Genomic DNA, 144,179 nt, shown 5'->3' with positions numbered 1-144,179 from the left:
TTAACACAAATTCTCTCAGGGGGCGAGGCCGGGGAAATAAAGATATGCTTTTACTTGCTGTTAACTGATTCCTCTTCAGTACAAATCCATTAAGTGTAATAAGATACCTGCTCAATGAACTTATGAATGCTACATCCCAGAAAATAAATATGCTCTTTTATATTTGCATTTTCCAGGTGGCATTAAGTTACAAGTATAGCATGTTGTAATGTAAAACCATAGGATATAGAAGAGGATCCAGATCCTTAGAGGTATCTAGGCATCTAACTCTCATAGGAATCAAAGGGAGTTAGGTGCCTAAAAACCTTTGGGATCTGGGTCTTACTTCTTTGCCCAATCACAGGCTAGATTAGATGTCCATTTCCACACTTATTGCTGCTTTTACATAGATACAGAGGACACAAGCGTGTAGCACATGGAAGTGTGAAACAGATGGGGTTGTCTCCTGTGGAAAGACTGAAAACAAGTTAGATTTCCCTGAAGAAATCCACTCTCTGCACACAGTTCTCTTGAAAAAGTCCATTTTCCGGCTGGGAGCTCATGCCAAAAAAGTCTGCTGCCAAGTGATTACATGCCTGTTTTGGCTTTAGCTGGTTGCGCTCTTTCTCATCTTCCTGAATTGCTGGAGGTGAGAGACAGAGTGCACAATCTGAGTGGAAATGGGACACGGAAGTTGGCAAAAATTCCACCATTCTAATTCCACTTTCTCTCTCTTTAGGGAAGGACACTATCTGAATTCCAAAAGAAAATTTCAGTGAGATTATACAGTGCAGTGCAATATAAAATCTAGGTAGAACATTTCCTATAAGGTGAAATTCACCCATAAGCAAAGGACCAGCACAAAGCCTATGAATCAGTTAACTACGTAGGATTTAAATGACAAAAGCTGCAAGCTACTACACATACCTTGGGTCTCAAGGCCTGGTACAGTTAATAATAAGGCCACTTTCCTGGCACTGCTCATTTGCCTGAACTCACTGCAGTCATATACCATGAACCTCTGTTAAAATGCTTCCACAACTCCTCCACATTGCACTCAACCCTTAATTCTGCTCTTGGTTCAACCTATCTGTCTTGTCTGGCTTTTTGTTTGTTGTTCATATGTCTGGAATTGGCGTGAAAATTTTCACGGATATTCTCACATCTGTCTACTATAGGTACCATGGGTGGGTGTTCTCAGTCAAGCAAGGAGAGATTGTATTTAACACTTATATTCTTTTATTAGTAATACTTGCTTTTCATCATTATCTCTCTAAGTGATTGGCAAAGGAGGCCAGTATCGTTATCTCAGTTTTACAGATGGAGAAACCAAGGCACAGGGAAATGGAATTAATGTGTCTAAAGTCACCCAGCACACTAGTGGTAGGGCTGAGAATAAAAGCTAGGTGACTGCCCAGTGCTCTATCCACTGTGCCCAGTGCTTCTCTTAGTACATTACAGAGCACTATCACAGAAACCAGAGCCTCCAGCTACCTGCTCTGTCCCTGCCATCAAGAACCCCATCCACTGATATGGCAGACCAACTTTTCAACCTCACATTCGTACACAGTAATAATAAAATGTAGGCCCTTTGCACAGGAGTAAACACACCCACAGAGGGTGTCCCAAAACACTTTCCATTGGAAATCACCCACAAGCCAAAGAGAAGGAAGGAAAGTGTTCTGGTGAGATCTGAAGAGGGGATATGACTCAGGGACTGGGTGACTGCTGGAGGAAGGATCTTAGCTGGAGTTCCCAGCTTCCAGTCCTGTCTTGACTCCTTATTCCATGCTTCCCCTTACCCAGGGAAAACGCTCCCAAAATTGTTCACCAAGTAGCCACCCTCTTGATAAATCAAATCCCTCCTAAAAAAGCGTGTATCCACTGTCACCTACAAGAACTGACTTAGTACAACAATTAACACCCACCCCCCATATTTTAACAAGAAATGTATACACACCTCAACTGCCTGAGTAACTGCATTATTTTATTACTGTGATCCTTTTCCTACATCTCCCCTCCCTCCATTTTGTTTCTTTGTATCATATTGCAATTTCCATTTTAATTTCTTTGGGGCAGAGACTTTACTTGCTTCTGAATAGGGCTCAGCACCTTTTGGGCTTAGAAATAATAAATAAATAAGAAGTGGGTAGAAAAAGTGAGAGTTAGTCTGGATTTTGATCATCTCCACCACAGTCAGGAGTTATCTGGATTTATGCTTTCAGTGCAAACCTACCTCTATTTCTGACCTTCGTGAGAGTTGAGCCATTGGCCTTGTGGTGGAAAAATCTCTTTAACCTATTCCCAAATCTCCATGCCACCCAGCTTTCCTTAGCAATGGCTGGCTTTCAGTGAACTGGCAGAAGCCCCAGCTGTTCAATGTAAAAGTCTCATTGTTGACTTTAGTAGGAGCAGAGATGGTTACGTGTAAACAAAACTGAAGCTGCAGGAAAGAAAATAGAGATGAAGGGGGGGAAAAAAGCCCTGAAAAGACAAATTTTCTGCTAAAATCATAATAAAATATTTTGGCTTTAATAATTTTATGGTGGAGTAGAACTTAAAAAGAATTTCTGCGTAAAATTCCAAGTTTTATTTCTCTTTGGGAACAAATTTTGAGCCTTAAGAGAAACTTCTGCTGCCCAAACTGCACAAATTACACTAATAAATTGTAATCAAACTGCTTCACAGTTCTTGATCAATATGAAATTGATTTCTTGTAAACTGGGGTTTTGGTATCATTTGATATGTCACACCAATATGCCATTTTGTTTGATAGTGGTCTGTTTATTAAAGTGCAGAAGAAAAAAAGATAGAAATAAATATAAACATCCAGGAGTACTAAGAGCTGTCTGTGAAAGTCTGTGTGTGTGTGTGGGTGTGTGTGTCTTGCCCTTTTGGTTCAGCTTAGACTTTATCCAAGGAAACCTCTCCATTCTTAGTTTAAAGAAAATATTCATTTTTTCTCTTTAATCAAAAATATCTCACAATGAACTGTACTTTTTGTAGTGTGCAATCCAATTTGGGGCAATTCTACATGAGTGCCTTTTCCTGTTGTTTTGGTGAGGCCCCCAACAGAAAAAGAGAAATGGAATTCATGAATATATGCTAAGAAAAGACAGATTGAAATGCCTCCAAGTTTTGCCAACTGCTTATCTGACTTGATAGCGTTTGAGTGAAACAGTGATAAATGATGCCCAAGCTCTGAATCATTCTCGCTATTTAGTGGGCCTTATTCCACAAGGTTTTTAAGCATGTGCCTAACGTCAAGTATGAGTAGTCCCAACCTCTTTAATGGGACTATTTAGTCCTTGAACTAGGTATGGGCTTAAGGAACTTGCTGAATTGGGGCCACACTCTAATTAGTCAGCTCCAAATCTTTGCAAGTAACACAGACGTCACTTTGTTTTATTCAGTGCTGATTACTTGAATATGTTAGCTGTTCATAATGATCATTAGCATAAATATCCAAACGATCAAGACACATGCTGCAGTCCAGGGACAGATGGACAGCTGTGTTTTCAAGCACATGTGAGTAGGGGAGAGCAAAACTGATTTTGGCTACGAGATGAACTGACTTGCCCCCACCTACCAGCACTGTACTTCAATAGACTTCATACAAGGTTTGAAAAAGTTTGCTTACGTTCTGCACAGTTGCTTAAAAACTTGCCAATTTCTTTAGATAACTCAAGAGTTATTTGAAGTTAGATAACCTGAGTATTTGTGACATTCAAGGTATTTCCTGTAGTAAACATAGAGAAGTACAAGTAAATACTGAAAATACTGTGATAACTGTATCTGCTTCTCTTGGGTAAAACTCAAGAGTTTTGAAGGGCCACCACCTATAGTGCCTCTTCATTTCTATGATCCATCTGGGCTTAGAAGCACTAATATCAAAATAGACAGCTAGGCTGAAATAGAAAGACTCTTTCATGGAATTTCTGACCTGATGGGAAGGGGCACCATCAAAATCACAAGAAAACTCATGAAGATTTTTTAAGAGATTGGCATTCCAATCTTGCAAACTTAAAAAGTCTGGCTAGTTTAGGAATGCATACTAAGGTAGGGGCATTTGTCCAAACTGAAATACAATCAAGAAGTCTCTTTTAGATTCATCCTTTTATCACTAGTACACTTTCCTTTAAAAAAACTCCCAAGGAATAGCTTTTACTGACATGTAACAGGTAGCAACAAGATAATCTTGTGGCATAGTTCAAAGGAACTGCTCCAGGACAGTCCATTCATGAAGATCGTCCAAATAAACGTGCTTGCCATTTAGGTGCTCCTGCTTCATCATCATCAGAAGCAAGAGTCCTTCACTGCACACTCAGGATATGAATCCAAAGCCTTTTTTACTCTAGAAAGGGTTTGCCATTATGGCTATATTGATATAGCTATACCAGCAAACCTTCCTAGTGAAGACACCGTTTATACCAGTTCTTGAATGAAATAAGCTATCCTGGAAAAAGCACTTTTTTTTTTTGGCCATTATAATTATGTCTGTACTGGGACTTTTGCTGGCAGAGCTATGTCAGTTAGGAGTGTGAAATTTTCACACTTCTAACCAAGATACCAATGCTGACAAAACTTTTAAGATTAGACCAGGCCAGAGCGGCATCATTAACATCATTGCATCGCAAATTGAGGAAAATACATTCAAAATTCCTAAACTTTTTGCAGAAGGCCACAAAATGCTCCATGACATTAGAGTATTGAGAGCACATGCCTGTGCGCACACATGCGCACACACACACTCACTCAAGAGACCATGGGGTGAGTAACAAGGTTGTTTATCCATCCAGTAATGTGGGATACTTAGGAGGACCATAGATTCAAATATAAACAAAGTCTGTTTCTTTAGATCAGTGGTTCTCAACCAGGGGTACACGTACCCCTGCGGTATGCAGAGGTCAACAAGGAGGTCAACTCATCTAGATATTTTTACAACAGGCTACCTAAAAAAGCACTAGCAAAGTCAGTATAAACTAAAATTACATACAGACAATGACTTGTTTATATGTTCTATATACTATACACTGAAATGTAAGTACGATATTTATATTCCAATTGATTTATTTTATAGCTATACGGTAAAAATGAGAAAGTAAGCAATTTGTCAGTAACAGTGTGCTGTGACACTTTTGTATTTTTATGTCTGATTTTGTAAGCAAGTAGTTTTTAACTTTGAGGGACACAAGACAAATCAGATTCCTGGAAGGGGTACAGTTGTCTGGAAAGGCTGAGAGCCATTGCTTTAGATTACTATTACACATATTGGCTCAGGTGAGCAAAAAATAAAAGATCCACACATAGGGTTGGTACGTACTGTGTGCTTATCCCTGCTACAGTGTTCAAGTACATTTCATCCTTGAGAAAATATTATCCCTGTCATCTTACCAAGGTCAGTGCAAGCTTCGTCTCAGTCAAGTACGTATAGGTCACATAAGTTTAGACCATCCGCCTTTTCAGAATATTTTTTGTATTCATTTCATACATCAGTGAAAAACTTGCTCCATTTTTGTTCTGTTTCCTTCCCTCTGTTTCCTGGTTCTGCACCTGCAGCCTTTCAGAAATGAATGGTCCCTCTGCCATTTATCAGCTGATTGTCCTGTCACACACCAGCTTTACCTTAACTGATGTGCAGCGATCCAGCTCTGTTCAGATGAGTTCTGTTTTTCACGTGCACTTCTTCCGAGAAAGTTACGTGACCTAAACACAGCATAATTATAATCTGTAATAATCATACCCTTGGAGTGAAGGAGTTTACTTTCTGAACTTAGATTGTTTATGTTCTCCGTTGCTATCCACACTTTTATTTAAAATGTTATTTGTTGAAGCTACAGTGGCCAAAATGTAGAGTTCAGTACTTTCTGGCTTCATGTCCAGGGCAGTCATGGTCAAGAGATTAAAATCAGCCAGCGCTTTAAGTTTACACAAAACGAAATGAACTTTTTAACCAGAAAATGTGTCGTCCCTCACAAATGTGTGCACAGTAGTAATCCTTATGATGAACATATTAGAGCAGTGTTGTCAAGAGCTGTACAGCTCAGCTCTCTCTCACACACATTTATGATTAAAGCCCTTTTTAATTCACAGTTTAGATTTGACATTCCCTGTTTGCAGTGTGCTCTCAACATTTGCAATGCAAACAGAAGTTACAATAAGTACTAATCTTAATACGCTGCTCATCTTTGCACCAGGCTCAGGGAATGTACTGCTGTGAAACCAAACAGCCACTCCTTTCCCTGGAAAAGAAGGAAGAATGTGGATTGTGCAGGAACTTTGAAGCCCTGAGATAGCAAATACAAATGAAACATTGGCTGATGTTGGCAGGTACGCCCGATGGTGTGGCATATTCTGCATAATCACAGGCTGACACATAAACCTGTACTGTAGGGTGATGGACTAGTTGATCTAATCTACTATGGGTGGAATTCTTAAAAGTATGGTTTAGGAGCACAAGTCCGGTTGAAAATCAATGGGACTTGTGCTCCTAAGTCACATGGGCACTATTGAAAATTCTGCCCTCCCCCGCGCCTTGACTATATGGACATTATTCTCCTCTCTGTTACACTAGCTTCTCTATGGTGTAACTCCAGTGAGATACACTGGCATAAATCTGGTGCAACAGAGTGAAATATCGGGCCCTGGGAGTCAATATTGACATTGTCTTTATGCATACAAATGTGGCTAATCCAAAAAGAATATAAGGAGCTGGAACAAAATGGCAGGGAATAATTGGCATCTGCCCAGGCTATGCCCCCCTGCTGGCAAATATTTATTCTTACTTACAAATAGAAAAGTCTGACCTCTCAGACCCATATTTCTGCTGTGGTCTTTCCAACAGCCTGATCCCATGATGTAATGAAGACCTGCATTGATCTAGGAGTTCCTTTTTGATGGAGATTGCCAATGTTTCCCTTAAGGGAAGGCAGGGTACCAGTGCCACTGTTCAAGAAACCTTAAAGAAGCTGTTCTATTCAAGAGACCAATTCTTGGCAATGGTGGATAATGTCTACCTTGAAACCCCTGACTAAAATAGAACAATTGAAGAAAGGAAAGAATGAGGTCAAGGAAATAAGATAGAGGGGCAGAGAGTACTAATGATGAAAGAAGAGATTACAAATGAAAGACCTCTGGAAAACCATGGGAAAAGCTGCATAGAGGAGTAAAACACCCATAGATGTGTAGAGAATTTTTTGTGTGGTCTTTTAGAGGGAAACTAATCACTTTATCAATTCCCTGCCACATCAGACACTCCAGCAGTGACACCAGTCTCTCTTCTTCTCAGCTTATGACACACAATAGTTTAGTCTTCTCAGTTCTGTGGTCTAATTTTGGTCTAATTTCAATAGTTGGATTTAATGTGCAGGTGCTGGGTGGTGTTGGTGGCCTGTATATACAGAAGGTCACACCGGATCATCTGGTGATCCCTTCTGGCCTTAAACTCTATGACTCGTCGAAAAGAATTTGAGGCTTAAAAATGACCAGTAAAGGCCAGTGTCAGACACACTGCACTTTCAGGCAAAGCCTGTACAACTTTTCTTTATTTCTTTTTCTGTTTAACTGTATGTCTCTTTATTGTTTCATTTACCTAAGTTTTTGTTTGTTTTAGCCCCAAATAATTGGGTTTAACCTTGGTATTTGGCTAACAAAAACCTAAATCCAAGATTCATGCCACAAGAGAATTCATTTGAAGAATGCCTCTTCCTCCTCCATTGCCTCCCTCAACTTGGCTTTCAACATGAACAGAGACAACTCTGTCTGACCCCAAGAACATATTGGCTAGGAGAGTTTTTGTAATTCATAAATTCATTAAACTCTTCAAGATAGCCTGTCAGCCACTGAAACAGATGGATGTTCTCCCTCTAAAGACATGGAGATCAGTGTGTGTAACCTGGAAAGAGACAAAACCATGTGTCTTCAGAGAAGATAATAAAATAGTCTGTCATCATGTGGGTGACTTGGAAAACAAGCCGTCATAAATATAAAGGGAAGGGTAAACCCCTTTAAAATTCCTCCTGGCCAGAGGAAAAATCCTCTCACCTGTAAAGCGTTAAGAAGCTAAAGGTAACCTCGCTGGCACCTGACCAAAATGACCGATGAGGAGACAAGATACTTTCAAAAGCTGGGAGGAGGGAGAAAAACAGAGGGTCTGTGTCTGTCTGTGTGATGCTTTTGCCGGGGACAGAACAGGAATGGAGTCTTAGAATTTAGTAAGTAATCTAGCTAGGTATGTGTGAGATTATGATTTCTTTAAATGGCTGAGAAAATAGCTGGGCTGAATAGAATGAATATTCCTGTCTGTGTGTCTTTTTTGTAACTTAAGGTTTTGCCTAGAGGGATTCTCTATGTTTGAATCTAATTACCCTGTAAGGTATCTACCATCCTGATTTTACAGAGGTGATTCCTTTTTACTTGTATTCAAAGTGTTCTTGTAAGAAAACTGAATGCTTTTTCATTGTTCTAAGATCCAAGGGTTTGGGTCTGTGGCCACCTATGCAAATTGGTGAGGATTTTTACCAAACCTTCCCCAGGAAGTGGGGTGCAAGGGTTGGGAGGATTTGGGGGGGAAAGATGTGTCCAAACTACGTTTTTTCAGGAACCCAGATAAAGTTTGGTGGTGGCAGTGGAAGTCCAGGGGCAAAAGGGTAAAATAGTTTGTACCTTGGGGAAGTTTTAACCTAAGCTGATAAAAGTAAGCTTAGGAGGTTTTCATGCAGGTCCCCACATCTGTACCCTAGAGTTCAGAGTGGGGAAGGAACCTTGACACAAGCAAAGGTGAAAAATGAAGCAGGACAGCTGTGGTGCTAGAGAAAGCGGGGAAGGATGACTCTGAATCCCTTTCTTCTAGATAGTTCATACACATCTGGGCCAGGGCTACTAGACAATCTATATAGAAGGTTCACAATGAGCTCTGAACCCAAGCAACATTTACCTGCTTTCAGGCTTTGTTATAAATTCAAAAGTCAGAGACGTCTGAGTGACCCCAAACTACTTTGTGGCTTTGCAAAAGGAATTGTGGGCAATTCTTGGTTTCACATGGTTCAACATGAAACCACGTAGGTTTGACTGTGTTTCTCATTAGATCTGGTGTTAGTTCAAACCCAAAGAACAAGCTGAAGCCAAATAAAATTGAACTGAAATAGAGTATTTTTTTCCACAAACCCCTGCAAAGCAGGAATAACACACTGTTATCTGTATTGCAGTGAGGCGTGTTACCGGACACTAAAATATCCCTGCAGATCTTTGGGTGCAAATGGTACATCATGCAATGATGTTGCATTCTAAAGATGTGTGAGTGTATGTCATAGAACCAACTGTTAGGGACTTCTGCCCTTCCAGACTGAAGGCAAGTAGTCTAGTCAAGAAGACCTCCTGTTTTAAGCCTGCAAGCTCTTTGGGACAGGGTCTGAAGTATTGCCAACCTCCAGCGCTCATAAATCCCGAGTCAGCCCCTTTCCCCCCCACCAAAAATCATGAGATTGGCTTAAAAATCATGAGAGTTATAAAATAATCTATATTTTATTTGCCCTCTGTCACTGGAGCATTTATGGCTCACATTTTCAAATGTTTCTCTGCAGCTGTAGGGCTAGAAACATACTTTATTTAAAAAACAAAAGCTGAAGTTCTCTGGTAACCTGATTTCAGCAGCTGGGGCTTTACCAAAACCCCACACCAAATATTGGAAAAGTTATAATAAATTCACAAGAGTTGGCCACGTTGGATCTTGTCCTATTGTCTACATTTGTTCAGCACCCAGCCCAGTAGGGCCCCTGTAGGCACTACTGCAATATAAGTATTAAATAATCAATGTAATGTTCTGCTACTCTACCCGATATAGCCACTGAGTGTATAGCTACTCATTCAGACATTCTTGTTTAAATACAGCAAAGATGGATAGTGGCTCCCCTGAATAACAGCTGTAAAACTGGCAAATATCCAGAGTCGCCAACTTCACCGGTTAAGAACAGAGCAATAAATGGCACACATTTAAGGTTTTAATTTCTGCTAAACATAAGCGCGTGGGAGACAATCCTATTTACTCCATGATATATTCCTTTTATGTTAGAAAGTGCTAGTTAGTGCTGGGATATTTGTAAGGCAAGTGTTCAGTGGTGGGCAATTCTTATGTGCAATATCTGTACTGTATAAAAATATCAATAAAATAGGCATTACAGCAATTGCCAAACGCTGTCTTCAGTGCTGCCTTTGGGTACAGCAACTTTAGTTAGTTTCTGTAAATGTCATTTAGCACTGGTCTTCATTTCTGCCACAGCTCCATTTGGCTGTCATGGTCACTTTAGGTGATGTTAGCCTGTTCTCATCAGAGCAGCTGTTCTGTTAAAGGTGTACTGCAGCCTGCTTTGGAAGGGAGAACAGGGCAGATTGTTTATTACAACTCAAGGATTATCTCCAGTACTGAAGCAGATATACAGCCTCTCTCATACAAAAAGATTGATGCCTCCCACAGAGTAACTGGAGTGGAAGCAAAGGAGCTGCTCAATGTTAAAGATAATGCAGAAAAACTCGCAAAGAAGTTCTGCCCAGTAAATAGAAAGAAATACAACACCTCTCATTCGAAGCATCCTCCCTTCCCCATCTGCGATCAGCAAAATTTTCCTTTAAACTTTGTGGTGTCAAATAGTAGTTAAAAACCAATAGAGATAAAAGCACTGCTCCTGTGCAGGAGTTAATAGCAGGAGCATCTAGCTGCGTAGAAGAGCAGAAGGTGGAGACAAACTGACTGACTTTTCTGCTTTCAGAGCATCATTTATAAAATGTTCATACTTAATCAGAACCTCTGAATGTTCCAAGTCTTTATTAACAAGGGGCCAGAACCGAGTGGCTAGTCAGCCTTCTACAGAGCATGAGCACTTCGAAATACCTGTAATTTGGTAACACTTGGGGAAAGGGAAGGGAAGAAAAGAATGAAGGATTTATTTTTTTATTTTAAGGCAATGAAACTAGAATTGATGTGCACGGCACAAACGACTTCATTTCTATACCAGACATGCCTGGACTGGACTGAATTAGAAAAAGCCCAGCTATTTAGGGCTTCAGTGTTTGAGCCTGCAAAGTGCTGAGCATGAGGTGCTGAGCACCTGATAGAATCAGGCCCTTCATGTGAAAAAGCGAGGAGGGGCGGTCTCTTTGGCTAGCATTCTTTTTTCACATCAATTTGACTTTCACACCTTCCTCCCATTTTATTATAAAGAGTGTGGGGTGGAAAAAAGCAAGATATTCCAAAACCAACTGCCTGATTATAAGGCTCTTGTCTGTTTTACTTCAGAACTACTGAATTAGCAGAGAGGCAAGGCCAAAAGGACAATCTACTTTTTATCAGCTTTAGAGAGAGTGCGTGTGTGTGTGTTTTATGGGGAGCAATTGCATGCATGTCTCTTGTTTGTTTCCTTGGTGGGCATCAGGCCAGGAAGACAGTCTGCCTCCAACCTAAATGAGCTTATAGTTTTATGAAACATTTTTCACTGCTGTTTATGGGATGCGGGAAGGGTGAACAGGCTGCCTCCATAACTCCAAAGAAATTCACAAAACCAGAGATACAGGAAGCTGAGAGCGGCTCATTATGCAGCAGAGCAACACTGATTTAATTAATGATTGCCTTCTCTCCATTTTAAAGAGACTGGCACAACTCGCAATGGAATATTAGGAAGAGCTGAATGTTCCTTAGAAATGAGAGAAGCTAGCAGTATAACTTAGGATTTCAGTTTTCAGTCTGTTGAGTTCTGGGCCTGAGGCTATGCTCACTACTGAGGGTTACACCAGTTCCCCAAAGTAGGTTTTAATTCATGATGCAGTCCACTGGTCCTGACAGCAGAGTCAATGGACTGCATCACTGAATTACACAAAATCCCATTTCCAATGTCCTGTTCCCCGACAGGCAAATTGATAATTACAGAAAATAGCACAAAAAAGCAAAAGTACATAGGAATCCAGCAGCCTACAGTTTGCTATTTTGTCCATCAGAGTTGGGTCCCCTGTACAACAATTTCATTTTAACAAGGAACCCACTTCAGCTAGATTTCATACCTACCTCATTCACAGTCATTTAAGCCTCTCTAGAATAAATTCCTTTATCCTCCCTTACAATAAATATAAAAAAGTCATTTAAAAGAATGTTAAGGGCCTGATTGAAATAGAAAAAGCCAGGAAATTAAAAGTTAAGGCTACCCCTCTTTCCTCACTTCACCCATGGTGCCAACATATTGTATAGGTCATTTCAGATATGGATGACGACTGGCTAATGTTAAGTGATAAAAAAAATACAAGATGCAATTGGTAGTGGCAATAGATTGATTTAATCTAAGATTCTGAGCATTAACTCTGAATTTCATTCCCTTTGACCGTTTATACTGGACATTTAAAGCCTCAAGCCAGTCTCTTTATAAATGCGGTGAATGTAGCTGTGATTATCTTTTGTGTACAATGCCTTTAAATGTAAGAAATCTGCCTGACTGTTTCAACATTGCCAGTCTTAAGAATTCCAAAACCAGGGGTCAGGACCCCCCCAAAAAACCAAGAGATCGTGATTTCTTTAAAAACCAAATAAATTTGGTTTCAGAGTGGCCGCCGTGTTAGTCTGTATTCGCAAAAAGAAAAGGAGTACTTGTGGCACCTTAGAGACTAACAAATTTATTTGAGCATAAGCTTTTGTGAGCTACAGCTCACTTCATCAGATGCATCTGATGAAGTGAGCTGTAGCTCACGAAAGTTTATGCTCAAATAAATTTGTTAGTCTCTAAGGTGTCACAAGTACTCCTTTTCTTTTTTAACTAAATTTGGGTTTCTTTTTCTTTGCGTGCTGGGGGTTTGAGACTTTAAGTTTGTACTTCCTTCATGTCTTCAGGCTTTTCTCTGCATCCATGAGGGCTAGAAACGTACTTTGAAAAAAGAAAAGAGAAAGCTGAGATTTTCACACTGTCACATTCCTCCAGCAGCTGGAACTTTAAGAAAAACACCAGGTATTGTCAAACTCATGATACAATAGCGAGAGTTGGCAACACTGAGGACTGGGCAGTGACTCCAAATGGAGGGTCACACACAGACACAGTCCCATTCTGGTCTCTCTGGCTCTTGTGGAGATGTTTATATTTGTTCTTTCCTCTGAAATAAAATAATCTAGTCTGAAAGTATATGTCTAGGTTTTTTGTATTTTGAAAGCATAGCCAACATTCGTGTCGACAAAACCCCTTTTTAACCACATAAAAGGCTCTCAGTGGCCTGAATTGCGCATGCAAATATTTTCTGTGGCTATGAATTTTGTGTTTCTTTGCAGGCACGAGTGATTGTACATGCTGTTATGCTGCTGACATACAAAGAGCAAACATGATACCTTGAGTCTACAAGATTAAAATAATGGACACACATTTAGAGGCAGTTGTTGAACATTTGGGGATGAAATTAAGATAAGGGAAAATTGTATAAAAGATTATATTTTAAAATCTTTACCTTATTTCTATTACTCCAATATGTATTTTGTAGGGAAGAACTATACACCAGCAGCTGACATCAGTTCAGGTGCTGGTGGCCAATTTTACATCCATTTCTGGTATCATTTTATAACTTATCATTTCCTTATTTTCACCATTAAATCTCATTTCCTCAGAAACTGGATAGGAAAGGCTACCTGCAGTAGCCAAGTGTAAGAGAAAGGATACCAGTAGTGGTAGGAAAGAATATTCTCACTAGAAGATTTCAGCTTGCTGAGATCTGTGAGAGCTGGCTTCAAAACTCAGATGCAAAGTTTCGCAGTGTCTCCTACTGTCTGTAGTATTTCAATCTGAAGGGGAAAAAACAACTTTTTCCCCAACTGGTTTTTTCCCTTGGATGGAGTTGATGTTGGCTAATGAGGTCCATCGTGTGCAGTTAATCAGAGAAAATCTTTACTAGCCAACATCTCCTTTCATAACTACCATTTGATAAGCCACTTTATGCATTACAGATGTGCATGATTCTTTGAGGCCCCATACTGCACTGGTGTGAAAAAAGCGATAGGGATGAAGTGAATCTTAAAAAGCAAAGACCCAGCCCAAACCTCAGCCCTGTCCCCTCCACTGAACCCAAACCGTTTTAGGATTCAGAGGTGTATGGAGAAATACCCTGGCCCTGCTTTTTAAGATATATGCATTGCAGAGTGAGGGCTCTCAGTACGTCTGCAGCTCTCTGCTGGATATGAGCCAGCTGCTGTATTCTGAACTCATACCATCGGGGGCTTTCTTGGCTCACACACACATACACTGCGTTCTGGGTCTATTTTAAAAAATGTTGGTTATAATTTCCCTTTCCCTCTAACTCTTACAATTGGACTTACGATATTAAGGCATCTGGCTCTTCAGGGAGAGGTTTAGAAGAATTAATCCTGATGAAATTTTTGTAACAAGTTCTCTAAACGTTCCTAAAATATTTGTTTCTGTAATATACACAATGGTGTGGTGTGGTCTGATGGGTTTTTGGCATGACTTTGGGATGGTTGCATTACCTTTGAGTGGTGAATCCAGGAGTGAACTTTTCATCCAGACCATCCCCAACTGCTGCTGATTAAATATCAATGTCCATTATGCTATCCTGTATTCTGTATATGCCATTTAGCCCCGATAAAAATGTCTAAGGTGTTAATGTCCCACCACTTGTGCAACCAGATGGCTTGAGTCCAATTATACAGACTTCACAGCGAGTTCTAAAAAAAATCTAAAAATGACCTACAATAGCTTTTTTCTGTACATAAAATGTCACAATTGTATGGCCTGATAACTCTGGACTATCCACAGCTTTAGAGACACAGAGAGAGAGAGAGCGTGCATGGCCCAGTGGTCAGGGAACTCACTTGAAAGTCTAGAGATCTTGGTTTTAATACCCTTCTCTGCCATACGCTTTTTGTACAATCTTGCACGTGTCTGTCTGTACCTGTGTTCCCCATCTGTGACACGGTGCTAATACAATTTTCTCTCCTCGCAGGGGTGTTGTGAGGTTCACCCCACAATGCTGTTCAGTGCAGAAGGATGGGCAATAAAGAGACAGCAGGTTCATTGCCTGCAGGTGTTTGAGGATGAGATGTCTTTGTGCCATAAGAGGTGTTTCATGAAGAGACAGATTTCAAAATGAAAGTAGTCTTAGAATGGGTGCTGAAGTCCATGACATCGCTGACAAAATGCAGGAAGCATGACTTCGCTGGTTCAGACACAATCGGAGATGAATGGAGATCTGGTGAAGCTAGGATGGCAGGAGAGGATGGTAGGAAAGAGATCTCAAGGAAAGCTAGGGAAATGATGGATGGATTGCATCAAAGAAGATGGTAAGCATGAGGACCTTAGTGTCACCTCATACAGATAGAGATGGCAAATGCTTACCCAACCACCAATCCGAGTTGATGGGATAAGAGGAATATGAAGGAGTATTGTAATAATAAATACATGAAAGATTGTGGCGTGCTCAAATACTAGACTAATGGGGGCCATGTAAATACTCAAAGTAGAAACAAGTACAATATTCCCCCTTGGTAAGGTGAGAATCACAACTTCTAAACGTTTTGAGGCTCCTATTTCTAGGTATGAAGGACTGGGAGATATCAGGCCTTAATTCTGTCACTGGTTGGGGACTAAATATTGTCTGTACTGATTCTCAACTCACTGAGTGGGGGAAATCCACAGTCTGGGGAAAGAAGGAAACATTTCTCTGTCAGATTACTCGATAAATGACAGCTGTTTGAAGCTACTAAGAGGTTTAGAGTGTTAGAAGCAGACCCAGGGAAAATGGATTAGTAGGCAGAGTATAATGAGGTGGCCAACAGTGCATGATAAACTGCTGGACCATATGCTGAAAAAAATGTATATAGCATATGGCTCTGCCCTTTATCACATATACATCCCCACCACATATGGAAATATATATATATATATATATATGTGTTTTCTAGTTGCTATGAAAAACTCATGCAGGATGATAAACCATATTTCTCATGTAAGCCAATGAGATGTGGAATTTCTAAAATATCTCATTCTCATTCCTTATAATGGGGAGTTAAGTTAATTGGAGACATGCAGCAGCATCGAACACTCTATAATGTTGCTTTTCCATGGCTGGGAAAATCAGGGTCCTCTATAATACAGATGTTAATAAAAGAGATGTTAAAAACAACTTTATCTTTTATTCTTTCCAAAAATCCTTAAAGGGTTTGAAATTCATGGAGTTGGCCCCCAGGGCTGATCTATGGGGGTGTAGGGAACCTATAATCTTCAGATTATTTCCTTTTTCAACTGCAGTTTTTAAAGTTCTCACCAGATGTGTGTAATTACTTGGAACTGTAGTAAAACCAGTCTCCAGAAAAAGAACCAATTATTATGATTGTAAATTGTGTTACAAGATATGGAAACAAAGTTATGCTTGTAAATTCTGCTCTGTGGTTAATCTGAATTCTGACCTGTTAACCAAAATGTAACATTTTAGATTACATTAATATCTTGGATCTATTTGTTTAAGACAGGAATCCACTGAATCAAAAAAATCATAGGGGTTGGAAGGGACCTCAAGAAGTCATCAAGTTCAGCCTCCCACACTGGGGTGGGACCAAGTAAACCTAGACCATCCCTGACAGGTGTTTGTCCAACCTGTTCTTAAAAACCTCCAATAATGGGGACTCTATTCTTATAGTTTGAAAGTTTTTCCCAATATCTAACCTAAATCCCCCTGGCTGCAGATTAAGCCCCTCGCTTCTTGTCCTACCTCCAGTGGACATGGAGAACAATTGATAGCCATTCTTTTCATAACAGCCCTTAGCATATTTGAAGACTGCTATCAGGTTCCCCCTCAGTCGTTTGTCAAGAGTAAACATGCCCAGTTTTTTAATTTTTCCTTATAGGTCAGGTTTTATTATTTACCTTTTATGTTGCTGTCCTTTGGACTATCTCCAGTTTGACCATACCTCATTACTAAAGCATAGTGCCCAGAATTGGATATAGTATTCCAGCTGAGGCCTCACCAGTGCAAAGTAGACAGGACAATTACCTATTTTATCGTACACACTACACTCCTGTTAATACATGCCAAAGTGTTATTAGCTTTTTTTTCACAAATGCATCACACTGTTGACTCATATTCAATTTGTGTTTTATTATATTTCCCAGATCCTTTTCACCTAGACAGTTATTCCCTATTTTGTAGTTGAGCATTTTATTTTTCCTTCGTAAGTGACGTACTTTGCACTTATCTTTACTGAATGTAATCTTGTTGAATTCAAACCAAATCTTTGATTTGTCAAGGTTGTTTTGAATTCTAATCCTGTCTTCCAAAGTGCTTGCAACCCAAACATCTTGAGATCATTTGCAAATTTTATAAGCATACTCTCCACTCTGTTATCCAAGTCATTAATGAAAATATTAACTAGTACCAGACCCAGGGCTGACCCTTGTGGGATCCCATTAGATAAGCCCTACCAGTTTGACAGCAAACCATTGATAACTACTCTTTGAGTATTGTCTTTCAACCCATTGTGCACTCACCTTATAGTAGTTTCATCTAAACCACATTTCTTAAATTTGCTTATGAGAATGTTTTGTGGGACTGTGTCAAAAGCCTCACTAAAATCAATATATATTATGTCTACTGCTTTCCCCCATCTACTAGCCCCATTAGCCCCATTAAAGGAGGAAATTAGGCTGGTTTGGCATGATTTGTTCTTGATAAATCCATGCTGACTATTCGTTATAACCCTGTTGTCCGCTAGGTACTTACAAATTTATTGTTTAATAATTTGTTCCAGTATCTTTCTAGATATCAAAGTTAGCCTGACAGATCTGTAATTTTGCGGTTCCCCTTTTAAAAGATAGATACCATGTTTCACCTTCTCCAGTCTTGTGGGAACTCACCACTCCAACACGAGTTCTCCAAGATAACTGTTAACTGTTCCAAGATTGCTTCAGCTAGTTCCTTAAGTACTCTGGGATGAATTCCATCAGGCCCTGCCAAATTGCATACCTCCAACTTATCTAAATATTTTAACCTGTTCTTTCCCTATTTTGGCTTATGTTCTTTCACCCTCTGTGTCAATATTAATTGTGCTGAGTATCTGCTCACCATTAACCTTGTTGGTGAAGACTGGAGCAAAGTAGGCATTAAACATCGTTATACTAGACTTGGCCAATTCAGTTGAATGGTACTAATAAAACTAAAGTCATGTCTCACCCGTTTCTCACAAGCCCTATTCAACTTTTGAGCTTTGTATTTCATCACAAAAAACTAACAAAATGAATTTCAATATGGCAGGCTTGGTAAGATCATTACATGTCTATGGTCCCACTTAAAGGTTTTAATAAAAACAGTGGATCTTAACTGGAAAAAGTTGGGAAGTCCTGCGTTTGAACTTATTTTACTATCTAAAGTTCTTACTTGATAATTCCTGAAGCATACATATTCAGTTCTGCTCCAGAGCACTTTCATATGGTTGGAGAGGTTTCAAACACACTTGGAGTGGAAGGGGATAAGACTTACAATCACAGCTATTAAAGAAACCCAGACATGATGACACAAAGACCTTCATTTGCACTAAAACCAGAAACTTGGTATGTTAGTACTTCAGAAACAATATAGTTAGCACAGTAATTCACACACAAGATAAAAACTAGTGTATATATTTATACCACTGCACTGGGAAAGACAAACATAAAAGTCTGTGAAGGCTGAAAATGCCAGCAGAAGCCCTACAATGTGATTGCTGGAGCTGTATGAAATAATGAAATATGCATCCAAAAATTTTAAAATCTCAAAATGCCAGATTTTTGCATTTTGCTTCAATTTCACTAAACAGTTCCAAATTGTTATAGTGTTCCATTCAAAACAGATCTGAACTTTTTACTCAAACTTTGCCCTGCCAGATTAGACAAACACTTGTCAGGGATGGTGTAGATAATACTTAGTCCTGCCATGAGTGCAGGGGACTGGACTAGGTGACCTCTCGAGGTCCCTTCCCATCCTATGATTTTATAGTGAAAACCTCACAAGTCTGAATTTCAGAATATCATTCCAGTGAATAATTTTGGCATCAAACCATACTAAATGCTGACATTTCATCTTCCACATGAAACAAAAATATGGATAACTTGCATTCAAATAATGTAAACAGCAACTTTTATATATTTGAAGTCATATATTGTCTTATGTACATTTGCCTTTTTTGTATATAAAAGTCCACACTGGTATGTAACACACATAAAAAAATAACACAAAAGGCATGATCGCTGCTTGTCATATGTATCATACAGGATAATCTTAAAACTACTATAGTATGCACTGACTATTAAATATAAACCCAAGGAAATATAAACCAATATCAAATCTCCTCCTCCAACACTAATTATAAAGACATGAACAATGTGGAGGCTATGACTGAACAAACAGATTCACCCTATAGTCAAAAACTGTCTAGTGGAAGTTCATAAAATCCAGGAAATCCTGCAAAAAACACAGAAAGATCCAATCATGGAGAAAGTGGCAAAAACTGGGGAAGATACGTGACCAGCCTATCATCGGGAGACACCAATGGAAATAAAGGAGAATTCCTAATCATGGTGCAAAATTCACACAAAACAAAGGGATCATACTCCAAGGTGATTTTGTTCTACAACAAAAGAGAAGCAAATATAAACATGTGAAGGAAATATGCAGGGCACAACTATGGAGAGAGAAAAAAATTTAAACAAAGTGTGGGAAAGACGGCAATCAGATGCTTGGTGGGTGCAGAACAAAAACCTCAATAGACAGATGTACAGCAGAAAGTGAGATGAAAAGAAAAACAAATCAAATCAATGTGCATCATGATTTATCAGCACCAGTCGTCTCAAGAGAAATCAAATGACACACACACATATCATAAAAACCCAACCTACTCTGGGTCTGGACATTAGCACAAACTGAGAGAATTGCATGACTTTGTTACAAGTTAACTTTCCTGGATAATGAGCCCCCAGAAACCTAAAAGAATGAAGAGTATGAGTTAGGTATTATGATGGCCAGTTACAGCACCTTTAAAAGAAGGGGGATGTACGATATTGTCAGCAATACAAGTTAATGAGCTCAGCAGCCGGCACTCTGAGAGACCTTGTCACTTTAAGACTAACACAGTAACTGGTAGCAGGGAGTGAACTCAAGGGACTGGGAGCTGAGTAGTTGTATGCTGACAGTTAAATAAAGCTATTGTATTTGAGAATCCTCTGAGCATGATTCATTTTTATAACATTGTCTGGGGACAGGGCAACGGCTATATCTTTGCAAATGGAAAAAGACAGAAACTTATTTTTCTTTTAAATGGAAGCTCAATGTTTGCAGAGAATTATCGAATGCAGCAAAAGTTGCAGAGAAGGTGTTCAAACCAGAGGATCTGTAAGCTTTTTTCTCATCTAGGCTCAACTCTTGTTCATGGAGGGAAGACAATTTTGGGGGCAGATTTTTCTCTTACGCTAGACCTTGATCATCTCCCTCCTGTAAATTGTTCCAGCAGCCTCTCTCCTCGCTAAGCCCCTGGTCAGACTAAGCAGGGAGAATATGCAATTCTTCTATGAGGCCCCAGTCCTGCAAACTTATGTACCCAAGTGGCTTTATGCATGCAGGCAATAGTAATTGAGTAATGTGTCCAGTGGGACTGCTCCAGGACATTTAAACATGTGCTGCCACCAACCACAATAAGCCAGGTGGAGGCAAATGACACCAAATTAATGAAACATGGAGGGCAATATCATGGAGAGAAAAAACCCTGAGAAGACCAGTGGGAGAGATATGCTTCAATAGTTGACTGGTGGGTGCACCTTAAATAGGGAATTGAAAGACCACAGACTTAAACATATGTCTAAAGTTAAGCACATGCCTAGTTGTTTTGCTTAATAAGTATGGGCTGCTGAATTGGAGACCATGTATGTAAAGTCATATGTGTAAGTGTTTGTGTAACCTGTGTAAGCCAAGCATCTGAAGAAGTGGTTTTTTACCCACCAAAGCGTATGCCCAAATAAATCTGTTAGTCTTTAAGATGCCACCGGACTCCTTGTTTTTTTGTGTCACCGACTGTGTGTTACATATCCCCCTCTGCCAACCCACAGAGGATGCGAGTTGTTACAGTACGCAGCTACAGAGCCTTGGCTCCTTAGCTCCAACTGTAGCAACACACGCTTTTAGCTCTGTAGGTCCCAAACGTAATCCCTGGTGTGTTGGCCAAGACGACAGCTGTCACATTTGCGGCATCAGGGCATTATTTGCCAACAGGGATCAGGAAGGGGGCAAGGCTTCAGAAGGCTCTCCTGGGATCTTAGCGCAATGGTAAGAGCTATGGAAGGAGCTGTACACAAGGCGCTGCTTACAGTGCACAGCAAATTGTTTTATTGTGCCGACGAATCCAGAAATCCATGCTCAAAAATATGCAGCGCTGTCAACTATCTGCAAACAGACAGACATGTCTCTTTTAGAGAGCACTCCTGTCACACCCACAGAAAAGAGTACTTTCGGACACTCGGAACCTTTTCATTCTATTTTTTCATCCATTCTTAGCAAAGTGGCTCTTTCCGCTGATGGTTCAGCCCTGTGGCAATTTGGGGATCCCCATTCTGCCATTGGATGAGCTAAAACCATCTTTGTAGTCACTGAAAACGAAAACCCTTTCTTTGTTATTACCCATTCCTCCATAACTCAAAAACAGGGATTTTTCCCTCCAAGTTAAAAGAGGGGGGGGAAATTCACTTGTGAGCTAAGATAATGGAAGTTTCACCTCCAAAAGAGAATTTTAGATGACGTGATCAGCAAGAGAAAGGGCGGGAGAGGGAAGTGTGTGGAGGGGGAGGGATTTTATAGTGCAGCTTTGTAGTTAACCTTACCATAGTACCCTAGGTCTAGATCCCCAGAGATGTTTAGGTGCCTAACTCCCCTTGAAATCAACAGAAAACGTCTTGAAAGTGGTGGACTATGGAGTGAGGTTCATGCCAATATTTGCTAAGGCCACATTCCACCAATGAGGCAGCTGCTGCACAAGTGTGCACTGCGGCCCCAGTACAGGGTAATGTATTAAGTCCTAGAAAAAGATCTTCATGGCCTCCAATATGGACCCACGATTCAGTTATTTTGAAATCAGTGGGAGTTTGGCACTTAAATACCTTTGAGGATCTGTGTCCTTACATTCACTGTAGGCCAGTAAACGCTATAATAAAAGAGGGATCAACTGGCTGATGAAAGGTCTAATGCAGGGGTTCGCACAACAACATTTTTGGTGGCCTCAGAGTGCTTCCACCAACTTTTGCTGGGGGCCGCTCTCACAATTTTTCCTAAAATACATAATTAACGTTATGAAAAACAAAAATATGCACATATCCATGTCCAAATCATTGTAATTTATTTATGTAGGATTTTTGTTGCAGACTCAATATTAAAAATAATGTACAGTTGTCTCTATTCTTTACTGGACCTAAACAGAAAAGAAACACAAATAAGGTGCTTTGCACGTTCTTGTCTTTTTTTTGTTGTTTCTTTTGCTTTTTTAAGACTTGCTAGAGAGTACGTGTGCGGTGAAAAGTGATATTAACAAACATCCACATATCACTTTTCACAGCAGACTTCCTCAGCTCTGGCAAGCCTGGGGCCAAATTCAGCCCTGGATGGGGAGGTGGGTACAGAGGCAACGCGGGCCAGTAGCGAAGGGGTACTGGGGGAGGCAGCGAGGGCCAGGGTGATGGGGAGATGAGTTTGTGGCCAGAGCCTACCAGCGTGCAGCCAGAGAACAGAGCCTGAAGCCTCATGGCTGGAGCCTGCCACCTACCACCCAAGGGCTGAAGCCCAACCCCACTGACCCTGGGAAGGTGAGAAACTCACTGGCTGCCTGGTCCTCTAGCTTTTGTGTTTCCAGAGTGGGGCAGGACCCAACCACTACTGGAGGCCTCCCTTCCCTCCCATCAGCTGGAGGCACAAGAAAAGCCCCTGGTGGCCGCATTTGGGAAACGCTGCTCTAACAGTACTGCAGAGCCTAGTGTGTGCTAACCAGGTGTCCATCTGTAACTAAAATAAAAATGAAGCAACTGTTCTTTTTTGTTTCAGAGACAAAACATTTATAATAAAGGGATTTGACTGAATCCTGGAATTTGAAAATGCTCTTTGGAAAGCTGCATATTCAGCTCTTAACTGTAAAATATGTAAATCTACAGATACCACACTGCAATACAAGTAGTAAATAGAATAGAGTTCCCAGCAAGGATTGTTTGCCACTGAGTGCATCACTTGTGTGTTTACCATGTCCTCAGAATCCCTAGAAACTCATGTCTATTGTTATCATGCACTATCAGCTGGCCAGGAGGGGTTTAACAAACCCATCTCAGATAGTGACATGCCCACTAATGAAGGTTTCTTACATTGGTAATGACTCCGTGGATGATAAATCTAACTTGCAGCATGAACCTGATTTCCTGGAAGGAGGGATGGTATTCACAGCTTGGAGAAGCAAGCAGTGCACATTCTGAAGCAAATGATGCCTGTTCCAAGTAGAGGCTTTGGGTGAAGATGGAGAACTTTTGTCCCATTGTGTCATGATTATCTCCTTGGTCTTAAGTATTAGATCTCACCATTAGCAAAATCTGCTCTTACCCTGAAGTTGTTGTGAGATTTGCTGGCTGAAATATTAGACTTTTCACTTAAAAAAAAATAAATTATATTTTAATAGTTTACTAGTTTTCTAATGCCCTATGTTACGAGCCTCAAAAGGTCATCAAAACAATTTAGTTCCCTTTCTCTGTCTCTATATGGTAGCATCAGCTAGTTAAACAGCTGCAAACATTTTCATTTCATGATCTTTGCAGAAGCTACATGTAAAAATTCACTTTGGAATCCTGACACATAGTATGTCGTCTGGGCTTGAAGAGGAAAGCTATTTATTATTTTCACATGTTTTGTAATGGTTAATGACTGTTTTACTAATGAAGGCAAATGTTCTGGCCGAGGTGATTACATGGGGTTGTTTTAAAATGTATCCCGCTTGCTTGTAGTCTATTTCTAGAGTTACCACTTGATAATAGAGGTGATGGTGACACTTTTGGCATCTTGCCTTAACTGAAACAATTATATAGCTAGTTGGAATGTTTTTTTCCCCTTTGTGGAAAATTTCAACTTTTTGTCCAAACTCCGAAAACCTATGTTAGACGTCCAATCACTACTAAACTTTTTCATGAAAACTAAAGCAAAAAAGTCATTTAGCGCTTCTGCCATTTCCACATTTTTTGTTATTGTTCACCCCTTGGTCTTCCTCTTGCTTCTAATGTATTTGTAGAATGTTTTCTTGTTACCCTTTATGTCTCTAGCTAGTTTGATCTCATTTTGTGCCTTGGCCTTTCTAATTTTGTCCCTACATACTTGTGTTATTTGTTTATATTCATTGTTTGTAATTTGACCTAGTTTCCATTTTTTATTGGACTCTTTTTTGACTTTCAGATCATTGAAGATCTCCTGGTTAACTCAGCATGGTTTCTTGACATACTTCCTATCTTGCCTACGCAGTGGGATAGTTTGTTCTTGTACCCTTAATAACGTTTCCTTGAAAAACTGCCAACTCTCTTGAACTGTTTTTTGCCTGAGAGTTGCTTCCATGGGATCTTACCTACCAAATCCCCGAGTTTGATAAAAGTCTGCCTTCTTGAAATCCATTATCTTTATAATGCTGCTCCTTGAATTCCTCTGTACTAGTCTTTCATCAGTAATGACCTCCACACCATTTAAGCCTTGTACCACCTCATTTGCTTTCATTTGAAATATCTCCTGTATGGAGAATATTGTAAGTGGCATGTGAGTGAACGATGGTGCATTAAATGTCATCAGTTTGCTGTTTGTTAGTTTTTTCTAGCTAGTCTTATTTGCCAGGGTCTGCTTTGTGCATCTATTATCCTAAAGAAAAGTGACTGTGCCTAACTTGTGGGTAATATTGTCTAAAGTGGAAAGACTGTAGTTTTCTCGAATAACTTTGATGTTTTTCAGATCACAAGTTACCTTTCATCTCACTGAAGTGGTAGGCTTCTCAATGTATGTCATCATTTCTGTGTCTGGCTTTAGATGTACTTTACTACATCCTGGCAATTAGCCTTTTGGAATGTGTCTAGTTGTTTGTTTGTTTTTCTTAATTTACACTTCTGTGAGGTGTGGGTTTGATGGTTTTGTTATTATTTTTATGAGATGGAATAGATTAGTGGTTTTTAGCACCAGGATTGACATTGTGATAGGTCTACCATATTGCTTTGGCCTCTGCTATATATATATATATATATATATATATTGTTAAATAACTCTCTAGATTTTAATGCTTGTCCTAAAACATCTTTAGACTAAGAATCCAATAAGATCATATCCCATACATGTTGGAACTATATTCAGTCACTGAACTGTATATGTGGAAATCCCTCTTGCCTACATCTCTTAAGCATGAATACACGCTGGAAGTGCTCAAGCTCTGAGTCTATTAATCTTTGGAATCACTTTGTCTCTCTCTTTTATTCCCTCTTTCTTCTATGCCCTATCTTTTAAGTTTCTTCTTTCATTTTAATCAATGTAGTCCTTTAAGCAAGTAAGAAGTACCCTCATGTGTGTTTCCTATACAACATTGTATATGCCACCTTATCTGCATTCACTCCTTCATTTGCACATTATTATTTGTACTGTTCAGAGTATTTCAATATGTTTAATAAGTTCAAATGTAATAAAAAGTGTTTTTAAAGTCTTAGTCTCCCTTTGATCAAAAAGATGTTCTTAATGCCGAAAAGGGGTACTAATTTGGTTAGTCTCACTGGCTTTTCATTGCTGTTTGTTTCAAATGTTTTCAATACTTTGCTACTGGAACATAGGTCAGTTGTTGAATTTTGAATTTCTTGGGTATTTATGTGCCTCTCATGATGAGTCTTGCTTCTTTCTTAAATTTCTGCCACTTGTATTGGTGCTAGAAGGAGGCCGCGTCCTGTACAGCATCAATCTCTGATTAACATCTCACCCTGACTGTTTAGTCCTCTCTAATTATATGATCATCAGATATAATCAAAACGATCCTCTTTTTTCATCATGGCATGTATTTTTCCTATGCCAGGCAACTCATGTCATGTGTGTATGTGTGCACACAAACATGTGCTTCTGCAGATTTCTTCCCTTGCTTCTTTATCTGCTAAACTTCTTAGCTCCAAGTTCTGCCTCCTTTTGTATTAAACTGGTTTTATTTTCTGTGGTTTACCTCTACAATGATGTGCTTGACACAGATGTCCAGTATATATTCCCCATTTAGTGTAACTCACTATGGTCTGATCCAGCTCCTGTTTGACTGAAGGGAAAAACTCCTTTTGACTTCAATAGTAAGTTGATCGGGCCAGATACTATTTTGCTGCTTGGATATCTGGCATATCCTGCTATTCTCCCTGCCCTATTTAGGGTCCAAATCACAGTTTTTCCTAATTTTTCAGTGTCTTACCCCTAATAAAAATCAGTCTTTTAACATATGTTCATATGCAAATGCAGTATTTTATTTTGTATTGCAGCTGAGGTAATTTGTCTATTGACTTTACTACATTTAAAAAAAAAAATCAAAACAACTTTTGAAAAAAATATATTTTGGCATAGATTAAAATACTCCTGAACAAAATAACTTGTCCAGGGTTTTTCAGTCAGCTGAGGTGATCTATCTGTTGGATTCCTGTGTACTGCTGATCTTGTTTCCTTTCTGTCCAGTTCATGGTTGTAAATGTGCAGCCTTTTGGGTCTTTGACAATTTGTCTGCTTCTTGTCCTGCAAGAACCAAAATGATCTACTTCTTCCACATGGACCACTTCTCAGAAACATTTCCCATTTCAAAGTCCTCTAGAGTTATATTTCCTACATTAGCACCAGTTGCTATTTTAGTCTACTTTCATCCCCATGTTTGCCCTCAGATGATTTTACAAAATGAGTCATCCTCTGCGAAAGGCTTCTAAAACAGCTTCTTAATTTAACTGTCAGACTACAAGTTCGTACATGCCAGTCCCTTGAGCTGGCTTTCTGACTTCACTGCTGCCAGTTCCTATGTTAATCTTGAGTTGACATTTTTGCTCAGAGTGCTGGTTACAGGTCACACTCCAACAAAACTACTGCCAAAGTAAATGGATGTGCTGTTGCCCTCTTCTCCCAGCCTTGCAGAATATTTTTCCCAGTCAAAAATTTGAAACAGAAACACCTTATGTCCTCCAATTCCACTGCAACATAGCGTGATCTTCAAAGTCCCTATGGGATATTTAAAAATCAGTGTTATAAAGTACAGGACATTTTTCTTCTCTCTTTTTTGATTAAATACAGGGGAATTAATTGTTTCTAAACATTGTTAATGTAAGGCTAATGTTCAATTTAAAATCTCAGCCATCAGGAAATTAAAATAAAAATCTTCTCACTCATATCATATTGCATTCTGAAAACTCAAAGTAAAACTGAATTAAACCAGGGTGAGAAGGAACAATGAACACCGGTCACAGATTTTGTACTAGATGTGGATTCCAAAGCTCAAAATAAATATGGGCGTGAGGATACCTGGTTAGAAATCTGTGAAGAGTTATTTTTCCCAGATAGGGAAGTTAATACATCAATGATGTGAAATACTGAATTCCTTGTAAAATAAGGAGGAGGTATACAAATCAGTGGATAACTTAAATTATTAATTGTGTGGGAAGATGACTGGACAAAGCAGTGACCTGGAGCTAGGAAAGAAAAGGTTTAGGCCCAGTGGGACAAATTGTGAGGTCCTTAATTTGCTTTCACATAATCTTCATTCATACAAATTCTCATTCAGTAAAGTGAAACTTTGCAAGTGCGAGGACTGACTAAGACTTTAACCACTTAACAGTAACAGGAACTGGGCCTTGGAGTAAATTCACAGAAGAGTTGGTGAACGCACCATCATATCAGATATGCTGGAGCAAGTTAGAAAAGATAATCAACAGAAGCAGAATAAAATGAGCAGTCATACAAAATAAAGGCTGCATCGCTGAACGATTCAGGTGATCTTTGTTGTCCCTAATACAAGAGGTCTATGCTTTTTAAAAGGCCCAAAATATATGTTTAGTTGATAAAACTTAATGGTCCCAAAGGAACCATTAAAAGTTTATTAGGACAGTAATATAAATTGTAAACACTTATTTAAAATGAATTTAGAGCAGCTGTTATAGCATATCTGGTAAACATCCAAAAAATTTTACAAAATGCATTATACATCATGAAGAAGAAATCTCAGGCAATTCAGGGGCTCAGATAACCATCCCAATTTTTGGCTTATCCAAACCACTTTGGATCTCACCAGATCAGGCTCTCCTGAGATTTTCAGTACCTCCTTGTTCTCTCAAGACCAAGAGTACCATGACACTTCTGTTGTATTCCTTGTGGTATTTTGATATTACTGCTTCCAACCCAAACTGGAAAGTGCAAAGAGGTGAAAAAATGTTTTCTTCTCATTCAAATAATGAAAAAGGCTAAGTGAACGTTTTTCAAACCACCAAAGTTTGGAATCTCATTCTGGACATTGTAAAGGATGTAAAGAGATCTGACGAACTTAAGAAACTGGGAATGGATGGTACTCTCACCTTTTATGAAGGTGGTAGTTTCATTTTGCCAAGCTTAAATGGAGCGTCTCAAATTTCTTTTCCCTTTCCCTAATAACAGCCACTTTGCTGCGCTATTCTACCAGGTGATGCCTAGAATATCTAGAAGTAACTCTTGTTGGTCAAAGAAAAGAAAACCACTGTGTGAGAAATGTGAATTCCTCCTCATTTGCCATTAAAGGACACACAACTCCTTCCTTCAAGTCTCCTGAGCCCGTTGTAGCTCCACATCTCTCAGAACTGGAAGGCTTTTAACCGTATCTGAAAGGAAAATGGATAGTCAAAAATTTCTGTAATGGAACTGTCGGTAAAGGAGAGAACTGGGAAGTATGAATCAAAGACTTTTGACTCTCATTGTGGTGAAGAGAGAAAAAGATCAGATTGTTGGGTAAAAAGCCCTTGGACAATGGATTAGTTTGAGGACTTAGAGAGGTCAAACCTGAGGATTTTTGGTATACAAAGTGTGCAGATGGCCACTTCCTGATTTATTATATCCAAGCTCTGATCCCTGAGGCTCTGGGGCCAATAGGGCAAAACTGCACTGGAAATCAAACATACACAGAAAACCGTGTTGCTCCCACCCTCCCGTCAAATGTCAATAGACCAAGGATGATCACAGTCAAGTATTTTAGATAACACGCCAGAGAACTCATGTTGAAAGAAGCAAGTAATGGTATGATATGTCCTTTTCATAGTGCTAGTTTTTCCTTCCTCCCTAATATCCGTCTAGAGACTCAGACACATTGTGCAGCCTTTAACCCCATTAAAAACCAAGTATTGTCTGAGGAATAGCTAATATGTACTTTGCATCTAAAGCGTGGAACAAGAACAAAACACGTCCCCTTTTTGTATTTTACTAACACCTTTTGCCACTCCTAGAGCACACTGAAAAGGCAGAGAAGTTTGCAAGGGCTATTGTAGCAGACTCTCACTGGAATTCATAGGATGAATCATGGTGGCTTAACACCACATTTTTAATTACAGCACTAAAAGTTACTTTTCTCTGGTTCAGCAATAATGTTCAGACTGGCTTATGGTAGATAATTAATATACTATAGTGCTGTCTATACATTGATACTGGAGTTTTAAGCTTTTTTGCATCGTTGTATTTTTGCATCTCCTGGAGAAGACTAGATAGCAAGATGTGCAATCCCTCTATACTTCATCTGGCTGCTGAACTCAGCTTTTTATGACTATATAGGGAGTTAAGAACATTGTAAATGTGCCTATTAATTAACATTTTCTTTATACACGTCTTGATATCTCTCTACCCACCCTTCATATATTGCCTTCCTTTTTAGACTTAAGTTCTTCAGAACAGGGACTGTTTCTACCTATGTAATGTGTCTAGCCCACTGAGACCCCACAATACAAATAATTAATAATGCACATGCACAGCTCAAGAAGCTTATACAGAAAATGATAATAGGCAGGTTATAGATATATAAGATCTGCCTATTAACATTATATATGTGACTGCTCAGCATACTTCATAAAAATCTTTTTCCTACCATTCTTTCTGTCTCACTTATTGATAATGGAACACCAGGGAGCCTTTTTTAGTTCTTTGGCACTCCACTGTTGGTTTGACAGTTCAGATGTTGGCTACTAATGGATTAACTCTAGTTTTTTCTTTTAGCAATCCCGGGTAATACTTTCCATTATGCATGTACATGACCTCTTCTTTCTCCCTCTCTGGAGACTGAATTGCACACCCAGTTCCAGTGTTGTAACTTGAAAGATTTTATCATGAGTCTCATGATATGTGGTGTTTTGCTTGAAGCCTCTGTTTCTGGAGTGAAGTGATTACATGAAAATCTCAATCTTCATTTTTCTTAAAATGAACTTTTTAGTCATCATGTTTGTGGAGAAAAGCTCAAAAACATGACCTAAAAGACTCAGAAATGAGACAGCAAAGTAAAGGAACTCAGCATTTGTTATATGTTCAAAATATGATTTTAGGCCACTCTCGTGATTTTGGGGGGCTTGACTCAAGCTTTGGAACATTCAGGTCTGGCAACACCATAATTTTTCCTTGCCCTTTCCCTCCTTTTCCTTTCTCCCAGTCTTTCCTCCCCTCAATCCCTAGCTCCTCTCTTTTGTCTTCTTTACTGCTCTCTAGCAACTCCTAATTTATCAGTTTGTTCAACTGTGACTAAAATGCCTTAAAAAGGTCATTTTCCTAAACGCACAGTCCCTCGTACTACACAATGTGCGAGGTTAGTTTTGTTTAGTGAAGGGTTTTAATTGCTCCATTTCTCAGAATACATATCAATTTCAGAAGAATTCCCAGTGTTATCAACAAATGCACTGGACACTTGTAGAAGAGCTTTCTGATTTAGGTTTGAGTTAAACTTGAAGGGAAAATAATGCCTGCAGCCTGTAATGCAATTTATTTTCAGACAGACATCAGTTCAGTACCAGCATGGCCTCCCCCACCCCAGACCCTGGAAAAAAAATAAAATAAAATAATCGAGCTAGAAAATTTCTGTGGGCTCAACCAACAATATAATTGTGTCCAACGACATAATGATTCACCTGGGGACTAATGTATTACTATTAGATATTCCACAAGGAGGGTACAGTTGGTGAAATAAACATTAACCTGTTGCAATAGGAATGATTTCAGAACTGTTTCAAGAAATAAATGGGGGCGGGAGAGGGATGAGGAAAATTATAGCTGAAAGTGACAATAGTGCCACAGATGACTATTTTACGGGATGCTGCTAAGGCCTACAAGAAGAGAGAAATGATCCAGCCACCATCTAAAGTAAACAGTCAGGGACTTATCTCAAATTGAAAAGATAATTTTTCTTAGTGGTAGGGATTTGATTTTAAGTAGAGTAAGACTGAAACCCTACTTAAGCCTGATCTAAAAACCATTGGACTCATTAGGAGTCTCTCCATTAACTTCAGTGAGCTTTGGTTCAGGCTTTCTAATATTGGTGGTGAACTTAACATATTAAATCATAGCAGTGAGTACTTGATCTTAATAAGAGCAAATTATTTTTTAGGGGTAACAAAGCTGATTCAGGTTTACCAAGACCACTTAGAAAACAGATTCAGGGAAAACCAATTAAAGAATCTAAAGTCCAGGGAGTAACTTTCACCCTCCCTGACCCAAAGAATATTTTTCAGAACTGTTATTAAATCATTTGTACTCATACAAAGTAGGTAATAAAGGTAATATACTGTACCCTCCTCCCTAGCCAAGGACCAACTACCTATCATCCCTGATAAGGAGCCCAGCATCCTGGTCAATTTGCTCTAACAGTTTTTCAATTAACTTATCAAAAATTATAAAACAAGAGATTGCTCCCTTGCTTACAATGCAACTATTATGCTTATACCAATAGAAGGAAAGCGCTGGAAGAATGTGCTTTAGATAGGAACATTTCACAATTAAAGAGAGATGTTAAAATTCTGGGAAACGTCCTAGCAGCATGGTTAGATATGGTGGTTAAATTCTTTTATTCACAGAGACTAAACAGGCTTTATTAAGCATCATCAGTCTGCTGACTATGGGTCCAGGGTTCTTAGCTTAATCTATTTAGGTGCTGAGAAGATGTTTGATTGGGTTGAGTGGGACTATTCCTTTGCAGTGTTAAAGAAGATGGATTTTGGTTAGAAGAACTTCTTGGACTAAGCTGGAGCATTGCATGCCAAGCCAAATGTCAGGATATCTGTAAAAAAGGGAAAGACATCAATTTTAGTACTGACCAGCGGTATTAGTTGTGGATGTTTAGAGTGGCCATTAGGAGGCACAGAGCAAGAAGTAAACAGGAAATAAAGACAGTCTTGCGTTTACCCCGACCAGGGTGTGCCAAGTCTCCATACTCTGTAAAGGGCTTATGCTGCTATATGATTGAAAATGGCCATTTATATCATTGTTGCTACCACTGTTATACAATTGCAACAAATCATATACAAAGTATGTCATGTAAGGTATCAATGGAAAAAGTTGTAAATCTACAAAATATGATAATTCCATTTTTTACTCATGTATCATCTTTGTATTTGAAGTTATGACTATTTGCTATGTATTTGTATCTCAAACATGTGTTTTGTTCTTGCATGACACCCACAAGATAGTTTTACATCCAGTCTAGCCTGCCCAGTGTTGATGAACCGTTCAATTGTTGATGGACCATTCAGATGATGATGGGCCGTTAATGGAGATTAGCTTTTCAATGCGTCTTCCTGCAGATGCCTCAGACAATAAGAAGCCAATGGTTACCTCTGTGATTCAGCAAAACAAGTAAGAGCATGTGATGTGGACATGTGACCTCAGATGCCATCTTTGTCAATAACTTTCCATACACAGGGGCTGTGGGCTTTGTTTGGGACAGTAAATTTTCATTCGTGTGGCAGAGGATATAAAAGACACCTGAGACATCTCCATTTTACCTCATTCCTGCTCCAGTTCTCTGGACTGTGGATTTACAACTAAAAGAAATGCTTTGAACAATGGTCTGAAGACCTTCCAATCTTTTGGAAGTTACCAGAGAGACTTTTGCAAGCCAGCAGTCTATTCCATCACTGCTATTATCCTGGTCTGTTAACACTGAAAGTCACTTATATGTATATTCCTTAACCATTCAATGACTGTCTTCTTTTATTAGTAAAATCTTTAGTTAATAAAGTCAGGATTGGCTGACAGCATGATATTTGGGAAAGATCTGAGATACACATTGACCTGGGGGTAAGCATCTGATCCTTTGGGATTAGTAGAAACTTACATATGGTAAATTGGGTTTTCAGTAACCTCTCACTATATTAGATCTGTTTGTCTGGATGGGAGCCAAGGGCTGGCATGCCTAAAGGTGCTACAGAAGCTCCTGGGTTACTGTTTTGGTGAATCTAATTATAGAATAAACCACCAGTCTTTGGGGATTGTCTGCCCTGTTTCTTGCAGTCTGCTCTCAGCGTGGTGCTTTCAGTGTGGTCCATTCCAGGCACCCTGTCACAGGGATGTCCCCTGTAATTATTAATAAATCCTTCAGGGAATTAAGGGCATAGAGGCCTTGATCCAGCAAAACACTTAAGCATATGCTTAAATCTAAGCTTGTGAGTAGTCCCAATGACCTCAATGGGATCACTCACGTGTTGAAAGTGAAGTACATGTTTAGGTGTTTTACTGGATCAAGGCCAGAGGTAGCTTGAGTAAACTGTCAAATAGCACTTCACCTGATTCTTTATATCACTGCTCCAAGTGCAACCATACTGCTCTTCCTGGAGGGTTCTGGAAAGGCATGTTGGTAAGTGCATTCACAGACCTCAAATTCTTGCCTTTTGAAACCCTTTGGACTGGCACCTGATCCAAGGCCCATTGAAATCAATAGAGCCTATTGAAGTCAATGGGAATCTGCCTGAGTGAGACCCTTAAACAGATAGGGACTATCTGCCCTTTTCACTGATGCCTCAAAATAAAATGTCAGGGTAAATTTCTCATCTCTGTCATTTTAAAATTAGGCTTAGCAGAATTCAGCGTTTCTTTTTTTGATCATATTGATATTTGTGTTTAATAAAAAAAATGAAAAAGATGCTTGAGTTAAATTTTCACAGTAGAGGGAAATGAGGGGAAGAGGTTCCTGAGAATGGGCTAGACAATTATTTAATGGCAGTAGAAGTTAAGATTCAAAATATTAAAGCTTTATAACTGTCAACATCACATGTCGAAATAGACAAACTAAATGTCCTTAAATCAAACTCAAGTAATTTCTCAAGCAGCATTTTTCTTACTTTTTCATTAGTTTGTGAGCACAGGGTGAAACTGACATTTATTGATATCTCCCAACAAAAAGCCCACCTTTCCAAGCCTATTTATAATCTCTCTGTTCTGATTCCGTGGTTCAGAAAGAGGATTGTGTCTGGAAGCATTTATTCAGAAATAGGACTGTAGGAATAAATGCCTTCCACATGTACTACTTACCCCTCTTTCGTCACGTACTTTGGATGCCATCCTCGGTATGATATGGGTTAAGAAAGTGAAGGGTCAAGCTCTAATTTAGCTGACCCTACACAGTGACCCATCTCTGATGGATTTGTTTTGGTCTGTATAAACAGGCAAAAACCTGGCTCCACTGAAGTCAATGGCAAAACTCCCATTCACCTCACTGCAGCCAGAATTTCACCGAATATTCCAGTGGATTAGAACGTGAACATAAAGAGAGGCCTTGAAACTGTATACTTGTATAGGCCTTGAAACTGTCAGGATAGAACATTCCGAAGCAAAAATAACATCTTCCCTATCACTGCAATCACTTTGACCATGTGGGAAACAAGTGTGTTCCAAATTTAAATTCCATTCTTGACACACATTTCTGGCCTGCTAATTTGAGCAATTTAAGAAACTAATATGGTACTAAAACATCTACTTTATTATTCACAGTTCTTAGAAAGAGTGTCAGTTCTTACTCTAAAGGACATGAGAATTAGATGACTACTGCCCCTTTTCCCTCTATTTACTAATCCACCCATTTGTACAGGTGCCATTGAAAAACCAAGCATTCACTAGGGATTTTTGCCTTTAAATCAAGTTTTGTTTAGGACTTATTGACAAGCATGTATTTTTGGCAGACTTTAAAAAGCTTTAATATTGCATCCCTTACCTCCAAACACACAGAGCTGGGAACATGCATTTAAATCCCAAAATCTTGCAGGAAGTAATGCAGTGTTTATGTTTTTGTTCTCCAAATTTCAGTCTGCGGGAGGCTTAATTTAAGATTACCACCCATTGGTACATGGTTGCACATCTGCACTCTCTCTCAAATGGATAAGGATGAGTAGTGGAAGGAGTACAGTGATTGGGATGTTATTTCATGGTCTGTGGAGCTACAGAAACTCAAAAAGAGTATACCTCACAACCCTAAGCCATGTGTATGACGAAGAAAAGGTGAGTTATAAGACTAGTATAGATATATTTGAGCATAAGCTTTTGTGAGCTACAGCTCACTTCATCGGATGCATGTTCCACTGCATGCATCTGATGAAGTGAGCTGTAGCTCACGAAAGCTTATGCTCAAATAAATTGGTTAGTCTCTAAGGTGCCAGAAGTACTCCTGTTCTTTTTGCGGATACAGACTACCACGGCTGCTACACATATCTATACTAGGTTTCAGAGTATCTACATTTAATATGTTTAGATGTTAAGAGATGAGCTTTTGATTTGGGGGTACCTTTAGGCCATTACACACAGGGAAATATTGCAGCTGGACTATTGTTTCTCTCTGCTTAAGGCTACTATTACTTATTTTTTGCACTATAGTACTGCTTTTAGAGCAGGGGCAGGCAAACTTTTTGGCCTGAGGGCCACTTTGGGTTTCCAAAACTGTATGGAGAGCCGGTTAGGGGGAGCCTGTGTCTCCCCAAACAGCCAGGTGTGGCCTGACCCCTGCCTCCTATCCAACACCCCCCCCCCTCCCCCGCTTCTCGTCCCCTGACCGCTCCCCCGGGACTCCTGCCCCTTCCAACTCCCCCGATGCACCCCCCCCCCCATCGGTACTCCTGCCCCATCCACCACCCCTTGCTCCCTGACTACCCCCAAGCCCCCCCACCCCTGACTGCCCCCCGGCATCCCTGCCCCATCCAACCCCCCTGTTCCCTGTCCTTTGACTGCCCCAACCCCTATCCACACCCCCGACCCCTGACCATACCTCCGAACTCCCCTGCCCTCTATCCAACCCCTTCTGCCCCCTTACCGCGCTGCCTGGAGCGCCGGTGGCTGGCGGCACTACAGCCACGCCGCCCAGAGCGCAGGGTCAGGCCGTGGCTCTGCAACAGCGCTGCCCGGCTGACCAGGCTGCGGGGGAGGGGGAACAGCAGGGGAGGGGCCTGGGACTAGCCTCCTGGGCCAGGAGCTCAGGGGCTGGGCAGGAGGGTCCCACGGGCTGGATGTGGCCCGCGAGCCATAGTTTGCCCACCTCTGTTTTAGAGTCACCAGCCACAATCAGGGTCCCTTGTGCTAGGCACTATCACAACACATAGTGAGAGTCAGCACTTGCTTTGAAGAGCTTATACTATAAATAGACAAGACAGAAAGGGTAGAAGGGGGAAGTCAATGATTGTTCAGAATGAGAAAAATCTAGACTCTTCCTTCCTGAAGCGGGTGCAATATTGTTGATGTGTGGGTGGCAGAGATGTATGAACTAATTCAAACCAGTCCTCCAACTATGCTTTCTCTCAGTCCTTCCTTTATGCTTTTTCTTTCACACAGACTCATTATAGGACTGACCAACTTCAGTTTCTCTCCTCTTAACAAAAACTTAGTATAGTTTTACTGGAAATCTGGTGATGGGTGACAAATAATCACACTCTTTGGTGTGTTGCTAAGCAGCAATTTTTGCCAACATTTTAAACCTAAAGCAAGGTCCCTAAATCCACATTTAGGAAACTAAATTAAAGGCCTGATTTTCAGAAACAGTGCACCGGCCACCTCCACTGACTTTGCTGGGAGTTTTGAGTGTCAAATCCTGGCTCCAGTGAAATCAATGGGAGTTTTGCCAATGTCATCTACTGCTGAACATTGTTGAAAATCAAACCTCGTATTTTATTAGCTTAAATAAGGATTTAAGGAGCAGACTTTAAATACCTTTAAAACTCTAGCCCTAAGTTCCTAAACTTAAGGCAACCAAGTTTGAAAATGTTGGCTTTTATAATTCAGAAAAAGGAAAAAATGTTCCAGAGAAAGTTGCACTCCATGCTGAAGATGAACTTGAAGTGATCTCTTGAGATGGCTTTTATTTGTCTGTTAACCAGAATGCACATTTATGGTGCTATATAAATAATAATAATGTTATCACCTCTCTATTCTGTTTTTATAATCTGTTTATTCTGCAAATTTCAGCAATTAAAATAAAGAAGATTTGGTTTGTGTTTTCTGTGAAGACCCATATCCATTCTTATTTTATGCAGATCAGTTCTCCCATCCAGGGTTATAAGGCACTCTGCATTTAAAGCTATCAGAGGAAAACAAAAGAAGAACAAGCTACAGATGTGTTACAATAACATTAACTAACTCCTGAAAAATTGATTATATGAGAGGGACTCTTGCTTTTATGAAGTCCCCAGTGAAAATAAGGAGTTTAAAAAAAAAAAGAAATTTGAAGCCTTTTACCTGTAAATCACCATACTGAAGCCATACCTGCTACAGTAGGTAGTAAAAGTAGTTATAAATTGATGGCCTATAATGGTCAATATTACATAGCAACAGTTACTACCCTATGGTATCTGAGACATAATAGTATTTGTCCATACATAGAATGGGAAATCATGAGGATATTTTGGATAATATAGTTTGGTCCATCATAACCATTGTTCGTGAAATGAGTGGGGTGACCTCAATCTATGGTCTAGTAGATGTCCACACTGCAAAAAGACCACCAAATTAAACCCTTTATTTGCGATTTCAGTAGGTAGTAGGGATGGTTAGCCGAGTATGGAGAGTGAAGGCTCATCCAGAACACAGTAGAAGTACACCGCTGGGAGAGCATAGGGGAGGTTTGCACAGCCTGCTGCTTGTGTATACAGCTTTTCAGTGGATAAATAAACTTCAACTTCTAGGGCTGTCAGTCCAGTACTTTCACCAGTAAATCCACTTATGGCTTTAGAAAAAAAAAGTACTGTAATAATTAAAACAAAAACTATGATCTGACTGTCTAGGCATTAATCATGCCATTTTGTATTAATCCAGTATTACAGTCAGCACCTTTAAAAGCCTTCATTTATCACACTTCACTGTTTAAGCGGTTCCCATGAAATTTACAATAGTTCCTAATTCTAATGACAGGGAAATGCTGCAGATGTAATCAATAGTAAAACAGGTACATGGCAAGGTTTTACGAGCAACAACTGGATATTCATGTTAGACATTGAGGTACTATAAACACCATAAGCTTGGATCCTCCTTAGCTGTTGAGCCATGTCCCCTCTCTCCCACCTGTGATTAGGGAGAGAAATGGTACAGAGGGAATCCTAATCTCCTTTCCTTCACCATTTCCTTTCCTTCAGTAGAGCAGCATAAAGCATCTGGAGAGAATTCAGGGCTCTGGCCCAATTACTGATTTAAGACATGCTCACAGGATTTTAAAATATAAAACAGCATTGACCTATCCAGTGCCATTGCATTAGAAATAATTTGGTGGGACAAAGTGCAGGACTGTACAATTTCATATTCAGTAGATGCTGTTTTGCATTCAGCTACAATGGAAACTTTGAAAGTTTTGTCTCCACATGATAATTCTTCTATGGGCATTACTCAAATGTTTAGAAATAAATTTAAGTGGGTGGATATCAAAGATCAGTATATGGAGCGTCTTGTCTCCTCAGAGCCAGGAGCACCGGAACTTCAATAGAAGTAGAAGTGGATGGGCCATGACGCCCTGCCCCTCTGTGGCCCCACCCCCTGCTCCTCCTGAGGTCCCACCCCTTGGCCGGGCCAGAAGCTGGAGCTTGGCATGGTAAGAATTGCCCAGGGAGCCTCGGCCACTGTGAGGAGCCCTGGACCCTCCACCTGCCCTTGGTCGGGGGCCAGCGTGTCTGAGAGTAATCCCTGGCCTGCATCCCCACCCCCCGGGATGCACTGTTCAGGGCAGGTGGAGGATCTGGGGCTCCCCACAGTGTCCTGGGCTCCCTGCATGGCTCTTTCTATTACTCAGCTCTGGTATCCAGCCTGACTGGGGGCGGGGCCTCCAGGAGAAGAGGAGGAGCAGGAGAGGGGCTGGGCCTTGCAGTAAAGGCCCACCTCAGCTCCCCGATCAGGAAGAGACTGGTGCCACCAGCAGGGGCTACGCTTTATGGTGGGGGAGCTGATCACCTTGTCAGCTCCCCTGTCACAAAGCGAAGCCCCTGCCAGCGCCACTCCGTGCCTGCACAAGGCTTGCAGTTTGAAGGGGGTAATGCAGCCCCCTGCCTCCCAAACTATGCTCATGTTCCAGCGCCCCTGCTCAGAGCCTTTTTCAAGCCCTTAAACTCAACCACTGCTTAAGAAGGGCCTTAAAAATAAACCACTCTTCTTCTCCCCCGTTTCTAGCTGCTTTCAAAGTCAATGGGAGCTGCTGAGGGCTCAGTGCTTTTGAATATTGGATAAGCTGCTGAGTTGTCATGTGAGGACGTGTCCTTCCTTAAGGTCCACTCATGTCAGAGAGAGAGTCAAGGGCACTCAGCACTTTGCAGGAGTGCTCAGCTCCCTGAAGGTATGTCACTGAAGGGCCTTACATATGGACCCTTCTTTTCCTGTTTATTCTCTCTAGAAGCCAAACTTGGATTCACACAACCTTCCAAGTGAGTGGGGCTGGATGAAGCTCCTTCTGGGGTCTGTCAAGCACTGCTCCTACACCTGACCTCTGGCAGGGTTTACTACCAATGTATATAAAGTGTTTCTGTTCCTCCTAAGGGTTTGGTGCACTGTCAGTCCTGTGCTTCCACCCTGCCAGCCCCAGGTTGAAGTGGCTTATTTAAAATTCTTTACAGAAATACATTAGTATAAATTAGGAGGTGGAGGCCATTATCCTGCATAAAGTGTAAATTTTTATTCAAATTCTATTAGCATAATTGTCTTTGAGAAATTAAATGTACATTATTACACTTGCTGTGCCACAATTATAAAAAAACAAAATTTCACTTGTAAGGTTGTGCAGTTCTCAAGCAATTAGCCATATTGCACCCTGCAAACCAAAATTAAACACATAAATTAAAACAGCAGGGGGGGGGGGGATAATAATGTTAGAGAGGTGGCATAGACTTTCTGTAGTTTGTTGCTTCCAAAGCTCATACTCTAACAAGAACAGGTCAGAAAAGCAGGATTAACAGGATTTCCCCATACTATTCTGTCTTCTGATTTAAAAACTACTTGGCAGAACATGATGATAAAAGTATAACCAAACAAGTCATTTAAGTGTGTTCTCTCTACTCAGCTTTTGAGTATTGTTCTATTTTTTTCTCCACAGAAGAGTAAAGAGTATTTTTTTTATTAATCAGCTGAAAGCATTGGTCTTGAGTTCAGCATCCACTGTCTTAGTCAGTATGATTTGGACAGGCACCCTTCTAATCCTTCTGAGTGCATTTATGCACAGACATCTATAAACAGACATAGAATATCAGGGTTGGAAGAGATCTCAGGTGCCCATCTAGTCCAACTCCCTGCTCAAACAGGGCCAATCCCCAACTAAGTCATCCCAGCCAGGGCTTTGTCAAGCCTGACCTTAAAAACCTCAAAGGAAGGAGATTCCACCACCTTCCTAGGTAACGCTTTCCAGTGCTGCACCACCTTCCTAGTGAAAAAAAGTTTTTCCTAATATCCAACCTAAGCCTCCCCCACTGCAACTTGAGACCATTACTCCTCGTTCTGTCATCTGCTACCACTGAGAACAGTCTAGATCCATTCTCTTTGGAACCTCCTTTCAGGTAGTTGAAAGCAGCTATCAAATCCGCCCTCATTATACTCTTCCGCAGACTAAACAATCCCAGTTCCCTCAGCCTCTCCTCATAAGTCATGTGTTCCAGTCCCCTAATCATTTTTGCTGCCCTCTGCTGGTCACTTTCCAATTTTTTCACATCCTTCTTGTAGTGTGGGGCCCAAAACTGGACACAGTACTCCAGATGAGGCCTCACCAATGTCGAATAGTGGGGAATGATCACGTCCCTAGATCTGCTGGCAATGCCCCTACTTATACAGCCCAAAATGCCATTAGCTTTCTTGGCAACAAGGCCCACTGTTGACTCATATCCAGCTTCTCGTCCACTGTAACCCCTAGGTCCTTTTCTGCAGAACTTCTGCCTAGTCACTCAGTCCCTGGTCTGTAGCAGTGCATGGGATTCTTCTGTCCTAAGTGCAGGACTCTGCACTTGTCCTTGTTGAACCACCTCAGATTTCTTTTGGCCCAATCCTCTAATTTGTCTAGGTCCATTTGTATCCTATCTACTACTCCTCCCAGTTTAGTGTCATCTGCAAACTTGCTGACAGTGCAATCCACGCCATCATCCAGATCATTAATGAAGATCTTGAACAAAACCAGCCCCAGGACTAACCCTTAGGGCACTCCGCTTGATACCAGCGGCCAACTAGACATGGAGACATAGATCACTACCCCCCTACTTGAGACACCCCTTTTATCTGACTGGTTCTTACTCCCACCCCCACAAAAGTCATCTCTATTTCAATGCACAGCCACATTTCCAGAGAGAATAAAGCATCTGAACAACAGATAGAAATAAAATACAAAACAAATGCTGAAAAGGCCTGCACTAACATACGCTGATGAGGTACTTCTGGAGAAACTTTATTCTATAAATAAATTCCAAATAAGGAAGATTTTATGTGCCCTTCCTGCTGTATCCAAATCAGACTGAGCTAATGCTATCACATGGGTGTGAGGAAAACAACTAGAAGAAATTGCAGAGATTCTGTCAGATTCCTCAGCTGAGGGAGCTCACCTGCAATTTGTTATTTAAGTTTACAACCTGAAGATACTGTTGACTGCTAAGCTGCCACTAGATACATAGGTCCTAACTTGCAGCTGCAAAGAGCTGAATTTCCTTTCAGACAGAACTTTATGAGTTGATTATACTATGTACTTTAAATAATTCTACACCTGAAATATATTCAAGAACTCCATCCTTGTAAATGAAACATCCCACCTGGTCATTAATGGTTCTCACAAGGAACATTTTACATGCACGCACCACAAAATGCACTGGCTTTCAGTTTGTTTCCTTTTACAATTCAAGGTGTTGGTTTTGACCTAAAATGCTAGATGAATGGGTCCCGGCAACTTTACAGACCATGGCCCAGATCCTCAAACATATTAAAGCTGCTAACTGACAGGATCTGGGCCTGTCTGTCTTGCTTATATGCTGGTGTGGTAGCTGAGTTCAGCTGAGAAGATCTAGATCCCTTAAATTTAAATAGGAGAGGTCTGACAGTTAAGGGTCAAGTTCTTCAGGGAAGGTGCTTCAGCTCTGGAATACTTCCCTGCCCCCCTCAGTATGACAGAGTCTATGTTTGTTGACTTTTAGGACACACTTTTCTCTCATATTATTCAGAAGGATATAAGTGTGTTAAAGAAAGGTCATAGTCATGAGGAGTTTTCTGCATAGGGAAGATGATATCGTGGGTATTTATCTAGTCTATAATTTCAGCATGCATCTTTGTACATAATTGTTCATATTCTCATTTTGAGAAGAGGAGCCGATTAATCCAAAGAAATAAATTAAAAATGATTTAAAGAGTTTTTGGAGAGAAAAAGTTAGTCTTTTCCTTTACTGACTCTGCTGTGCTGAATTTGAATAAAGGAGGAAGACAATAAAAGTGGAAACAATCATTTAAAATGTCTCTTTAGGTTCTTATCAATGAGGTTAAAACCAATATTACACAAACTAATTGAATCAGATTGATTGAATATCATTTGCATTGCTTCTATAGTCCACTGGAAGGAGGAGTGTCATTCAAATAACAGAGTTAATTCACCCATTCATTTGGAAATGTATAAGGTTTTCAAGCCCTGGCAAAGAAAAGAAGGATTATTCCTTAGCACCAATCTATGCCAGTTTTCAATGCTCATGCATGTTTTGCTGAGAAAGAGGCTCAGCCAGCTCAGAATCTAGTGCTGTTTAAAATTCATATAATTAACTATTACTATGGGTTGGCAATATGTCCTTACTTGGACATGTGTATCCTTGAACATACTGTAAATATGTTTGTGGCATAGTTTGATTAATTTTTTTTTTTTTGTCAAGTATTAGTACCTTTCTTATTCAAACTGCAGTTAACTGGAGCTCTCTCTTATCCCAAGATTGAAGATGTCCCCCAGGGCTTGTCTTTGGCACAGTAATCTTTATCCACTGAAGTCTAATCAACCCATAAGGCAACTGCCAGCACCTCCATCAATGGGAATGTTGATTATCTGTAAACAGAAAACCCTGGGTATAGACTTCAAAGCTGATTGGGCCAGCTCCACTATCAAGCCTGAATCCCCACTCTGGCACTTCAAGTGCAGAAGGTGGGGGCCCTCAAGGATTTTAAAAATTAATACTTGCCACTCTAGGCTTGTATTGAACTCCCAAGGTTACAGCTTTTCTCTGACCTTGGCTTGGTAAACACTGCCACCACCCAAATGTAAAAAAAACCCTTGAACCCAGGAAGGAGCACTTGGGAAGTCCTCTCTGTGGGATACCCTCGAGCCCTTTCACACCACCCCTCCCCATCTGGGGAAGAGCTTAGAAAGAAAACAAAGGAAATTAGCTGTTGCTACCAGCTAATCAAACAACATGTGAACAAATCTCTTGGGACACCAAAAATCCAATCCTGTTCTTAAAAAAAGGTAAGTTTTATTTAAAAAAAAAAAAAAAAAAAAGAAAGAAAATACATCTGGAACTTAGGCTTTTGTTGGATTTTAAAAGAGCAATTCCAAAAATTAAGCACCCAAAATAGCTTTCTTGGGAGTTCAGCTTAAAGGTTACAAGCAAACAAAAGCATACAGGGTTAGCACAGAGGAGTCCATTAGCCATAAGAAATAAACCTAATCACATCTTTCTAAAGATTCCTGATCTACTTACACATTTGGGAGTTCCAGATAAGTAGTTCTAGGTATGATCTGATGATTTATGATCATACCTGTCTTAAAGTTGCTTACAGCATTGCTGCTCTGTGTCTCCACTCTCCAGAGAACAACCACAGACACAAAGGGAAAGCTTCTTTCCCAATTTAAAAAAGTTCTAGCCTTCCCATTGGCTCTTTTGGTCAGGTGCCCTTTTCTTTATCTGGGGGACTTTGTTAACCCTTTACAGGTAAAGCAAGCAGAGAACAGCCACAAAGAGGGACTTTATAGCTAACTGGCTGGCTGGGTGTCCATAAAAGGGAACTAGCCCCCCTTCATTTATCACATCCCCAGAATATCCAAAGGCTTCTGGTGCTCCTGAGATCTTTGAATAAATGGGGTACTACTGCATTATTTGCCTTCATTTTCAGTTGCTACCAGGGTGTTATAGCAAAGTCTAGTAGTAGTAGTGTAGTAGAGTCTATCCATCTGTTTATTCTGGAAATGTAAAAATGGGAAGGGGGCATATATGCCTGGGATTGCCCCAGTTTTCTGCATATCCCAGGTCCAGACGAGTTACTTCCATGTCCTTAAGATTCCAGAATGACTCTTTCCATCCTTCCTTTTCTCTTCTTGACATTAGGAGTAGCTATTCCATCTGTTGTTACAGCTGCCACTTTTCCTTTCTTGTTCATTGCTAATACGTCTATCTAAGTCCACAGGCAGGGAGGCAATCACCAGTGCTGCCTGCCTCACTCCCTGTCTGTATACATTATCCTGGGATGGCAGCCCTCTGGCGTGGGGACGAGAGAAAGGAAAAGAAACCTGTAGAGGATAGGAAGGGAGAACCTTTCAGGGTTGGGAGAGAAAAAAGATGCAAGGGGGGAGGTGAAGGGGGAAACAAGCTGTAAGATGAGAAGAGAGAAAGAAAGATAGAGAGCAAGGAAATAGGAAAGAGTACATTTGTCCAGTATTGGTGCTCCGGTGGAAGCAGAGCCTCTTGGAGATACAGGAGGCAAGAGGTGACTTAGCAGCTAACTTCCAAGAAGACTACTAAAGATGGACAGGAATGAGAGCGGGTGGGTGGTTTTTGGGGTGAGGATCACAATGCCCGGTAGGATTTCCTTTGTAGTTTTTAAGTGAATCCTGACTCTGTGGGAGTGGGATGTAACATTCTCTTTGAACGGTTTCAGAGTAACAGCCGTGTTAGTCTGTATTCGCAAAAAGAAAAGGAGTACTTGTGGCACCTTAGAGACTAATCAATTTATTTGAGCATGAGCTTTCGTGAGCTACAGCTCACTTCATCGGATGCATCCGATGAAGTGAGCTGTAGCTCACGAAAGCTCATGCTCAAATAAATAAGTTATTCTCTTTGAAGCTGCCATCTCATGGCACCAGATGAAGTTATGATGAGAAACCAAATCAATCACAGCCAAACTCTGAACCTTTATGTGCCTTTTTTACAAGGTTGATGGAGGGAGGAGATTGCAGGCTTTTATGTGCTTTTGCAATGAAACCACATCAAATACAGATGCAATGTCACAGTGCAATTTATGGAGCAAAGGCTGTAGGATTTGGGAGCTCTCTCTCTGCTCTCCCTTTATTAGAAGAGCTTTAAGATCAGCCTGAAATCTGTACTTGATGTTCCCCTGGAGTTATCTGGACTGGTGATCTGCTAGATCACTCCAATCCTCAACTCTGGGAGCCAGCCTTACCCTGCTCTGCTGTGAGAACCCCCACTCCTGGGCTGTTCACGCACAGCCTCTGGCATGTAAGCTGCTCCCACCTACGTGAGGCAAATATTTTAACCTGAGCTACAAGAAAAAAATCATTACCATGGAGCAGGTCAAATAGGTATTCCATTACCCCCACGGTCAAAACACTTTCCAAACCTTCCCAAACCACATGAATTTTAGCTAGCGGTATCAGGAATCTGCTTTCCCCTCCCCCACCTCTGCCATTTGGCCAGGTAACATACTGGCCATTGGGACCAAACTCTGCTTAACCAGAGAGATCTGGGCCCCTGTATCCCTCTGTCTCAAGTATTTCCTGCCATTAATCTGGACAACCTTAACATTCTCCAGATCTGGTTCTGCAGAGGCTGATCTCACAAAACCAATATGATAGGTTTCAATTGCTTGCGCGGTTTCTGTGTTGAGGTCAGCAGAACTAACATGAGCTATTGGTTGCCTGCTTCCTCCTAGCACAGGGCATGTATTCCTCAGGTGATCAGTGGACTTACACCGATAGCACCTTTTGGGTTCCTCTGTTTTGCTGGGAAGTTTGGGATAGGAGTTACCAGTAGAGGGATGATTTTTGGTAAGAGAATGTTTAGGCTCCCAACCCCCTTCTCTCTTCCCAGGGGCAAAATGGGATTCTCCCTTCCCGCCAGTTTTAAACCGCTCTTTCAGTGGCCTGCCCTAAATAGACGCCTGAGTCTGTTCAAAGGCATCAGCTATAAAAGCCATCTCATCCACAGTCTTTACATTTTTATCCCCTAGACACTGCTTTACTTTGGCCTTACATACATAGGCGCCGAGTTCCCCTCTGCCTCGTGGGTGCTCAACCCCGCCTCCCACAGCCTCGCCCTGCACCACCCTCACCCTGCCCCGATTCCAGCCCTTCTCCCAAGTCCCCGCCTCTTCTTCACCTCCTCCCGCAAGCACTCCGCGTCCCCACTACTCCCCCTCCCTTCTGGAAAGTCCTAAGTGTCACCAAACAGCTGTTAGGCAGGAAGTGCTGGGAGGGAGGGGGGATAGCAGGGATGCGGCACGCTCAGGAGGGAGAGGGGGGAAGGAGGTGTGGTGGGAGCAGGGGGAGCTTGGCTGCCGGTGGGTGTGGAGCACCCGCTAATTTTTCCCCATGGGTGCTCTGCAGCACCCATGGAGTCGGCACCTATGCTTACATATGCTCAAGAAATGTTCTTGAACAACAAGAACAAGCATTCCTTCAAGAGTGCTGTTTAGTCATAGTAATCATCTATGTGGCTCTGTACATTTAGAAGACGCTTTACAAACAGGGGTGTTATGAGGATAAATTCACTAATTTTCATCAAAATTCATGTAAGGAACTCAACTAATCCTTTGACAACAGCTGCAGAAGTACCAAAACAGACAGAGAGATAGACCAGTGTAAAACACGTTCCCTGTCCTGATGAGTTTACTTTCTTTTTAAAGCAATGTAGGATATTTTCACAAAACATAAGTTCAAAGGTGGGTTTTTTTTATTGTAATCAATATAGTATGAATGGTGGAAATCTCATATTTACTTGTTATTGCTACTATAACTAACTAGTAAATTAATACAACCCCTTGAACTAATTGATTTATTTGATATAGCAACTAGTGTTGTAACGTAGTTGCCACTAATGTGTAACTCAGATGGGTGGAAACATGCAGTGATGGTGCTGTCTGATTGGAACCTGAAACAACAGCACAATCCTCTATACATGCCCATGTTAGATGGTTGTGATGAATGGGTTCTTTAAATGCATATATATCCTTGGGGGACTTTGCACAGTTGCCATCTCATCATTAGCATATTAGACTCTGTTCACCTGGTGAAGTCAGGGAGAGTCAGAGTTCTAAAAGGCGCTGAGATATAGATCCGTGCACATGGCATGGGTTCTCAAAAGCAGAGGAGATGGTGAATTACACAACAAAACAACACAAACAAATAAAATACTGGTGAAAAGTACCAGGCTAGCAACCTTGGAGACTGGAGTTCTGTATTTATCCAAGCTACAGTATAGGTTTGCATTACTACTGCCAATACCCCACACTATCCTGCCAGTACACTTTAACCCTGATCTAGAAGGACAACCTCCAAGTTCGACCCAATTCCCAATGATGTCAGTGGGAGTCTTTCTAATAACTTCACTAAGCACTGGACTAGGCCCCTAGAAGATAGTACAGTCTCTAGTTCATTCAATCTTTGTCTGTACACTGAGGCTGCTACAATGTGAGGGCCATTTGGTTCTAATTTTGATACCAGTGATTACCAGTCGGGTAATACCAGTCCACCTGGATCTGGACTGAGATTACCACGTTTTAGCAAAAGCTAAACCACCACCAGATGGTCCCAAGTTTTGGTTATTAGCGGCCTGGTCCGAACCTGAAATTTTGAAGTTGTGAGAACCTGTAAATGAAAGGAGCTTTGCTTCATAAAATCATGTGACATGGAGATTGTTCTTGCAAGTTTGACCTAAGTGAAGACTGGTCCGAGCCCCAAAGTAAAGGGGTGTTGGGTCCCCAGGTTTAGATGTGCCTGCTGTAGAGACATGGATTGCAGTCCTGGATCTGAACTTTAAAGCTAGAGATTATTAAGATCTGGGGGCCTTGAGCCAGGCCCATCATTAGATCTAACCATGAGAAGAACTGGACAATCAAGATGAGGGTTCCTTAGCTTGAGGAGAAGTAATTTCCTCAGAGTGCTCCCCGCAAATAGTGCTTAACTCGATACAATGCATCACAAAGACCACACAGAGTTAAGTGTTCTAACATGTTGTGTAAATTCCAGAATGCGGGGAGACAGAGGAATAGGTTTGAACTCAAGTTAATGCAAAGCAATGCTGATTAGAATGATATGATTGTTGTAAGCAGTATTAATAGCTAAGACTTGGCAGTGAAATCATTCCCATATCTGCACTGAGTGCTCTGGTTTGGGATTGTAGACATCTTGGCCAAAAGTCAGAATTGAATTTATTAATGTTGATATTTTCCCCCCTCCTGCAGCCACCAGGATGTTTCCCATTCACACTGTCAGAATATATATAAGGAGCTGTTACTCATGTAGTTTGACATCTGGCGGCTTGGACTGGTTTGGTTGTTAGTGTTAGTTTGACAGGATGGCACAAAGATTGACATACATTCTGACTGTCGCCTGTTGATAATGGCCTTACTATACACAGACATACTTCATCTTATCAGTCACCCAATCTATCCATAGTTTAGTAATGCTAAAGCAATAATATATTGCTTGGTAGTTATATCCTAAGGCGGAAAATGCTTAGAATTCACTGAGCTATAAATACTGTGGAATAAGCAACTCAGATATGTTAGGGCAGTTAAGAGTGGTGCCCTCCACATGGATCTGCCCCATCTCAACAGATAGAGGATGTCCACTGTCTGTGTGACACTCTCCATCCATTGTTATGGGAGAGGCACAGCTGGGGCATGTGAGGAGCAGATTGTACATCGTTCTCATCCCCACCATGCATTAACTTTTCAGTTACCCTATCCACACTGGGAAACACCTATTTAAAAGCTGCCCTGGGGCAGCTGTCACTAAGGAATCCTTTGCCAGAGCAGCCTCAATGGAGCCTCACAGCATAGGATCAAGTGGGAGTATCTTAGCCTGCACGCATGAGTATCTTATCCTCCATGCAGATGGCCTCAGCCTCCTCTAAATTCTCCAGGATTTATATAGAACCTGTGGCTTCTGATGACTGTATCAAGGAGGAGAGGAGCAAACCCCTTCAATTTCCCTACAGAACCATCCCAAGATGACTCTGCATGGGAATCCTCCTGCACACATCCTTCCATTCCTAACTCCCTCCCAGAGGTACTTCTGCAGGACAGGACATTCTGACCACAAGTCAGAAACAGAGAATTGTGTATGCCACTGCAAGGCACGCTTTCAGCTCATGCTTCTATTCTAGCTGTCGCTTACTTTTGTACCAGTTGTGATACAGCATGGCCAGAAGGCAGCAAGAGAGTGATATGGGAGAGATATGTAAGTCCCAGGATAAGGAGAAGCCTTATTTCCTGTAGAGGGAAGAAAGGTTTCTATAGATTATTAAAAGCACCTGAAGCCAATTAGAGCACCTGAAGCTAGTCACCTGATAAAACCCCCCTGCTTCAATCAGCCAGGGGAAGGAGTTGGAGCAGAGAGCAGTTTGGAGGAGTTGAAGTAGAGGAGAGTTTGGAGAAGTGCCATGGTTGGCTAGAAGACCAAGACCCTAGGTAAAGAGAAACCCGGCTTGTGCAGAGAGAGAAGGCAGGAAGCCCCACAAGCTAAAGAGCAGGAGAGGGAAGTAGCCCAGGGGAAGGAAACACTAGTTCAAGTGGTTTACCACTATCCCTAGGGACCCTGGGATGGGACCCAGAGCCCTCCCGGGTGCCTCCCTTTCCACTACCCTTCTCTGGTTACTAGTGGGACAGTAGATACCCTAGTTCAGGGACAGGAAACTGCACCCTGAACCCCCCCCCCCCCCCCCCAAGAAGAGGAAGCATGGGACCCCTCATAATCATACCGACAATTTGCCAAACTGTGCAAAAGAATCTCTGTAAAATGTTACATGCCTCTAATGTTTGAACATTTCAACCTACTGTCAAGTCGAGTTTTCCCAACCCAAGATCCAGACTACTGAAGTAACATACAGAAATAATGTTAATAAAAACCACACCATCAGTCTGCCTAAGCATTGATAACTTACTAATCACTGTTGGGTCTGAATGCTATACAAATAAATCATGCCTTATAGTACATGCTATGCCATTCATATTAGAAATGTTGGTGTATTGTTCACTGTTTTGGGATTTTATAAAATACCTAAAAAGCATCTGCATGGATGGACCATAGAACAAGATGAACAGTGATTGCCGTCATTCTGGCTTTGATGATACTGGCTGTTCCTCACAAATGACAAATATGGGCAAAACAAGAAAACCCAAATGCTTGGAAGGGGTAATAAAGAAGGGTGATTTAAATGGTCAAGGATGGACTGACTGGAATAGAAAGACCCGGAACCAAGATTTTAGCTGTGGAGGGTCTCCAATTGACCATCTCAGAGAGGTAGTTCCACACATTGAGACTTGCTAAACTGAGAAGACCCGGTCCCCAATTCAGTCAAGATAGAACCTTCCAAAAAAAAAGAGCAAAGACAATAGCTGGTGAATAAGTGATTTTTCAGGGTCAAACCAAATCGGAACATTTCTGGTGAATCAAAAAAAGTGCATTTTGGCGTGTGTCCCCCCCGGAGCAAGGATTCAAACCTGTCCCTCCCATATCCCAGCTGAGTGACCTAGCCACTGGGCTCAAGGTCATAAGTTGGGGGTAGGGGTAGGTGTAAGGGCGGTGGTGGCAGCAGCACCCCCACCTCCTCCTGTGGTTTTGTAAGTGTTCAAAACTGTGCGCATCAAATCCACAAATAGTTTTGGGTGGACCAAAAACTTTTTTTTTTTTGAGGAATCAACTACTCATCCAAAAAAATTCACCCAACTCTACTAAGGAGAATTCAACCAATCTCAGAAGCCTTAAATGGGATATCAGGTAACCGAGAGGCGAGTGTTACTCTTTGGGAGCAGAGAGGAAGGGGAGAATAGTCATTTATCTACACAGAGGAAGGAGAGGGAGTATGGTTTAGTGGTTGAAATGGAGGACATGGATCATTCCTGGATCTGTCACAGAATTGTTCTGTGCCCTTGAGCAGGTCACTCCATTTCTGTGTTCCTCACTTTCCGCATCTATGAAATGGAAGGTGCTGTGAAAATCAATTATATAAAACCTGATGGCAGGCATTGTAAAAGTATAAAGTAAACTAAATTGATCAGAAACATGTTCTTAGATAACAGGGTAGGGGAGAAGTAAGTACAGGAGATGGCAGATAATGAGGTTTTAAATATGAATTAAAGCTATGCAGGCTATAGCCCCCTACAGTGGATCTCACTCCTGTGGGAGGCATTGCAAATGTTTCCAGTCCCAGAGAACACCATGTACTGGTGCAGATAACTTCCCTCCTTAGTCAAACACTGACCGTGCGATGCTTCTCACAAAGTTGCACCCCAAGGGGACTAGATGTGTAAGTGCTTTTTCAAGCAATTATACATAATTATATTGTGATGCAAAGTGCTATAAAATGAATGAGAAAAGACATTTGCAAAGGAGCGCTGTTGTTATCCCTGTCACAATGTACATGCAGCAGAGTTTATACAGTTCATGCCAATCAGGTGTTTCCCATTTCCCCAAATTTACAGCATGGTATATTCTCTTAAAGCACAATATTAATTGAATTGGTTCCACTTCTACACAGATGTAATATTAGTAAGAACTAAACATCTGAAAGAATGTCAGATGTACCTTGTTAATACTGAGTTCTCAATTGTTCTTCAGTCTCAGCCTTTGTTTGGGAAAAAAGCGCTAAATTCTAGCTGTTATGGTGTGTGTTGTAGGCGAGGGAGGGGAGGGAAATCAACTGTGACTCAAGTGTAACTGATGGAGCAATGTCTGTCTGAGTTTCCAGAGAGCCTGGAATAATGGCTCTGAGGTGTCAACTGTCCCATTTCAAATGGGTACTACTTATATGATGGTTAAGGTACTTTAAGTGTTACTGTTCCACTGATCAAAGCATATAAGAAAGGAGGGAAGAGGTATCACAAAGGTCTACACAGTATATGCTGAGTGACCATTCATTTTGGGTAGGCCTTTAAAAACACATGGCAGGATTGAAGGGAGATATGATTGGTTCCATTTTCCTGATCTGTGCTCAGCTTGCACTTGTTTGGAAAACACTTCCCTAGTGAACACACTTACTTCAACAAAGTCAAAATTTGTGAACTGATTTCACTCTTTTCTTTTAAAAAGTATTTTGCTTCACTGCCATGCTCTGTTTACATAAACCTGTTTTAAACTAAGAATCAGCCATAAGATAAGTTAATGGGTTGGCTGCATGTACTTAAGATAAAAGCTTGAAAGCTTGCACAGTAAATATAATTCATTACATCTTAGCAGAATTCTGGAAGTTAATAACCTATCATCATCATCATTGTGTTGCTCCTCTGCTGAAGAACTTTTCCATACACATAAAACTTTACTTTTTTTAAAGCAAGTAGCATTGAAAAAACAAATGTCACATTACACTTTAGTATTCCCATTAACCTTTATGGCACTGAGGACGAGTTTAGGTGTCCCTAGTGACATGCACTAAAGATGATTAAAACAGAAACCCTCTTCTTCTCTAACCATTTTGACAACCACCTGAAAGACTCCTAACTCATCCCCAACCCATCAAAGCCAATTTCCTTCCTCTCCCTGCCCAATGTCCAGTGCCACCCAACGTGCTGCCAACTCAGTTCCTTCCCAACCTCTATGAACCCACCACCCAGTTTATTCTATTGCCCCCTAGTGTTTGGTAGGGTTGCCGAATGACTTAGCACCAATAGAAGAGGGGCAGATCATGTGAGATGGAGACCAAGTGCTGATGGTTTCCGGCAGTGAAGAGAGGGCAGCTCAGGACTGACTCCAAGCAGGAATCCCAAGCTGCTTCACTTCCCACTGCTGGAAATCCTTCTCAATCTTCAGCTTTAGTGCCCCCTTCTCTCTTCTAAACCACTCATTGGTGAAGAATCAGACCAGGAAGAGAAAGGCTTTGCTTTACCCACTTTGGGTGCTGTGTTGCACTGCACAGAGTGTGGACACTCCTATGAATCTGGCCCTCCTTCTCTCTTTGGGCATATCAGGTCTTGGAACCTGGAACAAAATTCACTCATCTCCATGCCACTGAAGTAAAACCAGCCAGCAGCAGCTGGCATCTGCTGCAATGGCTGCCAACTCTAAAACATCCTAACATGCTAGTCCTAGGGATGTGGGCAGTAAGATTCTTTAGATATTCAAGAGCACACACTCCCACATTTTATGCTAGATCCAGAGCCCATTTCAAGCCCAGCATAAAGAGCTTAGGCCCAGCGTTTTCAAAAACAGGTTCCTAAATAAGGTTTCCAAACCAGTGGTGGATTTAGAGTTAGTGGGGCCCTGTGCTCAGCTTCATTTTTGGGGCCCCTCTTTCGGACCCCGCCAAGAAAGAGAACATTCTCTCTTATCTCCCCACTCCGCCCCCATTTTTCATTCTTTTTTTCTTCATCCTCCTCTTATAAGTAATAGGAAGTAAAAGAAAATAAAGTGAGGTACTTTGATTGTTTTTGTAGTCTAACTTATTTTTCCACAGACCATTGAAAATTGCTGAGGGCTCGGCGGACCACTTAATGAATCTTTCCAAATATTGTTTGTACCGTTAGCTAACTATTGTAAAGCGCTTTGTATAAGAGTGCTTTATTTAAAAAAAAGTAAAAAAAAACATTGGGGTGCAGGGTCTGGCCAGGAGTTCGGGTCTGGGAGGGGGCTCAGGGCTGGGGCAGGGGTGTGGAGCATTTACCTGAGGCAGCTCCTGTTTGGTGTGAGGGGTGCAGGTGAGGATGTGGGGGGGTTACAGGAGTCAGGGAGGGCAGCGGGCTGGGGGTGTGTGAGAGTGGTGCAGGAGTCAGGGCTGGGAGTGTGTGAGGGGGTGCAGGAGTCAGGGAGGGCAGGGGTGTGTGAGGGGGTGCAGGAGCCATGGCAGGGGGCTGGGGTGTGGGCTTGGGTCGTGGGGGTGCTCCAAGTGCCCCACCCCAGCCCAGCCCTGCCCTGCCCTGAGCGGCTCACGGCAGGGGGGAGTACGTGTAGGGGGAATGCAGGGGCCCCGCTTTTGCTCTGCCCTGCCCCGATTCCACCCACTTTCCCAAGGCCCCACCCCCACCTGTTCTCAACTTCCTCCCACAGGTGTGCTGAGGCCCCACTCCTCCCACACCCTCCCGGAGCGACCGGAGAGCTGGCAAACAGCTGTTTGGAGGCAGGGGAAGCACTGGGAGGGGCGGAAATGTGGCACTGTAAGGGAACTCAGCCGGGGCTCATCCCTCAGCGGGGTGGTGGGGCACTACAGGCAACCTCGGGGGAGGAGGCGGGGGAGGGGGTAGCTTGGCTGCCGGTGGGTGCAGAGCCTGCAGCAGGAGCCCCAGGAGCCGGCAGGACCCAGCTTCTGCCCAGCAGCTGCCCAGCCCTGGGGCCCCCTGTCATTGGGGGGCCCCCATGCCAGGGCACCCTGTGTTTTACTGTAAATCTGCCTCTGTTCCAAACCCAAATTTAGGTACCTATGTATGGTAAATCACCTCCTTGTCTACCATCCCACAGTTCCCAGTGAATTTAATTGAAACTGTGGGTGTTTAGTGCTTTTGAACATAAGGTCATTTACTGATAAGGACACAGAAATCTAACTTTATGGACCTCTTTCTCAAGCTCTTGGCATTGGCCCTTTGCAGACACATGATATGTGAATTTGCTCTAAAATTTGATGATACTGTGACCCTAAGAGCCCCTTTATGCCAATTGGCAAAGGAGCACCCAACACACAACTGTCAGAATATTTAGCCAAATAGCAACTTGAGGGGTATCATGTGACACCCGGGTCATTAATATTATTGTGTGATATACGTATGTGTGCTGGAAATGTTATTATAATGTGGTCAGATCAAGCAATCTGAATAGAGCCGATGCCATTGACAGAGAAATGGTGTTTCACCTGTATCTCCAACATAAATTGAGCAAGGTGAGGCCAGACACAATGGAAACATTTACTTCTAAGGTAAACAAAGTGATTAAGCCCACTGAAAAAGCAAATTGACCAAAGGATGAGGAAGACAGCATGGTGTCTACATACCAGTAGGGAACAGGAATTTGTCAGGGTTTACTTTTCAAAAAACACATTTCAAAGGTTTACTGACTGTAAAAAGAAGGAGAAAGAACCCTTAGTTATCTGCTTAGGGGACAGCAGGGAAAGTACCCTCTGATTCCATGAACCTCGGGCTGGAGGTGCTGGGCAAAGACTGTAACTTGCTAAAGTTAAGTCTTAGACAATGAAAGGGATGTATTATTTTGTTGGTAAGCATTTTCTGTTTTTGTTCTCTCTGCTTAGTATCACTTCAGTTTCTGTTCTTTGTTAATAAACTTTAGTTTTACTATAAACCATCTCAGCACTGTTACACTGAATTAATTATGAGTCCTCCGTGAAACCAACTGGCCGGTGTACATATACCGTCTCTTTGGAGGCAGTGAACTTAATAATGTCTGAGAGCGTCCAGTGAGAGGGAACTTGGGGACGTCTCTGGGGAAACTCAGAAACTGGAGTTCACTGAGCGATACTGCAAAGCAAAGTAAATTCTGGCAGGGTAATGATGATTTTCCTGGTGAAGCAGATACGCTGGTGGGGCAAGGACCTGACACATACAGTTTAAGCTCCAGCAAAGCTTTTCCTTGCTAAGGCAGGGGGTAACAAAGTCACTTACAGTTCTGGGCTGCCTCAGGAGAGCATCACATATAGAGGAGCCATGTCAGTAATTCATTTTGAGCTATAGCTTTGATTTTCTCTCATCCTGCCCTCACCTTCTCAATCAGTCATGTGCCCTAAATACTATAGTTGGTTTTCTAATAGCATACATTTTTCTATATTCAGTTTGAGTCCAGCCGCCTTAATTGCCTTCAGAAATTGTTTTAACCTTATGTTATGTCCTTGCTCAGACTTCCCATAAAGCGAAATATCATCCATATAAACTTCTACTCCCTCTAGCATCTCACTCATTTTCCTTTTCAGGTTTTCTGAGCTGGGTGAGAGATGCAATGTCAAAAAGAAGGCATCAAAAGAAATAAACTTCTGAATGACATTTTACAGCCCGTAAGCTTGGCATTGTCAGGATGGAGCAGAACTTTCCAGAATCCATTATCCGCATCTAGTAAGGGGAATATCATTGCACCAGTTAACACCGAGATTGTGAGCCAGATTCTGGGTCCTGTTACTGCTCTGGCAGTTCACATGGGCTGTAAAACTGCCTTGCTTCAAAGACTAAAACAGCTCTCGGCAGCCCTGGAGATCGAAGGAGTGCAAAGGTGACATATTCCCACCTTTGCTCCCTCTAATTGGGCCAAGCAGAGTTCAGCCAGAACACCAGGATCTGTATTTTCTACAATGGGAAGAATATATGTATTGCTTCTCACTGCTTCATTGAGCCTCCTTAGTTCTATGTAGATATGAATGTGCTCATCATTTGGCTAACAGACACCATAGGTGTTCTGAATTCCCTCCATTCACTGTCCAAGCTAGTTTATCCTTCCCTTGGAAAGCAGTGGGACTGGCACTCTCCAAGATGTGCTGACCGGGTAGTATTCGTCCCCCTCTTTCAACAGAATCTGTACCATTCCTCCTTGAAGCACACCCTTCTCGTCAGGCACAGTACAGCTTCTTCTGTGCATTCTATAAGCTCCTTGTGAATGGCTGTGGTTGGGTTAGGAAGTGACAGTCAGATATTCTTTGTAGCTTGTACAGGCTTGGAATGGACACAGGGAATCCTGAGCTGCTCCAACTTTGCCTATTTACAAATCAGCTACCTCTGGCCCAGAATCAATGCTAAATTCAAGGACTATGGTCCAAGGCCTGCAGTCAGTAGTCCAGGACAAGACATGAACGCTGCTTTTGAACACAGATCCCAGAAAACAGCCCAAGCACAGGTGAGTGTTACCTATTTTCCAGAGTTCTTTGCTTTGATGCACACATTCCCAACATCCTAGTCTCTTACATTTCATGCACATGCTTGTACTACAATAAATTGGCATGACCAATGTACCTTCTGTGTACCATTCATTACCTTGTACCTATGCCTCTATACTGTCCCCTCTAATTCACCTTTTCTTCTAACCCAGAACAAAGGACTTTATTAGCATAAGAAAAACAATATTATCACTAAAAGCTACTCTTTTTCTCCCTCTTCTTCATTGAATAGTTTCTTCCTAAAAACCTTTCCTCAGCTCCTTTATCTCCTTAGATAAAAGAGTCCACTGAGGCTTCTTGCCCAGATGGTGGGGGAACCTAACCATACCCAGTTATTCACACAGGGAGCTTTCAGCACAGGCCCTAGCTCCTTACAACTTGCAAGTGACCCTTTGCAGCCCTTCTTTAATCTCTCTGGCTAGTTGGTAGTTCACTGTGCTCTCTGTAGAGTTGGGGTAAAGGGCTCAAGGCTGGGAGTTCCCTTTCTGGCTCCAGGAGTTCCACCAACAGTTTCCTGCTTGAGGCAGTCCTGGTCCTCCTCCCCTGGAGCTGACTGCAATTTTCATCTTTTTAAAGGCCTCCTCCCTACCATAGATGACAGACAAGTCCAGAGGGGCAGTGTCAGTCTTACCCCCCAAGGCCTCTCTGGCACCTTCCTTGTCAGTGTGGGGTCTATACACTACATTTCAACTTACCTTTCTGCTACACATTTAAAGTAACTGTGACAGGTTCGGTCACAAAGACCCCCTTGGGACTGTCATCTGACATGCTGGAATTACCTCTGAGCCTGTTTTCCACTGCCAGCTTGCGACTCCAGAACCCTATCTTGTTGAGCCAGACATTTCAGTCTGCTGCAACACAGACCCAGGTCTGGTCCACACCCCCAAAGCTGCAGACTATAACCAAAAACTGCTCAGCAGGTCACCTATCTTCAGCACCCAGACACCCAGCTCCCCTCTATAACATTGATAGAGAGATTTACACAGCTGTTTGCTCCCCCAGGTATTAATCACTTACTCTGGGTTAATTAATAAACAAAAAGTGATTTTATTAGGTATAAGAAGTAGGATTTAAGTGGTTTCAAGTAATAACAGACAGAACAAAGTAAGTTACCAAGCAAAATAAAACAAAACACAATACATTAAGAAACTGAATGCAGGTAAATCTCACCCTCAGAGATGTTCCAATAAGCTTCTTTCACAGACTAGACTCCTTCCTAGCCTGGGCCCAATCCTTTCTCCTGGTACAGTCCTTGTTAGTTCCAGCGGGCATCTCAGGTGAAAAGCAGGGGATTTTACATGACTGGGGGGGCCCCATTTATTCTGTTCCACCCCCTTTTATATCTTTGGCATAAGGCAGGAATCTTTTGTCTCTCTGGGTCCCCACTCCTCTTTCTAAATGGAAAAGCACCAGGTTTAAGATGGATTCCAGATCATGTAACCTGGTCACATGTCCTGTGAGACCTCATTCTTCATTACCCATGCCACATACACAGGAAGGCTTGCAGGTAAACAGAGTCATTTACAGCTAATTGTCCTAATCAATGGGAGCCATCAAGAGTCTAAACCACCATTAATGGCCCAAACTTTGCATAATTACAATAGGACTTCAGAGTTAACTTCATATTTTTAGTTTTAGATACAAGACTGATACATACATACTGTAGCGGGGTGGCTACCCCGCTCCTAAAATAGAAGGGGTTAAAAGCAGCCCTGGCAAGGGCTGTGGCTGGAAATGGCTCATTGAGCAAGCAGCCGCAGCTGGGCCATGCCCCAATCAGGCCCCAGCTGGCCTGTATAAAAAGGCTGTGAGCCAGAGACCCAAGGAGTCTTTCTCTAGGCTGGGAGAGAGCAGGGCTTGGCTGCTTGCCTGACAGGGTACTGAGGGTGGTGCAGAGCTGGGGAAGGAGCAGGCTGAGCGGGCATGCTCCAAGCTGGCAACTCCCCAGGCTGTAGTGCCTGGTCCAAGGCCCATAGAGGTACTGGGAGGCAGAGGAAGGCAGCAGGTCTGAAACCCCTTGCCTATGATGAGTGGCCTTTACACTGCAGTCTGCCCTAGGGAGTGGGGCTTGGTGATGACTGGCAGTAGCCCAGACTGAGGCAAGGTGGGGATAGGGAGTTGGGGGTTCCCCAGGAAGGGGAGACCCAGAGGCAGAGTGTGGGGGTACTGCCAGGGGGCAGAACCTCAGAGAAAGGGGCACCAGGGTCTGAGGGACATGGGGGCCAGAGCTGTCCGGATCACCGGCCTGCAGAGGGTGCTCCAGGTTGGAAAAGAGCTAATTCCCAACGACCAGCAGGAGGCGCTGCAGGGGTGAGTCCGCTCCTTTACACATACAAATAGGATGAACACACTGAATAGATTATAAGCTTGGTAATAATACCTTACAAGAGACCTTTTGCATAAAGCATATTCCAGTTACATTATATTCACATTCCAAGCATATTTTCATACAGCATATGGAGTGCAATGTTACAGTAACAATACACATAAGCTCATACCCATGTATCGAACTGCTTTAATAATGTGGACCACGTTTTACCAGAGTGACTGTCCCATGGAGCACATCTCTTCCCAATCAGGACTACAACAGACTACCTGCTCTTGCACTGATGATCATGTAACAGCCTGTGCCAGCTAGAGCAATCAATTAAATACTTCCCCAGCATTACTTTTTCCATTTAACATATGTTTACTTTCTTTTAATGTCCTTTAGCAGCTGGAAACAAAGAAAAGTTAGCACCATGTGACTACCCAGCTCACCATAGACCATCAGCAAGTGCTCTGTAGACCACCATTTATCCACAGGCCACAGTCTGGGAACATCTGCTTTAGACCAATGACTCATGATACGGATAGTGCTTCTTCCGTATTATAAGAAAAGTATATATTTTTGCCTCAGCTTCTAAATAGAAAGTAGCAATGTCCAAGAGAGGTTGCAGCCAGCAGAGTGGCTTAAGGAAAGGAGAGGGTTATTCCAAGAAATGCTGGTGGCACAGAAATCTCCAGGACTAACTACACTCAGAAAATCCCCCAATAAAAACATTCTAATCTCCGCTCAGGCGAGAATGACTCATTAGATACAAATCTATCGAGAGTGCCTATTTGTTTGTCCTCAATGTCTTTCTTATAATGCTGGGTAAATACATTTTGCTTTGGCCTAATGCATGACTCACCATTGTTCAAATATTAAAGTTAAGTGGAAGCAGTTTCCTTACCTAGGCAACTTCAAGTTTGTGTCTTGGTTCTTTTGTATCTATCGTTATTTGGTGTCGGAGTGATAAGAGAAGCACTGTTCAAGAGGTCAAATGTTCCTAATGAAACAGAAAATCAGTGCAAATGACATTTGTATAGAAAACCATATGTGAAAAGTCCCATCGACTGGGTAAAGTTAAGGGAAGGAGGCAGAGGAAACCAAACAGAGGAAGATGGCCTGCTCTTTTTATACTATTTGATAGGATGACCAACAAATAAAAAGCTTTTTTTTAAAATAGCAAATAGAAAGTTGCTTCTCTGAAGCCCATCCCTACAGTTATGAAAGGAACACACCAACATTTGTCTCCTTTTCCCAAAAAAGACATTACCTCTTTGTTCATGCTGCAGAGATGCAGGAATGAAAGGAAATTAAAGAAGCAAAGAGGAAAAACTGCAGTGGCATCTATTTATGAATTCTTCTTATTATTTATTTGTATTTTGCAACATTCAGCATCCCTGGTAAAGATGGGGGCTCTGGTACAGCGAAAGATCTAAACCCAGGAGTTCAGTTTTGGCTACGTTAAGCTTAAATTCTAAATCAACTTTGAAAAGTTCTGCTCCTTGTGTAACCCTTCTGCCAGTTGCAGTTAGCAGCAACCAAGGATGGGTTCAATATCTAGGGGTTCTTCTTAACAATAAAAAACTTGAGCCCTCGGCCAGTAATCTGGGAAAACTTAACACCACCTCTGGGTGCTTCTAAGAGGCAATGCTTCCCCACTTACAAGCACCGAGTCTGTATACAACAAACAAAACTTTTACTAAAAGGGAAAGCAGGACCCAACATCAATTTGGGAGAACACCACAACCACGATTCAAAAGCATGTGACCACAGGAAAACAACCACCCCACAAAGCATTGGGTAGGGTCCTTTGCCTCAGTTTCTCACCTTGCAGTGTGAAAATCTGACAAACAAATGCCCCTTAACACACCACTCCCCTCTCCCTCTGCTGTACCCCACTCACAGTTGGCTGTCCCTGGTTAGTGAAGACCCAGAGTTCAGAGGTGCGTTTCACCTCCCACCCCCTAGGAGGGGGCAGCTAAGCAATGCCACTGGTGCAACTGGCTCCCAGCCACTGCTGACTGCTACTGTTATCCCTCCATTGCTGCTGTCTGCTGCCTCCCTGCCATTGCTGTCTGCGCCATCACATTCTCAGGTACCAGCACTTCACCCAGCTCTCAGTGATTTCAGCAGATAGTGGGGAACCTCATTGCTAGTGCAGTTGTCTTTTGCTGCAACACTGTCCCCACGCAAAATCTAAGGTTCAGCCCCTCATTCTTCATTCCCCATGCCACATACACCGGAAGGCTCAGCAGTGGCGCCAGCTCCAGGAGTCATCAGCCAGAAACAAGGACTTTCAATTGAGTCAAATCGTCTCTCTCTTTAAATGCTGGAGAGAGTCATGTCAAATAGCAGCTAATGCTCTCTGGGCAGAGTCCACACCAGCCCGTAAAAACACCTATCCCTACCCACTCTTCCATCCAGTGGGATTTGGCATCCCTACCCTCTGCTTAGCAAGTGAGGTTCAGTTTAGGGTGACTTCCCCCCCCCCACAAATCAGGGCATGATAAGCACTGTTCTGCTGCCCTTTACTCATGCAACAAGGATACCGCTCCATTACCCCTGATTTCAAATACTAGGGCTTGGCTACACTCACATTTTATAGCACTTTAACTTGCTGGCTCAGGGGTGTGAAAAATCACCCCCCTGAGCGCAGCAAGTCAGAGTGCTTTAGTCAGAGTGTGGAGAGGCTCCGAGCGCTGGGAGCAGCGCTCCCAGCGCTCGGAGCTAATCCCGTCATGGAGGTGGATGACCAGGAGCCCTGGGAGAGCTCTCTCTCAGGGCTCGCGCGCGACCACGCTCGCCCTGCAAAGCGCTGCCGCGGGAGCACTCCCACAGCAGTGCTTTGACGTTTCCAGTGTAGTCATGCCCCTAGAGTGATTTGTAACCCAAAAGAAGCCAAAACTGATCATTTTGGCAAAGAAGCTCCATCTGCCCCTCCCCTAGGCTTAGTAGGCATGTCGATACAAGCAGGATCTGCTCCCAAAGGCTTTTCCCCCAGCTCACGACTAGGTGTCAGGGGAGAGCTCATTCAGCCCCTGCTTACACTTGCTTGCTTATACTGAATTTTTAATGTACACATTTAACATTCCTTTACTGAAATGAGTATCTAAGAAGCATCATAGAGATTTCCTGCTATATCCAGCAGGATTTGAATGTTATAGCCTTGGGACCTAATTCAATGGAACTGCTTACAGAGTGAGTTACTACTCAGCATAAATAAGCAGGGGCGCTGGAACAATTTGCATAGTGGGGGTGCTGAGAGCCATTGAACCAAACTGTAAACCCTGGATATAATGGAAACCACTTCAAGCCATGAGGTGCAGCAACATCCTCAGAACCCCTAGTTCCAGCACCTATGTGAATAAGGATGGCAGGAATAAACCAAAAGGAGTCCAATGAAAGAAAGAATCTTTATGCCACTGTATCTAGCTATATCTACTACTAGGGCTTTTACACAAGAAAGTCATGCCAGTTTAACCTGAATTAGTTTTGAAATCAATTTAGTTTAACTGGTGTCATCCCTGTATAAACATCCTTGCTTTTGTGTAAGTCTGGTTTATTTAGGTGTAGTTTAAACCTGTTTCTAACTGACTTAATCTAAGCCAAAATGCTGTTTTTAAATAGAAATAAGAGAGTCCATACAGACATTTGCACCCGTTTATTGAACTGCTTTAAAAAAAAAACAAGTTAAACCAGTCTACTTGAGGAAGTTGTACAAGGCCTCAGGAGTTCTCAGGGCTGGTCTACAGTTGGAACTTACATCAGCATAGCGATGTCTCTCAGAGGTGTGAAAAATCCACATGCAGACAGACCTAGCTATATCGACCTAACCCCTGGGATAGACAGTGCTAGTCGACAGAAGAATTCTTCTGTCAACCTTACTAACGCCTCTCAGGGAGGTGGACTACCTGTGCCAAAGGGAGAACCCCTACCATCACTGCAAGTAGAGTCTGCGCTGAAGTGCTGCTGTAGTGTTTCAAGTGTAGACAAGCCCTCAGACCTTAAACCAATTTTTCATTGTTTATTCACTTTGAAATTTCTGAAATCCATTTATATACTCTTGGGGCCTTTTCTGATTTCCATGTGATCAATAACATTAGACACAAAAAGCAGACATTTTTCTTGGTGAGAAGCAGCATCCTCAAAAGGGACTTTCAAAAGAATCATCTTTAGAATCAATAGAACATAAGGCTAAGATTATGACCCTGGAGCTGTGAGCTGTGACTTTCATGACCTTTTCTGCTTCAGTCCCAGAGTGACAGGGCCAGAGCTCCCAGCCACTGGTGGGGACACCTGTAGCTCCCAGCTGCCACAGGCACTGGGGGGACCCTGGAGTGGGTGCTGCTGGACCCCTTTCTCCCCTCCTGCAGAAGGGCTTTGGCTGAGCTCCATTTTGTCACAGTTATTTTTAGTAAAAGTCATGGAGAGGTCACAGGCAATAAACAAAAATTCACTGAAGCCTGTGACCTATTCCTGACTTTTACTAAAAATAACCATGACAAAATCTTAAACTTAAGAATAGTTATTCTGCTTCAGCAGTTCATTTCATATTTGCTGTGGTTAACCTAGGAGTTTTGCAGTCTTGTACAGTTCCATATTATAGTTGCCCCCGGCCTTCTACTGTGAGATCTGTTTTTCAGCTGCTTGTAACTTCAACCATTTGGGATGAAATTTTCCCTGTTCGATGTCTGCTTTAGACTGGGGTGCAGGTGGAGCTGGAAAATTGAAGCCAAAAAGGATAAGCTGTTCCCGAGAATTAAGCCAGGGAAAGGTACTTTTTGGCTACGATAAAAAGGTCTGGTGACCTTTTCTTGGATATGGTCAAGGTTGAGGGAAATGGGGAGAAGAGTCTATGCCCACTAGAGCGCACTCCTTTCCAGAATCAGGAGTAAACCCAAGATTCATGAGTCTCACTGTTCCTCTCCTGTCAGCAAGTATGTGTGGCACCTCTGGTAAAATGTGTCTCATCCCCTTTAATACTGGTCCACATAGAGGATGATAACCAATTATTGCCATCAATTACTCCATCAGCTCAAGTGGCAGTTGTGTGGTAGAACTAAAGGTTCCAAACCTACTGATGACCCACGTGGCTGTCAAAATCATACCACATATGGAACGTCCTATTTATTAAGTTTCGTGTAAACAAAAACCTCCCACACAACCCCGCCCCAGAAATTACACACAATAACTGCATTAAAACAACATTAAGGTTGCAAAGACAAGCACTCAGAAGTCTGGAAACACCAGACTTAAGGTTCCATGTGCAACCTTAATTCAGCCCCCTTGTGCCTATGAATCAAGATACAGATTTGCCAGGTGACCATAGAGGCAAGTCACTTCCTCTTGCTGTATCACAGCTTCCTCCTCTGTAAGATATACTTTGAGCAAGGAGGACATAAGCACCCACCACCATCCTCTCCTGGGGGGTTCTGACCCTGGAATCATAAAACAAAGGGCTAGCTGCCCCATAATTTAAACCACCCTCTTTTTCCCTTTCCTGGCTGAAGCCATGAGCCCCCAATGTGTCGGGGGGGGGGGTGTTTCCTGTCCCATCCCCCCTTTCCTTGACCTTTTATCACCATCCTACTGTTCTGGCTGTAGGGAGAAAACTACTGTCCCCTTCCCTTGGCCTGGTACAATCCATGCCCAGAGTATCCTAACCCCTCACAGACAATAGGATTGTCCTTCCATCGCACACTGGAAGGGAAGGAACCACTATCCCATTTTAAAGACACCATGATGGAGAAAGTCCCCGGCCCGTCTGACACACACCTGGGGAAGAGCTGGGAACTGAATACAGCCCCTCTAATGATTTACCCACAAATTCACCTCCTGCCCATTATCCTCTCCTCCTGCTTAGCCCTTTTTCTGTGGAGTCTCTGAGCATGCAACTAACTGGGGCTTCCTCCTCACTCTGTCTTCCAGGCTCTGGCCCAGCCTCCTGCAACCACTGCAGCCTGCAGCTGGCCCAGCTCAGGGAGGAGTGAGGACAGGTGACCTCATCCTGTCAAACCAAGCAGTGTTGGGTCTCACTGACTCTTAGATGGAAAAAATTTCATCCACCATCTGGAGGTAAGAACCATTCACTCATCTGGGCAAGGGGGACTCTCGGGATGGAGATGGAGTCCTTGTTAAATATCATGGCTTAGAGCTTCCCTATCCCTAGAAATTAGTCCTGGGACAGAAACATCTTTATCATTGTACCATCCTATTTCTGTTCCCCCAAAAAGCATTCCCATTGGTGGCATCTTGGAATCTGGATAATGTTGTCGTCTCCTGTAGGAGGTTTCAGCTGCCACCACAGACAGACATCACTATCTTGCATTTGGCTCACTTCTGTCTTTCTGATATCCAAGGGCTCACAGGAAGTGACTCTGTTTCCCCGCCCCACCATCTGCTGCTTTTCTTGTGTGAATCTTTCTAGAGCAGTGGAGAAATCTCTCCTTTCAGAACCAGCCCAATCACAAATTTCACCAACACTGGTCTCCTCTGAGTGAGTTTGCTTACCTGGAAACGGGGGCTTCTTTTGAAAGACCTTTGTGTATGTGTATTGGGGTAAGTGTCAGAGACGAAGGGTATGTCTACACTATGAAATTAGATCAATATTATAGAAGTCGATTTTTAGAAATCGATTTTATACAGTTGATTGCGTATGTCTACACTAAGCACATTAGGTCGGTGGAGTGCATACTCACTACCGCGGCTAGCATCGACTTACGGAGCGTTGCACTGTGGGTAGCTATCCCACAGTTCCCGCAGTCTCCGCTGCCCATTGGAATTCTGGGTTAAGCTCCCAATGTCTGATGGGGCAAAAACATTGTCGCGGGTGGTTTTGGGTACATGTTATCAGTCAGCCCTCCCTCCGTGAAAGCAATGGCAGACAATTATTTTGTGCCTTTTTTCGATGTGGATGCCCAGAGGTGAAAGTAAGCTGGTACGGTGTACCAACAAGAGCCGGTGCACCGTACTGGGGCAGCCCGGCTTCCCCAGGGGGCAATTTAAAGGGCCTGGGGCTCCCAGCAGTGGCTGGAGCCCCAGGGTCTTTAAATTGCCTCCAGAGCCCTGCTGCTGGAGCCCTGGGGTAGCGGCTACAGGGCTTTGAGGGCCATTTAAAGAGCTGGGGCGGTAGAAGCAGGGGAGCCCTGGGCCCTTTAAACGGCCCCAGAGCCCTAGGTGGGGGGGAAGCTCTGGGGGCTATTTAAAGGGCCAGGACTCCAGCTGCCTCTGGCACCCCGGTCCTTTAAATAGCTGCTGGAGCCCCACTGCTTCCCCAGGGCTCCAGGGGCTATTTAAAGGGTCCGCGGCTGCCCTACTTCTACCTGGGGAAGTGGCAGGGCTCCAGCGGCTATTTAAAGGACTGGGGCTGCAGAGGCAGGGGGCTATTGAAAGGGCCGGGGCAGTAGAAGAGAGCCCTAGGTCCTTTAAATAGCCCCCGGAGCCCTGGGCTGCTGCTGCTACTGCTACCCAGGTGCTGGGGTCGCTTACATTTCAGGGTGGGCTGGGGCTGGCTCTGACCCCCTCAATTCTGCCCCTTCTGCCCTCGGCCCCGCCTCTTCTGGGGGCCAGAGCTGCCCCCAGCGTACCGGTAAGTCATTCGACTTACTTTCACCCCTGCGGACGCCATACTGCTTTCAGCAGACGGGGCAGTAGGACTGCTAACCATCGTCATCCACCACTTCTGCTGCAACTCTGTTCTGCTGTTATTGTCTCAATAGCAAATTTCTCCATGTTGTCTGTCATGGGCTCCCGGGTACGTGTGTTCTTCCTTGGGAAATGTGTGCGGTGCTAACCGTCATCTACTGCATCCAACTCTGCTCTCCTGAATCCACCTCGCAGGTCCTCTTGTCATTCTCTATAAATATCTATTCTCGTGGCATCTGTCGTCAGCCACCGCTTCCACTGCAACTCTGCTCTCCTGCAGATGCCATACCACGGCAAGCATGGAGCCTGGTCAGATCACCGCGGCAGTTATGAGCATTGTAAACACCTCGCACATTATCCTGCAGTATATGCAGAACCAGAACCTGCAAAAGCAGGCGAGGAGGCGACGGCAGCGCGGTGACGAGAGTGATGAGGACATGGACACAGACTTCTCTCAAAGTACAGACCCCGGCAATTTGGACATCCTGGTGGCAATGGGGCAGGCTCATGCCGTGGAATGCTGATTCTGGGCCCAGGAAACAAGTACAGACTGGTGGGACCACATAGTGCTGCAGGTCTGGGATGATTCCCAGTGGCTGCAAAACTTTCGCATGCATAAGGGCACTTTCATGGAACTTTGTGACTTGCTTTCCCCTGCTCTGAAGCACAAGAATACCAAGATGAGAGCAGCCCTCACAGTTCACAAGCGAGTGGCGATAGCCCTCTAGAAGCTTGCAACGCCAGACAGCTACTGGTCAGTCAGGAATCAATTTGGAGTGGGCAAATCTACTGTGATCCAAGTAGCCAATACAATCACTGAGCTGCTTCTATTAAGGGTAGCGACTCTGGGAAATGTGCAGGTCATAGTGGATGGCTTTGCTGCAATGGGATTCCCTAACTGTGCTGGGGCGATAGACAGAACCCATATCCCTATCTTGGGACCGAATCACCAAGGCAGCCAGTACATAAGCCGAAAGGGGTACTTTTCAATGGTGCTGCAAGCACTGGTGGATCACAAAGGACTCTTCACCGACATCAACGAGGGATGGCTGGGAAAGGTACATGATGCTCGCATCTTCAGGAGCTCTGGTCTGTTTCAACAGCTGCAGCAAGGGACTTACTTTACACACCAGAAAATAACTGTGGGGGATGTTGAAATGCCTGCAGTTATCCTTGGGGACCCAGCCTACCCCTTAATGCCATGACTCATGGAGCCATACACAGGCATCCTGGACAGTAGTAAGGAGCTGTTCAACTATAGGCTGAGCAAGTGCAGAATGGTAGTAGAATGTGCATTTGGATGTTTAAAGCACGCTGGTGCGGTTTACTGACTCGGTTACAGCTCAGCGAAACCAATATTCCTATTGTTATTGCTGCTTGCTGTGTGCTCAACAATATCTGTGAGAATAAGGGGGAGACGTTTATGGTGGGGTAGGAGGTTGAGGCAAATCGCCTGGCCACTGATTACATGCAGCCAGACACCAGGGCGATTAGAAGAGCACAGCAAGGTGCGCTGCGCATCAGAGAAGCTTTGAAAACCAGTTTCATGACTGGCCAGATTACGATGTGACAGTTGTGTTTGTTTCTCCTTGATGAAAACCTGCCCCCTTGGTTCACCCTACTTCCCTGTAAGCCAACCGCCCTCCTCCCTTCGATCACTGCTTGCAGAGGCAATAAAGTAATTCTTGTTTCAAAATCATGCATTCTTTATTAATTCATCACACAAATAGGGGGATAACTGCCAAGGTAGCCCGGGAGGGGAGTGGGAGGAGAGAAGCACCAGGTGGGGTGGTGGATGAGGGGAGGAGGGAAGAACAAGGCCACACTGCACTTCAAAACTTATTGAATGCCAGCCTTCTGTTGCTTGGGCAGTCCTCTGGGGTGGAGGGGTTGGGTGCCCGGGACCGCCCTGCGTTCTTGGGCATCTGGGTGAGGAGGCTATGGAACTTGGGGAGGAGGGCAGGCGGTTACACAGGGGCTGCAGCGGTGGTCTCTGCTCCTGCTGCCTTTCCTGCAGCTCCACCAGATGCTGGAGCATATCAGTTTGATTCCCCAGTAGCCTCAGCATTGCATCCTGCCTCCTCTCATCATGCTGCCGCCACCTCTCCTCTTGCTCCCACAACCTATCATCTTGCCCATCCCTCCTGTCTTTGCATTCGTTTTCTGCTTTCCTGGACTCTGCCGTTTGCCTCCATGCATTTTGCTGAGCTCTTTCAGTGCGGGAGGACTGCATGAGCTCAGAGAACATTTCATTGCGAGTGCGATTTTTTCACCTTCTTATCTGCGCTAGCCTCTGGGACGGAGATGGTAGGGGGAGCGTTGAAACATCTGCAGCTGTGGGAGGAAAAAAAGGGAGAGTAGTATTTAAAGACACATTTTAGAGAACAATGGGTAGACTCTTTCACGGTGAACCAAGCTGTTAACATTACATAGCATATGTGCTTTCAGTACAAGGTCACATTTTGCCTCTTATATTGAGGGCCTGCTGGTTTGGTGTGAGAGATCACACGTGCAGGGCCGGGCAGCAGAATTTGGCTTGCAGGCAGCCATGGTAGGCCATAGTCTTTTGGCTTCTTCAACCTTCATAACATGTGGGAATGGTTTCAGACAGCAGCGCCATCCTTTCCCATACCAAGCACCCATTGGGTTGGCCATTTAAAAGGAGGGCTTGTGGTTTTTGGGTTAATGTGCAGCACAAACCCAACCCCCACCCAATTCTCTGGGATGATCTCTTCACCCCTCCTCCCACTGCGTGATTAGTATCAGGGAAGATCCCTGCCAGCCAAACGTGAACCGCTCAGAGTGAACGCCCCCCCACACGTAGCTAAAAGCGGGGATGATTTCTTTTCAGCCACAGGCAAACTAGCCAGCAGGAATGGCCACCTCTGAATGTCCCCTTAATAATGTCCCTGGAGGATTTCCTCTCCATCCTCAGATATGTTAACAGACTTTTCCAGTAGCTGTACTGGCTGCGAATGCATCCCAAGTCTTCGGGAAAAATCAATCATTAAACATGCTTGCTTTTAAACCATGTATTATATTTACAAAGGTACACTCACCAAAGGTGCCTTCTCTGGCTTCATGATCCAGGAGCCCGCCTTGGGAGGGTTGAGAGGGTATTGTCTCCAGGGTGATAAACAGTTCCTGGCTGTCGGGGAGAACGGTTTCTCCACTTGCCTGTTGGGTGCTATCCTCCTCCTCCTCATCCCTGTTGCGTGAGACTCCCCCCTTGCAGGTGTCCTCGGACAGGGGTGAGGTAGTGGTAAGGGCACCCCCTAGAATTGCATGCAGCTCATCATAGAAGCGGCATGTCTGGGACTCTGACCCGGAGCGGCCGTTTGCCTCTTTGGTAGGCTTGCTTCAGCTCCTTAATTTTCATGCGGCACTGCTGCGGGTCCCTGTTATAGCCTCTGTCCATCATGCCCTTGGAGATTTTTGCCAATATTTTGGCATTTCGTCTTTTGGAACGGAGTTCTGATAGCATGGATTCATCTCCCCATACAGCGATCAGATCCAGTACCTCCCATTCGGTCCATGCTGGAGCTCTTTTACGATTCTGGGACTGCATGGTCACCTGTGCTGATGAGCTCTGCTTGGTCACCTCTGCTGATGACCTCACCACACTGGCCAAACAGGAAATTAAATTCAAAAGTTGTTCCCAGTGCTTTTCCCGTGTACCTGGCTAGTGCATCTGAGTTGAAAGTGCTGTCGAGAGCGGTCATAATGGAGCACTCTGGGATAGCTCCTGGAGGCCAATACCACCAAATTGCGTCCACACTACCCCAAATTGGACCAGGCGATGTTGATTTCAGAGCTAATCCCCTCATCGGGGAGGAGTACAGAAATAGATTTTAAGAGCCCTTTAAGTCAACAAAAATGGCTTTATTATGTGGACAGGTTCAGGGTTAAATCGATCTAATGCTGCTAAATTCAACTGAAAATCATAGTGTAGACCAGGGCTGAAGCTTCAGCAGTTTAGCCTGGAGAACCACCCTTTCTATGACCTGACTAGGGCTCACCATCACTGTTGCCAACTTTCATGTGGTAAATAAGCACCCTGAATTTCACAATAAGCCAAAAATCAAGCTAATCCCATTTCAAAACAAGGCCAAAACGAGCCAATCACTAAGAAACCCAACGCTCTATGTGACTAGATTCCCCCCGGTGTGCAGTCTGGGACTGTGGTGGGCCTGTTGTGCACCCCTGACACTCTCCTGTGCCCTTGCTCCTGCTTGCCCGCCCCTTACCCTTGCTTGCCGAGAGCCAATTTAAAAAAAAAAAAAGCCAGCAACAAGCTAAAAACCAAAAACTAGCCAACAAGCAACTCACAAGCCAATTAAGCCAAAAACAAGCCCAATTTCTGCATTTTTTCCCTCAGGTTTGGCATGTCTGCTCACCATCCCTGATGGAGATGAACAACTGATGGTCACTGATATTTTGTCCATGAAGCATATCTTTGTGGGAGGTGATGTCTCTACATCACAAAGAGCCAGCAGCAGATGCACTATGCGTGTCCAGGAATGGGCTAAACAGTCTGTAACGAAGGGTAAGTAAAACCATGGTTACCTATAGACACCCTGAACATCGGAGGGGATTGAATTTGGGTCCTCCACAACCCAGAGCACAAGTCCCTGTCACTGAAACTAAAGTCACTGATCTGACCTTTGCCATCTTTGCTGTTACTCCACTTTTCAGAGCATGTGTTTGTTTGGGGCTGAACTGGAGATACCAGAGCAAGATATTGCAGACCTTACTCAAAGTTATCTGACTGCAGTCAGTGGAGGTTCTGTCTGAATAAGGTCTGCAAGAAAGGTCCCCACCATGCTTGGGTGATATTGCCCAACAATAACCTTGTGGGCTGAACTGTGCCCTCATGTAACAAGGTGCTGCAGGACTTCTTGGCTTCTGCCCTTATTGGGCTGATAAAGTCACTCAGAGACCCTGGGTTCAGTAACCACCGGTGCAGTTTGTTTACAGGTTGTGCTCCCACCACCTTTTCACAATACAAATAGCACCTTTACCATCTGCTGGGGGGGGGCTACCTCCCTTCTTCTACTCCCTGCTTTTTTCCCTTTCTTCCTACTCTGCCTCAGTTTCATGCCCCTGACACTTTATACAGCTCCAGTCTAATTTGGCAGCAGTTGCCTCTGCTTCCCCAATTAGGGCCAGCTGCTCTAACCAGCTCCAGTTCACCTCCCTTAATTGCAGCTGGAGTGACAGAGGGCTGGCTTAGCAGTGCCTGCTCAGCACTCCATCACACCTCAGTACACAATTCCTCCGACCAGGGTAGATGCAAGGGTATTTAACTTTGGAAAGAGGTGGTGTCTAAAGTTATTAACTTTTGAGATGGCTGAGTGGAAAGTGCTAGAGATCTGTAGATACTAACTCATGATCCCTCCCTCTGGAATAGATTGGTGTTTTCCCACTACCTGGGACTAATAGGAAAAGTGATTGGCTACGAGAACAGATACAACATCATTGACATAAACAGGAACAAATCTCGTTACTAGTCACCAGTCCAGCTCCGATCCACTTCAGGAGTCATAGAACCCAGGGAACCTCACTCTCACACCTAGGCCTTACGTCACAAGGCCTCCCATTCAGAAGACCATAGGAAACACTGCCTTCAGAGACCCCCCACCCCATCTCCTTTCCCACTGCCAGAGCCCATTGCAAGTGAATAAGCAGGGAACTTCTCTGAGAGAAATTCTAGCATCTGCACAGTCTGGTTTCACTGTAAGGCTTCTGGGAGCCATGTAAAGAGCGTTCAATTGAAGAGTTTTTCCTTCTCTAACAAAGTGGTTCTGTTCTCCCAGAGTCTCCTTGCAGAATATGACAGAGCAGTTTAGTGATGGGCTAGAGGATTCATGACGGTGGTGGTAGCAGCTGCAGTTCCTGGATTCATCATGGACTAAACTCTGCACCCCTGACAACTCATGGTAGCTCTCAATGGAAGTTCTGCTTGTCTAATTAACTACTGGTGCCTGTGTACGTAGACAGAAGACTTAGATATTTGCACGAGGCCAACCCATAACAATCACAGCTACGTTCAAAGAAGTGAAGAATATAAGTGAAAGGGCAAAGCTGGGGAATCTGTTGAGCTGATGTACTCAAGCCAGCAGAGCCAGGAGAGAGAAGAAGGAAAATTCTCTAAGGTGGCTAGCAGCAGCACTGAGAAGATGCCCAAGATTAGAAATAAATATGAAATTAATACCAAGGGCTTTTCCTGTGTAATAAATCTTCAAATATCCTCCTACAAATTCAGAAAGGGTCTGCAACTGTAACCAGACACTCTAGGAGCTTGACGACTCAGATTCAATCCCTAAGCACACACTTCTCCCACGTGAGTTCTACAAAATTCCTGAGGTGGTAGCTGTGGTTGGCTCTTATCCCCTTTGCAAACTATCTGCCATGGAGAACTAACAGTCCAGGGACCTAAGGAAAGAGAGAAGCATGAGAGTCACCTTCCAGAGTTGCTTTCTAATGCTGCCCTGGTTGGGATGCATATCAGGAAATTGTGGATGGGGAAGGAGCCACATACCTCCCATTCTGGATCCGAGGCCCCAGAGAACTCTGTTCCAGACCCTAAAGCTTCCTCAGGAGCCAGACTGCACTGGCTTTCTGCTGCCCACCTATGGCAGCATAGAAGAAATTGTTTGCAGCCATGTCAAGTGCCACCTCCTGAAACACTCACCTGTAGGTCACTGATGCATTCACAGAGCCCAGGCTGAAAATCAGGCATTTGTGTGGGCTCTGGGAGGCTGGAAGATGTCAGCTGCAATAGATCTTCCTGGGCAGCTGCTGAGGAGGCAGCCTCTCTACTCCCCTTACTAGTCTCCAGCCCACAGGGAGCAGCAGAGCAGGAAGAAGCAGACCTAAATGGGGAACAACCAGCCCTTCCATAGCTTTCCCCCTACATTCATCCCTAGCTCTTTCCTGCCACAAGTCAGACCCCACGTTCTACAAAGCTGCCTCTGTCTCTCTCGCTGTCCTGCTGTGAGTGAGGGAAGAATTGAGCCCCTGGCTCCCCCTCAACAGGCCTGGGGAATCTTCTAAGAGCAGTCAGTTTATAGTTTTTATGCCTATTTACAAACTCATCATTTTACAGTGTCTTGGAAGAAACTGCACAATCCTTGGCAGCTCTGTGTTTGGAGGAACACTAATTCCCACATGTGTTTCCGACAGGCAATCCTCAGGATCTTGTGTTAATTTAGAGGGAATAAACTGGCCCAGGGAGGCAGTGTTAACACGACCCTATCACTGTGCAACACTAAACAGTTAAAGATGGTTTGGGGTGTTTAGCACAAAAACCTTGGCCTGTTTAGTGCCACAGCCAACACCCATTAATGATTTTTAGCTTTTTATTAAAGATATACAAAAGGCAAAATAGCTAAGCATTTGAAATGTAAAGTATGGACTAAGGCTTTTAGTTTAACAACACTGCTTGTTCCTGTTCCCTTTAGCTGCAGAGAGTTTATGAGGACAAGCCCCTATTTGACAGTATTAAAGATAATAGTAACTGTCCTTGTTTGTGAAGGGCAGAGGAAAGAAAAAGTTAATTGAGATGGGCTGAAGCTGTTGCTGCTTTTAAAGTCCAATCCTGCTTCCTTTAAAACAACTCACACATGGAAACAAAAAAGAACAGCAAAGATTAAAAAAAAAAAGAAAAAGAAAAAAGAAGCAGCTTCTGGCTCTCACGCAGACGCTTACTGGCAACCTCATTGTTAGAGAAACACAGGAACAGCATACAGTCTTAGCAGCCATTCCAAGACCTGGCAAACTTGTACCATTATTGAGATGTGATAAATAGAGCCCTACTAGGGTGACCAGATGTCCTGATTTTGTAGGGACAGTCCCTATTTTGGGCTCTTTTTCTTATGTAAGCTCCTATTAACCCCCACCCCCGTCCCGATTTTTCACATTTGCTGTCTGGTCACCCTAGGCCCTACCCAAATTCACGGCCATGAAAAATGTGTCACAGACCGTGAAATCTGGTCTCCCCCCCATGAAATCTGGTCTTTTGTGCGCTTTTATCCTATACTATACAGATTTCAAGGGGTAGACCAGCATTTCTCAAACTGGGGGTCCTGACCGAAAAGGGAGCTGCAGGGGGGTTGCAAGGTTATCTTAGGGGGGGAGGGGCCACAGTATTGCCACCCTGACTTCTGTGATGCCTTCAGAGCTGGGCAGATGGAGAGCAGCGGCTGTTGGCCAGGTGCCCAGCTCTGAAGGCAGGGCCCCACCAGCAGCCGTGCAGAAGTTAGGGGGGCAATACCATAGCATGCCGCCCTTACTTCTGCGCTGCTGCTGACAGCAGCTCTGCCTTCAGAGCTGATCCCCCGGCCAGCAGCCACCACTCTCTGGCTGCCCAGCCCTGAAGGCACAGCCGCCGCCTGCAGCAGCACAGAAGTAAGGGTGGCAGTACCACAACGCCACCCACAATTACTTTGCGACTCCCGCCACAACTCCTTTTTGGGTGAGGACCCCTACAATTACAACACTGTGAAATTTCAGATTTAAATAGCTGAAATCATGAAATTTATTATTTTTAAATGCTCTGACCATGAAATTGACCAAAATGGACCGTGAATTTGGTAGGGCCCCAGTTATAAGAAGAGCTGTCCCTAGACCAAGTGGCACCCCAGCTGATGAGCATCTTCAGCACTCACCCCCTTCCATTTGTTAAACTTTTGAACAGGGAGATTGAGTGACTGTTGGGCTGGTTGTGTTAGGGCACTGACACCTGGCCAGCACAGGCAAGACCCACAGTGCTGGCGACAGGTGATGGCAAGGTGACTCTCAGTCCTGGGTGCCTTGAGAAGTGTCACTGAGAGCAGGCTGCACACTCCTACTGCTGCAGCTCCAGAGACATTGTCTCCCTCCCCCTACACGTTCCAACGGAGTGAAGAATCTGATCCTCCCTGGCTTGTGGAGAACCCAGCCTTCAGTAACACAGCTTTGCACTCAGTGGAATGCTTTGGTGTGCTGCACCTGTCATGCAAGATACTCGACGTCAGAAGGGGTGCAACACAGCTGTTAGCACTGTCTTGTGCTGATGAACTGGCATTACTATTTCTTAATCCCTTTCAGAGTGAGCTCTGAATGTGCTAACACCTCCTTCCCCACCTAGGAGCATGGCTCAGGGGAATTCCCAGGGATTGGATTCCTCCACCACAGGCCAGGGAGTGGAGTTGAGATGCTCCATGGGTGCTATGGAGGGCTGTAGTGGGAGAAGGGACTGAGCCAATGGGATGTATGTGTCTCAGAAGGAGGGGGGCCTAATCTTCTTGGGATGGAGACTGCATGGAGCAGCCAGAAGGGCATTAAACTAACGGTGAAAAGGGAGGGTGCTACACTGTGAGGTTCACGCTCAAAGTGTCATGAGCATGTTGAAGGGAGGTGGTAAAGAATGAAGTGAAGAAATGGAATTGCTTTCACACTAATGCTAGGAGTGTGGGTAATCAGCAAGAGGAATTGGAAACTCTCACTGATGAGAGGAAATTTGACATAACTGGCATTGCTGACACACTTGGTGGGACAATTCACGTGACTAGAATGATAAAATTGCTGGTTACAACCCATTTAGGGAGGACAGAGTGAGTGAAAGGGGGGAGGGTGGCACTTGACACTACAGCCACCATTACCTGTTTTAGAGGCATCAGTAATTCAGAACTGCAAGCTCTTGAATACCCGTGGATCAATGTACTAGCTAACAAAGCCCAGAGGGGAACTGGTGGCAGTCAGTTACAGACCACTGAACCAGCAGGCTGAGTTGCTTCTTAAGCTCCTGCCTGTAATGTGTGGAAAGAAAACTGTGTTATCCATGGGGCCTTCAGTTTGTGAGATATACACAGGAGGGCTCATGCTGCCAGTAATAAAATGTCATTTTAGTTTCTAAAAATTATAGATACTTTTCTAACACAAAAGATATTGCACCCAACAGGAGGTAACTGTTTTGGACTTCATTATGATGACTAAAGATGCATTGATCACTGGACTGGAAGTTGGTGGTTCCTGGTTACTGATGATCATTACCTGATTACATTCATTATGGAGAGAGAACAGTCCCAACCAGTAATATTTATACTTGGTGCTTCAAAAGGGTTCATTTTCCAAAGGTGAGAAACATTGCAAATGACATTGCTTGGAAGAGAAAGAAAAAAGATGGAGACGTGAATGAAAATCGGGAGTTTACGAAGTTTGTTAGAAGGGCAAAAGGCCACATTCTCTAATCAAGAGTGAGGACAACTTTGGTTAAAACCCATCCTGGGAAAGTGGGGAAGCCAATTTCTTGCACATCCACTACTGGGAGAGAGGATAGGGAATAGCAATATGGGGAAAGCACATCATATGGCTTCCAGCACAGCACAGAGATGCTCTTGGATCAATGGGACCGGAGACCAATTTTCTACAGGTCATCAGGCCTTGTGCAGTGCCCAGTTAATAGTAACTATTAGACACTGACTCCTGTCATGTGATAAGACTTTGTAGACTTGATCCAGATCATGTGATAGTCCATGATACAGACAGTCCAGGAAACATGTACGTATACAGGAGACCAGACTAGAGGATCTGGTGATTCCTTCTGGCCTTACACTCTAAGACTCTGTGCACATTATGTCAGTAAGACCCTGTTTTCAGTTGCTTACAACTGTCAAGATTTAACTGAAATTTTCCAGGATTGGCATCTGCATCTGGTTTCATGCTGTTGTTTAATATTTTAGCCAAAATGGTTCAGCTGTTACCAAGACTGAAGTCATTGTTTGTATCATGTTAAAAAATTCTGGTGACCTTTTATTTGAAAAGCTCTAGTAACCCCTTGTTTTGGGCCAGGGACTTGAAATTTGGCAGTGGAGTGATATTTGTGTCAGGGACGTTCTAACCCCATGATATATGGCCAAGTTAAAAGCCTTTAAAAATAGCAGTTTGCACATGCCTGATAGAGACTTAAGGGAATTTAGCTGCTAAACTCTAAGAAGATTCCATCTGCTCAGAGCAGGACTTTCCCTGCAATTGGACCTCTGGGTTATTGTGGGCTGCGCTGCATCCACGCACCAGAAATGAGAGCAGGGAGTCTGTCTCTTCTGTGCTCTCAATGGCCGCACTTGATGGGGCCCAACAGTGTGGAGGAGAAAGCTGCCCAATACTAATGCAAAGGGGACAAGAGACAGTCTGTACAGGAGGGAAAGTGAGGGAGAGTAGACTGGAACAAAGAGCCTTAAGGAAAGGAGAGAGTGGACACTGGGACCGGAGGCTAACGAGTGAGGGGGAACTCGAGGACTATTTGGGCAAGTAGACTGTGGGGGTGGGGAAAAGACTAGGGTTGAGAACTGGGGGTGGGGGGTGGAGAAAGAGGTGAGGGGGATGGGAGACAGATCTGATGAGGAGTTAGGATGCAGGGGGAAGAACTGGAAATGGCTGAGCACAGAGACTGGGATAAAGAGTCTTGGGTGTGGGGGATGAGTGTGGGGACAGAAAGATCAGAGGAGGAGATGGGATAGGGTGCTGGAACTGGCTGGGCATCCATCCTGTGCACTTAGCAAGGCAGGAGTCCTGTGGAAAATATAGTCAGTGATTTGTAATTAGACCATATCACAATGCATACACTCACAGGGACTAAATTAAGGTTGCATAGGCAACCTTAATTCTGGCATTTCCAACTTTTGAGAATTTTACTTTGCAACCTTAATAATGTTCTTTTAATGTGTTTTTGTGTGTAACTATATATATATATTAAGCAAGCATTTTTCTGTGTTACAATTCCAACATTTGTTAACCTGTCATATATGTTCCTGTTATTATTTTCTGGGGAGGCTGGGGGCAGTGGTGGGTCTGTAAAAGAGTGGACTCATGATAAGTATGCCCCCTCATGACTGAGCTCTTTCTTCTCTAGCACCCTCTGCCAATGGTCAGTCCACTCCTATAGTGGAATCTTCTCCCAGCTCAGCCCTCTGGCCAGGTTGCATTTTGGTTCCACCTCCAACAAATAATAATCCTACTTCTTATATCTGGTCTTTAGCCCTCAACTCTGGGCCCCATGTGCCCTACACCCCTTTGCCCAGGGCTTTCAGTCACCTTTATCCCCTACTCAGGGGCCTCACCCCACCTTCCCCACTGGCAGGTAAAGGAACCTAGGCCCTCCCATTACATTGAATTCCGGTCCAGAGACCTAACAGCACAAAGTCTGTTAAATCAGACTCCTTGCTGTTGCCTCCATTCTTCAGGCCTCTTCCCCAGCCCCGTTTTTGAGCTCTTTGTAACAAGCAGCACCTCCCACAGTTTGTCCTCGGATATCTGGTTCCTGCCCTTGTGTCAGGATCAGCCACAGCAGTTTGCTCAAATCGTGTGTCTTGCAGATATCTTCTTTCGTCCCCCATCTCCTCACCCTTCAGGAATGTTCCTGTTCTCCATTGGTCACATTGCCACTAAGAGAATAACTACAGAGTTCTTCCCTCTCCCTACAGCACCCTTCTTCTTCTTGGGTTTGAGGCTGATTATGGTTTAAAGTCTGTCATCTTTCTCAATATTCTTAAAGAACTGCAGAATAGCTTTTTTAATTGGGTCCCATTTTCCTTGTATTCTGGAAAAGTATTGCTAAGAAAATGTTCAGTCTAAGGCTTCTGAGTTTTCCATATAAATACCTCCTTTCACTGGTACAGTGTTTACAATCTCATAAGATATGATTGATCATTTCCTGGACTGTACATGTTTTGCACAGTCTATCCTTATGTTTATTAGAATTAGATTACTATTTATCCACAATGACCTGTTAAAATTCTGAATAGAGCCATTTTGATCTTCCTCTCATGCCCTTGACTTATATCAACATTTTCAGCTATTGGGAATACTTCACAAAATTATTTCCCCTTCAATTTATGTATAGCACCCTTCTGCTCCAGACTTCCTCTCTGTATAGTGCCACCCAGCTCCACCCCAGCTGGGCTTCATCTTTGATTAGGTTACTTGGCCCACTAACCAGGTGTGTTAATTGGCTCTCAAGCCCACATTAATCATTTCACCACCTGTGGGTGAGTTAGAAATCCCTCAGAGTCCAATAAGGTTGATGAATTAAGAAATAATGTGCTTTACATTTCATAGTTATTGTATAACTTTGTGTTCATGCAAAGGAATCCTTCCAATGTTAACAACCTCAAATTTGTTTCTCATACGGTTTTGCAATTCCAATTTTTAATCCATAATATCAATGGCATTACAAATATATGCAAGAAATGTGCAACGAGCATAAAGCTGCTTATCCCTTTAGTTAAGGGTCAGGTCTCCATAAACAGGAAAAAACAAAAACAAAATCAAAACAAAAACCCAGATACTGTATAGGGCATGGGAACAGAAAATTGGGTCATGAGTTATTGACAGGATTTTAAATAATCTGTTTTATTGGTACTGAAAACTGCAAAAATAAAAATATATTTTCCAAGAGAAATTGTGCCATTGTTCTTAGAAGGTAAGTTTGTTTTCCCTTAAATTGAGATAAATGTTTTTCTATTCTGTCCCAGTTTGGTTCAGCAGCTGCATTCAGCAGGACTTTCACCATACAAAGAGAAACAAGTATGGGTTGCTATCAGGCTAGGCTTAGCACAGGCTTTCCTCTACAATATAAACTTCACCATCCTTATTTAACTTTTTAAAGAAAGGAGAAACATGGCTAAGGATTTATCATCATCAAGCCTTGCACCGGCCTCTTTAATCCCTTTAGACCGTTTTCAGCCAGGCTTCTTCCCCTTCCTGTGTAACAGCCAAAATTAAAATCTTGCTGGTCTTGTCTGTCAGTAGAGCACAAGGCAAGGAAACTGTCAAAGTAGCAGGAGGGGTTACTGCTGCACTGAAGAACCATGAATCAAAAAAGTCCAACAATTAAAGGCTGTGTAAGTCTTCTTAAAATCATGGGTCCATCAGAATCTTCCAAGAAAGAATATGGAGGTCTTGGCCAGCCATGGGTGTTTGCTACTATATGTTAGTTACGATGCCACTGAAAACATGTTTGCGCAAGAAAAAGGAATTAAACATTTGCCTGAAAATAAAATATCTTCAAACCAAAATAAGTTTCATCTGCAAGAAGGGCTTTAAAGTTCATATTTGATCACATCTAGCATGAAGAAGAGCAGATGACGAGCCAGCACCAGAAACAGCATCATCAATATTTTGGGATTAAGATGGCCTCTCTGCAACCATCCATGCACAGGGATTATCAGCTTTCAAGATTTTTTTTTCCCTCTGGGTGCTTTAATATCACATAGTTTCAGAGTGGCTATACATGACAGATGATGCTTCTACCCTCCTTAGGTTTCTTTACTGTAATGCTACTGCAAAAAAAATAAATAAATAAAAATTATATATATAGCAAGCGATGAAGATGCCTTAAATTTTCAACATCATCTTTCTCAAAAGCCTGGGAACATGGGCAGTGGTGGGGAGGAAAGAATCATTACTATATTACATTGGGGGAGGCAACACATAGCCACTGTAGAATGGCACAGCATTTCTGTCTCAATGTTTTAAGCGATGTTTGATCTATCGTCAGCAATGTGAGGAAACAAAGAAAAGAAAAACATGAGAAACTTTCTCAAAATAATAAGATCAATGTGGCAACTCAAACCTCACAAAAAACCGAACCTATGAGATCAGACCACTCAGTCATGGCACAATCCCCAATGTCATTGATCAAGTACGAAATCGTTACTGTTGTGAGCAGCGGAGTTTATAGATCTTGTCATTTAAACCAAGCTGTTTATGTTGTCGAGTTGTTTCTCTGAGAGAGAAGAGCAAATTAAAAAGGAGGGAGGGGAAGAAAAGCCTTAGAGTGATTGTGTTTCATTAAAAGCACATAGCATGCCATTAGATACTATTTTTATTAATTGCCAGCTAATGCCAATATTTTTTGTAAAAATAAAAAACGAAAAAACTAAAAATACCCATAAAGAAGAGGTGAAGAGGAATGTTTAAACTAATTGGTGGCAATTATAGCAGTCAGGCATTTTCATGCCCACATTGCTGTTTCTCCCCATAATGTTAATTTTCCACCAGACAATAGCAGGTGAGGAATCATGCTATTCATCATTTTAAGAATGATGTAAGTGGGTGGCAAGGTGCCTCTCTCCCCATACCATGTGATGAAATACAGAAAAAACAAAAATCCCTTTCACTGTGGTATGCTTTAAACTATATGCCTGATAATCATGCCTCCTACCATCCCTCCTTGTTGCAGCTTCGTCTTTCATAAATAGAGCTGCAAGGCATGTCATATCCTTGTGCTCGTTCCCTTTCCTGGTGCCTTGGCTGATGAATGGCTGCTTCTCACCATTGATTTTGCACAACAGCATAAAAGGTCCAGTGGAAGAAACAGGTTCTCTCTACAGCTGTAAATATTTATAGTACAGTCATGCCCAGAGGCCTCTGGGTCAGAATCTGGCCCCCCCTTTTAAGTTGGGCAGTAGCATACATACAAAGATTGACATGATCCCTGGGTGGCTCATCTCCCAATCAGACTGGAGAGATACAACAATTCCAACCTGAGGTCCCAATGCTGCACCCCTAATTTGTGTGAAGAATCATCCCCAATGGCCTCATTTGAATAAGAGCTAGGGGATTGGGCCATTAGTCTCTTTACTAGGGAAGGAAATTTTAGCAGCACTAAATATCCCCAGAGCAAAATCCTTGATTATGGCTGTGAGCATTTGGAGTATGTCTACACTACAGTCAAAGGTGTGACTGCAGAATATGTAGACATACCTCATCCAGGACTCGACTGAAGAAGAATTAAAGGAAGGTATTGTAATGTCAATCAACATGTGTTTATTGAAAATTGATTTTGTTAAAGTAACTGGATATCATTTTTTTGGTGAGATAACAAGTTTGGTTGATAAAGGTAATAGTGTTGATGTAATATACTTAGATTTCAGTAAAGCATTTGATTTGGTACCACATTACATTTTGAATAAGAAACAAGGTTTATATAAGATGTACACTGCACACATTAAATGGCTGAAAATTAGCTAACATTTTTATCAACGACCAAGATGAAAATATAAAATCATTACTGATCATGGGGTAAGCTAGGCACAAGCAAACAATATGCTTTTTAATATGACCAAATGTAAATGTAATGCATCTAGGAACAAGGAATGCAGGCCATACTTACAGGACATGGTGATGGGAAGTGGTGACTCTGACAGAGACTTGCGGGCCAGACTGGATAATCAGCTCAACATGAGCTCAAATGGGACTCTGACCAAAAAAGCTAATGCGATTGTTGGATGCACAAACAAATGGGAGTAGAGGGGTTATCTTACCCCTATATTTGGCACCAGTGTGACCACTACTGGAATAGTGTCCAGTTCTGATGCCCACAATTCAAGAAGGATGTTGACAAATTAGAAAAAAAGAAAAGGAGTACCTGTGGCACCTTAGAGACTAACCAATTTATTTGAGCATAAGCTTTCGTGAGCTACAGCTCACTTCATCGGATGCATTCAGTGGAAAATACAGTGAGGAGATTTATATACACACAGAACATGAAAAAATGGGTGTTTATCATACACATTGTAAGGAGAGTGATCACTTAAGATGAGCTATTACCAGCAAGAGAGCAGGGGTTGGGGGAGAAAACCCTTTGTAGTGATAATCAAAGTGGGCCATTTCCAGCAGTTAACAAGAATGTCTGAGCAACAGTGCTGGGGGGGGGGGGGAGGGGGAATAAACAAGGGGAAATAGTTTTACTTTGTGTAATGACTCAACCACTCCCAGTCTCTATTCAAGCCTAAGTTAAATTGTATCCAATTTGCAAATTAATTCCAATTCAGCAGTCTCTCGTTGGAGTCTGTTTCTGAAGTCATTGTTGAAGAATTGCCACTTTTAGGTCAGAAATCGAGTGACCAGAGAGATTGAAGTGTTCTCTGACTGGTTTATGAATGTTATAATTCTTGACATCTGATTTGTGTCCATTTATTCTTTTACGTAGAGACTGTCCAGTTTGACCAATGTACATGGCAGAGGGGCATTGCTGGCACATGATGGCATATATCACATTTGTAGATGTGCAGGTGAACGAGCCTCTGATAGTGTGGCTGATGTGATTAGGCCCTATGATGGTGTCTCCTGAATAGATATGTGGACACAGTTGGCAACAGGCTTTGTTGCAAAGATAGGTTCCTGGGTTAGTGGTTCTGTTGTATGGTATGTGGTTGCTGGTGAGTATTTGCTTCAGGTTGGGGGGCTGTCTGTAGGCAAGGACTGGCCTGTCTCCCAAGATTTGTGAGAGCGATGGGTCATCCTTCAGGATAGGTTGCAGATCCTTGATGATGCATTGGAGAGGTTTTAGTTGGGGGCTGAAGGTGACGGCTAGTGGCGTTCTGTTATTTTCTTTGTTGGGCCTGTCCTGTAGTAGGTGACTTCTGGGTACTCTTCTGGCTCTGTCAATCTGTTGCTTCACTTCAGCAGGTGGGTATTGTAGTTGTAAGAATGCTTGATAGAGATCTTGTAGGTGTTTGTCTCTGTCTGAGGGGTTGGAACAAATGCGGTTGTATCGTAGAGCTTGGCTGTAGACAATGGATTGTGTGGTGTGGTCTGGATGAAAGCTGGAGGCATGTAGGTAGGAATGGCGATCAGTAGGTTTCCGGTATAGGGTGGTGTTTATGTGACCATCGCTTATTAGCACCGTAGTGTCCAGGAAGTGGATCTTTTGTGTGGACTGGTCCAGGCTGAGGTTGATGGTGGGATGGAAATTGTTGAAATCATGGTGGAATTCCTCAAGGGCTTCTTTTCCATGGGTCCAGATGATGAAGATATCAATGTAGTGTAAGTAGAGTAGGGGCATTCGGGGACGAGAGCTGAGGAAGCGTTGTTCTAAGTCAGCCATAAAAATGTTGGCATACTGTGGGGCCATGCGGGTACCCATAGCAGTGCCGCTGATTTGAAGATATACATTGTCCCCAAATGTGAAATAGTTATGGGTGAAGACAAAGTCACAAAGTTCAGCCACCAGGTTTGCCGTGACATTATCGGGGATAGTGTTCCTGACGGCTTGTAGTCCATCTTTGTGTGGAATGTTGGTGTAGATGGCTTCTATATCCATAGTGGCCAGGATGGTGTTTTCAGGAAGATCACCGTGGATGGATTGTAGTTTCCTCAGGAAGACAGTGGTGTCTCAAAGATAGCTGGGAGTGCTGGTAGCGTAGGGCCTGAGGAGGAGTCTACATAGCCAGACAATCCTGCTGTCAGGGTGCCAATGCCTGAGATGGGGCGCCCAGGATTTCCAGGTTTATGGATCTTGGGTAGCAGATAGAATACCCCAGGTTGGGGCTCCAGGGGTGTGTCTGTGCAGTTTTGTTCTTGTGCTTTTTCAGGGAGTTTCTTGAGCAAATGGTGTAGTTTCTTTTGGTAACCCTCAGTGGGATCAGAGGGTAATGGCTTGTAGAAAGTGGTGTTGGAGAGCTGCCGAGCAGCCTCTTGTTCATAATCTGACCTATTCATGATGACAACAGCACCTCCTTTGTCAGCCTTTTGATTATGATGTCAGTTGTTTCTGAGGCTGTGGATGGCATTGTGTTCTGCACAGCTGAGGTTGTGGGGCAAGTGATGCTGCTTTTCCACAATTTCAGCCCATGCACGTCGGCAGAAGCACTCTATGTAGAAGTCCAGTCTGTTGTTTCGACCTTCAGGAGGAGTCCACCTAGAATCCTTCTTTTTGTAGTGTTGGTAGGAAGGTCTCTGTGGATTAGTATGTTGTTCAGAGGTGTTGGAAATATTCCTTGAGTCGGAGACATTGAAAATATGATTCTAGGTCACCACAGAACTGTGTCATGTTCGTGGGGGTGGAGGGGCAGAAGCAGAGGCCCCGAGATAGGACAGATTCTTCTGCTGGGCTAAGAGTATAGTTGGATAGATTAACAATATTGCTGGGTGGGTTAAGGGAACCATTGCTGTGGCCTCTTGTGGCATGCAGTAGTTTAGATAGTTTGGTCTTCTTTTTCTTTTGTAGAGAAGCAAAATGTGTGTTGTAAATGGCTTGTCTAGTTTTAGTAAAGTCCAGCCGCGAGGAAGTTTGTGTAGAAGGTTGGTTTTTTATGAGAGTATCCAGTTTTGAGAGCTCATTCTTAATCTTTCCCTGTTTGCTGTAGAGGATGTTGATCAGGTGGTTCCGCAGTTTCTTTGAGAGCGTGTGGCACAAGCTGTCAGCATAGTCTGTGTGGTATGTAGATTGTAATGGATTTTTTACCTTCAGTCCTTTTGGTATGATGTCCATCTGTTTGCATTTGGAAAGAAAGATGATGTCTGCCTGTATCTCTATGAGTTTTTTTATGAAGTTGATAGATTTCCACTCCATATGGCTAAATGCAGTGCCTTGTATAATGACAGGTTTCAGAGTAGCAGCCGTGTTAGTCTGTATTCGCAAAAAGAAAAGGAGTACTTGTGGCACCTTAAAGACTAACCAATTTATTTGAGCATAAGCTTTTGTGAACTACAGCTCATTTCATCGGATGCATTCAGTGGAAAATACAGTGAGGAGATTTATATACACACAGAACATGAAAAAGTGGGTGTTTATCACTACAAAGGGTTTTCTTCTCCCCCCCACCGGTGATAGTTCATCTTAAGTGATCACTCTCCTTACAGTGTGCATGATAAACACCCATTTTTTCATGTTCTGTGTGCATATAAATCTCCTCACTGTATTTTCCACTGAATGCATCCGATGAAGTGAGCTGTAGCTCACGAAAGCTTATGCTCAAATAAATTGGTTAGTCTTTAAGGTGCCACAAGTACTCCTTTTCTTTTTGCGAATACAGACTAACACGGCTGCTACTCTGAAACCTGACAAATTAGAGACGGTCACAGAAGAGCCACGGGAATGGTGAAAGCATTGGAAAACATGCCTTAGAGAAAGGCTCAAGCAGGTCAATATATTTATCTTCTCAAAGAGAAAATTAAGGAGTGACTTGAGCACAGTCTGTAAGTACTTACATGGGAAACAGAAATTTCATGACAGAAGTGTCTTCAATGTAGCACACAAAGGCACAACAAGATCCAATGGCTAGAAGCTGAGGCTAGACAAACTGAGACTAGAAATAAAGCATTTTCTTTTTATTTAAACAGTGAGGGTAATTAACCACTGGAAAAAAATGTGCCAAGGATTGTGGTAGATTTTCATCTCTGGCAATTTTAAATCATTTGTCATTTGTCATTTTCCTAAAAGATATGCTATAGTTCAAACAGGAAATAATTCAGGGAAGTCCTTCGGCCTGTATTATTCAGGGTGTCAGAGTAGGGGATCACAATAGTCCCTTCTGGTCTTACAATCTATAAGTTATTTACATACATAGACATCTCTTGTAATAGGTTCCCCACAGCGTAATCATTCTTATCCCCGCACCTATCCCGCTTACTATTAAAACTGCGGGAACAGGCAAGCTGGAGCATCAGTAGCTGTCGGAAGTGGGGGAAGCCTTAGTGGGGGAAGCAACAGCTGATGGGACACAGGGAGAACCCCCTTGGAAGAAACAGTAGATAATAGGAAAGCTGAAGAAACCAACAAATGCTTTCCCCCTCATCCAAATGTCCCCTTTTACTTGTCTCACTGGGAGGGGTTGCTCATAGTGGTGGAGACTGGCATGCCCTCACACTAGGGTTGCCAACTTTGGTTGGACATATTCCTGAGGTTTCATCACATGATATAATCTTTAAATAAAGATTAATTCCTGGAGCCTCCAGGACAATTCTGGAAGGTTGGCAACCCTTCTTTGAAGATTACATGTGAAGCAAAAAGAGAAACCAAACTGAGGGAAAAGTCCATAGAACCGATGCAAACTATATAGTTCTAGTTTTCTTTTCCTCTCCTGGAGAACATCTGCTCTGAGGATTTGTTATCTATACTACAGACTAAAGAGAAGAATTTTGAATCTTATGTGCACATAACTCCCAGGAATGCCCATGGGAGGTACCATGTGCATAAGGAGAGCAAGCAAACCCCACTCTCTGTAACATATGTTGTTAAGGCAGCAAAATAATTCATAGTTTATAAAATGCAAATTATTTACCAGGAAGATCAGGTTGAGTCTCAGTTATTAGTGAGGCTTGGACATATGAATAGGCTGTTTGCTGTAAAATTACCTAGGGAATCATCATTAGAAATTACAAGTCTGACACTACCTAGTTACTCCAGTCTTAGGCCATTTCAAATCCATTGTGTTACTCTTGTGTAAGAATGGTGTAATGTAATGGTGACTCAGTCTCTATTCTATCGCTTCTACCAGGACCATCACCATAGTATCAAAGCACTTTCCAGAAGTGTAATCTATAAAACCAAATTAATTCAGCCAATTTTAAACTGATTTTTTCACCTCCCTCAAAAAAATACCCAAGGCATTTTTCATAACTATTGTATTATCTTTGCATTATAGATGGATAATAGACTTAAAAGCAGAAATAACTTTGACCTCTATCAGTGCAAAAAGTAAGTGCTGTGAACAGATTCTCATTCACACCACATTTACACATTTCAAGCTTCTTCATACTATGCTGCAGTATAAAGGGACCTGGAAGCGGGAGTAAATTGCATTAACTAAGTTTACACCTGATGTAGAGAGGCACGAGCAGAAAAGGAGAATCTGGCACAACATTGTCCCATCTTTGATTTAAAAAGGAAAAAGAAACAAAATTTCCTGCTGGTCTGAGATCTTGCTTTGCTAAGTTTCACCAAAGAATGGAACTTGTATAGCTGCGTTATTAACACTCCTTATTAACAGGAGTTAATAATGGAAGCACTGACACTGTAGGAAATGGTATAGTTACAATTAAGAATAAATGGAGCACACTCAATAAAACGAAACCTTACATTGCTTAAACAGCTTTTAACAATAACCATTGGGCATCCATTAATTAAGATTGCTTAAAGTACCTGCATAAAGAAAGGTAAAAGAAAAAAGCAAAGAGCGAGTGAAGGCCTGTTCAGAGATAAACTGAAGAGAAGGGGGCCATGAATGTGAAAGATCACACTTCTCTCTAAATATGCTAATAGATAAACATCAGAGAAATAGATTTTCTTCTGTTCCTTTCACAAAGGTGCAGTTTGCTTATCTGAGATCAGCTTGAGGCTGGTAAGAACACAGAGTTTAATACAAAAATCTCCCTAGGTTAGACAATACAGTTTGGCCAGACAAGCTTTAAATCAGTTCAGTGGAAATCTGTAAATATATACACTATCTGAATGCTGGGTGTAGGAAAATAATTATTCTTTACCAGTTTAACCTAATGGGAGCTACACTGCCTTATAAATTTGTTATGTAACAGGCTTAGATACCAAGGTTTTACAGGCTTATATTTTACTGGGTGATGTCATCTTGCTCTGTGATAATAATGAAGCATCTGAGGTATCCATATGAATAAGAAAAGACCATCTTTCTTTAAGGTCTAACTATATTGAATACAATCAGCAAGCCAGCCCTAACAAACAAACAACCAACCAACCACCAACAACAACGTACATTCATCCCCTACAGGCTTCAGCAAATTTGTTTTCTGTTTCCATCTCTCATATTGCTTCTCTAGCCATCACACAAACCAGACCCAGCATTGGAGGCAAAACAACTAAGGGTATGTCTACTCTGCAACAACAACAAAAATTAATGGTTAAGTGAGTCTTAGAGGCTGGATCTGGAGCTTGGGCTCTGAAACTCAGCAAGAGGGGAGGCAGGGTTTCACACAGCCATTCCAAACAGGGAAACCAGTTACTGTGGTTTGACATGGAGGACTGCTACTTCCTTTCTGCCAGGGAGTTTTACAGTGCTCTCTCACCTGACAGTATGCAGGCCGGCTGGAGAATGTGTACTGGCTCTGGTTTCACTTTCTCCTTCCTCCCTCCCACCCCAGTTCCCTTTCTTTTATTCAGTAACATTTTTTAATCTGATTGCTGTCTGCAGGGGCTGACCCAAAGCCCACTGAAGACAATGGAAGTCTTCCTGTTGACTTCACTGGCTTGTGGATCAGGTACTGTACCTGGGACTGAGACTGTGTGGAGGAAAATTTAAAAATACCATTTAAAAAATAAGGCCCCTTTCCCAAAGGGGTTATATCATGGGTGGACAAACTTTGGCCTGGGTGCCACATCCGGCCCTTCAGATGTTTTAATCCAGCTCTTGAACTCCCGCTGGGGAGTGGGGTCGGGGCTTGCCCCACTCCACATGGCTCCACTCTGGCTCCTACACGTAGGGACAGCCTGGGGACTCTGCATGTTGCCCCCACCCCAAGTGCCACCCCTGCAGCTCCCATTGGCCAGGAACCACGACCAATGGCAGCTGCAGGGGCAATGCCTGTGGACCGGGCAGCATGTAGAGCTGCCTGGACGCGCTTCCGCATAGAAGCCAGAGGGGGGACATGCTGCTGCTTCTAGGAGCTGCTTGAGGTAAGCACTGCCCGGAGCCTGCACTCCTGACCCCCTCCTGTGTCCCAAATCCCAGCCCTGATCCCCCTCCTGCCCTCTGAACCCCTCAGTCCCAGCACATAGCACCCTCCTGCATCCCAACCCCTCATCCCTACCCAAGATCCCACACCCCCAGATGGAGCCCCCACCCTCCCCACACATTCCAATCCACTGCCCCAGCCCAGAGCCCCCTCCTACATTCTGAACTCCTCATTTCTGGCTGCAACCCAGCGCCCACACTCCCAGCTGGAGCCATCACCCCAACCCCCAATTTTATGAGCATTCATGGCCCACCATACAATTTCCATACCCAGATGTGGCCCTTGGGCCAAAAAGTTTGCCCACTTCTGGGTTATATTGTTAATGGGTAGTGCTAGGGCTCAGATCTATTGCGAAGATTATCAAAAGGGATGTAAGTGGGTGAAGGGGTGATACTGCAAGGAGCTCGGCACCCTCCTCTGCCACTGAAGACAATGGAAGTGAAGGGTGCTCAGTGAATTGTAGGATGACCCTGAGGTTCTCAACTATCATTGAAAATTGATGGGAGTTGGGTACCTAATTTCCTCAGAGTCAAGATCCTTTGAAAATCCCAGGCTATAGTTATAGCTCTTTACACACACGATCCTGGCTGTACACTGTGGGTTAATTTAAGGACAATGCATGCTCCTTACCTTAGCGTAGGGACCCGTAGTTGAACCCAGCCCAGCTCATTGCCTGCAGTTGATTCAGCCAATGAATGTGGACACCTGGTTGGCTGAAGACTCCTATAGGCACATTCTTAAATCCTGCAGCAAGCCTGGGTCCCTTGCTACTTAATAGCATTCCGTGCCTGCCGTTATGTTTCTGATCCCACTGCCTATTCTCCTCTCCTGATCTCCTATCCCTGGCACCCAGTTTTTGATTCCTGCTCCTGCACTGGCTGATACACTGGTTCTGATCCATGGTTCCTGATTCCTGGCCTCTGACTCTAGCTTGCTCCCTGGACTTGGTAACTGAAGTTTGGTCGCTGGTCCCTAGGCCTGGTCACTCTTGTTCCAACTATTAGGCCGACTTCCCATCCTGACTATTAGGCAAGGCCATGCACAGCCTGGTCCATAACATTTAAGAGAGCTAAAGCCATGTGCTTTTTGCCCATATATCCTGTATATAGCTTCTATTTCAGAAGACATAAAACATTCTCAAATGTTTTTCTTCATAGCGTGAACCACTTTTTAAGCAAGCTTTCTATGGACCCTCCCATTATGCAATCATAACTTCCCTGTAGTCACCTTTTAAAACAGAATTCACACTGTGCATTGTACTCAAGAACCTGAATGTAACAAAGGGGTGGGACACATGAAGCTACAATACAAAACAGCATTTCACACCCAATAAAATAATTTAAAAACTCATAAGGCATTTCATACTTTCATGTACTCTACCAACATTAACTAATTAAGCCACAATTCCTGCCTGAGATAGATCTGCATTGTAATTTGAAGTCTTTCAGCAAAGTTAACACACGCGCTATCAAAGATCAGATCAAAATTTGTGTGTGTACTCAACTGTCTGTACACCAGACAGAGATCATCCATGAAAGTCTTCTGTATGAAAAATACACTGCAAAACATTTACACAACATAGGACAGACTACACTTATGCAGTCATGAACATCTGATGCAATATGCAGCCTGCACAAGTGTTCATCTAAATTCGTTTCATAGTAAGGTGTCTCATCCCCTGAAATACACATTAAAAAAACCACAGCACTGATCGTTCAAAAGAAAGCACACAGTGACTGGGACCCCAAAGTCCTATAAAAAAATAAATATTGCCTGAGATAAAAAAGTTGTCATATAAGTCAATAGAATTTAGTTTCAGTAGAAAAAAAAACGGGAAAAAATTACCACATGAATATTCTAAACATCTAAAAAATGTGTATGACAGTTGTATTATTGGAGAAACAGAATCAGTCACAGGGGGAAATGCTGGAGAGAAATAAGAGGGAAAATTGTATTCAATATAAAAAAAGACAAAATTTAGAGAGACGGTCAGTCAGCCTGGGATGGTCCTAGGCAAATCAAGATTGCCATGGCCGCAGATCATTTTATTCAATTGCTCTTAAAAAATGTGGTTCCCTACAATATAATTTTGCATCTACCCTTACTATTAAGTAAAAACTTCATAATGTACTTTGTCTCCCTTTCACTTTCTTCACTAGAAGTTATTTCTTCTCCTATTATGCCTCATCTTTTGCCGCTGTATTCTTCCCCCAGCCTATTTTCCCCTCATGATCCTTTTTCTACAGTGTTGAATTGTTGCCTCTCCTTCCTTTCTGCTTTCTTTTCCTACCTGGTGTTCTCTCTCTTTCCTCCTTCTTAATCCTTCTCCCCTCTTCCTCTAGCACACCCTTCCTCTCTTTTGTGTTCCCCATTAACAGTCTTTGTCCCTTTTCCTTCTTCATTTTCACACACTCTTGCTTGCCTCCTTCACAAAAAATTCTCACACCTCATCCCAGAGGCCTCCCACCCTATTGCAAGTACAATCCAGTGCAAATATGTACCAGACTTGTTACACGAGCTCTGTCTTAAAAACCTCACACGCTTTTTCCATCTTGATGCTTACATGGCTCTCATAACCATAGTATCTGAGCACATGATCATCATTAATGGATTTTATCCTCACAACACCTTTGTGAAGTAGGGAAGAATTTTAGAGATGGGAAACTAATGATAGAGGGTGGACTAAGTAACTTACCCAAAGTCACACAGACAGCTTACAACTAAGCCAGGAACTGAAGCTAGCTGTCATGAATCCTAGTTCAAACCCCTTGTGATGGGGTTCTCTCACCACTGCAGCACTGCCTACTGGCTGCCTTGGGAATTAACTCTGGACCCTCTTCTGGTGATGTCTCACCTGCCATCACCTCTGCTCCAGGACCTGCATTGCCCCAAGGACCATGGCGTCCTCTTCAGGACACAGGCTTATGGCTGTGTCCCACTCTGTTCTCCTCCTTTCCATGGGAACTGCAGTCCATTGTCCAGCCACTTCCTTCAGTGGCAACCGCAGCCAATTATTTGGCCAGTTCCTCAGTGGCAAGAGGAGGAGGAACCCAGGCCCACCCACTGCTCTGGGTCCCAGCCCAGGGACCCTGTAAGTGGAAACCACTTGCTGCATCCCCTCCAACTCCTCAGTTAATTTCCCTGGGTCACCTCCTTGCGGCCCCCTCAGCACCTTCTTTGCCTTTTCCTCAAGGCTTCAGCCTACCAGTCTTAGCAGTTAGCCATGAGTTTGCTCTAGCTTCCCCAGTCCCTGCTGGCAGCACTGCTCTGTCCAGGTGCTAGCACTCCTTCCTCCTGCTAGGAGCTTGACCTTCCCTCCTCAAGCTCCAGGCAGCTGCTAAAGCTGCTCTGCCCAGCTGCTCTTCTTATATGAGCCTGCTGGGGGCTGATTGGCTGCTCTCTCAGCCCTTCTGTGATTGGCTGTCTCTTGCACAGCCTCCCTAGGGCTCTATTAACCCCTTAGAACCCAGTGTGGGGCAGGTGCCCCATCACACCCCTATGTGCTAGGGTACCCTTCCCAGGCAACCTGCCTTTCTTTTTTACTCTTGCTGCCCCCCCCCCCCCACTCTTCAACACATACATGCAACCTCCTCTCCCTCACTGTTTTCTCCTTTACCTATTGTCCCCCGCGCCCCCCCCCCCCCCCCACAGAATCATGGAATCATAGAAATGTAGGACTGGATGGGACCTTGATGGGTCATCTAGTCCAGTCTTCTGCACTGAGGTAAACTAAGTATTAGCTAGACCATCCCTGACAGGTGTTTGTTTAACCTGTTCTGAAAAACCTCCAATGATGGAGATTCCATAACCTCTTCAGGGAATTTGTTTCAGTTTTCAACTACCCTGACAGTTAGGAAATTTTCCTAATGTCTAACCTAAATCTCCCGTGCCTCAATTTAAGCCCATTACTACTTGCCCTGTCCTTAGTGGTTAAGGAGAACAATTTATTACCCTCCTCTTTATAAAATATTTAAACACTTATGTCCCCCCTCAGTTTTCTCAACTCCAGATTAATCAAACCAAGTTTTTTCAATCTTTTCTCATAGGTCATGTTTTCTCAAGCTTTCATCATTTTTGTTGCTCTCCTCCAGACTTTTTCCAATTTGTCCACATCTTTCCCAAAGTGTGGCACCCAAAACTGGACACAATACTGCAGTTGAGACCTTATTACTGCTGAGTACAGCGGAAGAATTACTTCTCGTGTCTTGCTTACAACACTCCTGCTAATACAGCCCAGAATGAAGTTTGCTTTTTTTATTTTTTCTTTTTGCAGTAACAACAACAAAAAAGGATTATGTTGGTGACTCATTTATGCCTGATCTACAATAGAAAATTAAGTTGGTTTAAACACATTGGTAAGAGGTGTGAAAAATCCACAACCCTGAGCTGTGTAGTTAAGTCGAGCTAAGTCCCTGTGTAGACAGCACTAGGTCCACAAAAGAATTCTTCCATTGACCTAGTGCTTCCATTCTTCCTACTGCCTCTTGAGGAGTTAGAATGCCTGTGCTGATGAGAGAATCCCTCCCACCTACATAGGTAGTGTCTACACTGAAGTGCTGCAATGGCACAGCTGTGTTGCTGTAGCATTTCAAGTGTAGACAAGCCCTTAATTTGTCCACTATAAGTGCCAGATCCTTTTCTGCAGTACTCCTTCCTCAGCAGTCATTTCCCATATTCTATTTGTGCAACTGATTATTCCTTCCTAATTCTAGTACTTTGCATTTGTCCTTATTGAATTTCATCCTATTTATTTCAGATCATTTCTCCTGTTTGTCAAGATCATATTGAATGCTAATCCTGTCCTCCAAAGTGCTTTCAACCCCTCCCAGCTTGATATCATCCCCAGACTTTATAGTGTACTCTGTATACTATTATTCAAATCATTTATGGAGATATTTTTATGGAACCAGACCTGGGATAGATTCCTGTGGGTCCCCACGCAATCTGCCTTTCCATCTTGACTGTGAACCATTGATAACTAGTCTCTGAGTTTTCCAACCAGTTGTGCACCCACCTTATAGTAGGTTTGTCTGTCAGGGAAAGCAGTGGACGTGGTGTTCCTTGACTTTAGCAAAGCTTTTGACACTGTCTCCCACAGTATTCTTGTCAGCAAGTTAAAGTAGTATGGGCTGGATGAATGCACTATAAGGTGGGTGGAAAATTGGCTAGATTGTTGGGCTCAACAGGTAGTGATCAATGGCTCCATGTCTAGTTGGCAGTCAGTATCAAGCGGAGTGCCCCAAGGGTCGGTCCTGGGACCGGTTTTGTTCAATATCTTCATTAATGATCTGGAGGATGGTGCGGATTGCACCCTCAGCAAGTTTGCAGACGACACTAAACTGGGAGGAGTGGTAGATATGCTGGAGGGTAGGGATAGGATACAGAGGGACCTAGACAAATTAGAGGATTGGGCCAAAAGAAATCTGATGAGGTTCAACAAGGACAAGTGCAGAGTCCTGCACTTAGGACGGAAGAATACAATGCACTGCTACAGACTAGGGACCGAATGGCTAGGCAGAAGTTCTTCAGAAAAGGACCTAGAGGTTACAGTGGATGAGAAGCTGGATATGAGTCAACAGTGTGCCCTTGTAGCCAAGAAGGCCAATGGCATTTTGGGCTGTATAAGTAGGGGCATTGCCAGCAGATCGAGGGACATGATCGTTCCCCTCTATTCGACATTGGTGAGGCCTCATCTGGAGTACTGTGTCCAGTTTTGGGCCCCACACTACAAGAAGGATGTGGAAAAATTGGAGAGAGTCCAGCGGAGGGCAACAAAAATGATTAGGGGACTGGAACACATGACTTACGAGGAGATGCTGAGGGAACTGGGATTGTTTAGTCTGTGGAAGAGAAGAATGAGGGGGGATTTGATAGCTGCTTTCAACTACCTGAAAGGGGGTTCCAAAGAGGATGGATCTAGACTATTCTCAGTGGTAGCGGATGACAGGACAAGGAGTAATGGTCTCAAGTTGCAGTGGGGGAGATTTAGGTTGGATATTATGAAAAACTTTTTCACTAGGAGAGTGGTGAAACATGGGAATGCATTACCTAGGGAGGTGGTGGAATATCCTTCCTTAGAAGTTTTTAAGGTCAGGCTTGACAAAGCCCTGGCTGGGATAATTTAATTGGGGATCGGTCTTGCTTTGAGCAGGGGGTTGGACTAGATGACCTCTTGAGGTCCCTTCCAACCCTGATATTCTATGATTCTATGATTCCCCACTCTGAACTCTAGGGTACAGACGTGGGGACCAGCATGAAAAACCTCCCCAAGGTACAAACTTTGTCTTGGCCTTAAACAGTATGCTGCCACCACCAAGAGTTTTAAACAAAGAACAGGGAAAGAGACCACTTGGAGACGTCTTTCCCCAAAATATCCCCCCAAGACTTACACCCCCTTTTCTGGGCAAAGCTTGATAATAATCCTCACCAATTTGTACAAGTGAACACAGACCCAAACCCTTGGATCTTAAGAATAATGAAAAATCAATCAGGTTCTTAAAAGAAGAATTTTAATTAAAGAAAAGGTAACAGAATCACCTCTGTAAAATTAGGATGGAAAATACTTTACAGGGTATTCAGATTCAAAACACAGAGGATCCCCCTCTGGGCAAAACCTTAAAGTTACAGAAAACAGGAATAAACCTCCCTCTTAACACAGGGAAAATTCACATAAAACAAAAGATAAACTATTCCGCCTCGCCTGGCTTACCTATACTGGTTGCAATATTGGAGACTTGGATTAGCATGGGTTGGAGAAGGTGGATTTCTGTCTGGCCTCTCTCAGTCCCAAGAGAGAACCACCATGTAAACAAAGAGCACAACAAAAGCCTTTTCCCCCCTCCCAAGATTTGAAAGTATCTTGTTCCCTTATTGGTCCTTTGGGTCAGGTGCCAGCCAGGTTAGCTGAGCTTCTTAACCCTTTACAGGTAACAGAATGTTGCCTCTGGCCAGGAGGGATTTTGTAGCACTGTATACCGAAAGGTGGTTACCCTTCCCTTTATATTTATGACATTCTAGGTTATATTTCCCTAGTTTGCTTATGAAAAGGTCATGTGAGACAGTATCAAAAGCCTTATTGAAGTCAAGATATATCACATCTACCGCTTTCCCCCTATCCACAAGGCTGATTATCCATCAAAGAAGGATATTTGATTAATTTGATATGACTTGTTATGGATAGATCCAAGTTGACTATTACTTGTCACCTTATCTCCTAGGTGCTTACAAACTGATTGCTTCATTATTTGCTCCATTATCTTTCTAGGTCCTAAAATTAAGCTGACTGGTCTATAATTCCCTGAGTTGTCTTTATTCCCCTTTTCATAGATAGGTAGCCTATTTGCTCTTCTACAGTCCTCTGGGATCTCTCTCATCCTCCACAAATTCTCAAAAATAATCACTAATGGCTCAGAGATCTTTTCAGCCATTTCCTTAAGTATTCCTGGACATATTTCAACAGTCCCTGGTGACTTAAAACACCTAACCCGTCTAAGTAATTCTCAACTTGTTCTTTCCCTATGTTAGTTTGTGTTCTCTTTACCCTCCACCCCCATGCACACTTTCTGGACAGGTCTACATTATAAACTTGCATTGGTGCAGCTGCAATGATACAGGTGTGCCACTGTAGCGCTTCTGGTGAGGAGCGCTCTCCCAGCATCTTAATAACTCCACCTCCCCAAGATGCGGTAGATATGTCGACGGGAGAAGCCCTCCTGCCGATGTAGCACTGTCCACACTGTGGGTTAGGGCAGAATAACTACTTGGCTCAAAGGTGTGGATTTTTCACATTGCTGAGCGATGCAGTTATTCCAAAGTAAGTATAGACCTGGCCTCTGCCTCATGTTATCAATCTCTCTTTTGCCTCCCCTTTTCCCCAGGCACTCTTGCTCTCCAACACCTCTTTTTCCCCCATCTTGTGTCCCCCTCCACACACTGTTCCCCTTATTCTTTCACACCTTCCTAGACTCCCTCTCATTCCCTCCTTCCCTTCCTCCTCACACCCCACCACCTGGTGCTTCCTCCTTCTCCAAGTGCCACTTCCATGTCAGAGACAGAAGCCTATTGTGAAGCCAGAGGAGGAAGCATAGGCAGAATCTATGTTTCATTCTTGCCCTGCCTGGTGCAGAACCCCGAGAGCTAAGACAGAGAGAGACAGAGAATGGTTTGCCCTAGGAGAATATGAAATAGACAGGAGCAACTGCAGGAGGAGATGTTTTTAGTGGACCTTTAACCCCGAAACATAGAGCAGGCTGAGTTGAGGACACATCACCAGGGGGAAAAAAAAGTTTGTGGAGGTGGAATGATATGTAGCACCTTTGAGAGATATCATTATATAATTAAAGGCTGAAGCATATAGCATGCTCACATGGGGCTAGAGTTACGGCTGTATGTGCAAAAGAGTCAGATGTTCCTGACTCTTGAACAGAGCTAGTCAAAAACTTGGAGTTTCTATTTCACAGGAAATTCTGATATTTCAAAAAATGTATTTTCATTCCAAATCACTCAAAATTTCCTGTGAAATGGAATTCTGATGTTTTCTTCCCTTTTGGAAATGTGGGTGGGAAATTTTGTCAAAGTTGAAAATAATTGTTTCTGTCAGATGGAAAACTGTTTTGATGAAATTTTTCTTAGGAGCTCTACTTTGGAGTGCACAGTACTTAATGTTTTTAATGTAGTTTGTGTGTGTGAATTATATACAATATATAGAGATATAACATTTTGTACTGTTGTTCAACATGCTGTTTCTAATTGATTATGTAGTCTCTTGATAGCGTGTGTGTATACACACACACACACACACACCCCCACCAATTACAAACAGCATGTTGAACAGCAAATACAAAATGTTATAGCTTTTTTTCCATGAAACACTTCTGCTTATTCAATTTATTCAGATGCTGGCATGTGCTCAGAAGCTGAATAATTTGCCTGCATACCAAACAAGAACTAAAAGTCCAAGAGAGTGATTAAGAAGATCTCCAAATGTTTATTACATACTATTACTACCTCAACAATGAAGCCTGATTGATTGGATACAAACATGTAATCATTTTTTTTTTTTTTTTGAAAAATTAAGTACAGCTCAAAAATACTTGAAAAGTTGGGACTGTGCCAGAGCACTGACTGACCGCATAGTGTGGTACTGCCTAGCAACATTGCCTAGCAATCGTAGGCTCTCACAGAAGAGCCTATACATCAGACTGGAGCTGTTCACTGAGTGTCTGTTAGGAAAATGGTAATTATTTTCAACAGGAGGGACCCATGTCTGTTACAATTAAGAAAATGGCCCTTTCCCACTTACATTTCACTTCTGTAATGCTCTTAGTTGTGGGCTTTAGTTTGATGTTCAGATACAATGAGCCATGTAAGAAGATAAATAATATGAGAGTATTTGCTTTTCCTTTTCCCAGATTTTTTTGTTTGTTTTTTCTGTTTTCTGGTGTTTTGGACTGTAGATGAGTACTGCATTTCATTTCAAATTATAGTAAGCAGGTGATTATGACATTTCATTTTAAAAAATTGAAATGAAACAGGAACATTTTGATTCTTCCTGCAGATACAATAAATTTGGAAACAAAAAGTTGTATTTTAAAAGTAATTTTTTTATTATATTTAAGTGAAACTTTATCAACTGACCCACAACATTTCACAAGAAGCTTCAAAATTTGGATTTTCACTCGGAAAAAAACGTTAAAAATGTTGCAATTTCCCACGGAATAGAAATTCCAGTTCCCAACCAGCTCTATGCACAGACAAAGGGTATATCTACTCTGCAGTTGGGAACAAGCCTCCAAGCCCACAGACTCACACTACTGGGGCTCGCGCTAGCATTCTAAAACTAGCTGCGTAGATGTTGCTTTGGTGTTGTGGCTTGGTTTGCAGCTTGGGCTCCCAAGCCCGTTCCACTCCAAGGCTTCAGAGCCAGAGCTGAAACATCCACCCAGCTGCTTTTAGAGCACTAGCATTAGCCTCACTTGCACAAGTCTGCAGACACAGGCTGGGAGGCTCACTCCCAGATGCAATGTAGACATGCCCAAATAAAACAGTCCTTGCCCCATGGTGGTGACAGTCCAACGTTAGACAGGGTGAAACGGATGCAGTACTGCCAATCCCAAATATTCAAAGATAATGAGTCAGCCCTCCCTCCCCCCAAAACAGTGAGATTTTTAGAAAACAATTTGGGATTCTTAATTTGCATTCTGGTTTCAAGCCTTTAGGTTACACGCAGGGCTTGTCTACACAGGGCATTTATACCAAAACAGAGTCACTTTTATTCTGGAGTAGTAGTGTCCACATGGGGAGTTATACTGGCATAGCTACAGTATAATTTTTTTCCTGTGAACACAAGCCCTACGTTCACATTTCCAAGCTTTTCTCTGCAACAATGAGGGCTAGAAAGTTGCTTTCTTAAAAATAAAGAAAGCTAAGATTCTCCTGCAATAACATGAGTTTAGGCTCTGGGATTTAAAGTAAAACATCGGATAGAAAATAGAAAGAATTAGCAATACTGCAGGTGGAGAAGGGAGAGAAACAAGCACAGTGGAGGTAGGTGGGAGGATGAGGTAACAAAACTGTGTTTAGCAGAAAAACAGAAGTCTCAGCTCATCACTTGTCTAACATTTGCCAGATAGTAGTGATGTGTAGGTATCATGACAAAAGTAATTAGCTAATCTTCTAAATGACAGCTAATTAAGTCAACAAACTACAGTGGAATTTGGTTTTAGTAATCACCACTTATAGTGGTAACAGGATTCTATGGATGAAAAATTACTTTCCAAAAGCCATTTTCTACTGTGACAGATGGTTTTCCGCTTACCTATACTGTTCACTGGGCATTTGGATGTAAGAAAGTAATTCCTTTGATGTTTTCAAAGGTAGTAAAAATGTTACATGTGTCTGAGTGGCATTTATGCGCAGGAAAAAGAATGTTATAGTTTACGAGACAGCCACTTACAACCTGACTGACTTGCTAATATCTATGCAGTGTTTAACCATGTCGGTCCCAGGCTATTAGAGAGACAAGGTGGGGGAGGTAATATCTTTATTGGCCCAACTTCTGTTGGTGAGAGAGACAAGCTTCCGAGCTTACACAGAGCTCTTCTTCTTTGCAACAGGAGAGACCCAAGTCTGTTAAAATTAGAAAAATGCCCCTTTCCCAAGCTTGTCTCTCTCACCAACAGGAGTTGGTCCAATTACCTCACCCACCTTGTCTCTCTCATACACAGTGGCACAAGTAAAATCCAAGTACTGGTACGGAGGAGCCACCAGTTAAGGGGGGGTATGTGACCTCCCCACGTGACCCTCCAAGTGACTCCTCACTGCCCTGCCCCCAGCCCAGGGCCCCCATGCTCTTCCTGTCCCCTTCCCACATCCATCCCATGTTATCTTGGGTGGAGTAGATGGGGCTCGGTCCTCCTTCTACTGCCCTGGAGACAGGGCTTGGGGAATGAGGCCAGGCGGCGTGGTGGGGAGGGGGACAGTCCAGCCGCTGGAGGAGCTGACAGCATTCTGCTCCTTTCCCCTCTGCCCCTCCCAGAGGGGAAAAGGTGCAGAACCCCCAGCCCTCTCTTCCGGCAGGCCTGCTGCTGTGTCTTTCTGGTATGCCATACGGAGTACCAGAGTGTAGCGGCCTACTTGCACTGCTGCTCATACAGTACCTAGTCCAACTCACACCATCTTTACTAGGTGGATATTTTGCTCCTATGCATGTGTCTGCCTTGGGGAGTTTGTGGCTCCACATTTAGTGATCATTCAGGCACAATGATCCAAACAGGGACCTTGCCATTGCCAAGATCTCATCTTCAGAACAATGTGCGACGGTGTAACAGTGTGGTCACATGATCAGCAGCCTGAAAGGGCATAGCTTGGTCTGTTTGAAAATGTGACAACACAATAGATAAGGCTTAACGTGCCACAGCGTCACCAGGGTTGTGTTTCATTTTGATGTTTTAATATTCATGTTTACTTATTGGGAATGGTATAGAAAGCAACAGACAGAACAAACAAACCCAAGCAGCTACAGCCTGACATTTGATACCTGGAAGGCGGAAGTGTATAATTTTCTCTTGCTTAACCTGTTCAGACAAGAGGGAATGAAGGAAGATGAAGAAAGGGGAAATGCACCTACCAAGCTTAAGTACAAAAGAATTAAGGATGACATCAGAACATGAAGCCTCGACAGTATGAAACCTGTCCAAAGTACACTGAAATCAAGGGAAGCCTTGCTGTTGACTTCAACTGGGTTTGAATTAGGCTCAAGCCAGCATGACACAGACCAGCCAGCAAAGGTTTCATTTAATATTAAATGAGTACAGGGCATGAGTACATGCATTGCATGTGTGTTAACAGTAAGGGGCGGCTAGGGAAGGAATTTGAAAGGAGAGATGAAAACAAAAACACAGCAGAGAGCTAACAGTTTTGTACATTTGTTTGAAATAAAAAAAAATCTTCTTTAATCCTATTGAATGCTATTGTATTTTAGCTGAATTAAGCGAGCAATGTAATCAAAATAATTAATCCTCTATTGTTCAATTTCTTTATGGCTCCCACCTCCCAGAGTCTCTGAATCTATTCAGTAACAGACAGAATTATTGATTGCTTCTGTTTTGCATTTAAGAACAACAAAGCACCCACGTGGAGTTCTTTAACAAAATGCTTCACTTTTAATGAACAGAGAAAAGGTCCAGGGAGCAAGTGAATGTGAAACAACAATCTAATCAGTTTGGAAACAAAGACACTTTTTGCTAGCTGCTGAGAGCTTCTGCCTAGAAGAAGCTCTCGGCAGAGAACTCTAAGCAGCTCTTATCAGGCACACAAGCAGAAAAACAAGAGTGACCTTTGTGACCTCGGGTGTTCAACCCCACAAGAAGACAGCAGCCTCATGCTTACCAGTTTAGCCCATGTATGAGCTAATTTACCCGCTAGGCTGGGATTTCCAGAGGGGCTGCAGGATTCAGACCCACAACTCCCATTGGTTTTAGTTATCCACACCATGCAAAGCACAGACCCAACATATTCCAGTTTTTGACTAGGAGTTTTTTAGCTACTGTTGCCAAATGTAGCCATTTCTCATTTATTTTACATTTGTGTATCACAAACTTTTGGTGCTTGGGGATCTTTGCATGTGAGCAAGTGGGCAGGGAATTAGGTAGAAAGATGAGCAAGTGAACAATTGCACACACTTTAGGACTCTTAGAGAACAGCCCTGAGGACTACACAGAGGTGTTTTAGAGAGCAGGAGATCAAAACAACACTACAAGCTTCCAAACTAGCATTCTTGCAGTGGAGTTCAGGCACCGGACCACTCATCAAAAAGAAACAGATAGTTTCCTGGCCCTCCCTGGAAGTGCCTTAAGGAAAAGTTATTTAGAATACAAAAGAGATTAAGGATTTGATTTGCAGAAGCATCCATGACTCTAACTGAAGTTAATGGGATCTGTAGGCGCTCAACGCCTCTAAAAATCAGGCCCTATATCAACATAGTTCAACATTGTTGTTATATTGAATTCAATAGTCTGGTTCAAAAATCCTAAGAAGTTATTAGCATTTTCTATGAAATTTGACAGACTTTTTCCCTAAGGAATTAAGGCATCACTTGTGAAGCTATATAATGAAAAATGCAGGGTCGCAAGAAGGACTGACTAAGGAATGCACTTATAAGAGCTCCCCTGTTCCTTTCCGATTGGCATTTCTGCAATGCAGCTGTACAGCTAAGCCTGTAGGCAGCTCAGTCCACTGCGCAGTTACTATTCCAAGGCCTTCAGATCCTCGAAGACCATCTACAATTTGGCTGTACAGAGTTCTTTAGCCTGGTGTTATATATAAACAGCTTTTCAACATTCTCTGCTAAATTGTTTTTGAGCCTAATATCCCAAGCAGGCTTTAGTAAGTGGTTAGAGCTGTCGTTAGCCTGCATCTGAACTGGCTAAGCAACTCTTCAACCAATTTAAAAGGAATCTACATACTTTCCCCCATAGTTTAAAAATATTTCTTCTACTCTCTTGTTGTTTATAATAACCTCTTGAAAGACTGAAAATGAAATCCATTTCCTTAAGGATGGACTTTTACTCTGGGGAAAACTTGAGATAAAAGAAAAGGAGAGAGAATATGTATATAAGAAGCAACTTACTTTGCTAGCAAAGTTTTGTATTTCCTCTGCTATTATTGCAGTTACAGTGTTTAAACTGGAATAAGCACCTTCTTCCTCAGCATCTGGTTTGGCTGACTTGCAGTGAAGTCATACTCATGTTTACAATGTCACCATCAGCTTCAATGGAGCAGACTGATGTCACAAATTCAATACTATGGGCCAAATGCTCTCCTCTTGCTCAGGGACTTGAAAGAGGAGAGGAGGTGTTCATAAAATTATCTGAGTTCCAGGTGTGATAAATGCCCTGCTCTTAGCAAGGCTGTAGAGGAGGGTGGCGAGAGGGGACATGAAAGCCCAGTTCCAGGGAATGAGAGATCAAAGCGTGACCCATGAGGCAACAGAAGGGTAGCAGCAACCCTCAACCTGTCACATGGGAGGAGAGTGCTTGTTCTCTTTCACAAACTGTTGGGTATGTGTGTGGTCATAGACTCCTGTCCTCTCCCCTTTCATTGCTGGTTAGGTGGTGTCTGATTTACAGTTCCTCCAGAAAATGTTGGTGATCTTTTATTAAAAAAATAGGCCCTTTTTAAACATAGTACAACTAGGCTGGCCTGAGGGCCAAAAACTCAGAGACAGGCTCTGAGGGGCCATATTTCATTCGCTTCAAAGACAAAAAGGGACAGAGGGAGATTGGAAGAAGCCATAAAAGAAATGGCAACTGGAAAGAAGAGAGGAAGAACAACAGGGATTGTCCAAATTACTTTCCCTCACTGAATAGTTGTACACAAGATAAAATAAGATGCACCCACCATTTTTCAGCCAGTATTTTGGAACCCATGTTTATGCTTCTATAGCTTTGTTCTCTCTCACTCCCTATCCCTCTCCTTTCCCCTCTTCTTGTGTTTTCTTCCTGGACTTTTTTCCTCATCTCTCCTTAATATTATTATTTATTATTTACTGAGGTAACACCTACTGTCCTCATGCTTGGACCAAGGCTCCATTATATTAGGTGCACCACAAATACAGAACAAAAAGATTATCCTTGCCCCAAATACCTTACAATGTAAGTATAAGTCCTGGTCTACACTACAGAGTTAGGTCGACATAAGGGAGCTTAAGTCAACCTACCTCTGTAAGCGTCTTCACTAAAATGTAGCTCCCACAGATGTAACTTGCCTACTACACCAACTTAATAACTCCACCTTCACAAGAGGCGTAGCGCTTAAGTCGATGTAGTTAGGTTGATACAGTGTCAATGCAGACATTGCATTGCTTACATCAACTGTTGCTGCCTTTTGGAAACTGTCCCACAATGCCCCACACTAGCTGTTAAATCGGTGCAAGCACTCCTGATGAGGACGTCCGATGTCGACACTAGGAACGTAGGGTGGACATGTAAAGTCAATTCAATTACTGCGGTGGCTGTACGTCAGCATAACTTAGGTAGACTTAATTTTGTAGTGTAAACTTGTCCTAAGATAAGTAACAAAAAGTACATACAACAGAAGGGGAAGCACAAGCTAATAATGAAAAAATGCCAGTCAGCATGATAAGGAGTAGTCACAGCAGAATGTGATTAAGCAGCTCTTCTTTCTTCTAGTTTCTTTCTCTCTTCTTTAAACTTTCACACTAGGACTTTCAAAAGGGCTCTATCTAATCTGTTTATCCATCTCAGGGTTTTGTATTGCTTGCCATCATCATAGTTTCTAAGCACCTTCCAGAAAAATCAAGTGGTGATAGTGAAGTCCATAGGCACAGACTTCTGCTGGTGCTGGTGGGTGCTCAACCCTCCTCTGCCTCCGGCCCAGCCCCGACTCCACCCCTGCCCCTCCACCTCCTGCCCCTGCCCCGCCCCCATTCCAATCCCTTCCCCAAATTCCCTGCCCCAACTCTGCCCCCTCCCTGCCCCTATTGGACTCCTTTCCCAAATCCCTGCCCCAGCCCCGCCTCTTGCCCATCTCCTCCCCTGTGCGCGCCACATTCCCCCTCCTCCCCTCTTCCTCCTGGAGCTTGTTAGGCCACAAAACAGCTGTTTTGCTGTGCAAGTGTGGGAAGAAGGCGGAGGAGTGGGGACCTGGCGCGCTCGGGGAGGAGGCGGAGGTGAGGTGGGATGGGGAGGGGAGCTTGGCTGCAGGTGGGTGCAGAGCACCCACTAATTTTCCCCCATGGGTCCTCCAGCCCCGGAGCGCCCACGGAGTCAGTGCCTATGGTGAAGTCCATAGTGGGCTTCATGGAGGGGGCCCAATATCTAAGCCAGTGGGAACCTGAGAAGCACAAAGATGGCTGCCAATGAGGTGGGAGGTAAACAGGGTGCAAGCTCAAGGTGGAAGACAGGTGTGGAGTCTTAGCTGGAGCATGTTCCACACCTGGCCTGGGACTCTCAGACTGAATTTGCAGACCAGACCGATAACTGAAACCAGAAAATAGAAAAAAAACACACAAACACGGAGGCTGGATTAACCCCTTTGGGAAAACTCACCCTTCTATTTCCAAAGTTCTTTTTTTTTCCATTTTTTCCATTCTCCACATGCTGCTAATGGTTGGTTTCAGAGTAACAGCCGTGTTAGTCTGTATTCGCAAAGCATGAAAAAATGGGTATTTACCACTACAAAAGGTTTTCTCTCCCCCCACCCCACTCTCCTGCTGGTAATAGCTACATGCCTACCTACATGCCTCCAGCTTTCACCCTGACCACACCACACGATCCATTGTCTACAGCCAAGCTCTGCGATACAACCGCATTTGCTCCAACCCCTCAGACAGAGACAAACACCTACAAGATCTCTATCAGGCATTCTTACAACTACAATACCCACCTGCGGAAGTGAAGAAACAGACTGAGAGCCAGAAGAGTTCCCAGAAGTCACCTACTACAGGACAAAGAAAATAACAGAACGCCACTAGCCGTCACCTTCAGCCCCCAACTAAAACCCCTCCAACGCATTATTAAGGATCTACAACCTATCCTGAAGGATGACCCAACACTCTCACAAATCTTGGGAGACAGGCCAGTCCTTGCCTACAGACAACCCCCCAACCTGAAGCAAATACTCACCAGCAACCACATACCACACAACAGAACCACTAACCCAGGAACCTATCCTTGCAACAAAGCCCGTTGCCAACTGTGCCCACATATCTATTCAGGGGACACCATCACAGGGCCTAACAACATCAGCCACACTATCAGAGGCTCGTTCACCTGCACATCCACCAATGTGATATATGCCATCATGTGCCAGCAATGCCCCTCTGCCACGTACATTGCTCAAACTGGACAGTCTCTACGTAAAAGAATAAATGGACACAAATCAGATGTCAAGAACTATAACATTCATAAACCAGTCGGAGAACACTTCAATCTCTCTGGTCACACGATTACAGACATGAAAGTTGCGATATTACAACAAAAAAACTTCAAAACCAGACTCCAGCAAGAGACTGCTGAATTGGAATTAATTTGCAAATTGGATACAATTAACTTAGGCTTGAATAGAGACTGGGAGTGGCTAAGTCATTATGCAAGGTAACTTATTTCCCCTTGTTTTTTCCTACCCCCGCCCAGATGTTCTTGTTAAACCCTGGATTTGTGCTGGAAATGGCCCACCTTGATTATCATACACATTGTAAGGAGAGTGATCACTTTAGATAAGCTATTACCAACAGGAGTGTGGGGTGGGGGGAGAGAAAACCTTTTGTAGTGGTAAATACCCATTTTTTCATGCTTTGTGTGTATAAAAAGATCTTCTACACTTTCCACAGTATGCATCCGATGAAGAGAGCTGTAGCTCATGAAACCTTATGCTCAAATAAATTGGTTAGTCTCTAAGGTGCCACAAGTACTTCTTTTCTTTTTGCTAATGGTTGGTTTCCCCTCAGGCACCAATACTGGACAGGGTCTTCCTACTATGGACCAGACAACGTTGAAGGCCTCAAGTATGTCTTTTAGTTCATCTTCATTGCCTGTTGCCTATAAATTCTCACCCAAAATTTCAGAGTTTTACTGAATTTAGCCAAATGCTTTCATGCTACTCACTAAAAAATTAGGTGAAGCAACAGAAAGCATCTAGGCTTCATGGCATCTAATCAGAGGATTATTCTTTGGGAGCCAAAAACCTGGGAAGGAAAAATTAAGATGAAGCATATTTAGTATTCTCTAGAAAGCTACTGGATAATGGTCAGTGTCCCAGTGCTTTATTAAGGGAGGATTGCAGCTGTCCATCATCAGCACCAAACGGAGTGCCTCTTAGACCCTAATACTCAGAAGCCTCAGGGAAGTGAATGAAAACGGAAAGGAAAAAAAACCCACAAACTAACTTGCAAAAATGGTCAATTAGTAAAACTGGCATTCAATATTAATTGGTTTAATTAATGGAATGTTCAACTACACAAACATTTTGCCTTCTCTAGCAACAACATTTTAATAGTGGGAGACAAATAAGAGTCCAGTTAATATTAGAAAGCAAAACTAGAAGATTAATAGCCTTCAGGAATAGTAGGTTAAAAAAAAAAAAACTCCAGAGTCAGCCAATCAATGGAAATAGGTGCCTGAGAAATATCCCAATTTTGCACATTATTTATGAGAGATGTAGGGCAACAGTTCACATGCACGCCTTGCTTTACATCATTGATTCAGACAGAGATGGGACTGTTAGTAAAACAACCAGAGTTGCCAGTGGTCCATATGTTAAGTATTAGTAAATAGCTGCCCCCCACACACCCTTGTTAAAATGAGAGAGAATTTTTGGACTTTGAATCCTAACAGGAATTTTAACATTTTATAAATAACGCATATTTATCATATTGTAAATATTTAAATGTGTTGAATAATTTAGCAAAAAGACTATTTCTCTAATTTCACTTTAATGAGGGTTTTACAAAGTCAAAGTCTGCAGAGGCTTGGAAACTGTGTCATGAAAAATACAGGCAGTAAGAAAAAGGCCCTGACTCAGTAAATTCAGGAATGGAGTGGCTGGAAAGGCAACTCCAGTCCTGTTAAATACAATAAAACGTTCAGGAATTGTGGCCAAGTCACAATAAGAACTACAAGTTGAACAAGGCCCTACACTAATGAAAGTTTTAGGCTATGTCCACACTAGCACTTGTGTCAGTAAAACCTTTGTCGGTCAGGAGTGTGAAAAAACCAGTCACCTGACTGACTAAATTTCACCAACAAACGCTCCAGTGTGGACAGCAGTATGGTGGTTGGAGACGCTCTCCTGCCGACATAGCTAATGCCACTCTTTGGGGTGGTTATGCCAGCAGGAGAGCTCTCCCCAGCCGGCACAGAGCGGCTACATGGGAGACCTTACAGCAGCCCAGCTGTAGCAGTACAGCTGTGTTGCTTTAAAATCCACAGTGTAGACATAGCCTTATGGGATCAGGTCCAGTGAGTGGAACCTCCTAACACCCTATACCTCTTTGCTGAGATCAATGGGAGATTTATCACTCACTTCAATGACAGCAGGATCTGAATGTTTGGACCACTAAAGCCAATAGAACGTTGTCCCTTGAGTTCAATCAAAGCTGGACCACACCTTTAGGTGTCAATTTAGCAAGGTACTTTTAGCATATGCCCAACTTTAAGCATGTAAATTGAAGTCAATGGGACTAAGTTTCTGCTTAAAATTAAGCATGTACATAGGTGCTGTGCTGAACAGTCATGGACTTAACCATGTGCTTAAAGTTAACTATGTGCCTAACTGTGTTGCTGAATCAGGACCTTACTGGGAGCTGTGGGGTTAAAGTTCTTCCTAGCAAATTTTAAATTCAAGCATCATTGTTCATAGCCAACCTGACAGCAATATACATGAACGAGGCATATTTCTGAGTCCCCCTAAGCACATACTGGTCTAAATACTAAAATAACCAAACACACCTGGCAGTTTGAGACCCAATAATTCATAAATGTTCAAATCCCGGTCTGAAAAAAAAGACAAAAACAAAACAAAACAAAAACCTGCTTTCAAAGAGAATATAATGGCATGCATTCCAGCATAGTTCTACAAATCTGTTATGCAAACATCTCTGCCTTAAAAATAACCTCTGGTTATAGCAATGCTGCAAATATGTTTTTTTTCAAAAAAAAAGACAACGAAAACATGAAAAAACCTCCAATTTTTAAAGATAAACACTTTATTTTTCATTTATACCGGAATGACTTTGTTGCATGGATGCCCTTCAATAAAATTACAGATTAGATTTAAGAGTCTGGTTTTGAGGCTTTATATTAGTTTTCTATCTTTCTTGATTTAAAAATAATTCAATATAATTAGGAACCAGGGATGTAATTACACACACACGCACACTCTTTTTTTTTTTTTGTAAGTTACATGCATTGGGTTATAAATCATAACCCAGAAACTTATCTAAATATTTTTCAACAGATATACCAGAAGCTATGCTCTCCTTAGAAGTAGTAAGAGCCCCACTGGAAAATATCTTTCAAATCTTACGAATGAACAAGTCTTTGAGAACTGATATCCTGCAGGTAAGATTTATTTTTTTCCAACTTTTAATCCACTTTATATTAAAGTCACAGGATTAAAAAAAAAATACTTTGATTTTAGGGCACTTGCTATTAGCCCAGCATACTCCCATATGTAAAACCATAATAGATCACTAATTTTACTTACTTTATGAAAAGAATACAACTAATGTGCTTCCTAATAACTACTTAACATTTTCTTCAAAAGCACGTCTGTTTGTTACTTGATCGCACACTACTTACTTCTTACTCTTTGACCTGATTCATTAAAAATTTGTTCTAAACTGCTACAAGTACATGTCCAGAATATTTAATACAACGCAAAGTAATTATAATCTGAAGGGTTTGAAATATAACTGAAGTATATCCCTAGGGCTATTTCCTTATAATTAGGTATGACATAAATAATCATGATTAATTATGTTTCTGGACAGTCATCTGCCTCTGACGAATTATTGTTGTTCCTGATAATGCTAAAAGAAATGAAATGTGTTTAAACAGGGCGTTTTCTTAAACCTCATGTTCAAGTGAGGCATGCAGACTATAAATGGCTTTGATGTAGCTCTGATCTCTTGTGCCACTGCAGTTCCTATTCTTCATTCTTTGAACACATCAAATAACACTGTCCAGCAATAAATCAAAAGCCAGTAAACCACAATAAAAGCAAATTTTATTTGATTAGTTTCAGTTTAATAGGTTTTGAATGTGAGCATGGTTTTTCTCAAATTCTGACCAGTTTATTAAAGATGTTATGAAAGGTTTGGCATTTGTGATTGTGATGTACCTTGGCTATCAAGGTATCAGCACAGGTTACAGGCCGGTATGCAAATCAGAGATTGGACAGGTTGAGGTTGGTTTTTGAGTCATTGTGTTTGGCTTGCAAGCACAAAAGCAAAACCAAATCTGATTCTGGTTTTGGACTCATGGCATCAAATTCTCTCCTTATTCAACAAATCCCAGAGCCTAGCTGCCTGTTTTCTTCTCCTTGATGTATGATCATGATTATTCTTTAAATTCCACTACCAATTGGGGCTCAGCTCTCAGTTGGGCCTCCATACTGCAAGGCACACATGTAATAAGAGAACTCCCTGGCCCAAAGATTGTTCACACTCAAACAGAAAATACAGATAAAGGGTGAGAGCAAGGAAATATTCTCCTTTTTACACATGGGGAACTGAGGCACAGAGAGATTAATTTAAACTACCCAAGGTCACACAGGAAGTCGGTGGCAAAGCCCAAAACAAACTCAGATCTCCCGAGTACCAGTCCTGGGCCTTATCTACAAGACCATCTTTCCTTGGTGTGCTGGCTACCTGCAACTGTAACTTCTCCACTGAGCTACCCCCTTTTGGCAGGAGATGTAGTTCCTTGAAGAAGCCACTGCACAGCCATAGGCAACAAGGCGCTAAAGAGAAAATCTGAAGACTTCAGGCAGGGTGGTCCCTCATGAATGATGTCTTCAAACTGCTATAGGACTCATGTGCCTCTAAAGCAGGGTTGGGCAAAGTTTTTGGCCAGAGGATCACATCTGGGTATGGAAATTGTATGCCGGGCCATGAATGCTCACTAAATTTGGGGTTGGGGCATGGGAGGGGGTGAGGGCTCCAGCTGGGGGTGCAGGCTCTGAGGTGGGGCTGGGGATGAGGGATTGAGGGTGCAGGAGAATACTCCAGGCTGGAACTGAGGGGTTCGGAGGGCAGGAGAGGGATCAGGGCTGGGGTAGGGGCATGGGAGGGGATCAGAGGTGCACGCTCCGGCAGTGCTTACCTCAAGAAGCTCCCAGAAGCAGAGGCATGTCCCCCACTCCGGCTCCTATACAGAGGCGCAGCCAGACAGCTCTGCACACTCTCCTGTCTGCAGGCTCCACCCCTGCAGCTCCCATTGGCTGCGGAGCCCCCAGGCTGCCCCTATGTATAGGAGCTAGAGAGGGGACATGCCGCTGTTTCTAGAAGCTGCGCGGAGTGGGGCAAGCTCCTGACCCCACTCCCCAGCTGGAGCACCAGAGCAGGGCAAGCCCCCAACCCCACTCGCCAGCGGAATCTCAAGGGCTAGATTAAAATGTCTGGAGGGCCAGATGTGGCCCCCAGGCCGTAGTTTGCTCACCCTGCTCTAAAGCTAATCCCGAGGAGACATGAAGAAACCAAAAGAAAAGAATTTTTAACAAGCCACAGTCGTTTAAGGGAGGAAGCAAGAAGGCCAGTGGAAGCTGCAGTAGTCAAGACGAGAGACAAAAGAGACAAATTCTTAAAGCAGGAACTTGAAACTGACAAGCAGAAACAGCAACAGATGAGCAGTGGATGAAAGGGTGAAAGGTTAAAAATAACCTCACAATTGCGAGCAGCCATGGTAGGAGTGACAGTAGAGGAATCTGTATCAATATTAGTAGGTCAAATGCAGAGAGGGGAAAATATTGGAAGGACAATTCCGTGGAAGTTTACTTTGTTACTTTTCCACTGAATGAGTTTACTGCCAAGAACGCTCACTGAAACCGAATTTTAAATAAATATAGCAGACTATCCAGAGAAAGCAAATTATGAATTTGTAACCATGTGTATTCTCTCCAGAAACCTGATGTTAAGAGATTTAAAAAATCACATTTGATTTGCTTCTGACGCAAATGTTATATGGTAGGAAATCTTTTCTGCCTTTTGCATTGGTGCAATGTAGGAATACAATAGTCATCATGAAGAACATTGATTTTAACATATTTGCACATCCCATTTCTGATTTTCAGAAGCTAGATAAAATATTGATTATGCTAAGTTTGCTGCAAGTAAAGGAAATAGAAGAGATTGCTAATTGCTCTACCATCTTGCCAAATGCTTTTAATATATTTAACATACAATTTGCACTACTGCTGTTGACATGAACTCTGCTTATGCAAATATTTAATAAATTTGGTCCGAAGTTACCTCCAAAGCTCATAAGCCAGTCTGTAGCTGAACTTTGTCCATGCACTCTCTCTCTGCCTGAGAACTCTTAATTTTTAATAAAAAGAAAAGGAGTACTTGTGGCACCTTAGAGACTAACCAATTTATTTGAGCATGAGCTTTCGTGAGCTACAGCTCACTTCATCGGATGCATACTGTGGAAGTGAGCTGTAGCTCACGAAAGCTCATGCTCAAATAAATTGGTTAGTCTCTAAGGTGCCACAAGTACTCCTTTTCTTTTTGTGAATACAGACTAACACGGCTGTTACTCTGAAACCTGTTAATTTTTAATGTGGCTTCAAAAATAAATTTAAATGACAGATGTGAATGTGCTATACTAAAGTACCTGATATATGGAACTCTACCCATAAAACCTACTGATCCAGTTACTTTTAGGAATTATGTTAGTGTTAAAGCATCTTTTTTGAGAGAGAATATTTTGCAAATAACAAAAAATAAAACAGGATTTTACCCCCTGCTGCCCTTAAGCACAAAACATGTGAAAACATGAGGATTAAAACTCTACCCAATTAAAGCCCTGATTTGGCAAACCCTTGGTCTCCTGCATAGTCCTTAAACAAGCAAGTATTTGCATGATTAAGAGCTACTTGGGCAAATAGGATCAGGCTCATATTCCCTAAATCTGACCCTATCTGAGACCGAGAGGGCATCCTGGGTAAGTAAAATATACTCTCAACTACATTGCTGGGGACCACATTCAGCCCTCAGGTATGTGCAAGCATCACACGTTTACTTACCATGGGAGTTTTGCATGTATATCAGAAGACAGAATTTGTCCCTTTAAGATAACCTACACCTTCTTTCCACTAATGAAGTTCCACTGGTGATTTTTCTCATGGCTTTGTATTGGTTTGTAGTTTCCTGGTGCGTATTTGTAATGGTTTGGGTCAGGTCTGGTAAATGAGGGATTGAGGGTGCAGGAGGATACTCCAGGCTGGAACTGAGAGGTTCGGAGGGCAGGAGGGGGATCAGGGCTGGGGTACGGGCATGGGAGGGGTTCAGAGTGGGGTCAGTCCTAGTGTCTTGTCCTGCCTCCTGCATTTGTGTTCTAAAAGTCAGCAACACAGCCTCTCTTCAGAACTCTGATTCCATCAGATAAAACCAGCACTACTTAATTGCTCAGAAATGAATCAAAACATATGTTCTCTTATGGAAATAATTAGTTGTTTATTCATATGCACACTCTGTATTTAATTGCAGCTGTACGCTCCGGCTTATACACCTTGTATCTATTATATGAAAATAGTTAATGATAGACCCACTTCAATTAGAAATATGTGCAAAGCAAAAGCTTCATTAGAAGAGGTAGAAACAAAACTTCACTATTGAAACCAATAATTTCAAGCATGTAACTTATTTTTTAAAAAAACCACTCTTCACAGAGCTCAGTGCTTTCTTTCTTAACATTGCCACAACACTTGAATCATAAAGCACCTTTCCCTCTGCTTAAAACAGCTGACATGATCATGAAAGACCTCTGCTTCAGGACAACCGCTCTTTTTTCCTCCTATATAACAAGTGCCAGTCAACCATCAGCGCCCTCAAGGAAGTCTACTTTTAGTGCTTCTTCCCAGGAAAAGGTAATTTTTTTGTCCATTAGTATTTTCTTCTTCATCTCACCATAGTAGTAGCCACCACTCAGAGTTCTGCCCACAGTTCCCACTATGCTGAATTTTTATTTAGAACATTTCTATGCTCATTGCTGTAGTGTCAGAGCCTCACAAACATTAATTTCTAGTGAAAATTGTTCCTTCGCTCTTTTCTTAAGTGACTAAGATCAAGACCACAGCCACTAAAATGGATCTAACACCAAAAAGAAGTCAAGTATAAATTAAACATTACTACATTCATTGATTTATCCTGAGAACCCCTACACCAGAGATAATTTCTGGGGCAAAATCTGTGAAAGTGTATGAGCTATTAAGTGCTTAAGATCGGCTAATAAAACAGTATTAAACCCTAACCTAAGAGTGTGCTCGATTTACCTTCAACAAGACAATGGTTTCAGAAGTGAATGGGAAGTCCAGAAATGCCTGTGAAACAGAAAATCCAGCTCCTCCTCAGCTCTTTCCATCTCTCACATCAGTAACCTTGACACAACTAAACTCAGTGTACATCAGCTGTATCTATGCTACATAAATATACATATGCAAAGGGGTAGTTGGGGGGGGGGAGACAGAAAGCAATGCTCAAGAGAGGCTCGTATTTTGTATGCTCTGTAGGAAAAAGTTGAGGTGGCCTTTAAAATAAGCACACACAACCAAAGGTAAATATCTTCACCTGTAGAAAGAATGTGAAGAAACAGATAAAGATTGAGCAATCTGAAGGCATCCAAACCAGTTCTAAAGTGCTCCATTTTCCCTCCATGTATGAGAATGCAGCCATTTCTGATGGCACTGTTGGGTCAGTATTCCTTAGGGCAGTGTTTCCCAAACTTGAGGCGCTGCTTGTTCAGGAAAAGCCCCTGGCGGGCCAGGCTGGTTTGTTTACCTGCCATGTCCGCAGGTTCGGCCGATTGCGGCTCCCACTGGCTGTGATTCGCCGCTCCAGGCGAATGGGGGCTGCTGGAAACGGCATGGGCCGACGGAAGTACTGGCTGCCGCTTCCCGCAGCCCCCATTGGCTTGGAGCGGTGAACCGCAGCCAGTGGGAGCCGCAATCGGCCGAACCTGCGGACGTGGCAGGTAAACAAACTGGCCCGGCCCACCAGGGACTTTCCCTGCACAAGCGGTGGAACAAGTTTGGGAACCACTACCTTAGGGAATGCGTATTTGTGGGCCAGACTAGTTTCATACTGACAATGCATGTCTTTGCTTTGCATTTGGATGGATGTGTGTTGTTTGGGGTTCAGCATTGCAGCAGTAAGTGTTGGAGCCCAGTGTCTATGATATATCCTGTTCACAGCAGATAACATTTTTCTTTGGAGGGATGGCTGCTGAACCAGATTGAGCCATCACTGACTATAATATTTCCAATTTCTTTTAGCCAGCAACTGAAATTCTCCACTCTACAAATACATTCGAAGCAAGAGGAAGACCAAGAACAGAGTAGGCCCATTATTTAATGAGGGAAGGGAGTGCGGGTGGGGGGAAAAAACAGGAAATGTGGAAATGGCAGAGGTACTTAATGACTTCTTTGTTTCGGTTTTCACCAAGAAGGTTGGTGGTGATTGGACATCTAACATAGTGAATGCCAGTTAAATGAGGTAGGATCAGAGGTTAAAATAGGGGACGAACAAGGTGAAGTCATCTAACTTGTCTAGATAATTTTTAAGTCACCAGGGCCTAATGAAATGCATCCTAGAATACTCAAGGAGCTGACTGAGGAGATATCTGAGCCATTAGTGATTATCTTTGAAATATAATGGAAGACGGGAGAGATTCCAGAAGACTGGAAAAGGGCAAAAATAGTGCCAATCTGGGGAATTACAGACCAGTCAGCTTAATTTCTGTACCTGGAAAGATAATGGATCAAATAATAAAGAAATCACTTCTCAAACATCTAGAAGAAAATAAGGTGATAAGTAACAGCCAGCATAGATTTGTCAAGAACAAATCATGTCAAACCAACCTGATAGCTTTCTTTGACAGGGTAACTGGCCTTGTGGATGCGGGGAGGCAGTTGACGTGGTATATCTTGACTTCAGTAAAGCTTTTGATACTGTCTCACATGTACTTCTCATAAACAAACTAGGGAAATACAACTGTAGATGGAGCTACTACAAGATGGGTGCAAAACTGGTTAGAAAATCATTCCCAGAGAGTAGTTATCAGTGGTTCACAGTCATGCTGGAAGGGCATAACAAGTAGGGCCCCACAGGGATCAGTTCTGGGTCTGGTTCTGTCCAATATCTTCATCAATGATTTAGATAATGGCATAGAGAGTACACTTATGAAGTTTGCAGACAATATCAAGCTGGGAGGGGTTGCAAGTGCTTTGGAGGATAGGATTAAAATTCAAAATGATCTGGACAAACAGGAGAAATGGTCTGAAGTAAATAGGATGAAATTCAATAAGGACAAATGCAAAGTACTCCACTTAGGAAGGAACAATCAGTTGCACACGCACAAAATGGGAAATGACAGCCTAGGAAGGAGTACTGCGGAAAAAAATCTGGGGGTCATAGTAGATCATAAGCGAAATATGAGTCAATAGTGTAACACTGTTGCAAAAAAAAGTGATCATCATTCTGGGATGTATTCGCCGAAGTGTTCTAAGCAAGACACGAGAAGTAATTCTTCCGCTCTACTCTGCACTGATTAGGCCTCAGCTGGAGTGTTGTGTCCAGTTCTGGCCACCACACTTCAGGAAAGATGTGGACGAATTGGAGAAAGTCAAGAGAAGAGCAACAAAAATGATTAAAGATCTAGAAAACATGACCTATGAGGGAAGATTGAAAAAAATTGGGTTTGTTTAGTCTGGAAAAGAGAAGACTTAGAGGGGACATGATAACAGTTTTCAGGTACCTAAAAAGTTGTTACAAAGAGGAGGGAGAAAAATTGTTCTTCTTAACCTGTGAGGATAGGACAAGAAGCAATGGGCTTAAATTACAGCAAGGGAGGTTTAGGTTGGACATTACGAAAACCTTCCCAACTGTCAGAGTGGTTAAGCACTGGAATAAATTGCGTATAGGGAGGTTGTGGAATCTCCATCATTGCAGATTTTTAAGAGCAGGTTAGACAAACACCTGCCAGGGATGGTCTAGATAATGCCTTGAGTGCAGGGGACTAGACTAGATGACTTCTCGAGGTCCCTTCTAGTGCTGTGATTCTAAGATTCAAAGGTTTTATGTCTAAAGTATATAACAGGGGTGGCCAAACTTTCTGACCCTCTGAGCTGCCTACGATAATCTTCAGAAGTTTGAGAACTAGGGTGCACTTGCTAGGGCTCAGGGCTTCAGCCCCATGGGAGGCACCAGATGGAGCTTGGGGCTTCAGTCCCACTCCTGCTGAAGCCCCAAGCCCCAGGAGGTGCACCCTACAGGACTGAAGGTCTGAGACCGCCCCCCCTCCCTTAGGCAGAAGCTATGAGACTGCCGCTCCCTACTGGGCAGAAGCCCCTCCCCACCACTCCACTGCAAGGCAAAGGTCCCAAGATGCCCCCCCTGACCCCCCCAGTCAGGTAAGTGGAGACTGTGGGGGACACAGGGGTCTCTGCGAGCCACATTTTAACAGTAAAAGAGCTGCATATTGCTCATGAGCCACAGTATGGCCACCCCGGTATATAAATCCCAGAAAAATATAATATATATTTAGAGAGAAAAACTAAATATCTGGAGTGGTGGGAGAGAGACCTGCAGGTAACCTGAATGGACATTGACTGCAAAAATCTCTAATATGACATTATATGTTTTGGCTGATCTCATCTCAAGAAACTCAACTGACAATTTTTAAAATGTATGTCACTCAAAGAAAACAGACTAGAATTAGAATGGCCATGCCCTTAAAAACTTCACTGATTGGCATTTCATTTTACATCTCTGACACCAGTGACCCAGAGGACTAGATCCTCAGCTGGTGACTGATGTAGTTCTGTTAACTTCAATGGAGCTATGCCAATTTATACAAGTTGAGGATCTGGCCATATACTTTGGAGTGGCCATACTTAATGATGGGTCTCTCTCTCTCTCTGCCTTCGTTTTGATTTGTTTTTTCAGTAGATCTTCAAGTCAATAGAACTATGCTGAGCCCGGGCTCCAGTCTGAGCACAAAACTTCTACACCGCAAATAAACAGCCCCTTAGCCTGAGCCTCACAAGCCAGAGTCAGATGGCCTGGGCCAGCCATGGACTTTTAATTGCAGTGTAGACATACCCTTAAATACTTTAGGACCAATCAGCCCAGATTCTGATCCCATTTATAGTGAGATATATTGGGAGTAACTCATTTACTTAATGAGAATCTGGGCCCAGGTGAGCGAGGACAAGAGGGAAGCAGAAATAAACTGCACGAGTTTTTAGCTTTATGGGGGTTTTCTTTTGGAAAGTTTTGATTTTTCCCCTAGAAAAATAAAAGCCTTACCTGCAGTTCATGCAGAACTCTCATACGTGTGTGTGTGTGTCTGTCTGTCTGTCTCTCTCTTTATTTTTCCTGTATTGAATCAGCCTCACAGGAATTAGAGATGAAAAGTGACATTGCTGCAGCAAAGGTGCAAATTCAACTCAGAAAGAAAAGTGGCATCAATTTCAAAGTCTATAACTTGGTACACTTCAATATCAAATGCTCAGTGGGAGGCCAAGAACTTCAATATTTATTGAGCACGTTATACTCTCTCATTACCCGAATACGTATTACGCTATAACACAAACATCTTGTATTCACGAAAGACATCAGATGGCATCACTTGAAATGTTGCATTAACATTCAGCTTAGCTTTGGTTGCCAGAATGAATGTATTAATTCATGAACCTCGAGGTCACAAGGTCTTCAGGCAAATACTCAAATTTACCCTTCTCATATATGTACAGTATTCACAAAACATATTAAATGTACACACTTCAGAGTGAATAAATTGCAAAATAAATGCTGTCAGATGATCCACTAACCTTCTGCTGATTGTGTCAATTACCCTCTGCACAAGTAATTAAAATAATTTGCAACAATAGGGGATGAATATCAAATTCATCTCCGGTGCATGGTCATTGATGGGTAGCTAAGTAGCTGCACTTTAGGAGGATACTCTGACTATGACAAGAGATGTAATAAGAAGGATTTTCATCATATGGAACAGTTTAGCTTTTCTGGTATGTTAAATTTTTTGAATAATGTTACACTTAACACTTTTACACTTATCCAGGCTTGACAGGGAATTTACCATGAGCCAGACAGACACATTAGCAACTTTATGGCAGACTTCAGTGGATATCATCATCTTTAAAGAAAAGAAGGGATAATTGCAAGAAATTAAAAGATTACATCATTTTGAATTGACATCAAAATATATTATTGATTCAGTTTTACAGCAATGATGGCTATTTATCTCATAAGTTATTTATATTATTTATTCAGATGGTTCTTTTTTGTTGTTGTCGTGGCTCCTTTCACATTCTTTCCTGGAGCTAGAAAGAAGTAACTGATGAAACATTGTTTTTCTTTGTGTTCTGCTCTAAAAGAAAAAGTATTTTAAACACAGATTTCCCTGTCTTCCTACAACATTCTGTAGTATTGGTCAACAAGTCAGTCAGACTGACCCCAGTAAGGGTCAGAGTTGAGGTATTTAGCCATTTAGGGGTAGTGTCAAGTCACATCAACTTAGCACGTGTCATGCAGTGCCAACTCAAGCTGCACTCCCTTCAGTGGAAGTTGTGTATCCTAAGGTACAATCCCTCCTAGAGAACTGTAGCGAGGCGACACCTCACCAGTCCTGGGAATTAGCTCTCCAGCCTACAGAGCACCCTGCCACTGGCCCCGTGTCCCTCCCAGACCCCAGTGCCCTTTACCCTGGGGTTCTGCCCTCTGGCAGTGCCCCCACACTCTGGGTCTCCCCTCCCAGGGGAACCCCCAGCCCTCTAAACCCACCTTGCCTCAGTGGCTACTGCCAGTCATCATCTGGCCCCCACTCGCTGGGGCAGACTGCAGTCTGTAAAGGCCACTCATCGTTGGCAAGGAGGTTAGGACCTGCTGCCTTTGCCTATCCTCAGGTTGCCCCTCTGCAGCCCCAGTACCTTTTGGTCTTCACCAAGGCCTGCAGCCTGGGGGTTTACCAGGCTGGAGCTCCCCAGCTCAGCTCAGCTCAGCTCAGCTGAGCTGAGCTGAGCTGAGCTGAGCTTCCTCCAGTACTGGAGAGAGACTCCTACAGCTTCTGGCCCACAGCCCTTTCATAAGGGCCAGCTGGGCCCTAATTAAGCCAGCCACACCTGTGGTCACCTACATTTTCAGCTTCCCCTAGCTGTTCTCACTCCTCTTCCCGCAGCCACAGCCCTCTCCAGGGCTGCTTTTACTATTGGCTCCCCAGGGCAGCCCTCGCCCAGGGCTGTTTTAACCCCTTCAGGGCCAGAGCAGGGTGACCACTCCACTACAGGAACACAGACAGATTCTGTCAAATCAGCTTCAATGCAGCTACACCAATATTAAACAGTTGGCGACCTGGCGAATATGTAGAAGAGGCACGAAACATGTGAAAGTGGGTAGCCAGGCAGGAACCATTCTCAGAAAAGATCAAAAATTTCACTCGTGTGCCCACTGAGGCATTTTTAAAATGTTTTTGATCGAAACTTATGAAATGAGTTTCAGTTTAGCTGCAACTTAAATATAAGTGTATATTGACAATGGTATTCAAGTATCTTAAAAATAGAGACCATGTTATCTATAATTAGCAAGGATCTCAAATCAAAACTCCATAACCAAATAATCCTGAACTTTGAGAAATATTAGATCTGGATCTGGACTTTGTGGTTCTGGCCCATCGTTGCTTTTAAAGGATGTCTGTGGCTGGATTAGGTAGGAGAGGAGGAGGAAATGTAGATGGAGAACATAAAGGTTTTCTTCTGGCCAGAAGAGTCCTCTCATGGAAAGGAAAATGGGGTAGGGGAAAATATGCAAGGAAGAAACACAGTCTTGATTGAAGTGAAGCATGTACATGCTGTGCCCTAAATTTCCTATGCCACTTTAACGGACTGGCATGGCTGTCACTATTAAAATACTGTGTGTGCCTGAAGTACTTAGCAATTATGCAGTCCTATTCATCTTCTAATCACAGCAACTATGAGGCAGCTAAGTATTATTCCAGTTTTACAGATGAGAAAACCAAGGCAGAGACAGATTGTTATGATGTCCCCAATTCAGTAAAGCATCTAACACATGTAACTTTAAGCACCTGAGTGCTTCCATTGATGTCATGAGCTTTAAGTTAGGCACAACCTTAACTACATTGCTGCATCCAGACCTAAGTGATTAATACAAGTCCAGGAAGGGAATTGGTGGAAGAGCTAGGATTAGAATTCAGGATTTCCTAATAGTCTCATGCTCAGTCCATTAAAAGACATTGGCATGCCTTAACTGTAACAACTCCTGTCATAAATATAAAGGGAAGTGTAACACTTTCCTGTATACAGTACTATAAAATCCCTCCTGGCCAGAGGCACAAAATACTTTTACCTGTAAAGAGTTAAGAAGCTCAGGTAACCTGGCTGTCACCTGAACAAAAGGACCAATAAGGGGACAAGATACTTTCAAATCTCGGGGGTGAGGGGAAGGTTTTGGTCTGTCTGTTCTGTGTGCTTGCCGGACACAGATCAAGGAAGCAAGCAAGCAATCCAACTCCATTAGAATTAGTAAGTAGTAGCAAGGGAATGTGTTAGCTTATTTTTGTTTTGGCTTGTGATTTTTCTCTGTGCTGAGAGGAAGGTATATTCCTGGTTTTCTTTTTGTAACTTTAAAGTTTGGACCAGAGGGAAACCCTCTGTGCTTTTGAATCTGATTGCCCTGTAAGATTATCGTCCTTTCTAATTTTACAGAGGTGCTTCTTTTACCTTTTTTCTTTCTGATAACGTTCTGTTTCTTTTAGAATCTGATTGGGGTTTTTTTAGTGTCCTAAAAAAACCGAAGGTTGGTTTGTGCTCATCTTGTTTATTCTCAAGCCTCCCCAGGAAAGGGGGTGTGGGCATTTGGGGGGATATTAGGGAGGAGTAGGAACTCCAAATGGTCCTTCCCTGAGTTTGTCTAAATCACTTGGTGGTGGCAGCATTACCTAATCCAAGGTACAAGGGAGAATTTGTGCCTTGGGGATTTTTTAACCTAAGATGGTAGAAATAAGCTTCGGGGGTCTTTCATGTGGGTCCCCACGTCTGTACCTTAGAGTTCAGAGTGGTGAGGGAACCTTGACAACTCCCTTAACTTGATATTCCTTTAATGACAACTTTAAGGTTTAATAGACTTTAACTCACTGTCAGCTCACATTCTGAAATAACCCACAAAGAATTTATCTGCTCAACTAACAGGCCTGGTACATTGTTTATGAGAAGGCTGGCAATAAAGGCAAAAGAAATGTTACAATCTTATTGTTCATAAAAGTAAGAGAACAAAGTTCCGTGTGTGTGTACATGTGTGTGTGTACATGAGTTGGCTGTTCCTGCACCCCCGCATGCTGGGGGTGCCTCTGCCTTGCCCTTTATTCTTCCTCTGACAGGCCCTTTTACAGAGACTCCACACCCTTGCTCTTCCAATCACCACTCTTCTTGGGGTGTGAGTTTATTCAGATAAATGACTCAAAAGTAAAACTCAAAGTCCCAAAAATCTGTCCTAAGGCAGAGCTCAGGTTCCTTCATAGAGACCCTCAGATCCTAGGTTCCTTCGTAGAGTCATTTTTAATGAGTTCTTAGAGAGAGACCCATCCTGGGGTTTAGCTTACAGCTGTTCTGCTCAGGCTGACTCCCTTGTAGACCCCCGAAAGTAATCCCCCTCAAACAAATTATTCAGCTATCTTATAAGGGACCAAATGTTTGAGGGTCCCTCCCTGTGCCACATATCTCTGGTTAGTTCATTTAGCAAACCTGCTCCAGGCTTCAAGCCTCCTGCAGGTTACTCCCTCACTCACTCTGCTCTTTGACAGTGGGTCAAACAGAACAAATTCTTTGCTGTTCTTCTTCCAAATTTCCGATGTCTTTAAAACACCCTCCCCCCCAAAAAATGACAAATTAGTATATCTTGTGACAAACAGGTGCTGTGGTATTTTCCATCACCCATTATACAATTAATATGTTCTCTATGGGTGAAATCCTGGCCCCACTGAAGTCAATGAGAGTTTGGCCATGGACTTCACTGGGACCAGGATTTCACGCCATGTATTTTGTGTGTCTGTACAGGATTTATACATAATCTGTCGTGTGTACATTTTCTTATATAGGCCCCCTTCCTGCAAACACTTAGGCCTCGTCTACACTAATGCTGTAAGTCGATCTAAGTTATGCTGGTTAAGTTATGTAAGTTATGTTACTTAAGTCAACATAACTTCCATTGACTTAAAGTGGCGTCTGCACTGTGCTATGTCAATGGGAGACGCTTTCCCATTGACATATCTTCCACCTCTCTTTGAGGTTTTTTAATTAAGTTGACAGGAGAGGGCTCTCCCGTTGACTTATCACATCTTGAGAGGCACCAGTTTAGCCCGGATTGCAAAATTAAGATCTGGTTTACAAAGATTCCAATGTTTGACACTGTCTAGATCCATGGTTATGGTTTGGGCCATTAGGAAAAACGCCATTTGAAAATGTGGGTCTAGATTCTTACGCACATGCTTAATTTTACTCATGTAACTATTCCTTTTAATTTGGACTGCTATGGAACTACACGTGGCTGCAAAGTTAAGCATGTGCCTCAGTGTTGCAGGATTGGTACCATGATATTTCAGCAGCCAACTTTGTATAGAACTAACAGAACTAGTTTACAAAGTTCACTATCTCTATTATTAGGTACAGTATATACATAGCCTAGCATAATGAGGCCTTGATCCAGATTGTGGCCTCTAAGTACTAACCTAATTTAAATATTAAATAATCATAGTTTGGCTTTGTCTAGTTTTTATTTGTTTCTTCTTCCTGCTCTCTCTTGCTCTCTCTCACACACTCTCTTGGTTCACTCCTTTTTTATTCCCTGTCAGTGGTCGGCCTGAAGCAAAACATCTGGATCCTACCTGGGTGTTAGGAATCCAAATTAGAGTCTAGACCCACATTTTCAAATGACTTTTTTCCTAATGGCCCAAACCATAACCATGGATCTAGACAGTGTCAAACATTGGAATCTTTGTAAACCAGATCTTCATTTTGCAATTTGAAACTCTCTCTCTCTTTCCTTCTGTGTCTGGCTGTTCCTTTCCCTCAAATTAATTGAAATTACACTGAACCCCATGCTTAATTCATGCCAGGGCTTGCCAGGGCTGAGCCCTGGCACCTCTAGGCTTGCCCCAGCACTTCTGGGCTTGCTGCATCAGTTATGAAAGCGAAAAAATTGCTTGAGCCCTGGCAGCTAATTGCTTGAGCCCCAGCACCTATTTCATTACAAATTAAACACTGGTTGAATCCCTGAAATCCTGATCTAAATATATGTCACTGAGAATAGATTTTTGCTCCCAGTTCTTTGCAGCAGACAGTGGTGCCACCTCTGTTCCCTTTGGCCCCCTCTTATCTCAGGAATATGTAAGAGGAAGAGGTGGCCAGGATGTGACTCTTACTATCTGTTGTTTCAATCCTTCAAAGATTTAAGTGGGTAGGTAATCATCGGAATTCTGAGTAATCCCATTGAAGTAGCAGAGATGGTTGGAAAATGGGCTCCCCCCCTCCCGTGGAAAATTTCAATGACAATTTTTAAAAAATGGGAGTTGTTGGTCAGGTGCCTCATGTTCCCATTCTCCTCTGTAGGTCAGACTTGGTGGTGGGACTTCATCACTCATGATGCCCCATGGTCTCACCTCCTGGTGAAACACAGGTGGCTATGATGAATCATTCGAGATGTAGTCTGGCTAGAATGCCCAGCCCATAGAGGAAAATGGGAACATGAAAAGAAACCATGAGGCACTGCGGTGCAAAATCCTAATTGAAATATTTCAGTTCTGGGGCATTTGGTTTTTCAGTCAAAATCAAAATTTTCCTCAGAAAGCGATAACTTTTAGTGAAAAATCTTTAGTCCCCAAACCCCCAAAATAGTGTCAATGGAAAATTTTTGACCAGCGCCAGCCAACAGGACTACTCACAGTGCATAAAGTTCAATAAATGCCTAAGTCTTTGTAGGATCAAAACAAAGAAATTACTTGTTCAGCCCAGGTTAATTATATGTTTTTTTATAATCTTCCTTGAAAATTGTCTTATTCAATTTTAATTCTAAAAAAAGGATACTTATTGCAAAAAATATTGATGTAGATGCTATTTTACCTGTGAAACAAAGTAAGGAAAGCTTGAGAATTTGGCTGTCTTAAATATAATTATTAATTTGCGTTATTGTAGGTATCTGGCTGCTTCAGGGAACTGAGACCCTGATCTTGCATTATAGGAGCTTTGCCATGGACTTCAGTGTATGTGGGATCATGCCCTGGGAGAGAGGCTTTAGAGACTTCTACCTCTACATTACTCATGCTCTAGGAACATAGATAAAGGTGCATAATGTTGTATTACTTGAGAAATAGTATGTAATCATTTAATTAAAGGGAGTATAGTAATGCATCGGAGCAAATTTATAATTACATGTTCAGTTTTAACTGGAATTTTCTAACTTCTGAGTGTGTAACTGTGAAGCCAACATTGCATTAACGTAGTTCCTTCATTTAGTTTTCTATTATACTGTATCTATAGATATATATACAGAGACACAAAATGAATGAGTGTGAATAATGCATTATACATTATATATATATATGCATATTGCATTATTTACACACATATGCAAAATGAGAGGGTTAGTCAAGAAAGCTATTTCCAAAACACCTAGAAGGAACAAACGTTTTATTCTGAAGCTTGATGAAACATTTTGTGTTTTGACTTTCTAAAGTGAAATACAAAATTTGCATCTCACTTACAAACATTAAAAATAAACTTCCTAACAAAAAGGGAATTTCAGTTGCGGAATCCAATGCTATCTATTTTAATTTCTAAAGCAAAAAGCAATGATCTCACGTAAAATTAGTTTGTCTCTAAGAGAACTTGTAGGTTTTTATAACAAAAACACAAAAGGTGTACTGTATGCACTGGATTTCCCTGTTGCAAATTAAACAGAAGGGCATGAAATTAGCAAATTTCAGATACCGGTATTTTAGAAATGTAGAACCCAATCACGTCATCTTTACTCAAGACTGGAATGTAATCCGAGTTTTGCCTGAGGAAGAACTGCAGGATTGGGTACTTCTCTTGTCTTTCAATATTAACTCAAGCTTTGTTATATATGTGAAGTGCTGTGACAGCTAATACTGAAGAGAAAATACAGAACAAGTGTTAAATTCCCCTGGAAATTTATGTGAATTTAATTTTTTTCAGGTGGATCGCTGATGCACAAAAAATGTTAATATCAGTGATAATTATACACTGTAATTAATGACTCACCAGTGCCCATCAGGAAGTTCATATGAATACATAAATAAATATTGACCAAATTAAGCATCTGATACTGCACCCACAAAACATATTGGAACATTAGTTAACAGCTTGGCAGTATTTTTTAAGTGTGATAAAAGCAGGAGATAATTTGGATAACTAATGCCAAAATTCAGTCTGGGCGGACATCGCACAAAAGGCTGACAATTTCCATCTCCCTCAAAACATTTCAGGAACCTATTTTTTTCTCTGACCCACTTGCTTAATTTTCATCTGCATATTTTTTTTTCAGAGGTGAAAACAAGGTGGGAAATTAGAAACTCTAGAAGGCTGTGATGGTTTTTACTTCTCTAAACTGAGAATACATTAACTTCTGCTTGTTAAAGCACAGAGCACTTTCCAATACTTTAAAATGTTTCAAGGCTGTAAAATAGCTAAAACTATACAGTAAACAAGAAATTCAAGGCAAAAAGATAAAGAGAATCGCTCTCGCATTTTGCTATAGATGTGCAGGATTCTAATTATTTCATGAAAAACATTTTGGAATACAGCAGATCGCAAATAAAGATATTGTTACGGCTGCTTCATCAGGTTGTTTCCTCTGTATTAATTTCCCGAAGCCATCACTGTGCTGAGCATATAAAGTCTCGGTGCTATGACAATAACCATTTGTCTACATTGCTATTCAGGCCTGAGCAATGAAAGAGTACGAATTGCGAGACAGAAGACAAAATCTCTCTGCTAATGCGAAAGTGCCATGGATTCACGGCTTTCCATTATAAACAGCTGAATGAATTTCCTGGGTCAAGACTACTATATTTGATTGAACTCAGCACTGAATAATCTCTGCTTGAGCTTTCCAACAGCATGTTTGTCGGGCAATGACGGAAAATTGCACAGGCATAAGGAAGAGTATGTTACTGTGAAGTTTTCACCACTGAATTTTCTCTCCTTTCTTTCCATCAGTGGGTGGGGTTCTCAGGGGATTGTAGCATTTCAGTGATTCCTGAAGCTTTAGGATAACCTATTTCACAGAAATGAGAAAACATGTATAAACCCAGTGCTGATACTGCTGTAATCTAGCCCAGCTGTGTGCTCTCTCTCTCTCAGTCTCTGTGCCTGGTACTTGCCTGTGTGTGTGTAAGAAGTTCTGAGAGAGTCACCAGGTAATGGCGCACTCCACAGGCTCCTGCAGGATGTGTGGTCACTTTAAATGGACTGCTGAGGTTTAACTCTTTGTACTCACACCAGTGGGAAACCATTCATGAAGAGGCTCCACACCTCTGAGTCTCTTGCAGTCCCCCTTACTCCTGACAACAGGGCTCCAGTGCATCCATGCTGAAAAGGCTACCACAGCCAGTGGCATCTCTCTTTAAAGAGAACCCCTTCCCCCAGTACAGAGAGAGTGGGATAACAGAAGGATAATCTACTGTGGGGCTGTGTTATCTTTCCACCCTGAGCCAGTAGTGAGATGATGCAGGCCTCCAGACATGCTCGCCCCTCTCTTGGCCCACCCACTCTCCATGTTTGTTACCAATGGGAATTACTCCTGTTCAGTTTCCAGGATGAAGAGATAGTGACCAGAAGTTAGGACCAAATCTTGCTTGCACTGAAGTCAATGGTAAAATTCCTTTCAACCCCATTAGGGTCTGGATCTGGCTCTTAAGGATTGAAATCAAATCTTCGTAAGCTTGCATGTAAATTATTTACCAGTGAAGGAATCAATCTTAAAACCCCCAAATTTAATTGCACAATATTTTTCAAATGCCTCAAGATTTCTGACATGCTTTTGCATTCCAAGGGACCACAACTCCTCTGCAGTTCTCTCTGCACTGGAGAACCCTCATTCAAGGGATGATCCCAGGGCGACAGTATCTGGGAAGAGCTCCAGGAGCATGACTTCAAAGGAGTTGTGCCCTCAAGGAGCCGTGAAAAGCAGCAGAGAGCATTGACCCTCCTGTGGATCCCAGATATCAGGGATTTTGGGGTGGTATCATGCCCATTCTGCAGGGAGACAAACGCTGCCATCCACAAGTGAACTATTTTGGGGAAATTGTGCAAGCAACCATCTGTGAGGATGTCTGCAGGTAACCTTCTGGTATCTCCTTCACAGGGTTCTACTGTCTTTGTACGGATGGACAGAATGAAGAATGCCAGCCAGTGCTCCCCTGTTGTATAGCTTCACACCACCCATTACTATGGGCAGTGTCTAAATGGTACATCTTAGCCCTCATTGTAGAATAAAGGATGTTTCCAGTTCACCAAAGCATTTAGGCATCAACCTGATCCACAGCTCATTGAAATCAAAGTCTTCTTCCACTTCAGTGTTCAGTTCAATGAGCATTGGATCAAGTCCCATGTGCTTAGCCTTAATCAATGACTTTGATGAGACTTAACCACATGCTTAAAGTTAAGCACATGTTTAAGCACTTTGCAGAATAGGGATGGACTTAAGCAGATACTTTAAGTTAAGCAGAAATTCTTAAGTGCTTTGCTGAATTCATGGAACAAGCAATTCTGGAAACGGATTGCTGACTTCACTGCCACTATTCCTACATGCATTTTGTCATTTGTCCAGTACTATGTATTTTGGTGCATTATTTTTTTGCTTACATTCCATTATGCTGAACTAGGAATAATGATGGCGATAAGGACTAATTACAAGTACACTTCACTGTAAATTAAAAATGAAACAATAAAATATGCAGTGTACCCAAGTAAAGGCTTCAGGTGAGTACTTTGTAAATTATTCATCTATATAAACCACTATTCGTTAAGGGATTGTTTACAAGTCTCTCAGAATTACTGAGCTTGCTGGGATATCTTCTCTCTCTCCACCATGAACTGCCGAATGAGTCAGCGGCACAGGCAGGGCGAGGTTTTCAGGGACTTATTTTTGCTTACAGGCGTTAGCAGCTATTAAATTAATTCTCTTCATTTCATATTTGATACAGAAGATGGAAAATGTGTGGGGAAAAGTACATCCTCATGATGCCTTAACCCATTAACTTTTGAGGATACCTTGTACTGGAAAGGAATGTTGTCATTTCAGTTTTATTCTCCTTCTTAACTTTGGCTTCAGTGGGACAGCTTAAATGAGTAAGGGTTTGTAGGAATTCATCCTTATGTTGCAATGTGACCACAAATTGATTTAGCTGCAAGAAGCCACTCATCTAGGAAGTGCATTTCAGGGTCCTGGCAAGAGTTTCTGGAGGGTCTGTGATAGATCTGTATGGATCACTAATGTAAACCACTAAAAATCACTTTTATATTCATTCCTCTTGGCTTCCTGGCCATGTTTTTGAGGGAAGGGGAAAAGAAACATAAGGAATGCCGCTTCTAAATACGAAGAAAATAATCACACTGAGTATCACAAAACAGTACACACAGAATCAGCCATAGGCTAAACTGCTATTAGTTACACCGATAAAAATATGCAATAATTCTATGTTGGAGACAATGGAATTACTCTGGATTTAAGTAGGTGAATTTAGCCCATTGTCTCTTGCCTTGTGATATGCAGCTTCAATAATTCCCTTGTCCTCTGGACATCTGGAGTGAGTCAAAGGCTCTAGTATAACTTAAGGGAAGGGACTATTTCGCTTCTGTCAGAGGCTGCTGCGGCATCACTTTACCTCCAGCATAGCGTAGGTACACTGTTCCCTTCAGAATTTCCATTGCTGCCTTTCCACTCAACAGCTTGTAAGATATACAGACAGCAAATGTTGCACACTCTCTCTCTCTCTCTCTCTTCGCAGCCTAGAATCATAAAAACATCATCACTAAACTGCATCCTCCAGTTTCTGTTAGGCCTAGTGTTTCAAATAGTGACATAACACTCAGGAATATGGGAACTAACCACCTACAAGAAATTCCAAAGTGGGGAGGACATTCACAAGGGCACTAAGCAGTGGATTTGTCAGTCTCCCCCACAATGTCATTATATTAGTCTCCTCTTAAATAGAGAATAGCTCCTGCCCACTGGCACTGGCAAAACACCTACAATTAAACCACACAGAGGCAGGGTTATAAGATAGTGAATTCTCTCATCCACTTGTCAGTTGTTAATGAGGCCTCTGTGTACCAGTGTGACAAGGAAACAACATGCTTTTGTCTGCAGTTTTTCTCCAGTGAACCGAAATCCTAAAACTCACATGGTGTTTGAGAATCCTTGCTAAAATATTCTCCCATCTGGAGCGCTATAATCTAATATTGCTTGAAGTGCCATCAGTTCTAACCTTGCTCCAAATGTGGATCTCATCCAGAACACCTTTCTGAATGTGGTCAGTGCAGATGGGAAAATTACTAGAGCAGAAAAAGATGATTCCCAGTTTCCTGCTTCTGAATTATTACCCTTCAGAGAGAGCGAGAGAGATCTATGCTGGCATTTACAGCTCCGCTTTTACCTGGGGCATATATTACCCAACTACAGGGCCTTGTGGCAGAAATATTATTGTGATATCCACATACACAGTCCTGGAGCTTGAATATTCCTCATGTCCTGCTAGGAAGTTTGTCTTTTTCAGGAACTCAGGCCTCAGTTCTCCACTACATCCAAATGCAGCTCAGACATAGGGGAGAACAGCAGTTACAGGGAATTGGTTGTAGCTCCCTGGTCCTCAGCAGCTCAGACCCGGCAAAATTTAAAACAGCAGGGGATCACTCTAACTTTCATGACTGGAGTACCAGTGGAGGTCAGCCTCATCACCTTGGGGCTCCCCCCACCCCAGCCCTACCCTGCGCCTTCCTCCTCCTCACACTGGACCAGCCATATACGAGCAGAGAATCCAACAACAGGGCAGGAATTTACTGCTATGAACCTATGGCCAGTTTTTAAAGCCACTTGTTACACAGCATAAGCTGACCTTAGCAGCTCAGCGAATCAAACCGTCAGCGTGGAGCTCACCCTGCAGGGCGAGATATCTTCACCAAAACAGGTGGGACTTTGCAGCCCCAGGACTAATCAGAATAACCTATTTGTAGCCACTATATTTGTAACCATATCGTGTAGAAGCAGTTGCATTGATTCAATAGCTGTATATCATGCCATCAATCTTTAAGCAGAACTCTTCACTGAAGTCAATGAGAAATTCTGCTTAAAATTCAATTGTATGATATAGCCCATAATTAAGGTAAAACCTCTTGATCCCTTTCATGAGCAGTTACTCAACAAGGCATCCCACTGCCTATTCATGCACATTAACCCTCGCCGATTCAGGCAGGGTCCTCACAATCTGGTCCTAACTAAAGCTAATAGGAACACTTACAAATCCAGCCAAATATTATATATATCTACAAGGATCTCACTGAAACCATTTCTTCCATTCTGAAATATGCTACAGTTTGAGTCAATTTCCCTCAACACAAAATGGGGAATACTGATAGAATCAGAGCCAACCCATGCCTGCCGATAGTGGGGGGGCAGAATGAGGGCAGCTGGCTTCGGCAGTGTTACTGAGCATGCTCAGTCCATGTGAGCATGCTCAGTACAAGCCAAGCAGCAAATGGCGAGGGGGGGCAGATTTGGCGACACTGCAACATTTTCTAAATTCAGATTTCATTGGCGAAATTATTGACATAAAAAAACCTGAAAAAAATCAAAATATTTTATTTTGCAATTTTCTAAACAAAACCATTTTCAGTTTGAAATGACTTTTTGTATTGAAATTTCCTTTAATTTTATTTTAAAAATTAAAATAATGTTAATTAAAATTATTGTTCAAAATCAAAACAGAATGTTTTGTTGACACCATTTTTTTCAACTTTTCAATTCCCCTCTCCCCCAAAAATTTAAAAATTATTTTGATTAAATCCAAGATGATTTTTCCCTCCAATTTTTCAAAACTGTCACTGAACCAAAAGATCTGTTATTCACCTAGCTCTAATTTTGATACCTTCACTCATATTCAGTGGCAGTACCTTGTTCGACAAGTAGTTCTGTTAACTTCAGTAGGAAAAACTCATGATGGGTACTATTCAACATGAAAAAAATCAATCCCAATCTGGCCCATACTTTATAACAATATATCAGATTGTGCATTTCAGAAGTGAGCTATGTGAAAGTACATCCAGCACTATGTTTTAAAAACTGAAGCAAGGGATAAACTTTATAAAAAAATTAAAGATCTTTCTAATTGGCTGACAAAAGGAATTTTAAAAAGCCCTGCAATTTTGCAAAACTTTCACTAATTTCCCATTAGCTCTATAGATGACTCAAAATCAAATTTTAAAAAAATCAGTATTCATATTGAAGTGCCTATTATGCATACAGTGCACACTTTCAACAGATTTCTTCTTGCTAAAATTATAGCAAGTTGGTACAGGATCTCCCTTGTGAAACAGCTTTCATTTCCCCCGCCCCCAATAAATTGTTTCATTTTGAAATCACAGATGGTTATTTATTTTCCTATAAAACATGTAGATCAGTGGTTCCCAAACTTGTTCCGCCGCTTGTGGGAATGCCCCTGGCGGGCCGGGCCGGTTTGTTTACCTGCCGCGTCCGCAGGTTTGGCCGATCGTGGCTCCCAATGGCTGCGGTTCGCTGCTCCAGGCCAATGGGAGCTGCGAGAAGTGGCGGCCAATACGTCCCTCGGCCTGTGCCACTTCCAGCAGCTCCCATGGGCCTGGAGCAGCGAACCGCGGCCAGTGGGAGCCGCAATCAGCCAAACCTGCAGACGCGGCAGGTAAACAAACCGGCCCAGCCCACCGGGGGCTTTCCCTGCACAAGCGGTGGAGCAAGTTTGGGAACCACTGATGTAGATAGTCCCAAATGCCAGACTATAAAATACAGTATTTACAAATGTAGTACTCATTACTATAAATTGTTAGATCATTTAATTTCTAGTGCCAGTTATTTCCTTTGAAAAATTCATGGTCATCCAATAATGACCTAAAATAAAAAACAATAAAAATAACACCAATAATAATTATATATTTGTTTGGCCATTTATAGCACAACGAAAGAATGCCTGCTAACATGTGCGTGTGTGTGTGTATCTGTGAGAGACAAGGGGGGTGAGGTAATATCTTTTATTGGACCAACTTTTGTTGGTGAGAGAGACACGCTTTCAAGCTTACCTGGCACGCTCCTTCAGGTCTGAGAAACTAAAGACTAGTCTACAAGAGAAGTGCTATCGCTGCACTGATGAAGCTGTGCTGCCGTAGCACACCTGGTGAAGAAGCTTTATGCCGACGGGACAGGCGGTAGCTATGTCAGCAGGAGAAGCTCTTCTGTCGACAGAGCGCTGTCCACCTTGGCACTTAGGTCTGTGTAACTTATTTGCACCCCGAGCGGCATAAATTATTCCAACGTAAGTGGTAGCGTGTACAAGCCCAAACACAAAAAGTGTTACCTGCTAATTGCAAGGTTTGAACAGATTATTTATCATACTTAGTTAACATATATTTCAAGGGACCATTCAAGGTAAAGTGGCCCATTAACACCCTTCCAGTCATAGGGGAGAAATGGGGGGGAAGCAACTGGAGGCGGCACTGCCAGGGATTACAAATTGTTGTAATAAGCCATACATCCAGTGTCTCTATTTTTAGAGTCTAACAAAGTTACAAATATAAGGACCCAGGCTCATCTTCTGAAGGTATGGTGCAGGTTTCCTTTCAGGATGAGGATTGATTGGCATGGGTGGCATGTGAAACTCCCTCCCCCTCAGGGAGGCTATCCCCTGGACCCACCCCTTCCACCTGAGGCCCCGCCCTTACCCTGCCCCTTCCACACACCCACTTGCCTGCCAGATCCCCGACCCCCCACCCCACACTGCAGCCGTAGTAGTGCAGCCAAATTGCCCCAGTCCCGGACCATTGGACAGTCTGCCCTATGTACCAGCCTGATTCCATGTAGCAGCCTGATCTTTGGGCTGCCAGCTGGCTACAATCATTGGCCCAACCCTTGGGTCAGCCCAAGCCGCCCCTGGGCGCTGACTGGCCTGAGCTGCCTGCTGGCTTGAGCCGCCCCAGGCTGCCCTGAACCCTGAGCTCCAGCCGCTGGTCCAAGCTGAGACCCGCTGCCCTTGGAGAAGAGGGGGAGCGAGGGTGGGGCCTTGGGATGCAGCATGGGCCAGGCCATGGCTTGGGTTAGGGGAGGCTTAGCCTCCCCTGGCCTATGATACCCGCCACCCATGCTGTTTGGTCAGATATAGAGTCATCACTTTGTGAAAAGTGCACAGGTGATCTGGTGTTTTTGTCTTTTTCTGTGTGAGTTCATTCAAGAGTGTAGTGATTGTCTGGTTTCATGCCCACAGTTGCTATTGTGTCGATATCATATATAGATAGATACACTAACCTGATGCATGGCTGTATCAGTTCTTTACAAGGACATTCTAGCTGGTTATAAAATGCTTGAGAGTATTTTCAGAATCTGAAAATATCTGCATGAACTGCAATATGAAGCCAGATTATTGTTCCTGCTTTGGGTATTTTCCTTTCCCTTGTGGAGGGCATAAGGTTCCCTCAGACCTTTGGGCCAAAGGGCTTGAAGCCCCTTCTCTATCAGCAGAGCTTCCTGACTTTTTCCCTTCATGCCCATAAATGCAGATAGCATGGAGGAGCTGCTCCAGGCTGCTGCAACCTCCCATATAGGATACTCTCCTCGCCCTGCCTCTATAGCTTGCATCAGCCCATCCTTATTCTCTCCTGTTTCTCCAATAATCATTTGTCTACTTGACCTTCAAGAGTCCCAGCTGCTGCTTCTTGGGCTTGTTCTGCTCCCATTGCAGTCAATGAAAGTGAGTTACTGATTACCAAGGCATTTCCCAGCAAGAATAGACCTAAGCAAAGGTGTGCTCAGCGTTCCCATTCATCCAAATCACAAAATAAATAACACGCAGTAAAATATATATTCTTCACATTCTCTTCAAAAGCATTGTCTCAGTGGAAGAGGCAATATAATATCCTTGCACATTGCCTGTAAGGTATTTACAGTGGTGAAGAGATCAAATTCATCTCCTAAGGTCTTCAGGAGTAAAAATTACTGTATTTACTTAGACAACATTTTGATTTCCGTAGAGTCAGATGATCTCTGAAGACTACATAGTTCATACAGAATGGACTGGCTAAAAGCCTTCAGGTTTCTGGTAAGCAAAAAAAAAAAAAAAGTCTATTTTAACCCTTTCTTCCAGTTTGGACATTTAGGAATTTACTATAAATGACTCAACTCTTAAAACAAAGAAAAAAATCTGAACAAAAATATGAGCCCACTAAAATATATGTTCAATTCAACTGCAATCATAATGCTTTTGACGCTTCTCATCTCCCCTTCTGTATTGGTACATTGTCTATTTATGTCATCTGTCTAGACCACAAGACAGGAACTTTGTTGTCATACCACTCTATAAATGCATAGCAAGCTGTTGGTGCTATGTAAATAATAAATAGTAAACCTAAATATTCCCTAATTTAAAAGGGAATCCATAAACAAAAGTATGTCAGGTCATGATATCTATTTCTTCCATCACCCAGAAGCATTTAGCAAGGAAGCTGTAGTCTCCAGTAGCTCTTCTTCCTATTTTTCATATAACTACTCTCAATTATAGGGGCATCCAGAAATATTTAATGAATACAAAGAAACAGAATCCAACTAAAAAGCGAGTATGTTCATGTCTCAGCACACTTGGCTGCTACCCATATGATGAAGTTGGGACCTCTGAAGAAACTCAGATGTGAAATTTCAGAACTATTAACTGTAGTCTGTAACCTATCATTTAAATCAGCTTCTGTACCAAATGACTGGAGGATAGCTAATATGAAGGCATTTTTTAAAGAGGGCTCCAGAGGTGATCCCGGCTGGTAAGCCAGGAAAACTAGTTGAAACTATAGTAAAGAACAAAATTTTCAGACATATAGATGAACATAATTTGTCGGGGAAGAGTCAACATGGTTTTTGCAAAGGGAAATCATGCCCCACCAATCTATTAGATTTCTTTGAGGGGCTCAACAAACATGTGGACAAGGAGGATCCAGTGGATATAGTGTACTTAGATTTCCAGAAAGCCTTTGACAAGGTCCCTCACCAAAGGTTCTTATGCAAAGTAAGCTGTCACAGGATAAGAGAGAAGGTCCTCTCATGAATTGGTAACTGGTTAAAAGATAGGAAATAAACGGTAGGAATAAATGGTCAATTTTCAGAATGGAGAGAGGAAAATAGTGGTGTCCCCCAGGGGTCTGTACTGGGACCAGTCCTATTCAACATATTCATAAATGAACTGGTAAAAGGGATAAACAGTGAGGTGGCAACATTTGCAGGTGATACAAAACTACTCAAGATAGTTAAGTCCCAGGCAGACTGAGAAGAGCTACAAAAGAATCTCATAAAACTGGGTGACTGAGCAACAAAATGGCAGATGAAATTCAATGTTGATAAATGCAAAGTAATGCACACTGGAAAACATAATTCCAACTATACATTTAAAATGATGGGGTCTAAATTAGCTGGTACCACTCAGGAATGAGATCTTAGAGTCATTGTGGATAGTTCTCTGAAAACATCTACACAATGTGCAGCGGCAGTCAAAAAGCAAACAGAATGTTGGGCATCATTAAGAAAGGGATAGATAATAAGATAGAAAATATCATATTGCCTCTATACAAATCCATGGTACGCCCACATCTTGAATACTGTGTGCAGATGTGGTTGCCCCATCTCAAAAAACATATATTGGAATTGGAAAAAGTTCAGAAAAGGGCAACAAAAATGATTTGGGGTATGGAACAGCTTCCTTATGAGGAGAGATTAATAAGAATGGGACTTTTCAGCTTTGCAAAGAGACAACTAAGGAGGGATATGATTGAGGTCTGTAAAATCTTGACTGGTGTGAAAAAGGTAAATAAGGAAGTGTTATTTACTCCATCTCATAGCATAAGAACTAGGGGTTACCAAATGAAATTAACAGGCAACAGGTTTAAAACAAACAAAAGGAAGTATTTTTTCACACAATGCACAGTCAGTCTTAGAACTCTTATCCAGAAGATGTTGTGAAGGCCAAGACTATAACAGGGTTCAAAAAAGAACTAGAAAAGTTCATGGAGGATAGCTCCATTAATGGCTATTAGCCAGGATGGGCAGGGATGGTGTCCGTAGCTTCTGTTTTCCAGAAGCTGGGAATGGGGGGTGGGGGATGGATCACCTGATCATTACGTGTTCTGTTCATTCCCTGTGGGGAGCCTGGTATTGGCCACTATCAGAAGACAGGATACTGGGCTAGATGAACCTTTGGTCTGGCCCAATATGGCCGTTCTTATGTTCTCATGTTCCTAATGGATTTAAAATTACGCCCCTTCCTGTATTTGCCTACTCCAGAAAGTCTAGAGGTGGAAACATCAAAATTAGTTTCTTCCTTCACTTATAAAAGAGTGAATGGCCTTATGTGTCTTGTCATCGGCAGCACCAAACATAAACAGATTAGAGCTTCTTGGAGACTTTCATCAGATTATAGCTAACAGAATACACTCATGTTGGGGATCAGCCAGAAAACAGTATCATAGACCCTCTCTCATCAGAGTTGGAGAAACCAAGATGATGCCCAATCTGGCCTTAAAAATCTACAAGTTATGTTACAGCAGAAAATACAGTCAGATCTCATGCATCCTGTAGCACACTGGACATAAATTCCATGACACAGCTCACTGATTGCAATACTGAATCCTATGGCATCTTTCAGTACATTTTTAAAGAGAGTTTAACTAAGCACTAAGTAGAGCATTCCTTCTCTTGTTTATTTTGATGTTAAATAGACTACAATTCTCAAAACATTTATGGTTGGCGACATATTCCATGCCCCCCTTCCGTTTTTAGTTGTCACAGTGTTGCAGAATTTTGGGTGGTCACAGAGAATGCCATCGTAGAAGCCATTTGAGGAAAGCTGAAAGGTTTGGGCTGAAGTTCTTGGTACCCAGGAAAAGATGGGAGGTGGCATGGGCCTTTTCATGCCCAGTGCAAGCTGTTGAGTTATTGCATCTCCTCCTCTTATGAGCAGAGGCAGAGGTGTCTTTTATATTATTAAACAGGCTTAATTTCCTATCCTCTGCCCCAGCAGCCATTGGTAGCAACCTGCTGTCCTTCTTTCAACCTCTCAAGTCAGTCACTGGATCTAACAACAATGGAGAATTACACTAGCTGGATACATCTGCTAAGAATAGTGGGGTGAAAGAGTTAATAATGTTGAGCTTTACATGCAGCAATTGCTGCAGAATTGGCTTTAGAATCAACAACTGTTGCAAAATTTAGCTTCAGAATCTAAGCTTCTTATTTGAAACACGTTTCCAGCCCCATGGTTACTCAGTCTCTGACCCTTGTGTAACCCAACGTAGTATTATCCTCCTGAGTCTACAAACTGACAGCTTTAAGAGCAGCAGTTTCTGTAGTCATGTCAATGGAAGCTTAGATTCTGAAGCTAAATTTTGCAACAGTTATTGATTCTAAAGCCAATTTTGCAGCAATTGCAGAATCGCAGAAAACATGAAGCCCTGCATACAGTAGAACCAGTCAGAAATTTGTCATGAGCTTCCTATGTAAGTCTGCACAGAGCAGGGATACTTTATCCTGTGAACATCCCCTCAGTCACTGGACTTGTTCCTGTTTTCCAGGTACTACAGAAGGTACTGGCAATGTTGAGAAGGGAAAAGCATAGAGATAGCTTCTGATCCTATCCTCTTGATCGTGGTTCCACTCAAATCTACAATTCCTCACAGAGATCCCTGTGGTTCTGTGGGAAGTGGAACAGTGACCAAGAGAGAAATGCAGCAAAGGGACTGTTCTGCAGTCAAAGACTCCCTGACTGGCGAATGTTTGCTGAAAGAGAATCTTTGAAAAATGCAAGATTTAAGGAACAAACTGTTCAGCTCCAATTTGCAGGCTGAGAAACATAAAATCAATACATCATACAACAGCGTTCATAGGCTTTTTGTCCTGTAAGCAAAACCAGATTCAGGAAATAAAAATTCCTTTTCAAGAGTTAAGTTAGTAATCATTAATTATCGAGTGAATAAGGTAATAGAGGGTAAATCCAATGCCGCTGTTCAAACATCTGTTCTAGCCAATCTTTCCCAGGACTAAGCAGAAACAGGGAGTCTGGAGCTCTGCTCAGAACTGCCACCCTTGCCAAACCTACTGAACCGCAACATGACTCCCCTTGAGACCCTAGCGTATTGTTAAATAATCTACATTGAATGGATAACTCCAGGTGCAACACTTGCTAAACTGGCATGTTCTATACCTTTATGCTGGTCCAGCAGGACCTAAGAACTGGCTCTTCCAAAACCGAATCAGGGTTGGAAAAGAAAGCACCTAAAAAGGTCTGAATTTCTCCATTCTGGGAAGTCTAGAGCTTAATTAGATGGTAACTTTACACCACGTTATTGTTACAGGCAGGCAAGATACAGAAGTCTACATTTGTTCTTGCTGGAAAAATATATTAATGCGTCTGCAGACAAGAAGCTTAGTATGGATACCTTCTTTTTACAGCAGCAAATTTCTCCATACTCATTAGGTCCACCATGAAAGCCTTTAGCTAACATCCTCCATGACAAGTGTACATTCTTATAAAAGTCTAATTAGAAATTAAATAGTTTTCAACACTAATTTGGAGGGATCTGTCACTCACAATTGATCAGTTCCCTAGTATAGCTGCAGTCCAATTAGGCTCTAGCTGCATCTATGGCAGGTAAGAAATAATAAGACACCTCCACATTGATACCTGCATCCAAAAACAGCCTTAGCTAAACACTACTGGAGACTTTCTTCTGCAGACAAGTACACAGAACTATGCAAATAATTGATTTTGGTTCGGAGTCTGAATTAAATAAAAAATAAATTCAGTTTGGATCAACCTGAAACAAAAAAAATCTTAAAAAACATAATTGGGAAGCAAAGAAGTGCTTTTTGCAAATTGCAAAAAAACATTTTGTATGACCCAAAATTAAACATTTTATGGTTGTATTTTGTTGGGTTTTTGTTTTGTTTTGTTCGGGTGGAGGGGGTTAACTTTCCATTTTTAATAAAACTTCAGTAAAATTCAAATTGAAAATGCATTTTGAATTGAAAAGTTAAAGCATTCCTTTTTTACAAAGTCTTTTGATATTTTCAGAACTTTTTTCCTGATTTTTTTTTAAACGGAAACAATTCAGTGAATTTGAACCAAACTTGTGAAATATTTCGGTCAGCCCAAAACTGCATTTTTTGCCAAAAAAAAAGCGGGGGGTTGTACAATAAATTTCACTCACCTCCAAACTTGGCAGCTGCAAGTCTCAGGTACTCAGTGTTACAACCCCAGGGTAGGAATAATATCATATACAAATGGATGAACTTTGATCTTACGTAATTCTGTTAAAGGGAATAAAGATGTTTTATTCCCAGCCCATTTATGGGCCTGATCCTCAGGCCTACTTCATACTCTTTTAAATGAAAGGGGGCTTATACAGCTGGATGGCAATTCCTGTGGCATGGGAGAATGCCCAGCTGCCGTACGCCAGTGTAGATAGCTCTATGCCACCTGCCCCTGATTCCCTGATAAATAGATCTGAGACCAACCCTACATCCCCTTGGGGACCATTATTGCAACCAGCACAAAATAAAGCAGCCCTCAGACTACTCCAACTTGCTCTAGGGACCAGGATTACGGGGGGGAAAGGGGATGAAAAGGTGAGAAAAAGTAAATTTTGCCTTCAGCTCCACTAACCTGCCGAGTATTCCTCCAGTGCACCTGAAGATTTCTCTGTATGTTTAAAAATGTGTATCCCAGGCATCCAAGTCTTTTGTGGTTGCACCTGGTTCTAAAATCGATCACTGATGGGAGGTAAGCTCTCTATATAAAGGAGCAGCACAACATCTTGGCGTGAGCCTTCATCTGACATATCTTAATGGGGAAGGTTAATATACAAAAACATGGGGAAATGGTGAATCGGCTTCTGATCTCATACTGACTTTAAACTAGTCTGTTATTCCATTGACATCAATGGAGGTTACTCTTGATTTACACTTGTGAAGAGAAAATAAAACCAGAATAGGTGTGTTGTGTCGTTATTCCCCTGACATAATCAGCATTCCCCTTTATTACAGGAACAGGGAATGTGTTTTTCTTTAGCTGATATTCCAATTGAAACTACCTAAAATTCACCACAGATTCACTAAGCTTTATGTGAAAATAGCAGTATCTATTTTATTTTTAACATGTATTCAGTTTGGACATGAATATGGATCTTTTTGGAGCATTAACTGCGGTATGGTTTTTAAAATAAAGTAATTAAACTCAATAAAACCTATATTTAAGAAAAACAATTCTAGATCTTTTACTACAGCAGCCACAAGTTTAGCACATATCAGCTGACTGGCTGAAGAAAAAGCAAACCATTGGGCTGCTTCAGACAGCAGCTTTCAGAAAATTAGGCCGTAAACTACATGGTTCAGTGGATTGATAATGAGATTCTGAGCCATTCGGTTTTAGTTCATTGGTTAGAATCTGGTGTAGGTTGGAAGAGTCTTAAATCAAGGCCTATAATCCTAAATTCTGTTGAACACAATGGAAGTTTTGCTGCAATAGGGACTACAGGCTCAGTCTCAAATGGAGGACATTGGGTGCAATTTTGAAATGAGTTTTGTTGGAGTCAGGATTACAGGATCAGTCCCAAATGAAGAATCAGTTTCACGGCCTGTAGTGGTTCAAGACAAGTTAGTAAAGTATTGTTGTCCACATTACAACAAAACCCCGTCACAAATGGTATTGTCACTC

General features: G+C 42.6%; 2 long non-coding RNA genes across 5 annotated transcripts; both read right to left on the bottom strand.

Moving 5' to 3' along the window:
* Positions 1-26,479: 26,479 nt before the first annotated feature.
* Positions 26,480-44,275, bottom strand: LOC122464143. 4 transcript variants are annotated; one of them, XR_006288059.1, is made up of 4 exons: positions 44,151-44,273; positions 43,341-43,498; positions 28,581-28,859; positions 26,480-27,234 (listed from the first exon to the last, which is right to left on the bottom strand). It is a non-coding gene; the product is annotated as an uncharacterized LOC122464143 (long non-coding RNA). The 4 variants fall into 4 exon arrangements; XR_006288061.1 differs by having other exon boundaries at positions 44,209-44,273; XR_006288060.1 differs by lacking the exon at positions 43,341-43,498 and having other exon boundaries at positions 44,209-44,275.
* A 36,535-nt stretch (positions 44,276-80,810) lies between these two features.
* Positions 80,811-121,304, bottom strand: LOC122464142. The gene is made up of 3 exons (XR_006288058.1): positions 121,245-121,304; positions 120,452-120,567; positions 80,811-81,755 (listed from the first exon to the last, which is right to left on the bottom strand). It is a non-coding gene; the product is annotated as an uncharacterized LOC122464142 (long non-coding RNA).
* Between the last annotated feature and the right edge of the window lie 22,875 nt (positions 121,305-144,179).

The sequence above is a fragment of the Chelonia mydas genome, chromosome 1 (genome assembly GCF_015237465.2).
Source record: "Chelonia mydas isolate rCheMyd1 chromosome 1, rCheMyd1.pri.v2, whole genome shotgun sequence".
In the NCBI taxonomy this organism is placed as follows: Eukaryota; Metazoa; Chordata; order Testudines; family Cheloniidae; genus Chelonia; species Chelonia mydas.
This window is presented reverse-complemented; position numbering and strand designations above follow the sequence as displayed.